Source organism: Nelumbo lutea, chromosome 1 (genome assembly GCF_056320005.1).
Source record: "Nelumbo lutea isolate HS-2025 chromosome 1, American lotus-T2T, whole genome shotgun sequence".
Taxonomy (NCBI): Eukaryota; Viridiplantae; Streptophyta; class Magnoliopsida; order Proteales; family Nelumbonaceae; genus Nelumbo; species Nelumbo lutea.
In genome coordinates, this window is record NC_142684.1 from 65,569,377 (window position 1) to 65,713,555 (window position 144,179).

General features: G+C 38.8%; 6 protein-coding genes across 10 annotated transcripts; 2 read left to right on the forward strand and 4 right to left on the reverse strand.

Annotated features, from left to right (window-relative positions):
- The first annotated feature begins 1,230 nt into the window (after window positions 1-1,230).
- LOC148874987 (uncharacterized) lies at window positions 1,231-3,097 on the forward strand. The gene has a single exon (XM_088964421.1). The coding sequence runs from the start codon at window positions 1,868-1,870 to the stop codon at window positions 2,846-2,848; it is 981 nt and encodes a 326-aa protein (XP_088820547.1). The 5' UTR covers window positions 1,231-1,867; the 3' UTR covers window positions 2,849-3,097.
- A 16,284-nt stretch (window positions 3,098-19,381) lies between these two features.
- LOC148874988 (uncharacterized) lies at window positions 19,382-23,376 on the reverse strand. Of its 2 annotated transcripts, XM_088942906.1 has the most exons (3): window positions 20,297-23,376; window positions 19,743-20,128; window positions 19,382-19,620 (listed from the first exon to the last, which is right to left on the reverse strand). In XM_088942906.1, exons 1-3 carry the CDS (start codon window positions 23,139-23,141, stop codon window positions 19,513-19,515), a joined length of 3,339 nt encoding a protein of 1,112 aa, XP_088799032.1. In that variant the 5' UTR covers window positions 23,142-23,376; the 3' UTR covers window positions 19,382-19,512. The 2 variants fall into 2 exon arrangements, with proteins under 2 accessions (XP_088799032.1, XP_088799023.1); XM_088942897.1 differs by having other exon boundaries at window positions 19,382-20,128.
- Window positions 23,377-37,873: 14,497 nt separating this feature from the next.
- Window positions 37,874-42,072, reverse strand: LOC148874989 (protein transport protein sft2-like). The gene is made up of 4 exons (XM_088964516.1): window positions 41,574-42,072; window positions 39,154-39,421; window positions 38,954-39,058; window positions 37,874-38,229 (listed from the first exon to the last, which is right to left on the reverse strand). The coding sequence occupies exons 1-4, from the start codon at window positions 41,768-41,770 to the stop codon at window positions 38,119-38,121; spliced, it is 681 nt and encodes a 226-aa protein (XP_088820642.1). The 5' UTR covers window positions 41,771-42,072; the 3' UTR covers window positions 37,874-38,118.
- Window positions 42,073-46,816: 4,744 nt separating this feature from the next.
- LOC148874990 (FKBP-like peptidyl-prolyl cis-trans isomerase family protein) lies at window positions 46,817-56,125 on the reverse strand. 4 transcript variants are annotated; one of them, XM_088963977.1, is made up of 8 exons: window positions 55,829-56,125; window positions 55,350-55,553; window positions 55,178-55,212; window positions 54,347-54,440; window positions 54,015-54,075; window positions 47,955-48,000; window positions 47,507-47,577; window positions 46,817-47,326 (listed from the first exon to the last, which is right to left on the reverse strand). In XM_088963977.1, the coding sequence occupies exons 1-8, from the start codon at window positions 55,885-55,887 to the stop codon at window positions 47,249-47,251; spliced, it is 648 nt and encodes a 215-aa protein (XP_088820103.1). In that variant the 5' UTR covers window positions 55,888-56,125; the 3' UTR covers window positions 46,817-47,248. The 4 variants fall into 4 exon arrangements, with proteins under 4 accessions (XP_088820103.1, XP_088820104.1, XP_088820105.1 ...); XM_088963978.1 differs by having other exon boundaries at window positions 55,350-55,538; window positions 55,829-56,017; XM_088963979.1 differs by lacking the exon at window positions 54,347-54,440 and having other exon boundaries at window positions 54,015-54,067.
- Window positions 56,126-56,216: 91 nt separating this feature from the next.
- On the forward strand, window positions 56,217-59,497 carry LOC148874991 (heat shock cognate protein 80). The gene is made up of 3 exons (XM_088963976.1): window positions 56,217-56,456; window positions 57,161-57,302; window positions 57,425-59,497. Exons 1-3 carry the CDS (start codon window positions 56,334-56,336, stop codon window positions 59,257-59,259), a joined length of 2,100 nt encoding a protein of 699 aa, XP_088820102.1. The 5' UTR covers window positions 56,217-56,333; the 3' UTR covers window positions 59,260-59,497.
- Window positions 59,498-62,253: 2,756 nt separating this feature from the next.
- On the reverse strand, window positions 62,254-101,768 carry LOC148874992 (calcineurin B-like protein 3). The gene is made up of 9 exons (XM_088963981.1): window positions 101,355-101,768; window positions 97,420-97,574; window positions 90,436-90,518; window positions 90,263-90,322; window positions 88,394-88,502; window positions 88,028-88,080; window positions 74,518-74,598; window positions 64,602-64,714; window positions 62,254-62,662 (listed from the first exon to the last, which is right to left on the reverse strand). The coding sequence occupies exons 2-9, from the start codon at window positions 97,541-97,543 to the stop codon at window positions 62,605-62,607; spliced, it is 681 nt and encodes a 226-aa protein (XP_088820107.1). The 5' UTR covers window positions 97,544-97,574; window positions 101,355-101,768; the 3' UTR covers window positions 62,254-62,604.
- Between the last annotated feature and the right edge of the window lie 42,411 nt (window positions 101,769-144,179).

The following is a 144,179-nucleotide window of genomic DNA, read 5'->3' on the forward strand; positions in this document are numbered from 1 at the left end:
TGGGTTAGTAAAATTGCCTCAATCTGCCTATATTCCTCCAATGGAGTTCAAGATTCGAATCATCTTCTAGGGCTATTCACAAATAAATCCAAACCGACCAACCCGGCCCAACCCAACCCGAGTTGGCCAGTTTTTCTTTACTACCGGTGGGTTTCGGGTTGCAAAATTGAACAAACCAATAATTTGGTTTGGTTTCGGTTTTCATAAACCGAACTGAACCGAGTTATGCAAAAAATATATATATTTTGAAAAAATATCTATTAAATATAGATATTTTAGTTTTAAATAATAAATATATATCTAAAAAATATTTATTCTGAAATATATCAGATATATATTTCTGAAATATGTATTTCCAGAAATTAGAAAATATATATTTTGATATATTTGTATATATGTTTTGGTTTTAAATATATATTTCCAGAAAATATATTTTAAAGTATTATATATAATATTAACTTCATTTGCATTATGCAAGCTTGGAGTTGATTGAAACCCAAACCGACCAGGTCGGTTTTACTTAATAAAGGGTCAATTAAAGTTTGATCAATAGGTAACTCGACCAGGTCGGATCAGTTGAAAAAACACTAGTAAACCGACACAACACGACCCATGAACAACCCTATCATCTTCTACTAAATTGAAGGTTTACATTGTCTCACCCTTACCACAAAAAAAGGAAGACTTTTCTATCAGTTTTGTTTTGTTTTGAATAAAAAAACAATAAGTTAAATGAATCGCGATGAGTCCTCACACAAGTGATGCTTTTATTGGATCTACCGCAATTTCCACAGCAAAGTGGCTACAACAGATCAGGTCTGTATTCTTATGTTTGGTTGTTGACATTCAACAGTGCCATGACCATCATATTCATAATATGGACAAGAGCTATAAGAATGGTTCATATATATAGAAAACACTTAACCTGATCCAAACATACAATCCATTAGTTTCAACGAATCCAAATATATAATCCATTGGTATCAATGAAATTCCATTTTTACCAAACAAATATCCTGGGTTCATCCCTTTAGGCCATTATATCTATGGCATATGCAAGAAATCAGGGGATTGTAGTTACCAAACTTGTTTTCTTCACGACAGTTTGGTGAATTGGCAAATTTTTAGCTAACTAATAACCAACAAACTGTGTTTGGTATGAAATGGAGGGACGAACAAACAGAAGAAAAACCGTTTTTTTTTTTTTCTTGTGTAAAAACACCTGGGGACGTTTTGTCACCTTATACAAAAACAGAGTACTCTGGGTTTGAGACAATGGAGGGGCTTTTCTCCGCAACCAATTCCCACACTCTATTCCTTGAATTCTTCCTATCACTACGCAAGTTGTAATGTACACTTTTCGGTGGATATGAGGATATCCCACCTGTGATTCATTTCTCCAACCGAAAGCCAAACCAGAATCTTCGAATACCACCTGCTGGTCTCGTTTCAGAATTCAAATTTTGTGATGCAGCTAAGTCAGACCTTCTAATCGTTGTCAAAACGTCCGGCTACCATTTATCAGTATACAAGAAATATAATTCTCCGGCCAGTTGGGCGACAAAAAGAAAAAAGAAAATGTATTACATACGTGGTAATGCAGAAGGGGGAGGAGAGTTTCTGATTGGCTTTGTCTTCCAGTTCATATGATATCGAGCTAGGGACGATACCGTATTCATTGATCAGGTGGATGATTGTTGTGCCCAACACGACCACATTCTCATAATAATAGGGCTGGAACGTTTAACCAATACTAAAACGTGCAGGCCCTGTTTGGCTCACTTGGCGGGTATTAATTCTTTCTTCCTAGAAGTTGAATTTGATAGCTAGAATTAAAATCAGAGAGAAAGAATATACCGATCGATCAATGTCTACTAATCACACTGCACGAGGTCAACCGCCCGGCAACAATGCTGCAAGTTCAGCAGAGAGGTCGTCGGAGGATAATGGTGCAACAACAAATAAGTCGTCGTCGGCACAGTGCACCGTGATGTGTGTATATCAAGCAAGCATTGCCGGAATGTGCTATAACGTGCACGTCATATGGAGCAAGAACCTAATGAACCATTGTCTAAACATCTCAGTTAATAACCCAAGCAGTGATAACCATCAAATCAGCAGCTGCAAAATTGATCTCAAGCCTTGGCACTTCTGGAGCAAGAAAGGGCTCAAGTCGTTTGAAGTCCAAGGGAAACGAGTGGATGTTTTCTGGGATCTTCGTGCAGCAAAATTCGAGTCAAGCCCTGAACCATGCTCGGATTACTACGTGGCCTTGGTGTTGGAGGAAGAGGTGGTGTTGTTGCTGGGAGATCACAAGAAGGAAGCCTACAAGAGGACCAAATCACGGCCGTCGTTGGCAGATGCTACGTTAATTTATAAGAAGGACAACGTGTTCGGTAAGAAATGTTTTGCCACGAGAGCCAAGTTTGACGAGAGGAGAAAAGAACATGACATTGTGGTTGAGATTTCAATAACGGGACCTAAGGATCCTGAAATGTGGATCAGCATCGACGGGATTGTGTTGATCCATGTCACTAACTTGCAATGGAAATTCAGGGGAAATGAGACGATCAGAGTGAATACGATTCCGGTGCAAGTCTTCTGGGATGTGCATGATTGGTTGTTTAGCGGCCAACCCACTGGTCACGGCTTGTTCATTTTCAAGCCCGCTCCTCATGATTACGATTCCGACCTCGACCATGACAAAGACGCCGGCAGCGACAGTGGCAGTCAGGGCGCCGGCGGCAGCGAGAGCGGCGACAGTGGATATTACTCTACTTACTCTCAGAGCCGTCCATCGTCCACCTCAGATTTCTGTCTTTTCCTATATGCCTGGAAATTGGAGTGAGACAGCACAGGAATGGCCAAATCTTCCCAACTAATTAATCGATGATCGATATCCATCAGCCACTTTCGCTGGCAAATTATAAGCTACGGGCTGATAATTAGGCGACCAACAAAAAAAAACACTCAATATAATTATTTTCTCCTCTTCATTTCTTGTATAGTGATCATGGTCGGTGTACCTTTCTTTTAATATTAATTTCTTTACTTAGGTTAATTAATCAATTTAAATCCAAATATCAAATTATGTGCGCATTTATAATTTCCTTTCATTTTTTTTTTTTGATAAATCAGAAGATGTTGCACAAGATGGGGGTAGCATGCCCCCCCAAGAGTCATAAATACTAATAATCAAAAGAGGGGAGGGAATGGACTGTTGAGGTCATGGTTTTCATGACCGGACGAGACCGGAAAAATCGGGAAACCGTTTTCCCCAAAAACCGTTAATTTTGGTCAGAGAATCGCTCAACTAGGCGGTTAATCGTTCGAACCGTTTGAACAGTTTTGACCATTTTTTATTTTTTTTTTTTATTTTTTTTGTTAGAATGGTCCGAGCACTCAGTTCAATTGGTTAGACCATTCGACCCGGTAACCGGACCCCTGACCGCTTCGGTCTCTAGGTCAGTTTCAAAAGCCATGGTTGAGGTATAAATCGTGTTGTGTTGGGCTGTGGGTTTCAAGTTAGTGGGCTGGTATGGGCCCATGGTCTGCATGTCGGCCAACCATGGCACAAATATATATTTATATAAATAATATATATAATATTATATATATATGTTATAATTATATAATAATATATTTTATACAATATATTAATAAAATAAACAATTGTTTTCAATTTTATTATACTTTTTTATTTAATTATTATATATAAACATTTGTTTATATCAAAAATTCATATAAAATAAAAATTTTAAGCTTTTTTTTCAATTTTTTTAAATAAACCTTTCATAGCTTTAGCCCGGCCTAACCCAAGACTCAGCCCACGGGCCCATGTGGCCTCGAGTCGACCCCCCAAAATATCCTCGGAAAGGAAGGCACAGCCCAGGACGACCCACACTTTGCACAACTCTAGAATGGAGGTTAGGTTAGGGAAAATATTCATAAATGCATCATGAGTCTGAAAGAATGGTAAGATCCATCGTATGGACGCCAAAAGGGTGCAAAATGGGTGGGCAAATTTCAAATATTTCTTACCTTTCTTCCAACTGGGAATCGTATTCCCTCCCTAAATTTAGAATACATTATTCAAGGATATGACTTGAACCAAAACCGAACCAAATCTGAACCAAAAGAGAAGGGAAGGGATATACTTGATCCGGAGAAATAGTATCACTCAACGTCGGTGTTCACACCCAAAGAAACTTCCAAGAATTGCTCCCACTGAAGATGACACTGTGATAATGAAGCAGAACCAACAATGTTCATCCCACGAACTAGGTCCTTTTGAAAAACTCGATGGAAGCAATGAGCACCACACACAATCAACCTTTTTGCAAAGATTGATATCAAGAACATTTCTTGATCTTTCCCTCACAGAGAAAAACGAACTAGTAGTAGATGGCGGATGAAATTGGAGGAGAGAACTAGAGCAGAAGGTGGCGAACAACTTTCTTCTCCCTAAGGTTTTCTCTGAGATCCTATCTAAAGACGCAGTGTGTTCTGCGAATACCCTTAAGGTTTGAATTCTTGTAATTCGAAATTAGGGTTTTCTTCTCTTTTCCTAGTGATTAAGAAACTTCCTAATCGCATTAGGAGTTATCATAATCCAAATCTGTATTTGGATAAGGAGTCTTCTTAATCCTATCTGCAGATTAGATCAGTCCACTTCTGATCTTATCAGGAGGTTACCAGATTCAAATCCTAATTTGAATTTGGTTAGTGGATAGGGTTAAGACCCAATCCTTTTGGCTTCACCTAACCTCAGATCCGCCCCTTTAAGTGACTGATCAAATCAGCCTAGTTCAAAATGGGCTTTAGGCCCAATATGCATCAAGTGCTCAATAGGCTTCCAAACTGCTGCCTAGTTGGGCTTCTTTGTATGGCGTGGGACCTAAGCATTGATCTACATATCAGCCACATGGGTTTGGCCTAGCCTCTGTTACAAGGCCTAGCCGAATTCACTAGAAATCCCAATGAACCCCTTGAGCCCATCACATGGACTCTATGGGCCCAACACTTACACTAAGTGGTCCCTGGGCCAAGCCATCTTATAAAAACCCAGGGACTGCGGGCAGATGCAAGAGTAGCCCTCAGGTATAACCCTAAATGGCCTTACACTTAACCTCTCAGCCCATAATGATCCAAAACACTGCCCGACAAGAGAGGACCTCTCCCTCGACTACAAGGCACAGTGTTGCACTCTCCACTAGGATGGACCCCGGGGATTAAAACCTTTTTGCAAACGAGTTGAAGCCGTACATATATATTATATCATTATAAATATATTTTGCAAAACAAAATTCCAATGGTTGAAATCGACTGCCGGAAGTTTTGGTTTCCATCAGAAAGAGTGCATCCCCGATCATTATCTTTGTCCGACTAAGGGGCTGATCCTGCCACTATGATCACCCACTCAGATGGGTTCATGAACCATCCCAACATACCCAGGTTTTGACCCCTTCTAAGGATCTCACTAATTGGCATATCAAAGACCGCCCAATCCGCCACTTAGTGTAGTATCATAATCGAGTCTAGGGGTCAGGTGTAACTTTCCAATTTTGCCCACTCATCACCCAAGGTCCATGGCAATACTGAAAATCTAGTCCGATTCAAGGTTTCAAGTTGAACCCTCACTGCATGTACCCCAGGTTTTACCCTGGCGGTTGAGACAAGCCTCCCCAACCATCTTGGCGGCACATCAATGATAGACTTATCTGGATAGGTCTCCCCAGACTGACCCACTGGTTGTGAACATTTTAAACTAACACAAGTCTCATTAAGTTTCCAGTTTGAAGGTCTTACACAGAAACATACCACACAACATGAATCAAACATGCATTTTATTCATTTACACTAAATGTCTAAAGTACATCAAAACTGATTGGAGGTAAGGGCATACAAACTGTCTAACAACTCCCACTTGCACTTAGGTCTAATCTGGTATAAGCCGGAGTATCATTTTTCCACGTGTTTCTCAAACACTTTCTGTGTGAGTGGCTTAGTCAATGGGTTTGCCACATTATCCGTTGATGCAACCCTCTGAATCAGGACGTCCCCTCTGCCAACAATATCGTACTTCCTCTCGATATGCTTTGACGTCGAGTGTGCTTGAGGCTCCTTAACCTGGGCGATCACTCCATTGTCGTCACACAATAACAAGATGGGTGATGTGCTGGATGCAACCACTCCTAATTCGTGAATGAACTTTTTCATCCACACGACTTCTTTGGCAGCTTCATTTGTGGCAATGTACTCGGCTTTGGTCGTGGAGTCTGCTGTGGACCCCTGTTTGCTGCTTTTTCAGCAAACAGCACACGATCCTATCGTGAAAACATACCCAGATGTAGACTTTCTATCATCTGGATCCGATTGGAAATCGGCATTAGTATACCCTTGGGCTTGTAGTGAACTACCATCGAATACCAGACAAAACTCTTTTGTCCTTCGAAGGTATTTGAGTATGTTTTTCCCAGTAGTCCAATGTTCTTGCCCCGGGTTGGGTTGGAACCTGCTTACCACACTCACCGCCTGAGCAATGTCAAGGCGAGTGCACAGCATGGAATACATGATGCTCCCTACGGTTGAGGCATAAGGAACGTCTTTCATGCCCTCAATCTCCTCAGAAGTCTTGGGAGACACCTTTTTGGAGAGAGTGACTCCGTGCCTGAAATGAACGTTTCCTTTCTTGGAGTTCTCCATGTTGTACATTTTGAAAATTTTGTCAATGTAAGCAACCTGGGATAATCCTATTATCCACTTTGATCTATCTCTATAGAGTCGACGACCCAGTATATATGAGGCTTCTCCAAGATCTTTCATGGAGAATTGCTGCGAAAGCCACACCTTGAACAAAAACATTCTACATCATATATATATATTATATCATTATGTACTCTCCTCTAGGATGGACCCTCCTCTAGGATGGAGAATTGCTTCTCCAAGATCCCTCAACTACAAGGCACAGTGTTGTACTCTCCTCTAGGATGGACCCCGGGGATTAAAACATTTTTGAAAAGTTGAAAACGTACATATATATTATATCATTATAAATATATTTTGCAAAACAAAATTCCAACGATTGAAATCGACTACCGGCAGCTTTGGTTTCCATCAGGGAGAGTGCATCCTCGATCATTACCTTTGTCCGACTAAGGGGCTGATCCTGTCACTATGATCACCCACTCAGATGGGTTCATGAACCATCCGAACACACCCAGGTTTTGACCCCCTCTAAGGATCTTACTGATTGGCATATCAAAGACAGCCCAATCCGCCACTTAGTGCAGTATCATAATCGAGTCTAGGGGTCAGGTGTAACTTTTCAATTTTGCCCACTCATCACAAAAGTCCAGGGCAATGCTGGAAATCTGGTATGGTTCAAGGTTTCAAGTTGAACCCTCACTGCATGTACCTCGGGTCTCACCCTAGCGGTTGAGACAAGCCTCCCCAACCATCTTGGCGGCACATCAATGACAGCCTTATCAGGATAGGTCTCCCCAGACCGACCCACTGGCTGTGAACATTTTCAACTAACACAAGTCTCATTAAGTGTCTAGTTTAATGGTCTTACACAAAAACATACCACACAACATGAATCAAACATGCACGTTATTCATTTAGACTAAATGTCTAAAGGACATTAAAACTGATTGGAGCTAAGGGCATACAAACTGTCTAACACAAGTCTCATTAAGTGTCTAGTTTAATGGTCTTACACAAAAACATACCACACAACATGAATCAAACATGCACGTTATTCATTTAGACTAAATGTCTAAAGGACATTAAAACTGATTGGAGCTAAGGGCATACAAACTGTCTAACAGAGTCGACCAATCAACAACCTTGTTTGCTTTTAGAAAAACATGATGATAGGAGATTCCACGATCCATCTTTTCTTTTAGATCCCAACATTCTTCATGTTAGACAGTGTATGCCCTAGCTCCAATCAGATTGATGTACTAGTGCATTTATTGTAAATGACTAATAGTACATAATTGATTCGTGTTGTTATGGTATGTTTCTACGTAATACCCTTAAACTTGACACTAATGAGACTCGTGTTAGTTTAGAATCTTCACAGCCATTGGATAGACATGGGGATGTTTAAAATGCCAAGGCTAACTCTGATGTGCTTCCAAGTGGGTTAGGGTGTCTTGTCTTAGTTGCCAGGGTGAGACCTGGGGCACATGCAGTGTGGGTTTTCTTGAAACCTTAAACCGGACCAAATTCCAGTATTGCCATGGACCTTGGAGACAGATAGGCAAAATTGGAATGTTACACCAGACCCCTAGACTCGATTATGGTACTGCACTAGGTGTTGGATTGGGTTGTCTTTGATATGCCAATCAGTGAGCTCTTTAGAGGGGGTCAAAACCTGGGTATGCTAGGGCAGTTCGAGAATTCACCTGAGTGGATAGAATCAACCTCTTTGTCAGACAAAGTGAATGATTGGGGAATGCACTCTCTCTGATGGAAACCTAAACTGCCAATAGTTGATTTCAATCTTGTTGAAATTTGTTTTGCAAAATATATTTATATAGAGTTATACATATATATTATGGTTTTACAAAATGTTTGCAAAAATATTTTAAGTCTCGGTATCCATGTGAGTAGAGAGTGCAACACTATACCTTGCAGCCGAGGGAAAGGTCATCTCTTGTCGGGTAGTGTTTGATCATTATGGGTTGAGAGGTTAAGTGTAAGACCATTTAGGGATAATAAACTTGATGGGCTAATCTCACATCTATCCACAGTCCTTGGGCCTTCATAAGATGGTTGGACACAATGACCATTTAATCTAAATGTTGGGCCCATTAAGAGCCCATACTGATGGACTCAGGGGTTCACTACATTTAGTAGTGAATTTGGCCAAGCCTTGTAACAGAAGCTAAGCTGAACCCATGTGGCTTATGTGGAGATCAATGATAGGGTCTCACGCCATACAAAGAGAGCCAAGCTATCCAACATTAAAGGAAGTGAGCTTGAAAGCTTAATGGGCCTAAAGCCCATTTCAAACTGGGTTAATTGGATTAATTAAATATGGGGTGAATCTGGGTATGGATCAACAAATAAGGATAAGAAGATAACTCTTATCCACTTAAAGAGTCCAGATCCAAATAAAGATTTGGATTAGGAAACTTCTAATTGGATTAAGAGAAGCTAATCCTGATCTACAAATATGATAAAGGATAAGCCTTATCACTTAAAAAGTCCAAATCCAAATAAAGATTTTGATCAAGAAACTCCTAATCAGATTAGAAGATTAACTCTTTAAGGTCTATATAAAGGAGGAAGGCGAACTGGAATAAGACACATAGTTTGACTGACTTTTCTGCATTTAGTTCTCTCTCTTTGTTCTTGCCGTCCTACCCTATTCAATCTCCACCTCTTGGAGTGATCAACATTGGATCTTGATATTGTTTCTTGGTGGAAGAAACAATCTTGAAGCTATTCTTACTTCCCTAAAAATTCTTGCTAAAGAATTGGGATTCTTGCTGAAGAATCCACTTACTGATCTTACCTCACCCTAAGTTGTGTCATCTTCAGTGGAGGAAAGATTTGGCAACCCTCTTTGGGCGTGAACACATACGTTGGGAGAAGCTTTTTGCATGGATTCCATATTAGGTATTCCTCTCCCTAATCTTGGTTTAAGATTTGGTCCGATTTGTTTCAAGAATGAACCTTGAAAAATGCAGTTTTTTTCTAAATCAGGGAATAGATTTCTCAAATGGGATAAATAAATTTTTGAAATTTCACCCAGCCACCCTGCATGGTTCAGCCATGCATATGATGGATCTCTCATCCCTTCACTTCAATGATTGTCAAAATGTTCCAAGGAGGGGTAGCACGCTTCTTTAGGCAATTGATAACCAATCCTGAATCTCCCTCGATGATCACTAAAAGATTCCTGAAATTTATGGCTTTGATTGTAATTTTGCCTATGCAGTAATTTTTAATATAAAAAATCCTACCACTTTGATCCCTAGCAATGCACCCAACCAAGCACATGCCATTCCTACTACAAGAGGCATCAAAATTAATTTTTACAGAACCCTCTTGCGGACTCTTCCAGAAAATGTTCTTCCACGCTTTTGATAGAGGTCTATCCTCCTCTTCATGAGAGGCTTTTACCCTAAGGGATAAATCCATAGCTTTCTTGATTAGAATAAATCTGTAGCATTTATAATACACCTATATTATAAGTAGTTAACTTCAAAAAAAAATCTAAAAAAAATACTCCAAAACCCCCATAATTGAGTTGGGTATTTAAATAACCATTTCCGTTGGTAAGATGGATGGAAAAATACTCTCACAGGCTTCATGTAATATATAGGGAAAAATCATGATCAGCACCCTAAACTTTAGGGGTTGTGCCAAGTCAGCCCCTGAACTTTAAAATGTGTCTATGCAGTACCCGAACTTTCAGGATGTGTCTAATCGGTCCATATTGTTAGCAATTCGTCAGTTAATTTTAGAAATGTTAAAACTACCCATCAAGTGTCATCTACTTTTCTTTATCTGCCACTTCTGCATAAACCAATTTAAACAAAACTCCTTCCATTTAAATCTTGATTCTAGTAAACTATGTTGTCATTCCACCTTAAGCAATCTTGTTTTCCAGCTTGTGGGGTGATAGATTACTGGTTATTGATGATGAATCTGTGGTTAATGAAGTCAAATCAAACACAAGTAAATTCTTAAATAAGAAAATAAGTAACTAAGTTATACCATTATAGTGCAACATTAACAATCAATAAAACTTTTCCCTTGTAAATGCTAAGTTGGGCATCATTGCCCCTTGCATCCTAGCTGAGATAGGAAGGTCGTAGCCACAACCCAAGATAGATTTTAGAATATACAGGAAATTTTCATCAGTTACATAAAATTTAAAAAAAAATTAAAAAATATACAAGAAACCGTAGCAAATGGTGGTTTTACCCATCGCTAGAAGTTGGTCAGTAGGGGTGCAAATGGATCGAATTCGAATCAGATCAAGCAATATTCGAATTTGAATCCGATTAGAAAATTTGATATCCGAATTCAATTCGATATCTGATGGATATTGAAAATCAATATCTGAATTCGAATCCAATTAAATATTCGAATGTTCGATTCGATTTGAATTCGAATAATTAATTATTTTAGATAATTAATAAATATTTTATTGATATAAAGTATATAAATATATAAATTATTTATATAATTTAATTATTATATATAAATTATATAAAATATTTTAATATTACATATAAGAATTAAATAATTGTTCGAATTTGGATATTTATCGAATCGAATCAGGTCATATTCGAATTCGAATCTGATTAGTTATTCGGTAAGAACAGGATATCCGAATTCGACCGATTAGATATTCGAATTATCCGAATTCAATTTGATTATGCCAAATATCGAATTCGAAATCGGATTTTCGAATACTGTTGACACCCCTATTGGTCAATTCTCGGCACTATCGTTAGTTCGTTCGAATCTATTCGGAGCACCATTGTTAGTTCTCGACATTGTTGTAGCAATGGCACAACTATTCAATCTCAAGGTAGAAGACAATGAACAATGCCTTCTTTCAAGGGTAGTTTCAATATATTAAAGTTTTAAGTGGCACATGTCATCACGTGATACAAAGAACTGACGGACTATTAACGGTAGGAACCTATTAGACACATTCTGAAAGTTCAGGGTATTGCATAGACACATTTTGAAGTTCAGAGACTGACTTGACATAACCCCTAAAGTTCAAGGTACTAATCAAGAATTTTCTTTTTAAATACCCAAATTTCCTTTCTTCTACCAGAATTTTTCATGATTCATGGATTTTGTTTTTCTCCTTCCAATTTTTTTAGTGCCCAAATAGTTCCAAGTTCACACCTCCTCCTCAAGAAAACTTAATATGGTATAAAAATTATACTATGTTATAAAGATGATGTACATAAATTATACATTGGATACGAATAAAGTCTTTAATGATTATTTGAAGTTTACTTGTGAAAAACTCGATACAACTTAGTCTTAATTGAAATTCAAACTGAATTTGAATTCATTGAAGCTTGACTCGTGAAGTTCGCAAGTCTAATTGAATTTATATTATATACAATATTTTTAATTGTTTATATGTATAATAGTAAACAATTTTTTTATAATTCTTAACTTTTATATATATAATAAGAAATAATGTTTTATATGTATATGTAATCTTATTTTTTTTAATTTTTTTATATGAAATTGGCTCATAATTGAACTCAATATATTAGCTTTTAAGTTAAGTTGAATTCAAGTTTAAGTTTGTACTCAAACCTCATGTGTTTTTGATAATCCAAGCTCGAATAGCCATATATTCAAGTTAGCTCCACTCAAATTCACCCCTAATGCATAGAAATGCAATGAAACGTGAATCCATTGCTCTTAAAACATTATTGTTTCATATACTTGAATTGAACAAATAAATTTTTATGGTATTATTATTACTTGTGCAAGGATATATACTATGCACATCTATATCTCTAATTGAAAGAGGAATGAGAGAAGGCAAGAGGACTTTCATGAGGTTATTCACACGACTACCTCTGATCTCTCCCTTCTCACATGTGTGACATTATTTTGTTTAAATTACAAAAATCCTTCATGTTGATATTGCCACATATAAAGCTATTAAATTCTTTTTCATTATTGCTATATATAAAAATTATAAGTTTAACACTATTTACAAAGAAATTTATTACTCACAAATGGAGACAATAATAGTCTTTTACCTCTATTTTCTTTCTCCTACCCTCATCCATTTCTCTAAACCTAATTGGTAAGCCCCCATATTTCACTTTTTATTTAAATCATTCCTTAATGGCTGCCTCCATACACCTTTGTAAATGAACAATTACAAGTTGATATGTTTAGATTTCTTAAATGTGTAAACTCTCTCAAATGAATACATTCTAGAGCTTTTGCCAAACCTAATCTAATTTTTATGAGCATTTAATTTTTTTATTTGTATATTATATATTGTTTTACCTCACAAACACTTCTCTCCAATTTCTCAATCATGTGCTCCATACAATTGGGGTTTAATTTTCAACTTTCCATGGTAGAATATTCTTAGATCTACATTTTACATATTCTTAGATCTTTCTTAACTTAATTTCTATACATTTTACATATTCTCAACATCTTAGACATGTTTAAATCTTAGTGATCCTTTTCCAGCCTTATGGGGAACGGTTGATACAAATATTTTAAAGTTTAAACCCTTTTTTAAATCTAGGTAATAGCTGCCTAGATCCTCCAATGCCAATTTAACAACCTCCTCACCCTCTAGATCCTCCAATACTGATTTAACAACTGGCACAAGAGACCTAACCTATCGCTTTGTTATGGTTGATATTCATATATTTTTTTTCACTTAGATTTTATCCCACATCCTCAAACCCTCTTACTTTATTGGGCTGAATAGTTTTTTTTCTTAATGCTTTAATTACTTATTCTCACTTTACCAAAAAATTATTTATTCTCATAAGTATTTTGATTTCATTCATCAACTATCATCAATTTTGCACAGGTTTCTCACTAGTGTACAAATAAAGAGTAAAGATATAAGTTATCATTATATAAACAAATTTAACTTTTATGACCTGTATTGAAACAAAGATAAATTTCCACTTTATAATAGTATGGATATAGATAGTATTTAGATTTTATGAATAAAAAACTAATAGTAGTATTCAAACCATGCCTAATATATCAAATAAGTATAAAATCTTAGTTATATATTTTTCATGTCTTTATCATTTAATCTTAAGGCCCTATTCACTTTTCGGTAAGTTACTTACTCGGGTAAATGCAATTACCTGGGTAAGTTTTTCTAAGTGTATTTACCCATGTTCTTTTATTTCCCAAGTAAAAAAAAGTAAATGACCATTTTAACTATAAAAATTCATTATTAAAAGGGGCACTTTTGTCCCATTCAAGTGTTGGAAACTTTCCCTCCAAGTGGGAAAGTTGTTTACCCACCTAGGAGATGGGTATCGGGTAAGTGATACCCAAGAAAATAAACATTCCCTGGTCCCCACATTAATTTGAAAAATGAATATGGGATCCTTGGTCAATGGGAACCAAAATCCCATTGACCAACTTCCCCCCTCTCAAAATCCATAAAAAGAGCGCCCCCTAAAGGACCTTTAAAATGCATCAAGGCCTTCACCTCACCCCTACGGAATCGGGATTTTCACCTTATAGAGTGCTCACATCGACCTCACAACCACATCTCACAATGTATTGGAAACATCTCCCATGAATAATAACATACAAGTATGAAAAATGTTCCTAAGGTGCGTCTGATACATGTTGTGAGGTCGGTGTGAGGAGTGCTCTATGAGGAGCAAATCTAGACTCACCCCTATGAGGTTATGACACCCAATCGCCTTACCTCCACTTTAGCCTTCTAAAATAAAAACATCCCTTGACTTTTCTAAGAATCATAAAAACCTCCCCCACATTTTCACTTTAATAAAAACCTCTGCTATAATTTAGAAAAAAATATATAGTTACATTTCTTCCATCACAATTCCGAATGAAATTGATATTTCCCTTATATCTATCAATTCAAATATAAAATTACCAAAATACCCAAATAGCCTAATAATTGAGAACCAGAGGTGGCAAAGAAAATCAAATGAGGATGGGAGTGTTTCAGCAATCTTCTTAGGCCCACTTGGTGAAGGTGACTCTCTCAGGGCTGAGACTTTTGTGGCTTTGGAAGGAATCCAAAGAGTTTGTAATTGAAGGTGATTTGGAGGTGCTAGTAGGTTGGTTAAAAGAATACAAGGATGGAATGTGGAGTTACAACAATGAAAGAAAAAAAAAATCAAGTGGTTGGCTGAGGACATTGAGATAAAGTACAGTTGGGTGAAGAGATCTACTAACTCAGTAGATGGGTTATCCAAGCAAGGGGTGCTTAGGGATTCTTTGTTCTGGGCTTATTTTTTTTAGTTCAATTTTTTTTTTCAAGTTACAGCAAAAGCTTTTCATTCCTATTTTAAAAGCCTTTACTCTAAGGAAAGACCTTGTTGGTATTTCTTGAGTAGATGGAAAGGCCTGACCCGACCATTAGATAAGAAATCTTGGTTGGAAAGAAGTTTCGAAGAAATAGAGATCAAAGAGATAGTTTTTAGTATGGATGGAGATAGGGCTCTTAGGCCAGATGAATTTCCCTTATTCTTCTGTCAAAAGTGTTGGGACATTGTTAAAGAAGATTTGTTAGAATTTTTAAGGGGCTTTCACTCCTCTACCATTGTAAAGAAAAAGGCATAATCTTAACTTTTCTTTGTCTCATTCCAAAGAAAGGGGGAATTTTGGAGGTCAAGGACTTTAGACTAATAAGCTTGGTAGGAAGCACTTACAAAATCTTGTCCAAAGTGCTAGCAAGAAGGCTTAAAGAAGTCTTAGGAGATCTGATTTCCCTAAATCAATTTTCTTTTATCAAAGGAAGACAAATTGTGGACAACGTTCTAATTGCAAATGAACGTGTGGAAGACAGAAAAGCTTCTCAAAAGTTGGGGTTCTAGTCAAATTAGACCTTGAAAAAGCATATGATAAAGTGGATTGGAACTGTATTTTAGATTACTTAAGGATGATAGGATTTGACAGTAGATGGATCCGGTGGATTAAAGGATGCATCGGATCTTCTTGGTTTTTAGTGCTACTAAATGGAGAACATAAGGGCTATTTCAAGGCTAGCCGAGGGCTCAAATAGGGTTGTCCACTCTCTCTTTTCCTATCTTTAATTATCTTTCTGACAAAGCCAATTAATCTCGTAAATCTGGTTAAAGGATTTGAAGTGGGGAGAGATTTGGTTTATATCTCACACTTACAATTTGCCGATGACATCATCTTGGTCTTGGATGCCTCCATAGAAAACATCTCAAATGCAAAAAGAGTAAGTAAATGCTTTGAACTAATCATTGGTTTGAAGGTTAACTTCTATAAAAGTAGCATTGTAGTCATAAATTCAGTATAAGAGGATTTACTAGAAAACTTCAAATCTGTGTTGGAATGTGAAGTGGAAAATCTCCCTATTTCCTATCTAGGGATGCCTCTTGTAGGAAACCCAAGAACCTTAAGTTTTTGGGGGCCGGTGGTGGAGAAGTGTGAAAAGAAACTAGCATCCTGGAAGAAATGCTACCTCTTAAAAGGGGGAAGATTTTCACTTTTAAAGACCTCCCTAGCAAATTTGCCAATCTACTACACCTTTCAGTCTTCTAAATTCCGACTAAAGTGAGAAACCCAATAAAGAAAATCCAAAGAAACTTTCTGTGGAATGGAGGAAGGGAGAAAAGAAACCATTTAGTAAGTTGGTATCAGGTTTGCAAGCCGAAGGAGGAAGGGGGATTGGGAATTGGGCATCTAAAAGAAAAAAATACCTCTCTTCTGGGTAAATGAATATGGAGATTCGTTGTTGAATGCAATGCTTTTTGGGTAGTTGCCATTACAAGCAAATATAGATCAAGTACAAATGGTTAGGATAGTAAACTCCATTTGAACTGAGTAAAGTCATCAAATCCTTGGAAAGGTATATTCTCCTCAAACTCTTTTTTCTTTCCTTTCATTAGATATAAAGTGGGGGAATTCCTCCCTAGCAGCCTCTTCCCCTAGACTCTTTAACCTCTCCCTAGACTTCCTATTGTTAATGACCTAAACCTACGCCTTAGAAGACCCTTAAGGAACCTAGAAATATCAGATCTTGTGGCTCTCCTCCAAACCATTAAAGAATTCTACATCTCCCCCCTTTCCCCTAACACTCGTGGAGGGTGTGGACCCTCCACCCAAATGGAAAATTTTCTTCCAAGTCTTTATTCAAGGCTCTAATTATAGGTAGACTTGTTCATGGGTCAGGCCGGGTTGGGTTTTGTCTTTGTATTAACAAATATACTTAGGCCCGAGCTCGAGCCCGGCCAGAAAATTGGAAAAAGATTTGTTTTTTTTTTTATTCAATAGAAATTGTTTTGTTTATATTAAAAGACCTCAAAACCTAAAAAATAATGAAAGATCTCACTATTACTTGAAAAAAGAGAAGAATAATAAAAAAAGCATTATATACTTTACTATATAAAATATATTTTTATTATATAATAAGTTAGGCTCGAGCTCGAGCTCAGGCCGGGCTTTTTTGAGAAATCCCAAGCCTAACCCAAAAAAAGGTTGGGCCTGATGTTTTAGGCTTGACCCTGAGCCTATGGGCCTGAAATCCTGTCCAAGCCCGACTTAGATCGAGCCGGGCCGTCGGGCTATCCGGCCCATGAACAGGTCTAACTGTAGGTGAGCAAAGCTCCTCTTTCCCATACAGAAAGATTTGGTGTAGTCACATTCCACCAAGAGTCTGTTTCTTTGTCTAGGAAGTGTGCCTATAGAGAATAAACACATTGGTCTCCTTGAGAAGAAGAGTTTGGGAATACTTTATATTTCTCCTCATGCTTTTTTGTTATGACTGAGAGAAGGGGAATCAGCCAATCACATACTTATCTACTGCAAACTCACTCAAAAGATATGGTTTCACTTCTTAAGCTTGTCTGGTTACAATTGGGTTAACCCAAATCACATTCTGGACTTCCTACATCAGTGGCAAGAAACAGGCGTAAGTAAAAGAGGCAAAGTCCACTGGCAAACAGTCAGTAATGTGGGGAGTCTGGGAGGAGAGAAACAAACACTTGTTTGACAACAAGATCAGATCCCTCGAATTGTTAATCTCAGGCAGTACCTATCTCTATAATCTATGTGCTACTAATTCGGAGCTGTTCCAAGGTCTCTCAATCAATGACCTTAACAGAAATATTCATACTATTCTGTTCATTCCACACTTCCCTCAAACTATCTTGAGACAGCCGGTACTTTTTAGTGAAGGAGGGATGACTTTAAACTTCGATGGAAGTGCTGTGGGCAAATTCCTGGTTTAGCTGGAATTGGGGGTATCTTGAGGGACGAAAGGAGTAGTATCTGATGGGTCTTCAGTGGTCCAATTGGCTTTACTGATTCAAACTAAGACTGAAGTGTTGGCTGCTCTCACTGGAATCGGAATAATAAAAAGCTTGGGTATTCAAAACTTATCTATTGTAGGAGATTCAGCAAAAGTCATTAAATGTCTAAGGAACAAGGAGGGGGGGTCCTTGGAGGTTGAATCATTATTTGGCAGAGGCAAGGGATTCCCTGGAATGTTTAAATGCAAACCTACTTTGGATCCCGAGGGAGTCTAAATTTGGTGCTCGCTTAATTAGAGAATCTGTATAGTAATAGGCTTCCTCCTTTGTAAGCCTTTTGGGGCATTTCCCTTGTTTTGTACATCTTTCTCATGTACTCCTTTTAATGGAATTTGGTTAAACTTTCCTCAAGTTAACATGAGCCTCAGAAGTCGTGTTCACAAATACCTCCATCTCCATAACAGTCTGGGCATATTGTGTTTCATATGGGTATTGGTGTCATGTGGCCATGGTTCCTTGATTGTTGTTGGAAATTTGGAATATCTCCCCGTGAATGACAGCAGACCAAATCCCCAGTGGTGATTGAAAGTTGATGTCCTGAAAGAAGTAGACTTCTCTGTTTGAAGTAACTAACCTAAGCCTAAGGGGACAAATACAATGTCAATGACAAATTGAACAAAGCGCTTCTTGCGGTTGTCATATGCATCCTCTGTTTGATGACTCCTAACGTTCTAATTTCTCTGTACATATAAATCAAAACATCTAGCCATATATTTTTGCTTTGTAAGCATCTTACTCATCTGTAGCTTTCCTCTCTCTCCAAAAAAAATAAAAAAGAAAAAGAAAAATCTGTAGCTTTCCATTCATTGATTAGCATTTCGGTTTATTTTAAAGCCAAGATGAAATTTGGTGGATTTCGTGGAAGCTGGAAGGTCACCCTCGTTACGTGGAAGCACATGGCGTATTTTGTCTCGTCTGTGATAGAGAGGGGCAAGAGGTTTCATTTCAACTTTCAAGCTTCTGCCACATCTCATTCCGCTGCAATGGAGCCCAATACAACAATAATGAAATAACCCAGACACCCATTTAGTTCACGAATTTCTGCGGAGCTTACAACAATAAGCAAAGGAACCATTCAGAAGGAATGGATTTTATGTCATTCTCTCCTATTATTTTCCTGCCCTCTTACTGGTAAAAGTAAAATCGAGGCGAGTGCCGCAATTATATGTAATCGATCCAATCCCACGGGAAAATGATGACAAGTTTAACCAATGTGTTTGCATTTTACTGGAGGTCAGGTCACTGAAGTAATCTGCGAGCTCCAAAGTACAAACAGTCTTCATTATCCGTGCAGGTGGGAGAAGGGAGAAGAAGCAGAGAAATAACAGTATGGCCAGATCTTTGTGAAAATACTCAGTAGACAGATATTAAGTTAATAATTCTTAACAATTAGTCAAATTAGACTCTACAGGACCATGATTTGGCAAAGGATATGTCCCTCGATTCAGTGGAATGGTGAAACAGGATTCCCCTATTCACCTCTGTTTCCATCACACTTTTCTGAGTCGAGTAAGAAACTTCTGCTGATTGGGTCCTCCTTGAAACAGTCGCTTGGACCTTGGAGACAGCAGAGCGCAATCTGCATAAACAAATATACATGAATATATACCCTTCCCTCAAGCCCATAATCGGCTTTCCTCAGATCGAATCATCAGAAAAAGCAAAGGAGCAGCTAGAAGATCCTTGGAAGACTCTACTGACTGCCGGCGATGAATGAGCTGCTGTTTCGCCCTTGGATATGTCAGCCTCTGAGTTTACATTCTCAACGTGCCGGATCTCCTTGAGCATGGCAACGACATCCTTCATCGTAGGGCGATCATCCGCTCGGGTGCTGAGACACAGAAATGAGACTGCTAGTGTTTGTAGCATCTCGTGTATCTCGGTGTCAGTCCGTCCTTGAAGCCTTGGGTCGAGTATGTCGACGGGGTCACGCTTATTGTGTAAATGGTCTCGGACCCATTGAACCAAATGTGCACCGCCGGGCAAGGTCGGATCTAGTGGGTGTCTCCCTGTCAGGACCTCGAGTAGTACCACACCAAAGCTGTAGACGTCACTCTTCTCCGTGATACGTTGCATGGATGCATGCTCTGGAGATGCGACCATAGTTGTGTGAGACTCAAAGCCAGAGAGATAAGACTGTGTGTGAGGAGAGGAATAATAAGGTCTTAAATGAACCTCTAAAGTCTAAACACAATTAATTAGAAGCAAAGGAGAAGAGAAGAGGACTAGTCGTCATAAAAATCATAATAATATACCTGGGGCCATGTACCCATAAGATCCAGCAAGCTGAGGTTTCACACTCAATTTATTGGAAAGTTGGTCATGACCAGAATCAGATGCATTCACAGGTCTGGCTAACCCGAAATCGGCCAAGTATGGCTGGAAGCTAGGACCCAATAACACGTTCATGGCCTTCACGTCCCCGTGCAAGATGGCAGGGACACAGTCATGGTGCAAGTAGGCAAGGGCATATGCCACTCCCAACACCACATCATACCTTGCCTCCCAGTCCGTTCCGCCCTTCCCCGCGCCGTGGAGGAGCGCGCTCAGGCTTCCATTTGGGAGGTAGTCGTAGAGCAACAATTTCATGCTTCCATTCGAACACCACCCCAACAGCCTCACAATGTTCCGGTGTCTGATCCAACCCAGCGTCTGAATCTCCGACTCGAATGCCCCCGACCCCGGTTGCTCCTGCTCCGACGACCACATTTTCTTTACTGCCAATGTCTCCCCATTTGACGTTTCCACCCTGTAGACTACTCCCGAACTCCCGGTACCAATTACGTTTGCCGACGTCAGATTCCGGAAGACATCATCAATGCGGAAGTCGAGCTTCTGATAGAGCGTAATCTCCCATGTGCCATCATTCTCTGGATTCCCAAAGTTACCCACACGAGCTCGTACCAAGACGTATACTGAAAGTAACAGTAGTACAGCACTAGCGCTGACTAGGACAGGCATCACTAGCTTCATTGCTGATTTGGCGTGCCTGTTGGGACCCATATGGCCGGCGGGAACCACCACCCCACCGGAGACGTAGAGTGCTCGATTCCCAGTTAGATCGCTCAGCGGGAGTTTCCGGAAGAATGGTGTGTTGGGCAATTCGCCAGAGAAACTGTTGAAGGAGATGTTGAGGGCAACGAGGTTTTGAAGGCTAGCAAGCATGTCTACGTTTCCTACCAGCTCGTTGTGGGAAAGGTCAAGGATTGCGAGCTTCTCAAGACCAGAGAATTGGGCTGGAATTTCACCTGAAAGGTGGTTGCAGCTGAGATTGAGAGAGATCTCGAGCGCAGGAATCTGGGCCAATTCCTTCGGTATCTCGCCCGAAAAGCCATTGTCACCGATATCTATTAACTGTAGCTTACTGCAAGATGCCAACTTCGCTGGAATTCTACCAGAAAAGCTGTTCTTGCCAAGAATTAGTTTGGTCAATTGAGTCAGGGACCCAATGCTTGGAGTTAACGGCCCTGTTAGCCTATTATCTGATATATCGAGAAACTGAAGGCTTTTTGGCAATTTTTCCGGCACAGAACCAGTAAGACCATTGGAATGGAGGTCCAGAAACTCGAGGTTTTCACATCCAGAGATTGACAGAGGAATTCCACCAGAAAACCTGTTATTGCTCATATCCAGGAAATTCAGCTTCTTCAACTTCTCAATCTCGGCTGGAATCGCACCAGCGAGCCTGTTGCCATTTATTCGGAAACGATACAAGTTCGTGCAGTTTCCAATATCCGGTGGTATAAAACCAGATAAATCATTAGATATGAGCAGAAGCTTCGTGAGATTTCTCAATCCAAATATGTGTTTCGCTATTGGTCCGTAGAGTTGGTTGTATGATAGATCAAGAGCCTGAAGATTCTGACAATCCGCAAGACTCTCTGGGATATTTCCCGTGAGCTTATTCTGCCATGCGAAGAACAGGGTCAAGCTCTTTAGTTTGCCTATAACTTCTGGAATCTCACCAGACATGTTGTTGTTGTCGACTTCAAGGTGTGTTAGAGCTGTGCAATTAGAGATTTCAATGGGTATCGTACCTGTCAACTGATTAATGCTCAATTGAAGCTCCTGAAGCTTCAGGAGTTTTCCAAAACTTCTCGGTATGCTTCCTGACAACAGATTCTCCGATAAATCCACGATCAACAGCTCTCTACATCTCTCGAGCTCATCAGGGATCCTACCCACCAGGCTGTTCTGCCACATCAGTAGGTTTTGAAGTTTGCTCAGCTCCCCAAGTCGTTTCGGCATTGACCCTGAAAGCGAATTCTGATACAAGTACAGGTTCTGCAATTTGCTGCAGTTTCCAATCTCTTCTGGGATAGGACCGGACAAAAGAGTTGTGTAAATTGCAATGGTTTGGATATTCTTCAGTGAGCCGATTGAAGGAGGAAGACTTCCTGAAATGCTGGTTTCTGCAAGACCCAACATGACCAAATTACTGCAGTTCCCAATCTCTGAAGGCAGCATCCCTTTGAGATTTTGATTCCCGCCTGCTCGAAAGACCTCTAGCTTGCTTAATTTTCCAGTACTCCTCGGAATTGCACCACTAAGTTGATTGTCATAGAGGGTGAGGTTCACAAGGCTCGATAGGTTTCCAATGTCAGAAGGAATGGCGCCTTCCAGCAAATTCGAACTGAGAGAGAGACTTCTGAGCTTGCTTAGCCTGCAAATTTCGACTGGAATTTCGCCAGAGATAGCATTGTTGCTGACATCGATGAGATCCAACTCTTGATACTCTCCAAACTGTTTTGGTATCGGGCCTGTAAGATTGGTTTCCGAGAGGATAAGAGTCTTCAAAGACTTGAGAGATTGGAAATTTGAAGGTAATGGGCCCTGCAAATCTACTGACTTCAAACTTATCTGGATGACTTCGCCATTTGCATTGCAAATGATCCCATACCAGCTGCAAGGGCTTGAGTCCGAAGGATTCCATGTTCTGAGTGCGTCCTGAGAGTTGTTTAGGCTGCTTTTCCATGTGAGAAGAGCTTGGCCCTGCTCATCAATGGAGAAACAAGTAAAGAAGAGGGAGTTGACTGAAAGAAGGAATGTGATAGAGAAGACATTGGGGAAAAGGAAGATGTTCTTTTGATTTGCAGGCATTGCTGATGGGAGAAAACAGGTGATCGGTTTTGGGATTGTAGAGGGGTGAACCCCATGTTTTGTTTATAGAAGAAAAGCAGAAGATCTAGATCCAAATGCAACTTTTTCATTCCAATATTATTTTATTTGTTAATCGAGAAACTGTGGTGCAGATGGGTTTTTGGTTAGTTTATGAAGATGTCTTTTCTGGTTTCTTTGTTTTCTCTTGTCTAATTCATGGGCTGGTGCAGATGGCTTGTGGTTTGCGTATAACTTAAAGGCTGTGGCGGAAGGATTGAATGGTCTTTAAACTTCAAGGCAGGTTCTTACTTTTTACTTTTTACTTTTTACTCTCTCTCTCCCCCAAGTTTGAAAGCTGAGGCCTTTGCTTTTTTTTCAGTTTCTACTTCTATTTTTACTAACTTTGTTATTGTTGGGTAGGCTTGGCAAAGCAAACCAGAGTTGTTTAAACTTGAAATTAGATTGCTATTTTGTTAGATTAAGTGATGGTATGGAGGGAGTATAATGCTTTGTTTAAGCAAAACAGAGTTGGAACCAAGAAAATGAATCGGAGTATAATGCTTCACCAACGCAAATTAAGACCCTTTTAACTCAATGGACAATCTCTATCTCTCATAAGTTTAAACGGGGGATTGCAGAATGATCCAGACTCTCTGAGATGACTACCATTTATCATATTTCATGTTGCAAGAATGAATTAAGGGGAGGCCCCATAACCATAATCAAACCACTGATGATGATTAATGATTCCATTATGTGTTTCCCATTTACCCTTTTTTAAGGAATTGGTTCTGGCTGTAAATTGCAAAGAAAATAGAAAGCAACATCTACTACTCTAATATGAATTAAGCTCAAAGTTAGGGATGTATAAAAGAAAAAGAAATGGACCTTGGTTCTTGCTTGTTGTTTTTACGGCACATATAGATGATGAAGATATATATTATGGTAAGTTTATAGCTGGTGAGTATATAAGTGAATAGGATTAATAATAGAGTGGTGCACATGGAAGTGAGGAAGAAGCAAAAAAGAGCTATTGTAAATTGCAAATCTGGTATCATGTTGTCGGGTGGCCTTGGATCGATGTAATTGTAAAGAAGAAAGGGACAACCACACCGCCATGAGGAATGAACTTAATTAATCTACATTATTATATCATTGCCAATTTTCATGTATTAATTATTTATGGATTCAATTATGATATGGGAAAGATACCATATCTGAAAAACTTCTCAACAATCAATTGGAATCATATATGTGATAGTCAATCAAGTGTTGTTTATCAAAATTCATGGATGGGTTTTGATTGATCAAAACTCTTGAGATACTATGTCTTTCCTGCATCATAGATTTTCCCATTATATATATATAGATAGATAGATAAGGCATTTACTTAAATATAATATAGTATTTAGCATATTGGAAGTTGGATTCGATAGATAGACAGGCCCAGCATGTTCCCTCATGTTTTGGGTCGTGATATCACGAGTCTAATCCGATCTCAACATTTTGAAGAAATTAAAAAAAAAAAAAAGAAAATAAAAGAAAAGCAAGGCATCCAAACTTAATTTAATTTGTTAAAGAAAAAGAAGAATTAAAACTTGGGGTTATTAAAAGAAGGGTCTACAAATTGGAGGGGACCAACATTTATTTATAATCTTGTTTTTATTAGGTAGACGATAATGGAGACACCATTTTCCTCCAGTCATATACCCTTCTGCCTAACGCTTACTGTTAATATTTATATTTTGGCCAATATATATGTTGATAGGTACTTAACAAGCAATTATAATTATAAGGGAAAAGAGGGGGAAAAAAAAGTTACAAAAGAACAGAAGGACCCAAGACAAAGATGATGAAGAAACGTGACAAGCATAACATTGCAAGGAAGAAACAAAAGCTATATCCAAATTACAAAGCAAAAACAATTAAAAAGATATTTATTAAATTTGTATACTGGAGGGACGAAAAATTGCTTTGTTTTAAAAAAAAAAAAAGAAAAAAGAAAATTTGGGTTGCAATTGGTTGTTAAGAAAATTATTGAAATTGAGGAAATGGAAAAGTCTAAAATGCTTTTCAAGGATTATTTTCTTATTTCTCCAAACGAAACCCTGACCTTAGTGTTGGAGCTTGACTTATTGAGAGGAGGAGGGGGGGCACATGGTGTCGCAGCTTATTTTATGAATAAGAGGGTATTAATATTATAGGATAAAAAAATAACATAAAATTAATATAGAGTCAAAGTAAGTAGCGAGTAGTGAGACAGACACCTCACGCTCACGCACATGAGAGGAAGTGGAGACGCTTATGCTTTAAGATTAGTTTAATGTGCTCTACTTTCACCAAAGTACCACGTTATACCATCCCATGTTGTCTTTCTTTTTTTAATGACTAATGTTTGTTCTCAATCGTCTACATGCACATGACGAGAGAGAGAGAGAGTGTTGAGGTCCGAGGGAAGAGAATGTCCAATAACATCATTTAGAAAAGGGTACGTGGTGGAGCGAGGGGAACTCTAATCCTCGATCAGATCAGATGACAATTCCATATATCGAAATTTTTACAAAAATGCATTATATGATTTTAATTTTGAGAAGCTAAGAGAGTATCTAATGTTTTTAGAATGTTATTTGTTCTAACTCAGTTTTATTAAGTTTATTATTGGGTTATAAGTAAATTCATTCCTAGGAACAATAGATCCTTAGGTGAGCAATTGTAATTAGCAAAATTGTAGATTCTCCAACAAAACCTTTTGTGAGACAATAGCTGATTGGGCTGAGAGAAACAAGAGTGTTTTTTTGTGAGAAAATTAAGTGAAAATTGTGTATTTAATTCAGTTTGGTTTACATCCTTTAGTTCAAAGAAACTCTTTATATAGTCACTTTGTGACTATTCACAATCAAATTAACAGTTAATGATTGTTAATGTTTGAATAACGTCCTTTGGTCACACCCAATCAAGTCATGATCATTGAATTAACTTAAAATGCCAATAGTCGTAATTCAGTCTCCACTCTTGCGTGTGGTTCAACTTGGATGTGGTTTTCCCAAGTCACTATTTTCAAATCACAAGTCGCAACTTGTATTTTATATGATTTCGCAAATGACATAAGTTGACTTGCGATTTTACAAAATTTGCAATCTACGAATTTTGCATAATCATCTAATTATGATTTGTGATTTTGTAAGGTCAGCTAATCGTGGTTTTTGAATTTGCAAAATCAACTAATTGCGATTTGTGATTTCACAAAATCAACTAATTGCAATTTGCAATTTCACAAAATAACAGTCTGCAATTTAGTGCGTTTCAAATCTTCTCATCGCATCAGGTGTCATCACACTAAAATTATAGCCACTTCATGTGACCACATTGGTACATGTGAAGTGTGAGTAAAATATGCGTGTAAAGCACCTCATTGTGCTGCTGCACACGCAATATATACTCTCCTCTATCTAATTCTAACGACTGCAAATAGACTCCTTCAAAGCATCAAAAAGTTTTATTGAAAATTTTAAAACTAATTTTCAAAGTGCAAGTGTAAATATTCTTTATTATATAATTAATCAATCAAACACTCCGTAGATTTAATCTCTATCACTATCGATATTGAAGTCCAACAGATGACAAACTCCACAGACCAAATAATTTTTACAAAATTGCATTGGTACTTAGAGGCTTAGTGGGACGGAATGAAATCTGCTTCCTCACACATGGGCACCTTACGGTCACATCCACTTTGCATTGAAAACATTTCCCATGAGTAATAACTTACAAGTACAGGAGATGTTCCCAATAGGATGTGCATGTAAGGTCGGTGTAAAGTGCCCTGTTTGAGGAGCATATCCGATCTCTAGTGGGACTATGGTTTTTAAAACTGAACCGGTCAGGGGTTTGATTATCGGTTCAAACGGTTGGACCATTCAACCCGAACAATCAGCCCATTTTAACAAAAATATTAAAAAAATTAAAAATTTAAAAAACGGTCAAAACCATTCGAACAATTAACCGGCTGGTTCAACTATTTGCTGACCAAAATCAGCGGTTTTGAAGGAAAAAGCGATTTTGAAAAAAAACGAAACCGATCAAATAGCCAATTCCCGATTTTTCTGATCCAACCGTCTGATCCGATCCGGTTTTGAAAACAGTTAGTGGGACACATAAGGGAGTTTTCCTCTGCTGAAAAGCTACCCTATCGGCTGTCATCACTTGCTTCATGGGCTTCTGCTATTTCCTTCCTGGTTGTTTGGCCATCCCAGATTCCCAATGGAATATTACAGATGAGATGGTTTAATTCCTTGAACTGGTTCGGATTTTAAAAGAGATTACTTAATGGAGAGGGACTGTCATCCGATGTGACACATCCCAATTGCACCTCCCTCACATAATCACATGGGTTTTGTTACTTTGTATGATAATAATTGATAAAGAGGGAAATTAATCCTTATGAAAATGATATATCATTTGGGTACCTTAGACTTATCCTCAATGGTTTGAGAATTATGATAACCTCTTCCGACCACAGATTTTAACCTTGAAAGAATGTTGTCTTTTGCTTTATCTGTAGCAGAGGGACTTTAATAACTTTATTGGAGCTAAACAACCCAGATTTATTTCGCTAAGTGGGAGGCTCTTTTTTCTATTTAACATTAATAAGTTCCATCTTTTAACCTAATCCATACAACTTGCCAAAGTCCATAATGACTTACTTAATCTATGTTTTCAAACTTCAAACTTTACTTAAAGCTCAACGGCTGGACCCACAACAACTACATAAGTGAGGCTATAGATGTCTCTCCGACTAAGTGGACCCTGGCCCTGGCTTCATCGTAGTTAGCGATTACATTTACATGATAAAAGATAATGTATAATTTGATTTCAGGAACAAAAGAAAAAAAAATGCAGAGAATATTTGGTTAAAACATTTGCTGCATGGTAGAAATTAAGATGACCATGTGTTTAACGTGTTTTCTTTTTAAATATGGAATGAAAGTTTTCACATGTTTTACAAGATATATATACCCTTCTTTTTGAAATTTGTATTGGATGTTTTCTATCTTTTTTGTCCAAGCATATAGCGTGTATAGAGAGGGCATATATGTCTTTTACTTTCACTTTAGAAATTGTCCACTTATAACCGTTCAGAAACTTGTCAAGGTGTTAGAACCAGATGTGATAAGTGGAATAGTGTTATCTTAGAAAATTTTACTCATGAATTCTCAAAATACTTTAATTAATTTTTTGGATAAATAAATTATAAAAGTGGTTATGAATTATAAATAGTTTTGTCTTAAAGATATTGTCACGTGCATATGCAAGTACATGTTTACTAGATACATATATTACAGGAAGTGAGAGTAATAATGAAAAATAAAGAGAGAGAACCTTCGTACAAGTGCTCTACTTTGTATAATGTCACCTTTAGTAAATATAGATATTACAGGAAGTTTCCAATGCTGCTGCTGCTACTAGTATTGAGATGCATTTGAATAAGGTTGTGTCTATGTGTAATTTGCTACTTAATCAATCATGAATCAACACACTCATATATATTCCATACAAGAGTTGCGAGTAGCAAGATTCGTTAACGCTGCTTGTTGCAAAATCGACCTCCATTAAAAACCACTTGTAATCTATACTACTCTAAAAAGTATGAATACCCTCAATAATATTTCTAGAATTTTTTGAGGACAAAACTTACCCCACTATATTTAAATTTATAAAAGAAATGAGAACAAATAGGGTAGTTGGTCATTGATATTAAATGAGTTGAAAAGAGATAATTTTAAGATATTCAATGCATTCAATTTTCTCTCAGTAAATCATATATTTAAGGCTTTTTTTTCTCATCATTAAATTCTATAATTAAATCCATACATAATAAATTAATAATTTTAATAACTTAAAAACTTATACTTTTAATATCTACTTGAAAAAAAATAGTGTTTTCATCTAGGTGGTGGTAATAAATTAAACCATTTGGGTCAAACGAGCCAATCCATGTTGCCACAATTAAGTAAAAAAATTCAAAAATATATAAAATGAAAAAATATAGAAATTAAAAAAATGTGAACATTTTTAACATCATATATTTGACATATTAAACAATAATTAATATGATAACAATGTTTTAAAAACTGACCAAGATGCCAACCTGCTTTTGCCTTTGTGTCACAAGTTACCAGTTTGACTATCAAGGGTTAAACGAGTCAAACCACTCTGCATCAACACTATATAGCAAGGCAAAGCACCTAAGGCCCTTGGGACATATAGATCTTGAAAAGTTACTCAAAATAAAAAAATAAATAATAATAATAATAATAATAATAAAAGAAAGATAGCCTCATTCAGACATCGAAATGCAAAATTATGGCTTCCAGCACATAATTAAGTGTGCAACCTGTAACCTGGTTATTGGGTCGAATGTGGCAATGGTTGAACCACCCGGGTTAGACAGTTTTTAATTAAAAGGGGGAGTTTCAACATAACCAAACCCAAGATCAAGGCTGATGGCAGTTCAAATGTTTCAATCAGTTAGGTCAACAATAGGTTGAAAACATTGATGATAAATAAGAAATGTTTTTTTACTAATGACGGAAATGGAATGTAAAATTTAAAACCAATTGGAAGTAAAACTTTTTTTCTATCATCTCTCATTAAATCTCATATCTAAGGTATATTCTTTTATTAAATCCTATATTTAAGATATATTTTTCTCATTATTAAATTCTACTAATTAAATCCACAACATTAATTTTAATAAAATAAAAATAAATATTTTGAAAAGTAATTTGAAAACAAAACCATTTTCTTCCCTCTCGGTGGTGGGTAAGCAATTCAACCATTTGGGGTCAAATGCGTTAATAAATAATACCATAATCAAATAATAAAAAATAATATATATAAAATATATAATACAAAAAATAAAAAGAATTTGGCATATCACTAATATTGTGTATTCATTATACTCAACAAAAATAAGTATGAAATGTAAAAAGTATTTTTATAAATGATGAAAATGGAATGTCAAAATTATAATCAACCTAGAAATGAAATGATGTCATAGTCAAATAATAATTTTTTTTAAATAGAAAATACAAAAAATCACAAAAGTAAATAGTATATATTTATGAAAAATAAAATATTGGGTACATATATAATATTATACATTCAATATATTGAACAAAAATAAATATTATACATACGATATAATTTTATCAATAAGGGAAACATAATACAAAACTTAATGTCAACCTAGAAATCAAATTTTTTTTGGGTCATGGGTTAGTGGTTTAGGTCAAATGGATTTACCAATGATACGATAGTTAAGTAATAAATATTTAAAAAGTAATAAAAAATTACAACTAATCAAAAGAATATATATAAAATATTATATATTAATTATGTCAAACAAAACTTAAGTGTGATAAGTAAAAATTATTTATATAATGTAGATGGAATACATAATTTAAAATTAATCCGAAAACAAAGCTGTTTTCTTATCTAAATAATGGGTCAATGATCCAACTTTTCAAAGAAATTCACGAAGTCATAATTGAATAATAAATATTAAAAAAAAAAAGATCAAACACAAAAAATAAAAAAGTATAGAGTTTTGTCAAAGACATTTCAAAGCATTTCTAATGTTATATAATCATCATATTAAATAAAAATTATTTTTATTTAAGATAGAAGTGGAACACAAAATTTAGTAGTGTAGTAGTAGTAGTAGTAGTAGTAGTAATAATGATAATAATGATAATAATAATAGTTATTATTATTATTATATTATTATTATTGTTATTATTTAAAATTTCTGCACATGCACATTTAGTACAAGTATTTAAGTTTATATTATTATTATATCTTAACTATGATATATCTAAAATTCAAGTGATTAATATGAAAAAAAAAATTCATACGTGCAACGCACGTGCTTAATTACTAGTCATCTAAAATACCAGAAACCTCTTAGATTCCTTCGTTAATGGGAGAGGATTGTATTAATGAATTAAAACTCTAGTTAGTTCTACCATTTAAGTGGACACTTTGGATTTTCTATCCACAAAGCATTATCCCACTGTGTATTCAGAACATCTCCTCCTCATAAATGTCAAGGGAGATATTTCCAATTTACAAATGTAATGTCTAATGGTCATGTGTAGAGAACTAGGAATGCCCGTGCGTAACAAATCTGAGCCTTCATATTTTGGATGAGACACCCACAAGAGTGATAGACTTAAGTTAGAGCAAGTTGATGAGTGATGAACAGGTTAATTTTAGGCTTGGTAATTGTAGTAAAAAATCGAACATAAAAAGGGAAAGGCAAACCAAACATTGTAGGCTTGGATAAATAGAAAGTAGATGCAGAAATGGAATTGAATACCTCAAACTTTGCAAAGATTTAGGGGATTAAATTTAGAAACATTAGAATTTTAAAACTGCAACAGTGCGATTAAATTCCTAAAAGGTTCAGTCTGATTTTATTTCAACTCCAATCCATTACAGAATATAGAATAAAAATAAAAGATCAAGAGGAGAAAGGTTTGGATTTGGAGACTGGCCCATTTTCTAGTAAATGAGATTGCTACAAATAAAAATTGGTGGTTCACTTTCCTTTACACTCCAAACAAAAACAAACAAATGAAAGGTTGGAACTGGGTAAAAGACATTGCTGTTAACATCAAGGATCCATAGTGTTTGATAGGTGATTTTAACAATCCACAACCAAGTCAAATTCAGTATTTAAAAAAATTTATAAATGATTGTAATTTGATAGAGTTGGAAATGAAGGAGAATCAATTTACTTGAAAAAATAAAAATATAATGAAAAGAATTGATCGGGTTTTTGTAAACGAAGCTTGGAGAGACTTCTTTCCAAATTTTGTTCTCCAACTTGCCTTTCTCGGCCTTTAATCATTCTCTCCTCCTACTTCACATGAATGTGGAAAACTTTAGGGGCCCAAAGCTTTTTATGTTTGAATTGATCGGCTTTAGATCCATCCAGTTTATTAAAAAAAAAAAAGAACAACCTTGTCAACGATTTAGAAGAATGGGGTAAAGTAAAGTTTGGAGATATTATTCAAAAGAAAAAAGAAAAAAAAACAAAAAAAAAAACTCTAATGGAAAAATTGGATCAAGTTCAAAAAAGTATGAGTGAAATAATAAATTTGGAGAGTGCTCTACGAAAACAACTTGATAAAATTTGAGAACGAGAAGAGGCTTATTGGGTCCAAAGAGCTAGAACAGATTGGATTAATTTAGGAGATAGAAATAATAAATTCTTTCGCATAATGACTACCATTACGAAGTATTGAAATAGAATTGTGAAAGTGAAAAATGAGGAGACAGCCTGGATAAATGATCACTCGAGCATTGCAAGATTTTTCGTAGAAAATTACGAACAGAGGTTCAAATATGAAGGTATCAATAAGGTTGATGAATTTACAAATGAAATTTGTGAGGAGAAAAATACCCAAATCTCTAGAAAAGTTACAAATGCTGAAATCTAGGAATCTCTAAAATCAATGAAGGATCTTAAGTTATTGGGACTTGATGGACTGAATGCTTCGGTTTTTAAAAAATTGTAGAACGCTATACGGGATTTTATTTGCAATGTGGTAAAAGCTTTCTGGGAAAATGTGTAGGATTTCGAATCAGACTTTTATTACCCCATCCCAAAGAAGGAGAATCTAGAATCAGTTAATGATTACCGACCAATTAGTCTTTGCAACGTCACTTAATGATCACCACCTCGGATTGAGCAGCACCAGATTGGTACTATAGAAAACACACAAAAATCTTTCCTAATTTTCTCTCGCCACACAATCAAAAACCAATCAAGAAATATGCCAAGAAGCGCTTTGGAATGCTCAACATGCTGATCCACATCTCGGGGATTGCGCTCTCACCACAACTCTTCAAGACCAGGTGCCACCGAGCTCCCCAGCAACGTTCAGAGTTTGGAAGCACCTCGGTCAGCATAAGATCGAGGCCACTAATGCAGAGACCTCGGCCAACAAGGAGAAAAGACATCGGTCAACATAAGATTGAGGCCACTAAGGTAGAGACCTCAGCCAACAAGGAGCAAAAACCTCGGTCAGTAGAAGATCGAGGCCACTAAGGAAGACACCTCGGCCAACAAGGAGCAAAGACCTTGTTCAGCACAAGATCGAGGCCACTAAGGCAGAGACCTTGGCCAACAAGGAGCAAAGACCTCAGTCAACACAAAATCGAGGCCACTAAGGGAGGGACCTCAGCCAACAAGGAACAAAGACCTCAGTCAACATAAGATCGAGGTCACAAAGGCAGAAACCTCGACCAACAAGGAGCAAAGACCTCGGCAACATGAAGTTGAGGCCACTAAGGCAGAGACCTCGACCAACAAGGAGCAAAGACCTCAATCAGCACAAGATCAAGGCAACTAAGGCAGAGACCTCGGCCAACAAGGAGCAAAGACTTCAATCGGCATAAGATCGAGGCCACTAAGGTAAAGACCTTGGCCAACCAGGAGAAAACACCTCGGTCGGTACAAGATCAAGGTCACTAGGGCAGATACCTTGGCCAACGAGGAGCAAAAACCTCAATCAGCACAAGATCGAGGCCACTAAGGAAGAGACCTCGGCCAACAAGGAGCAAACACCTCGGTCAGCACAAGATTGAGGCCACTAAGGCAAAGACCTCGGCCAACAAGGATTAAAGACCTCAGTCAGCATAAGATCAAGGCTACTAAGGAAGAGACCTCGACCAATAAGGAGCAAAGACCTTGGTCAGCACAAGATCGAGGCCACTAAGGTAGAGACCTCGACCAACAAGGAGTAAAGACCTCGATCAGCACAAGATCGAGGCCACTAAGGCAAAGACCTTGACCAACAAGGAGCAAAAACCTCGGTCAACATAAGATCGAGGCCACTAAGGCAGAGACCTTGGCCAACAAGGAGCAAAAACCTCGGTCAACATAAGATCGAGGCCACTAAGGCAGAGACCTTGGCCAACAAGGAGCAAAAACCTCGGTCAACATAAGATCGAGGCCACTAAGACAAAGACCTTGGCTAACTTCGAGCCACTCAGCCCAAACAATGCTCTCAACCAAACTTCAAGTTCAAGTTCCTCAGCTGAGAACAGAAGAACTCTTCCACACCACACTGCGGCCAAGCACTCATCTCTTCAACTTCGAAACTAGGGGAGTTGTGTTCAGATTCTGAAATTTTGAATCTAAGTTCCCTAGCCAAAGAATGAAGAGCCCTTCTGTAATGCAACACTACCAAGCATCAGAGAAGCTCAGATACCGAGGACCAACTGAAAGCTCATCGGCGCCTTACCGAAGTAAACGATCACACCATGCCTCGGTCGAGCACTCCTCTCCTCGACTACGAAACTGGGGGAGTGGTGTTCAAATTCCAAAATCATAATTCTCAGAGTTTTGTAGCCGATGACCGAATAACTCTTTAGCCACATCTCGCATTGCATGGACTCCAAACTCGGACAAGCATTAAGGAATACTAAGTGGACCAGATGTTCAACCAAGACTACAACTTGGAATTCCTCAACCAAGAATTAAAGCACCCTACCACACTAGGGGAGTGGTGTTTGGGTCATGGTCAAGCTGGTCTTAAATGCCACATGGCCGCCCAGTCACCTCGGCCACGTTGGCACCACCCGGCTAGCTCCGCAGCATACATCGACTCCATAGCCATGACCGCGCTACGCTATCTCCGTAGCCCCCACCTTATCCTCTCAACCACGTCAACCCCACATCAGGCAGATAAGCACGACCAAGAACAGGAAAAGGAATGAGGACAACTCCGCTGGGGATTACGACTCTATCCCAAAAACCTCAACAATTAACCTCATCCCGGCAACCCTGGAAGCCTAATCCGACCAGGATACGAACCTTCGGCTATAAAATGTTAAAAGAAGAATAAAATATATTAATTTAAATGAAGTAAAAACAAAAAATACAGGTATTTTTCTGATTATTTTCATCATATATATGCATGTTTTTTATAAAAAATTAAATAATATAACAATTTTATAAAAACATAATATAAAAAATATATTTATAAATAAATAAATAACATATATATATATATATCAGTTCAGATCTTCTCAGGTCAGATAGGGGGTGATGCGGATCTGATCTGATTTCTGATTGGAACCTATAATCCAATCTGAAGATCTAAACAGGTGTGACACGAATTCGACCATGATCCATCCTATTTGCACCTCTAGAGCTCTTATTTATTTATGGAAAACATGGAAAGTTGTAAAAATCCAGCTCTTGGTCCCAAGAAAATTTTTTGGAAACTTATCATTTGCTTGTGATCATTTTAAACGTGTATTGGATGTTAAAGCATATAAACTTGGAATTTGCAACTATAAACCAAGCAAAAGCTTGGGTTGTGTAGGAAGCCCATAATTTAATTTTGAATTTCAGGCAATCATCACCGAGGGCGATTCAAAACTGGTCATCTCTTGTCTCAATCAAGAGGTGGAGACACCATAGAAGCTGAGAAGCATGAAAACTGTACTCGGATGAGGAACATGTTCGATAGAAATCTGTCATACCAGCACGTTTTCTAGGAAGCTAAGCAAGCAGCGAATTGGCTAGTTCATGAGGTGCAAATTTCTTCGTCAAGCTCCTTGGTTTTTAACTTACGTTCCCTTCCTCTCTTATTTGTTGCAGAAGAGTATCATTAGTCAACATCCAAAGCACTTCGATATCTCCCGAGACAGACTAAGTGGGGGAGTTCAACTTAGATATATGCTGACCTTTATGTGTTTCTTTATATTGAATTTTATTATTTAGAAAAAAAAAAACAGAACACAATAATTATTTGAATAATTACTATTTAATAGTTGTATATGATTTCTGTCTTGCAAGAACTTGTGGATCTTCTACCATTACGATACGCATGAACAGATTAAGGGAAGTCAAATAAATCTCAAATAGCATATCAATAACATTAAACATAAGTTGTAAATGACAACAAATAAGCTATATACACATGAGAAACGCAAACCATGTGAAGTGTAGAAAATTCCACCCGTGCCCGATTTCAGTATGACTATAAAAACCTTGGCCAGTAATAGCACACTAAGATTAAGTTGGCTTAAAATTTTGGATTAAGATTAGATTTTTCTGAAGCTTTTCTTGTTAATTTATAGATCTATTGGTGAAGTTATCATGTGATACTAACTTCTTGCTACGGATTACCTCATAAAAACTACTAAGGTATGTCTTTCTCATGTTTCTACTGTTATACATTATGTTTATATGCATTTGAAACAGTGCTGTAAGATACCCCGACTGAATAGTCAAAGAGATGACCAGTGACCTCTTCCAGGCCGACTTAAATGACAGTTTTCACGGTTTGAATGGGCTAACTACCGATTATGTCCAATCTAGGTATTGCAATATTGATTTCAACTTTAAAATTAATATTGTTGATGCATTTTTGAGATTTATGTAAGGATTAAAGTATCGGTGTCGAGTATTGTATCGGATAACTTGGATCCGGATACGAATACGCTTTGGAAATGTATGGATACAAACGAAAATTTTGAATACATCAGGGAGATACATGCAAATTTCATAAATACATTAATAACACTAAATTTATGGTCAAATAACTATAAATAATGTATAAATATATAAAAATATATATATTTAATGGTGTACATAAAAATATGTTATAATTAATAGCAGAATGCACATATATCATACAATGCATTAATTAAGAGTCCAAGATGGACTTATTATATTTATCCTAATTATTATATCAATTATTTTCTATTTTATTATTTTTACATTTTAGCATTAACAAAAAAAGTTAACCAAATATTAATAATTTATAAAAATACATAATTTTAACTTAAAATATATAAAATTGATTGAAATTTCTAAGTTATATATCATATAAAAATTCATAATTTTTAATTATTAAAATAATTATTTCATTATTAAAATTTTTATTTGTATAATTTTTTAAATTAAAAATCAATTTTTCATATAAATGTAAATTAGTGGATTTGATAAATTCAAATTAATAGTATATTCTTGAATATTTTGCAAACAGATTTTTATTTTTTGTAAATAATAAATATGTTGTCATTTAATGCAAATTAAAATATTAATTAATAATTACAAAAATATATAAATTTTGTAAAATATACATCATGTGCATATTTATAAAATTTAAGTAGTAAGGTAATTATTCTACTATTAATATTTTATTTGTATAAATTTCTTGAGATTAAAATCTTTTGATGTAAATTTATTTTTTGGCACTCCTTTTGATGTAAATATAGAATTGGTAGATTATTTATTCCATTTGTTTATAAAATACAAATTTTAAACATTATTTATTTTAATTTTTAGTTGGGGTTGTTAAACATAAATATTGATTATTTATTTGGATAGATATTAATAAAAATTGTATTATTTCGTTAAATATCACAAAACATGGCATGGCCAAATGGTTTGATGGATAGTTTAAGGCTTTCGATGCCATGTGCACGGTGTTCTAGGTTCAAATCATGCTATTAGCAATGTTTGCATTTTTAATTGATGCTGTGTATCAATTTGTATCAATGCGTATTGGCCGATACAATGCAGTATGGGCCGATATACACTTATATCGGTCCAATACACACGACTTATAGGATACGTTTGGATTTATGTAAGTTTCTCTGATGTATCAATGTATATCTTAATTTTTCCAATTGCATGCATGCAATTCTAAAATGTATCCTGATGCCTCTAAAGACTGTGGTATTATCTCTGATACAAATATTTTGAACCTTGGGATGTGCATTCATGTAGATTCGGGAAACCAAATTGCAAACCATCATGTATTTGACCTTCAACTTTTCCATCCCCCACAGATTCAGAAACCGAATTTTTAAAATTATGTTCCTTTGCTTTTACAGGGTTAGTAGGAAGAAGGTAGCTGGTATTCAGCAAAGGCACCTCAGAATAACATCACCTGCCAAAACATTTCAATATTGAAGATGCAAGAGCCGAAGAAAGAAACTTCAATCCAGCAGATCCTCCAGGGAAGTAAGAAATAGCATAATAGGAAAGTGCAACGACCTAGCCAAAATTAGAAATGATCAAGTTCCACATTAGGTCAGAATACACTAAGCAAAAATTAGAGATGTCCTACACTAGGTCTCCAATAATAACAAATACCCACCTTCAGGTTTCTAAAACTACCATCTACCGAACTGTAATTTCAGTAACATGGGGTGATGTTCTGTTATTATTGGAAACCCTAGGAAGTGCATACGTAGTTTACCGTATTACTAAAATATAATCTTCTTTTCCCTTCAGAACAAGGGTACAGAATTCTTTTTTTTAGAATAGGTCATTGCTGAGGGGTAAAAATTAAACAATGCAAAGACAGTTATAAAACTGTAATGAGGGGCTCTAGACCCAATGTGTAGTTATAAGATTTTTTTAATTATTGCTATCTATTTGGTCAGCTAATTGCCATGTAGTCATCTCTCTCTGTCTACCCTTTGATTATGGGAGTTTTGTCTTTCACAAATCATGCACAAGTCCATCTTGGTATTAATGATCAAAAAAGGCAGTGAAATGTGGGGGAGATTGAGATAGCAAAGGAAAATAAAAGATACAAGTGACAGCAAAGTTGTAAAAATGGTACCATGGATAAAACACAAATTTTATACACAAACAAACTTCTCAAATTTTTCCTTTAAACTCACACTAGCATGAACATAATCATCAATTAATATTAAAGAAAAGAAATGCTAAAGATTTGAATGCATAAAATGGAAAGAGATGGATTTAATACCTGTAACACGGAAAAGAGGACGGATAGAATGTAACTGTGAAGCACCATAGAAACATAGATGGTACCAACCATACTGCCAATGAATACCAGTGTAAAGGGCAGCCTCTGGGGACATAATGTAAAATCAGATTAATATTATACTTGAATTAAACCAAATTACCCAAATATGTCTGGATAGAGAAGACACCAAGATAAGATACCTCTTTTGATGACATGTGTGAAAGCTGATTCCTTGGACCTTTCAGAGCAAAAAATGACCCAATGATGAGGGCACAACCAAGAGTAAAGCAGATGGCAAACTTCTGAGGCATCAGCACCATAACTGGGAGGAACATGGTGAAAGCAATGAAAATGAAAAATACTCCAGTTGCCAACAGTAAACCAAAATACATGAGAGATTTTCCAGAAGGGACATTGCTAGTAGCAGACTGAAAGCTCCCAGGCAAATCTCTCACTCCTTTTGAAACCCTGAAAGTATCAAACAAAGAAAATTCAGCCTGCATTCCCATGGCAACAATCAGATTAGCTAACAAACTAATGCACGAAACTCCAACTTATAGTATTCAAACTTCCAGGAGAAAGAAGATCTATTGAAATTCTGTTACTGTCTCAAAAAATGAAGATCAAAGCAGGCCTGAGAGGAAAAGCTTTTTAGTCATCCCAACAGTTTGGGTACATAAATCCTATTCCAAAATCTTAGTATTTTTTTTTCTATCATTACCTATTCTGTTACAGGGCTGCAAATATTGGGTAGGTAGATACAAATTTGATTTGTTTATTCAAATTTGCAATTGGATATTGAACAGTATACATAAATTAAACTAGAAATGATCAAAATATTTCAATTCATGAGTGAATTGAAAATTACTTGTATGAAACTTGAACCTATTACAGTTCAAATGGTGTTTAGTATCATGGTGGGTTGAAGTTTCAAATTTTGTACTTGATTTATGGCATTTGAGTTTGAAAAGTTAAGCTGTTCTGACCATAATTCAATGCACAATTGTTTATTACAGACTCAAACATGTAATTGCCACTAGGCACCACCATAAGACATCTGAAGTGAAGATGCTCCCTGTTGGAGGAAATGCCAAAAAGGTGTTTCCTCCAAAAACCCATGCACATAACCCAATGTACATGGTGATGCAAATGTTTGTACCTTAATCTACCCAACCAATCATGATTCTAGTATGGGAAAGTCAAAACACCTGAATGGTGCTTACATGGAAGGTTAAAGATGAACACAACACTACGGTACCAAACATTCCCTAATTGAAACACAACATCAAACCAACATTATTAATAGATACAATATAAACTTTAAGTATATTGTCATGAAATATTTTTTGATATTTTATATTGTCATGAAATATTTCAACCAATTCTAATTGCATTATGTTGGATTAGACAGGGGTTGATCCATATTTGATCCAATTATAAACATATCAAATTCGAGTTCAAATTCAGACAAATTGAATACTATTTGCAACTTTATTCCATTGTCTTATTCTATCTTTTTACACAGTTATCTTTTGAATAATAATAATAAAGAATAGCAAACATCTCATCTCTTCCCACACCTGCAGATGTTACAGCAATCTGTACAAACAAGTGGGCATAGACATTCTGTTATACCAAAGAATGATCCTTGTAACAAATGACGGAAATTCATAGAAAAGGAAGAATGAGGGAAACCAACACGTGCAGTCTTAAGTGGATGCTACATATAGCTAAGCCGAGACAGGCAACAAGCTTGGTTATTAATTTTTACGATCAATAGGCAGCTAAGCTAGTTAAACCAGATTATAATCTCAAAAGTATTTCAAGCAGAAGGTTTTGAATAATGCAAGGACATTATTCTGAAGCAAGAAATTATTCTTCTGAAGCAAGAAATTATTCATATACATTCTCAGGCTTGAGCTTTTAAAAAAATATTATAGTATGATTAGATGTTTACTCTTTGCTTGATGCTTAATCTTCCCTTTTTTAATAGGTGCGTAATCTTCCCTTCATTAACCGACCAAATGTCATTACCACTTTGATCTCTTAGAGAATGCTTGTACCACATTAAATCTAGAATACAGACATATAAAGATTTAACTTTCAAAAATATGATAACATTTACATAAGGAAGTATATTCAGGCATCATCATGTCCTTCTCCTAACCCGTATTCACTTCCAAACCTAACATACCGACAGTATGCACTGCTTTATGAAATGTGAGTTTCATGGAAAAACAAGACTAATCAATTCACCAGGACCAAATCTGCTATCTTCTACCAGTTCAACCCTCGTATCCGGCGGTTCAAATAAGTGAATAACAATTATGAATTATCTAGCAAGACAAAAATGGAGAGTGTACATCTTGATCTACCTTGAATTCTAAGACGAACAAGGTAAGCATCAGCCCAGATTAAAAGAAAACAAGAAAAGATGGAGATTGGGTACAAAAGGGGGGAAGAAGAAGAAGCAGAAGAGGTCGAAGTGTTAGTGGCCATGGAGACAAAAGGAGACCAGGATGAGGCCCCTCTGATACCATGTATCAGTATAAGACGGTGGGTAAGGGAATGATAAACTGAAAACCTAATATCTGAGCAGCAGTTTCAGAGTCGCGCTTACACGTTGAAAGTCCCAGTGACCTTATCATTGGCAGTCCTGACTGCGGCCTCGAGATCGAAACCTAGATTAGACGATCCGCTGTCTTCCGAAGATTTGGAGGCTGCATAAGAGTTCCAATCAGCGAGCAGAGACGAGGGTTTCTGCTGATCGGTGCCACTCGGCCCCCCCATGAACCAAGCTTGAGCGGTTTTCTGCATAACTTGATGACTAAACGATGACGGAAACGAATCCTCGATTTCGGACCGGAAAGCAGCAGCAATCGGAATTACTTTAACCCGTATAAGTTGGCTGATGCCTCTTCCTACTTTCTGCCATCTATGGCGTCCTGTTGAACTGTCGGTCGGAAGTTTAATTTTAATTTTGGGAATTTACAATTGAACGTGAAGGAATGTCTTTTTTCTACAACTAGCGGAGGGCCCTGACTTAACAAAATTGCAATTTCTATTTGCTACATTATAAAATACAATGGTTTCTTAACAAAAAAAAAAAAAAAAAAAAACTTGTAATTATAAGCATTTTTTAAATATTGTTGAACAAAGTATCTCATACGATCATACAGTGATAGCATCGAGAACTTCTAATTAATTCAGACAATAGCACCGTTGAGGCAATCGGTTACATTTACCCCAAATCCAATTCTTGACAAAAAAATCTTTGAATCAGTCAACAATTCATTGACTCAAGTGATCGAACCATTCATCCGTTTAACGTTTTTGGCCATTTTTTTTATGTTAGAACATGTCATCCGTTTGAACTGAATGGTCGAACTATCAATTTAGAAACTAGTGGCTAGAACGGTTCATTTCTGGGTCATTTTTTCTAGATGTCAATAATTAGATGAAATAACTTTGTAGTCATAGTCATGGAAAGGCTGGACATTGCAAGGGATTCCAAAACCTTGAAAGATAAATCCAAAGTGACATTAAACACAAAAAAAAAATGGTGGTAAATCTACTAAATTAGAAAAGCCAAGGAAAAAAATTAGAAAATTGAGTCCAAAGTTCCACTTTGAGATGGAGCTAAACATTTCAGCCTAGGCAACCAGTTCTGTTTTATCCCAATCCCAGTCCCTGGCCAAAAACTATTGAACCAATCAATGACCCATTGACTCAAGCGGTCAAACCATCAACCCGTTGACTCATTCAATGGCTTTTGGTTGTTTTTTTTTTTTTTTTTTTTTTTTGTTGTTAGAACGGGTCGTCCGTTCAAAATGGATGGCCAAACTGTCAACCCAAAAATCAGTGGCCAAAACGGTTCCATTTTCAGTTCATATGAGTCACATGATCAAATGACATAACACGTATGGTACTACTTAATGCACCTCACACACTCAAATTTTTTCCTGTAATTTTTGTTACCAGAACGGGCCGTCCGTTCGAATCGGATGATCGAACTGCCACTTTTTTTTTAAATTGGGAATCATCCAAGCAACCAGTTCTGTTTTACATTAATCCAAGTCTCTGGCCAAAAACCGTTGAATCGATCAACAACCCATTGACCTGAGCAGTCGAACCATCGACCCGTTCAATGGTTTTGGTCATTTTTTATTTTTTATTTTTAATTTGTGTTGATAGAATGGACCATCCATTTGACTCGAATGGTTGAACCGTCGACCCAAAAACCGGTGGCCAGAATGGTTCCATTTTTTGGTCGTATGAGTCACGCACTCGAATGACATAACACGTATGATATTGCTTAATGGACCTTACACTCTCAATTTTTTCCCTATAATTTTTGTTATTAAAACAGGCTGTCCATTCGAATCGTCAACCCAAAAATTGGTGGTCATAACGGTTTTATAATTTTTTGCTTGTAATTTTTATTGTCAGAATAAGCTATTTGTTCGAACCGTTGACCTGAAACCAGTGGCCAAAGGGGAGACCACCCCTATCACTTGAATATATATATATATATATATATATATATATATATATATATATATATAGATAGATAGATAGATAGATAGATAGATAGATAGATAAGATATAAGATGGAAATACATTTTAATGACAGGGGTATAAATGGAATAATAAAATCAGGGTCTTTTGACGATAACGATAACATTGAACCGTTCTTATTTTTATTAATGGGTAAGAAATGACGATTTCATGGTAAGATTTTTATAAGGGAAAATTACAAATTAGTACTCCTTACTTTGGCTTAATTTTATTTTGGTCCCCCAACTTCAAAACATGCCAACAAATACCTAAATTTCCAAAACTTGCCAACTAAATGCCTAGAGTGTCATCTAATTTTCTTTATCAATCGTCTAAATGCTTTTCTTGAGAAGTCTAAACCATTGCTATTCTTTCTCTCTTCTCTCTTTATCTAATGTGTTCCCACTCCCATGCCTTGGCTTAATGACTGCAAGCATTACCATTTTCTTGCAAAACTTATACCTTTGTTTCATCTTATTGAAGAAGAAAATAATGAACATTGTTTTATTTTGAAGGGTAATTTTGATATTTTCAAAAGTTTTTAGTTGCACATGATGTTATGTAATACACATTTTGAAGGGTAATTTTGTTTCATCATGTGTATCACATAACATCATGTGATGCACATAACTGACAGTTGTTAATGATAAGTACTAAGCTGACACATTTTGAAAGTTTAGATACTGAATTGACATATTTTAAAGTTTGGGGACTAAAGCGAAACTATACCCAAAGTATAAGGTACTAATCTACAATTTTCCTTTTTTATAAATACTAAAAAATCCTCCCCTATCATTTGTTGAAATACTTGAAACTCCCTTATCAGAATACATTATACAACATGTCATATTTGAGGGAATGAATAAATGATTCCTTTACCCTTAAGTATTCATTGAAATTTCAAAACATGTTGAAAGATTTGAGCTTAGGGCATGATGCATAATGTTTTGAAGTCTACAACCATCATTACAAATTTTCAAAACACCTCGTTATATCTGATAGAAGTAGAACAAAATAACATTTTTAGGTAATATAGAAGTAGCTTCGCTCCATTTCACACCAAGGTTCAAAACACCGATACGCCCCTCTAGGGTTGTTTGTTGGGAGTTTTGACTGGTTCAGGGGTAGATGGACATTAAACCAATCCCTCTGAAGCAGATTTGAAAAAAAAAAAAAAAAAAAAAAAAAAAAAAACTATCAATACTACCCGATATTCCTCTACCGATGTATTGGGCGTATCAATATTTTGAACCTTGCACCATGCTATAATATAGCTAGTACGTTTTTATCCATTAGAAAGTGGTGCATGAATATACCTAGACCTGATGGGCTAAATACTTTTTTTTTTAAATACAAGATAATAATTGAGGAATCGATTGAGGAAACTATCAAGGCCTTTTTCCACTCTAGGAAAATGACTAGGGTGGGATTAGCAGTGGCAATTGGGTGGGTTAGGTTGGGTTTGGTTTGGGTCGAGCTTCAACCCAACCCACTAACCCACCAATTCATTAATGACACAATTATATAAAATTAAATGGGTTAGGTTCAACCCTAACTCATTTTGACCCAATCCAATCCGCCCAAACCCATTAATCTTATATTTATGTACTTAAAAAAAAAACTAACTCTCTCTTGAAAAATAAGTTGGTCATTGCTTGATGGTAATAGTAGTTGCTATTTACACAAGAGGTGAAGGTTTAAATCACATTACATGCATGTTATTTTTACACAAGCAACGAAGCCATTTGACTATGTTTGGGTTTTGGGTTTGACCGAACTACTTATGTTCAAGCCGGATAGACCAACTTGAACTATCTAATTGGATTATCTTTGAGCTAATCACATCAAGAGTGGTTGGACCATTTGGATTCAGATCAATCCAGTCGGACCATACTGGACTAGTTCAATCAATGGTGAATTGACTTGGACCAGCCCATATCAGGTTTTGTGCATGGGTTTGGGACCAAACTGACTGGCCCGAAGTGGGTCAAGGGAAGTAAATTAGACTTGTCCAGATTCGGGTCAGGTTGTACAAATACAAGCCAGGTCGGACAATCCAAATCAAACCAAAGCAAGTGAGCGAATTTTAGGTCAGGTCAAACTGAACCATCATGTCTAGATTGTTTTGGATTCAGGTTGACTGTATTGGCCTACTTTGGGTCGTGTTGAAGTTCGGACTAGGCTGACCGATCCAAAGGAACCGAACCGAGGTGATTAGGTTGGTTCATATTTAGACCAAGTTGAGCTAGTCCGGATTTAGGTCTAGTTCATTTGGATTTGAAGTGTGCTGATTTGAGACAAAACTAATTTTAGTCAATAATTAATAATGGATGATCAACCCATTTCCAACCCACCAAGTAAATGGGTGGGTTCGACGGGTTGGGTGAAAAATTGCCACCCCTAAGTGGGATGCCTAGTGACCAATTCAAGTACAAACCATTTGCATACATGGAGAGAAGGAAATCAAATAGGAACTTGGATTCAATCCTCACAAGACCATGCTCACACCATATTCACAGCCAAGAATTTTTTATGAGTGGATTGGGGGGGGGGGGGGAGAATGAATATGGATGGCCATTGATGAAGCCAACCCTTGGGGTGGGGGGAGTGAGGGAGAGAGAGAATATACATGAAGAGTGGCGCAACAGCTTGTATATTATTCATTGAAAGATATTCCCAATACACAATTGCAAGTGGCTGTGAGTATAATATGAGCATTGTCTTGTGACGACTGAATCTGATGTCATCAAACAACTGATTAAGGCCAATTTAGGTCATGAGAGAGTTTCTTTTTTTTTTCTTTTTTCTTTTTGATGAACAGATTTATATTTTTAATGAACACATAAGACCAAATGCTAACCATTATTAACCAAGTCTAAATTAGTACAAAAGTACCCTTTCTTATGATAGAGATCAGAAATTTATAGGTGGTTGTATTACTAATCAAACACGTTGACTAAAGGTTTGTGTAAGGGCTCAAAATGCCTATCGACTTTTAATAAGCGATGCACTCACTCTAATCAATAAAAGGGATGAACCCTGATAAATATGTAGGTCGAATCCTCGAATCTCGGGTCAAGGTCTAGTTTTGTAAAACTTGGTTATCTTGGTTGGTGACATATTTGGCATGATCTGGTTTGATCACACAAGGAACATTCCATTTTTATTGAGTGCTGAATTTAGCAGGAAACAAAACAACTCTGATAATCAGAGTTAGGAAAAAGAGAAGAATAAATATGTTAGATAGTACTGAAATAAATGGCCAAACAGCTTTTATTAGCAGTGGAAGATTAATATAATCTTGTATGAGAATGAAGGAAACCATCGAGACATATTGAAGTTTTCCATATGGAGAGAAGAATAAATGTCCACACAGATCATATTATATGGTGGTTTCCTAAATGAATGGGAAAAACTCTGCAGAAAATCCTGAAGCATGGGGCAGTCTAAAAATGTTGACGGTACTGAAATGAATACCTTTTCAAGGTGGTTACAATTACAAAATTACAGGAAACAAAGCAACTCTGATAATAAAACATGACTGCGCAATGCTTTAGATGGGAAAAAGACAGAGATATACACTTCCGACTGAAACTTCAGGACCTCAAAGAAATGACATTAAGCTTCTTAAAGAACAATCTCAACATTTTTGGCTTCTTTCTAGGATCCGATAAATAACTCAGAACTATGTAGACATATCTTACAAAAGCCAACTCTGATTGTAATACTGGTATAAGCTCATAGCACCTTCAGAAGCTGTACCTCAAATACCAAAGGTTCATTTGCATGAGAAAGAAGGCTACGTCGAGGACCAAACTACAATCAACAACCATAATACAGAACAAATTAGTATTATTTATGGCAAATCAGTGCCTTTTCATTGTTATATACAGTGGCTTTTTGTTGATCTAATGAATGCAGATATTACTGGTAGCCATTAAGGGCTACCACTAGAAGACTACAGATTAATGACAAACAAGACAGAAAGGACAAAACCTCATCAGGGATTGGTTTCAAGTTTTCATTTATGTATCCAACAGTAGGAGGTATTAATGCTCTTCTCTTCCCTGCAAAGTAAACCATAAAAGATTAAGTCGTATAAGTAATTCCTAATGAAGAAAAGGTATATGTATATAAAAAATAATAGCTCTTAAGGTTTTTGAAATGAGCAGGTCTTCTGAAGAACAGTTATTTTAGTCCTTGACTCTTCGGTTTCATTTAATTGTAAAAAATTGTTTGTCTGGTAGGAAAGGAATATATGAAGTATATTCAGGGCACTCCTCTCTAACTGCAATTGGCAGATATGCCACTGACCCACACCAATAAGCACCCCTTGGTTGGAAGACAAGGTAGCAATATATAAGCAACCTCAGAGCTATGCACCACTAAGATGTTAGCTAGTATGATACTGAATGCTATGAGATATAATAGCTATAAATCTTACCTCCAACCCTCATGCCAATCAAGACCTCCTTCAGGCCCTCTATTATCTGTTAAAATAGGGCAATATAAATTATTAGAACTTTAAGTGTGATCTTAAACTAATGTAAAGTTGTAGAATTGATTTTCTAGATGAGAGGATTGTATATCATAATATAAAAGCTGGAGAGTAGATGAAAGGATGTATACTGATGTACAATATACAGAAAAGATTCCACCCACTATAAATCCTGGTAACCAGGGTGGCAAGTATGCCAGGTACTGGGTAATAAACCCATTGCTATCCTTACAACCATTCCCAACAAGTTTTTTTCCTTTCTTTATTGGAAGCTTGGTGCCAATCCCAACAAGTTTTGCTAATACATTACTGAGTAAGTCCGGGTGATTGCAACATTTCATGCAGCTAAACAGCCATGTGAGCACCTTGTGTCAGACCCAAAAATCAGGCATTCTGTTTTCAGAAGTTAGATTAGTTAAGGAGTGTCTTGTATTTAGTTTGGATTATAGTTCGATCCAAACCAACCTGGACTATATGCACTTAGTAATGACATTAAGTTGGCTGGGTTAGGGTGGAGAGTGGCAATTTGGCACTTCAGTTTGGGTTCTAGGTCGATCCAGTCCAACTTGGCATGCAGGTGTCCTAGGAGCGGTGCATGCTGGGATCAAATCTACCTCATTAACAGAGGATAGTGAAAGGAAACAGTGGGAGAATTTCAGGCCTTAAATCACTTTGCCACTTCAAAGATTAATAGATCCTTCAACATTCTTTGCTAAACAACCTGACTAACAGTCCTGCTCCCACAACACCCCCACCCACAAACATACACATACAAAAACATATAGTGAAAGGAAACAGTGGGAGAATTTCAGGCCTTAAATCACTTTGCCACTTCAAAGATTAATAGATCCTTCAACATTCTTTGCTAAACAACCTGACTAACAGTCCTGCTCCCACAACACCCCCACCCACAAACATACACATACAAAAACATATATACAAACTTAGCAAGACAGCCTAGACTAGATGAGCCTGCTAACATACTAACAATAATCATATCTGTAATATCTGTATATACCACCCGCTACCTTTTCTTTCCTCTTACCTGTGGACTGCTGGTTCCATGTTGTTCTTCTGCTATCACATAGGAAGGTAATGTCACCAATAACAATGACGTCCATGAAATTAAAAAAATGATCACCATCATTATTAGTTGGTTAATGGAGCTAGACAACCACTTCACAAAGACTCTAAAGTTAGCTGCTCTACTGCTTTACAAAAATTACAAAGTATTTTAAATTTACTTTAGACTTAACAGAAATAAGTAAAAATATTCTAATTTCTAAAATGCTTTCTGATATATAAAAAGTTAGAAATTCCATGTCCTGGATTCAAATTAAAAAAAAGGTAAAATACAAAAACCTCCCCTGAAGTTTCTGACAATCATAAAAACCTCCCCTGAAGTTTCTGACAATCATAAAACCTCCCCTATAGTTTCATTTTAACAAATACATCCCCTGAACTTTTGAGCAAGGTTTTTAAAACCGAACCGGACAACGAACTGGTCAGGGGTCCAGTTCCCAGGTAAGACGGTCCGACCGTTTGAATCGAACGGATGGTCAGTTGTGACAAAAAAATAAAATAAAAACGGCCAAAACCGTTGACGGTTCGAACGGTTCAACCGCCCGGGTCAGCAGTTTGCTGACCAAATCAATGGTTTTTGGCGAAATAACAATTCTGGGGTAAAACGGAACCAGTCACCTGATGAGATCCCAGTTTTTTCGGTCCAACCATCCGGTCTGGTCTGGTTTTGAAAACCATGCTTTTGAGAAACTTGACAAAAACCTCCCTTTTTTCCAAATACCCATTCTACCCTTTTATAAATTATTTTACATACAAAATTACTGAAATAACGCTATTTTAACTCGACAAAAACGTTAGAAGATGACCGTTAAAGGAGGCTTTTGTCAAATTAAAACATGGTCATTTCAGTAAAACTGGTACACAAGTCTAACATTTTCTGTCTGGGAAGGTGATGAAGGGAGGTTCTTGTCAAGTTTCTCAAAAGTTCAGGAGAGGTATTTGTTAAAATGAAACTATAAGGGAGGTTTCTGTATTTTACCCTAAAAATAGTACTCCTTTTTTTACCATAAATCTTAATACAGAGATAATAAGGGCACAAGTCATCAAACCTGATGAGGGCAGGTTTGGCCCTCCACTGACATCATGACACATGGCATATCAAAACAGCTGGACTACATCCTAGCATCACCTAGGCAACAACTTGCCTTAGCCAAAATAGGGTCCCAGTTGGTGACCTGCCTCTGCCGCCGACCTGGTGACCTACTTCTACTGCCGACCTGGAGACTTGCTTCTGCCGCCAACCTAGAGACCTGCCTCAGCCGCCGACCTAGCGATCTACTTTTATCGCCGACCTGGCGACCTACCTTTGCCGCCGACGTGGCGACCTAGCGACCTGCCTTTGCCGTTGACTTGGCGATCTACTTCTATCGCCGACCTGGCGACTTGGCGATCTGCCTTTATCGCCAACCTGGCGACCTACCTTTCTAGAAGCTTAATAGTTGTCTCCGAACCTTTCGGGATCATGCCGCATAACTGTAGGCCTTATCCTCATCCCACTCGAATCGGAGGGAAATAGTAAGCCTTATTAACTGGCACGTTATCCTCCTTCCAAAGCGGAACGGACCTCTACGTTGTGGGTCGAGGATTTCGGGAGCGCTTCGCAAAACCCACGGCAGCCCAACTATATAAGGGCATCAGCCCCTGAGACCTAGGTAGATGCACAATTTTTAGTTCTCGCAGCTCTCCAGCTCTCTCACATTTAGCTATCTTAAATCTTCGATTCACTAACTTAAGCATCGGAGTGCCCTGCCCGGGTAAAGCAACCCGGGCACTCTTTCACTGTTTCCTTGCAGGTCGCATTAGAGCCACCTCTCCAGCTTGTCACCATTTAGCTAGGCATCAGAGCCACCTCTCCAGCTCGTCACCACTCAATTAGGCATCAAAGCCACCTCTCCAGCTCGTCACCATTCAACTAGGCGTCCAAGCCACCTTCCAGGTAGGAACCATTCAGCTAGGCGTCCAAGCCACCTTCTAGGTAGGGATTATTCAGTCAGGCATCTGAGTTACTAGCCAACTGGGAGCTACCAAAATGCGCATTATCAATTGGCACCGTCGGTTGGAAACGCTACAAAAGGCTATGTTCTCACCCGATTCTCTGAGCCTCGAGTAATAACATCTTTAAGCAACAACAATAGCGCTTAATCGAAAGAACCCCCTAGGGGGGTAGAAGCAAAATGATTAACCCAAACAAGTTCTCGTAGTCTTGCCCGGATAGAATATCCCCAATTGTGAGGCCACTCCCATATGTCGAGCTCTATGTGCTCTCTACGAGAATTGACAACCAATAGAATGTGAGGCCACCCCACAGGTTGAGCCCTCCGTGGTTCTCGTGGGAGTTGATAGCCAACAAACTGTGAGGTCGCTTTGCAAATTGAGCCCTCCATGCTTTACGTGGGAGTTGATGACCAGCAGGTTGTGGAGCCGCCCTCGCAAGTCAATCTTGTCGAGGTGATGAGGTGTCTGTAGGCCGAGGTGCTGAGAGCAAAACTAGACTGTCAAAATTTCGACGACTTGGCGACTTGGAGACCTACCTCCGAACTGGCGACCTACTCCCACCGACCTAGCGATCTGCCTCTACCGCCGAGATGGCGACCTACTTCCACCGACCTAGCGGCACACATAATCAGCCCGAATGAGCCTTGTTAGCCTTGTTTGTGAGGTCGCCCCTACAGGTCGAGCCCTCCATGGCTCCCGCAGGAGTCAGCGGCCAACAGACTGTAGTCGCCCTTATGGGTTGAGCCTTTCAAGGTTCCCATGCGAACTGGAAAACTGCAGTTAGTAAAGCTGCCGCCGTAGGTTGAGATCCTTGTGGCTTATCGTAGAAGTGGACGACCAACACCTTAGAGGACTGACACAGTGCAGCCGTGATACTGACCCGCTATTTAAATTCCAACATCAACACACATATCGCAAGGGGAAGCCAAACCGCTTTCAGCATCAAGAAACCCTAAGCCGACCTTAAAATATGTTGGTAACAGGCCAAAGGACCTACAACAAAGCACAGATCTACTCCCTTCGTTGAGCTGATCTCAGCTTGGGAGTGGGGGGCAATTGATGAGGGCAGATTTGGCCCTCCACTGACATCATGACACATGGCATATCAGAACAGCTAGACTACATCCTAGCATCACCTAGGCGGCAACTTGCCTTAGCCAAAATGGGGTCCTAGCTGCCGACTGCCTCTGCCGCCGACTTGGTGACCTACTTCTACTGCCGACCTGGCGACCTACCTCTACTGCCGACCTGGCAACCTACTTCTGCCACCGACCTAGAGACCTGCCTCGGCCGTTGACTTGGTGATCTACTTCTATCGCTGACCTGGCGACCTACCTCTGTCGCCGACGTGGCGACCTAGCGACCTGCCTCTGCCGCCGACCTGGCAACCTAATTCTTCTACCAACCTAGAGACCTGCCTTTGCCGTTGATCTGGCGATCTACTTCTATCGCCAACTTGGTGACTTGGCGATGTGCCTCTATCACCAACCTAGCGACCTACCTTTCTAGAAGCTTGCTAGTTGTCTCCGAACCTTTCGGGATCACGCCGCGTAACTGTAGGCCTTATCCTCATCCTGCCCGAATCGGAGGGAAACGATAAGCCTTATTAACTGGCACGTTATCCTCCTTCCAAAGCGGAACGGACCTCTACGTCGTGGGCCGAGGATTCTGGGAGCGTTTTCGAGACACATGACAACCCAACTATGTAAGGGCATCAGCCGCTGAGATCTAGGTAGATGCGCAATTTTTAGTTCTCGCAGCTCTCCAGATCTCTCACATCTAGCTATCTTAAAATATCTAATTCACTAACTTAAGCATCGGAGTGCCCACCCCGAGTAAAGCAAGCCGGGCACTCTGACATTGTTTCCTTGCAAGTCGCACTAGAGCCACCTCTCCAGCTTGCCACCATTTAGCTAGGCATTAGAGCCACCTCTCCATCTCGTCACCACTCAATTAGGCATCAAAGCCACCTCTCTAGCTCATCACCACTTAGTTAGGCATCAAAGCCACCTCTCCAACTTGTCATCATTCAGCTAGGCATCAGAGCCACCTCTCCAGCTCGTCACCATTCAACTAGGTGTTCAAGCCACCTTCCAGGTGGGAACCATTCAGCTAGGTGTCCAAGCCACCTTCCAGGTAGGGATTATTCAGCTAGGCATCTGAGTCACTAGCCAGCCGGGAGATGCCAAAATGCGCATCATCAAAACCTACTCTCAATAAAGAGGTCAGATCCATACTTTGTTTTAGTACATAATGATCACAAGTACAGATAGATCATCTAATCTGTAAGAAAATTTCCAATACAACTAGGACATCCTAAAAATCTATTATTTATATGCTTAGATTCAAATTAGGACTAAAATCCAAGAGGAAATAATGTGAGTGAAACACTCTAGGACTCTATAAATGAAGTTAAAAAGAAACTCTAGCTTCTTGCAACCAAGCTAGTAGATTTTCTAGCATCCATTTTCCCACAAAAAATGTAAAGAAACACTCAAACAATGAAGCAAAATATAACTGCCACCTAAAACTTGATGAATAGTAAATGTAAATAATATAAACAATTTAGAACCCAAGGATAACTGAGGTAACTAAAAATTACATTTTTCTGTCAAAGACTAATATGCTATTTGAAATTTTGAATTTAAGTGATAGCTCAATTTTTTATTTAGTGGATGCTCCTGAAATTGTTAAAAAAGCAGTACAAATAACTTTTCTAACAGAATGAAAAATCAAGCTAGACATTTTGACATAGAAAACTGCAACAGGAAGTATAGTAGCTGAATTGAAGCTTAAATCAACTACATCAAATTGCACCAAGGTCATTACTCATGCTTGTTTTGGACTTTTGGGTCATTGACAATTGATAGTGGAAAACCAAAACTTTCAGGTTGCATTTCAGTATATGAGAACAGATCATCAACTAACCTGCTTATTGTCCAAAGGAAGTGTAACAGGATTGCTTTCTCCACTGAATTGATCTACAGTGCTACATTCAAATATGACAAACTGATGTGAAGAGAGCAGTCTCAGCCAGAAATTAGAAGTTCACGATCTTAGGAAGAAAAAAATGGAATCAGTAACTACGAGAAACAAAAGTCAAAATGGAATCAGCCACCATCCTCTGGTTGAATATTTTGAGATCATCAGCTCGTGTAACTAGAATTTTTTTTTGAGAAAAGTTAGCAATTTTAACTTTTAATAAGATCATACACATAATAGTTTGATATAAATATGTAAGCAGGAAAAGAAAACCCTACCTATGGACAAAATATCCATTTGAACGTCGACAGACATAATTAATTTCAACAAGATCTCCTTCATGAGCTTCTGGCCCATTCCCTTCAATAATATCTTGAAATGGAAGTTCAGAGAGTTAGTGTGGTAAAATGGTACCTAGACATATGATACCTTGGTACCTGTTACAAAGGTGCTCTATCGTGTTGGATACTTCAATTTTTTGTGTAAATTTCATATCCAGAATTATGTCCAGCCACATTTTTCTGGAGTCTCATCAGTGATCTATTTCAACCAATGAACTCAATGACAATTGATGTTGTAGACTAGAGATGTCATTTCCATTGAATATACATCTGTATTTCATGTTGAAGCAGTAGTGTTACTATGATTTCTTATCAGTCTCCACACGGTCATTTTTGTTTTTTCCTAGGTATAAATCATGCCATGTTTACTGATCCTGGTCCATATGACTGCATTTCAGGTCATTTTATTTTGCCTAAGCATAATAAAGGGAATAAACCTTCACCTGTGCACATGTCAACTAAAGGTTTTGATCCTTTTTTTTCCTTTGGGGGGGGGGGGGGGGGGGGGGAGGGGAGTACAAAACATGAATGTTTTCCTGCCTGGACTAACAGAAAAAAATTGCCATCCTAGTGTACGTACAAGCTTACTGACAAAACATAGCAGATAAAACCAATGACGAATAGCCACATGGAACAAGCAATACTTAGTTAATGGGCAACCCAGGGCCAAGGGGTTACCATATGGAAACTGGAAAAACAAAAATAATCAGTACCTTTCTTAAAATTGACATTGAGAAATAAAATGATGAAACGAAATGAAATCTTCACCTTGAACTCTCACCCCACTAGCCAGCTTCAGGGTCCTGGATGCTTCAAATTCCAAGTAGCCATTGATTATAAAGACTGGTCACAATTGTTAAAACAAGGAAATTAACGTATTCAACCAGTTCTTTGACTGTTGAGAATTACACCTAAAATACTACATATAAAATTTTCTCACCGAATTACTTCAACTTCCTTCATATCTAGCATTTCTGCTGCAGGAGCAGGACAGACAGGTAGAAAGGCAGAACTGAATCCCAAAAACTCCAAAAACAGTCTCCTTGATGATCTGGAGACTGCCAGAGAAGAAAATTTGCCTTGTAGCTCCTTAACCCGGGCTCTCTTGGGCTGACCAATGGCAATGGAACTGGGTATGTAATTTCTACAGGTCAAATTTAATGATTCAATTCAAATCTCTTAAGGGAAGAGATTTTGCCACATATTGATTCATGTAATAAGAAAATGCAACAAAAAAAATCATATCCTATAAAAAACTGGAATGAATTCCATGGTTTAATTAATGAAAAAAAAAGTAAAACTGAACTTCTCTGTATTCGATTAATCCGACTCAGCTCAAAAAAAAGTAAAAAATCATACCCTACATAACTGCATTTTTATGCAAAAACGAACATTAGGTATTGAAATTGAAGTACTCACTTTCGAGTTGTGGGAGCGCATCTGAACTGGGCAATGGTTTGTAGCGAACGAACTTCCATTTTCAGTCTGTCTCAGGGCCGAAGAGAGAAGAGAGAAAATGCCGAAGTCCAGAGACCCCCGGTCCAGTCGTAACTCGTAACTACTAACTAATGGATAAAGCAACAAAGGATGGACCACCGAAAGAACTGGAAATGCCATTCCGATTCCGATTTCAGACCGAACCAAACGGGGCCTTATACTCTTTCTATGCACTTCTACTTCTGCTGCTCTGCACGTATAAACTCACGTGCCATACTCGTAACGGTTCATTGTTGAGATTTAGATAATAGAAGAATCTAGAAACCCTAGTAGCTAGCTATATAGTAAAGGGTTCGGCCACTTCTTCGGCCTCTCTAACCCTACCACGCCTCTTCGAAGTTAAGGACTGCTTTTGCTACTCTCCTTCATTTTCATTTTTCTCTGCCCCTTTTGCTCGAGATCGAGAGACGATTTCCTCCAACACACCATGGCCGAGGCAGAGACATTCGCCTTTCAGGCCGAGATCAATCAGCTACTGAGTTTGATCATCAACACCTTCTATAGCAACAAGGAGATCTTTCTTCGAGAGCTCATCAGTAATGCTTCCGATGTAAGCGATTTTCTGTTACTGCTCTGGGTTTCCTGTATTATTTTCTGATGTTTTATACTTTATTATCATGAGCTTTTTTGATCCCGAGTTGCCAACTTCTATTTTCGTTTATGTTATCGTCGTTACCCTTATCGGCTGTTACAACGAAGCGGGATGCCCACGGAATCTGCGTTACCAATATCTAGGTTTAACATGGCTTTTCTTTTGTTAAATGTAAATGATGCCCTATTATTTTATCCTTCGTGTTTCTTCTTATCTGATTTAATTGTGTGCTGAGAATAGATCCTCTTTTGTGTTCATATTGCCCGAAGGAAATGTTATCTCTCTGGTTTAGTTTTCATTGTTGTTTCTTTTTTGGTTGTTTATATGCTATTTCGTTTTCCATAAATAAATCTTCTGTTTTTCTTTTGAATTGGATATTTTACCACAGTTCTGATATCACGATCCTCATTGTCATTGTTGTGGTTTGCTGAGCGCCCAATTTAATTTCTCCTGTTTGCATTTATGTACACCCCGTTTTCTTGATCTTAATATTGTTGCACACAACAAGGGGTTGGAGGATACTGAACACTTTTAGGAGTGTGATGCTAGTTTTTTATGCTCTATGATTAGCCTACTTGATTAGGTCTTTCCTTGTTTATAATTTGCTATGGAGGCTGTTATATTGACTTTATGACTTTGTTCTTTTGTTAAAATTAATTAAGGCTCTGGACAAAATTCGGTTTGAGAGCTTGACAGACAAGAGCAAGCTGGATGCACAGCCGGAGCTCTTCATCCATATCGTTCCTGATAAGACCAACAACACTATATCCATTATTGACAGTGGCATTGGCATGACGAAGTCTGGTGAGTGGTAGTGTATGGCGATCTATTTGAATCTAAGCATTGCGTATTCTTATTTGCTTCAACTCCCCCCTAGCTGCCACCCAAGGAAATAAGCTTACTTGGACCTTTTCATGTATGCTCAGATCTGGTGAACAATCTTGGTACCATTGCAAGGTCTGGAACCAAGGAGTTCATGGAAGCGTTAGCTGCTGGTGCTGATGTGAGCATGATTGGGCAGTTTGGTGTTGGATTTTACTCAGCTTACCTTGTTGCTGAGAAGGTTATTGTTACAACGAAGCACAATGATGATGAACAATACGTTTGGGAATCTCAGGCTGGTGGGTCCTTCACTGTCACCAGGGATGCCTCTGGCGAGAGCCTTGGTAGGGGTACAAAGATCACTCTCTTCCTTAAGGAAGACCAATTGGAGTACCTTGAGGAGCGTCGGCTCAAGGATTTGATCAAGAAACACTCAGAGTTTATTAGCTACCCCATCTCCCTCTGGATTGAGAAGACCACTGAGAAAGAGGTTTCAGATGATGAGGATGAAGAAGAGAAGAAAGATGAGGAAGGAAAAGTGGAGGATGTAGATGAAGAGAATGAAAAGGAAGAAAAGAAAAAGAAAAAGGTCAAAGAAGTTTCTTATGAATGGTCCTTAGTGAACAAACAAAAGCCTATCTGGATGAGGAAACCTGAAGAGATCACAAAGGAAGAGTATGCTGCATTCTACAAGAGCCTTACTAATGACTGGGAGGAGCACTTGGCTGTTAAGCACTTTTCAGTTGAGGGACAGCTTGAGTTTAAGGCCATCTTGTTTGTTCCAAAGAGGGCCCCCTTTGATCTCTTTGACACCAGGAAGAAGCCTAACAACATCAAGCTCTATGTTCGACGTGTCTTCATCATGGACAACTGTGAAGAGCTGATGCCAGAGTATCTGGGCTTTGTGAAAGGCATTGTTGACTCTGAGGATCTTCCCCTGAACATCTCCAGAGAAATGCTGCAGCAGAACAAAATCCTCAAGGTCATCCGCAAAAACCTGGTAAAGAAGTGCATTGAGCTTTTCTTTGAGATTGCTGAGAATAAGGAAGATTACAACAAGTTCTATGAGGCCTTCTCAAAGAACCTCAAGCTTGGGATACATGAGGACACACAGAACAAGGCAAAACTTGCTGAGTTACTGAGGTACCACTCTACCAAGAGTGGAGATGAGATGACTAGCCTGAAGGACTATGTGACAAGGATGAAGGAAGGCCAGAATGATATATACTACATTACTGGTGAGAGCAAGAAGGCTGTTGAGAACTCTCCATTCCTTGAAAAGTTGAAGAAGAAGGGGTATGAGGTCCTCTTCATGGTTGATGCCATTGATGAGTATGCTGTTGGTCAGCTGAAGGAGTTTGAAGGGAAGAAGCTTGTCTCTGCAACCAAGGAGGGTCTGAAGCTAGATGAAAGTGAGGATGAGAAAAAAAAGGCAGAGGCTTTGAAGGAGAAGTTTGAGGGTCTGTGCAAGGTAATCAAGGATGTCTTAGGTGACAGGGTTGAGAAGGTTGTGGTTTCAGATCGTGTGGTGGATTCTCCTTGTTGTTTGGTCACCGGGGAGTATGGATGGACGGCCAACATGGAAAGGATTATGAAGGCACAAGCACTAAGGGATTCGAGCATGGCAGGCTACATGTCTAGCAAAAAGACAATGGAAATTAACCCGGAAAACCCCATCATGGAAGAGCTCAGGAAGAGGGCTGATGCTGATAAGAATGACAAGTCTGTGAAAGACTTGGTTCTATTATTGTTTGAGACTGCTCTTCTTACTTCAGGTTTCAGTCTTGACGACCCAAATACATTTGGCAACAGAATCCACAGGATGTTGAAGCTGGGACTAAGCATTGACGAGGAAGGAGGTGAAGCTGATGCAGACACTGATATGCCCCCTCTTGAAGATGCGGATGCAGAGGGTAGCAAGATGGAGGAGGTCGACTGAAATCTGCAACCTTTCTAATTCAGTTTCAAATCTATTAGTATTTTTCATAATGTTTTTTTTTTATGTTTTTAATCTGCGACTTTTCTAATTGAGTTGGGAAGAGCTTCAGTCCAGTGGTTGTTTTTGCTTTGTTAATAGCTCTTCTAGTTTACGAGATGGGCAACAAATCTAGGCGCATAGGCCTTCACTTTTTAAGTTTAATGATGACATACATTTTGTTTTGTTTTGTCGTTGCAAACTTGAAATTGGCTCATTTCTACTTTTCTTCTACATATAATTGTGTAGTTAGATTATCTCTAATCATCAAGGCTTTTGGTTTTGGCCATTTTATTGTAACTTTTAAGATGCTTATATTATATACTTCCATGTGTGTCCCTCTCAAAATACCCACCACGTGCAGTAATGGGCCTCACGTGCACCTGTTGTTCATTTAATAGACTTGCAAATTGCAATTTTGGGATCAATTTTGATTTGATAGACCATCGGGTTTGGTCTGGGCTTTGCCTCTTTCTCAAATCTCAACAGAAAACGTTCAGGCCTGAACTGAAAATGTTCAGGTTTGGGCTGTCAAGGGCGCGAAAAGTTATCCAAGATTAAAAGAACGAACCGACCACTATTATATATAAGTTCTAGGTTCTGCCATATAACCGAACCGACCAATCCATACTCACCCCTAATGTGGATTATTTAACGAGATTATATATCAGTGGATGTGTACACTATTAGTCCAGATGCATCCTGTAAGAGGGTTGTGCTTCGGGTGCATAGCGAGAAATCATGAAGTTGAAATTATTAAGATAAGTGCAGGTCCAATAGCCATAACTTCGATTATGGTGGCAGTGATGTGGACATGCTTAAAAGCTCACTAAATGGCAAAAGATTTAGGTTATTCGTAGGTTATGCCTTTCAAATGAGACTCTAGGATCACAATAGAAGTGTTAGAACAGTTCGAGCAAGGTTGCATAGAGGGGACCGGCTAACAATTGAAGAGCATCATCATGCTATAAACACAAACAACTCTTGCTCGTGGGATTTGGACTATATTATTCTAAATTTCTAATTGATGTTCTAGGCGGTTTTCTCATCTTGAAATACACATGGCAAAGTTGGAGTCAGACTGACTACCTGGATTTTGCTTGGTGGTTTCCCACTTTCTTGCTTCCAGCGGCAAAACGTTCGAGCATTGGGGTGGGGGGTGTTTTGGGGTTATGGCAGCGGCAAACGGAAGTGGCTAGTGATGGCATTGATACGGTGATGTTGGGAGAAGGCTATTCCCAACATTAAGAAAGAGGGAGGCTATTCCCTCTCTTCTCAGAGTGAGCGTCCTATCTTCTGTATTATTAGAAAACCCTTTATCCCTTCTCCCTCTTCTCTCTCTGTTTTTCCATTGAGTCACTCTCTCATACCAAGAATATCCTCTCTCCCTCCTAAACATATTTGCATTTGTACTACTTCCAAACTGAGCCTGAGGGGCGTTCTTTTTTGAGTCTGGATCTCCTGTCCACGAGAACTCTGCCCATGTTCATCAGAGCCACACATGAAAAACATCTGATCCTCTATATAGTATTATGTAGGGGGAGATGTTCCCAATTCATAGGGGGTAGTGTATTGTGCGTAGGCATGAGCAGGTGATCCGGACTCTTCTTATTTTTTGATTTTGAAAAGGAGAAAGTTGGTCAATGGGATTTTGGTTCCCATTGTCTAAAATCCCATGTTCTTTTTTCAGATTAATGTGGGAATCAGGGAAAGTTTATTTTCCTGGATATCATTTACCCGGGTAAGTGACACCCATCTCCTAAATGGATAAATAATTTTTCCACTAGGGAAGAAAGTTTCCAACACTTGAATGGAACAAAAATACCCCTTTTAATAATGAATTTTTATGGTTAAAATGGTTGTTTCCTTTTTTTTACTTGGAAAATAAAAGAACATGGGTAAATACACTTACTTGGGTAAGTGTTTCCTAGGAAAAACTTACCCAAGTAAATGCATTTACCCGGGTAAGTAACTTACCGATAGGGGTGACAACAAGCCGAGCTCTCAGATATATAAATATATATATAATATTTTTCTTCAAATCGAGCTCGAGCTTATGAGTTTTTGACTCGAGCCAAGCTCAAGCCCCATACTATTCGGCTCAGCTCAGCTCCAATCCACCCTACTTACCGAAAAGCGAACAAGACCTAAGTTAAAATTAATTCCCTTCCCAATTATTCCGATATGGTTCATAACCAAAAGAACCAGCTAATTTTTCACAATTAGGAACAGTTCTACCCAAAGTTCTAAATATCGACATGGGGTGATAGCCACAATATGCCAATAGGGCATATCGGCCCATGTTGATACATTTTTTCAAGTTTCATTTGTTTTTTTCAAAACCAGTTCAGAGGGGTCAGTTTAAGGCCCGACTACCCTCTGAACCAGTGGCTGACCCGATATAACCCCTGGAGGGGCGTATCGATAAGCCATCAACACAATACATATCAACCAATACAAGCCAATATGTATCAATACTTTGAACCTTGGTTCTACCCTGCCTTTAATCAGACTCCACCCATTGACAGCCTTATAGCCAATATATCCGATCCCATCATCCCAAGGAAAGAGGGGAACCAAGGTAATATGAGCCCTTCTATGGGGAAGGCAGAATCTTTTTAACTAGTGCTCTAGTGCGTTGTCCATTGGACACCAGGTTTATGGCAAACACAAATACCGATTTGGTGACCGAATCCACCACTCGAGAATGTGTCGAAGCATCAAGAATTTAAGATTGTCCTGAAACGGAACCTCGCCTTGGCGTCTAGATTTTTGGTTACCCAGGGCACCATGTGAATGTGAATTCCGGATGGTTTGTTGTAAAATATCAAGAAACTGGGTAAGGGTTTCACAGGAGACCTTTTATTGTTTTTTCGGTATTTCTATGACATCACGAAGCTCCTGCTCCCCCACTTTTGACCATTAATATACCACGATTTTATTCAATAGTCAATACGATTGCTCACAACTAATCAACCATCCATCCCATATCACTTGATTCTTAGCATTCACTGGACAAGAAAGAAACACAAAGGTAGCTTTACTTCTACCTCGGGGATAATGCCCTATAAGAAAACTGATGCACTATGTTGTAACTCAGGCTAAAGATCTCATCAATTGAAATAAGAAATTGGGGGGAAAAGACGATATGTACCAGTAGAGAATATAAAACGTCAAACTCTTCATAACATTCATCAATTAGCTCCAAAAGCTTTTCTCTGCACCTCTTAAACTCCAAAGAAACATCATTGTCTAGAAATGGGCAAACCTTCATTGACAAAGAGACTCGAGCTCTTATAGATGAAAACCTCAGGTATCATCAACTTGCGAGTGAAACACAAAGCTTGGGAATGTAGTGGTGATGTCCCTGTTCAAGGGCATTGAAACAGTCAGTTCAGAATACCTTTAAGAGAGCGTGTGCTGCTAAATAAATAGTTCCATTTCTTTCTGGATACGCATTTAAGTTCTTCCATTCACAATTGCTTACAGACATTGGTAGCTAAAATCAGGTGAAACCATCAACTAATCATCTTAATCTTAGACCACTTCAAAAGATTAAAACCAAGTAAAAGATCTCAACCCTCTATGTTGTGTATGGTTTTGGTATAAAAATAAGAGAAATAGAAAGTTGACTAAAAAAAATAGATTAATAACATAAGAAATTAAATTAAAGTTGAGATAAGTATTTCTAATCAAGCACAGCAGCGATCCATTTTATAGGCCAATCTGCTGCATAACATGAAACCCAATAATTGAACCACGCTAGATGTTTGTCATGGATACAAAAAAGAAGATGAACTCCTTCAAGATGATGATGATGGCTAAGTGGCTTTCTCTGCTAATAACTAATATTACATCAATCTGTTAAGATTAAAAACAATTAGGAGAAGCACATTCCTCACCATATAGATGGGCTTTCAGTTTTGATCAGTGACACAAATTGGGGCATCAAAAAATAAATCCAGAACAGCAAAAGCCTTGCCAAGACACATCATTTGTATTTAGCCACAAAATCTGTAATAAACATACTCGAACAAGATTTTGTAATTGGCCTATAGATTTCAGAGCAACTTATGAGGTTCACTTTCGCATGCAAGGGCACAGGTTTATTTTTGTATCATACTGAATAACAATCCTAAAGGAGGTTTTTCCTTCCCTTTTTGAGGTGGCAGTGAACAAAAATTCTAGTGTGGCTGAGAATTCGCAAGTGCTAAATGGCAGTGTGGTGTGGGTTCCTCAGTCAGAAGGCTGTTGAACAATTGGGAAGTAGAAGATATGGTGGTTTTACTTCAAAGATTATATGACACTCAGGTGGACATCGGGCGTGCAGATAGAAGAGTGTGGAAATGGGATAAAAATGGAAACTTTTCAGTCAAATCTATCTTTAAGGCTTTTTCAAGGTCAGAAGAGCAGGACATTCCTGTCAAGATCGTTTTTCTGTGGCTGGCCTGCCTGAATAATCTCTCAACCAGAGGCAATCTGGCCAGAAAAGGAATGCAGCTGACGTCCACTACCTGTGTTTTTTGTGAAGCTGAAGAGGAATCTGTGAATCACCTCCTTTTACATTGCGGCTTTGCCCAAGGTGTGGTTTAAAAATTGGAACTTGTTTGATTTAAAGAGCTGTTGACCAAAGTCAATTATGGAGTTTGTAAGGATGGAGTTTAGGAGGTTTATCCCTGAAAGGTAAGGCGGCATGGAGTTTGATTTAAATGCAAGTTTTCAATAACAAGCACAGCTCTTAAGACACAGTTTTTCAGAGAATAGTGGGCAAAATGATTTCTTGGCTTTCTATAAACATGTTGTTCAAGAATATGAACTTCAACTCTTTTTTTGTACATGAAAATATATTTTTGTAACGCAGGGCTGAGGGGTACAGATCTGCTCTAGCAGTTTTTTGTAAATCCCCGTGTACAGCTTCTTGTTGCACATGGTTTTTCTTCCCTTGATGAAATCATACTTTACCTGTTTCAAAAAATAAAAAAATAAAACAATCCTAAAGGATCAAAAACTAGGCTCTAGAAATCTAGGATGGATTAGCCAACCAAATTTGTATATTTATTTTAATAAATTCTTTGATTTTAATCTTGCAATAATTACATAATTTGCAGGACTTGTGCCACTTTTCTAAGTTTGTATTATGGCCAGATAAGTATTTATTTGCTTCTTATCTATTTAAAGAAAAAAGCAGCATGCAAGAAAAGCAAAGGTAGTTTGCAATTCTTTTACAAAATATACAGCCCAGAAACTCTATCATCATTGACTGGCCATCAAATAAAAGAAGAAATAGGTTTAAAGCCAGAACATACTTAAGGTATTGAAGAGTCATATTCTTCAACAGAGATGGGTGCCGCAAAACAAGATTCCGCCACTCTTCCTTGTCTATCTTCCCATCATGTTTTGTATCAGCCTCCTCAAATGTCTGCCATAGGCAAAAGAAACATATGTGATTATAAGATGTTTACAGAAGATTCATATCCAGAACCCTCAAAATTATACATGTATTTACTGTATAGTCTAGTAATTCAAAAAATTCAGAACACTGGCAAGAAAAAGATAAACATGCTTAAAAACTAAAACAAAATACCACATTGAGAGTTGATACTTAAACAGAACTTCTAATATACACACTAGTTGAGTGGCATGTGCAAAAGGAGAGAGACAACTAAATGGACTAAGATTTTGAGATGGTTACCTGGACGTGAGGCCAAGACCATCAGCCAGGCTGCCAGGGATGCTTCTGAAACACATGGCTAGGTCTCCCACTATGAAAAGGGGGATCATCTCATATCCTTTAATAAAAAATTAAAACCCAGCAGAAAAACTTGATGCCAGTTCCATCTTCTAGATAAAGTAAATTTTACTAATTGAATAACCCCAATATTCATTACCAAGGTATACTTAGGTACATAACTTTTCCATACAGGTAGATAGAGCACCTACTCTAGTTGGTCACGCTGCTGAGTTGCCTAGATGGGCACCTTGTTGATATTAAGTCAAGGCATTATGGGAAATGTTCCCAGCCAAAGGTGCCTAGGTGATGCCTTGACAACTATGGGTGGCATAATAGATGAGAAACCAACTCCTTCCAATTGCCACATAGCTTGTAACAATTATCTAACGACCTTTGCCTTGCCACGAGATAATAATGATCCATTACTGGCATCTTATCTTAAGAGTTAAGACAACAGTCCAGAAAAACAATAACTCTGTATGGGACATTAATCACCCAAATCCGTTTCCAAGAGAAGTTAGCATCTGAGATTTCAATTAGAGAGTCATAAAGACTTGACCAAACAAAGGAGGTCAGGTTTCCAAATATTGGATCTTCAGCTCTTAACCACAGGGTGCTCCTAGCGATATGAGAAAGCAATTCAATTAAATGAACAGCCTTGAATCATCAAGATGCTGATGTAGATCTGGACCCTAATCTACCTGACCACTAACAACAGTCCGACTCATTGATGATTACGTCATGAGGATGGTGCTATATGGAGGTTAAGGGGGTCAGTACACAATGGCCTGTTCATGCACCATCAATTGGTCCAAAACTGATTGTTATTACCATCTCCTCAGTAATAAGGCAACAAATTTACTGTACATCTTTTCAAGGCACCAAGGCAAAGCTAGGCGATAGGAGAGTGCCTTGTTGCCTGGTCGCTTAAGTGGGCGCCTAGGCATCACCTAGGTGATGAGTTTTTTGAAATAAAAAATATATATAAATCCTAAGCTATTAGGTTTCATAGTAAAAAGTAGTAATCTTTAGCTAATAATCACCATAATTCTCATGAAATAAGTATAAACCCCATACCAATAGAAAGAAAGTAAACATATTTATGAGTAAAAAAATAAGAAAGGAAAATTTATCAAAAAAAAAAAACAGAAAGGAAATAAACATACAAAACATAAGGGTTGAGCCTTTGTTTTGGTCCTAGGAAGAAGAAGTCCTATTGATTGTTCTTGTGTGTCAATTGGATAAAATCTTCAAGTTATTTTTAACTTAACAATTCAGGTTTTAAACTCCTGAAGGGTTCAAGAATATGTCACTGCCTTGTGTCTCAATTTAACCCAAACAAATAAGAAAATAACAAAAAGAAACTAGTATAGGAATAACAATATTAATTCTGTAAACCCACAATATGAATAATTTAGTCTAATAATATCTATTGTACTACTATTAATAACACAATAAAAATATAAAATATTGTGAGTTGTCTTATATAAAAATATGTAGGCATTTGGGTGAGGCGACTCTCCAAGAACGCCTTATCACCTGGGTACTGCCTAGGTGCCCATCTAGGCGTTGCCTTGACAACTAATGGAGTGGTTAAATTTACTGAATACATTCCAAGTACTCATAGTTCCTTTCTGAACTCCAGAACCATAGATTTTTTTTTTTATCAACCTTAACCATAGATATTTGAATCAACTACTTTTGCTAATCTAATAAGAAGTTCCCATATTTGTTTAAAATGACTTGGATCCATGGTGTGTCATGTTCCTTGAACATAACATAGACACCTGCCAAGAAGCTATTAGTAAACGACATTTCATCACCAAGTCCATCCCAATAAGAAGTGCAACTCCAATTATCCTAAAACATCACCTGCCAATGCCAAAATAAAGAAAAAAAAAAAAGGACAAACAACAGACCAGTATATTGGAGAAAGAACTCCTAAGAGGTATTATCTTACCCACCAGGCCACCCTTTTGTGGTTAGTTTCAAATTTAACCTGCCAGCTTCTTTCCAAACTACTCAATGGAGAGTTCTAAAAGCTTTGGAGGCAGAGAGCCACATCTGCGAGACTGCAATAGAGGGAAGGCAGTGCAGCAGCCAAATCTCCTAAGTTGTGATTCAACTTGCACCACCACAGTTGTGATTGCCCCTTATGGGTCCCCACCCAAGGAGACTGTGACCAAACTCATTTTTTTATGGCTGTGGAAGAGAGGAGCTGAACAGTCCTCGATGAAACAAATCAAAGAAATATGACCACACAAAAACAGCTACACAGCAATGGATCAGAAGGTGACACAATGACTCCTGATGCAAACACAAGACCAACACTAGCCATTAAGAATGCTTGACTCTTAAAATTGTGTGTGTGTGTGTGTGGCGGGGGGGGGGGGATAGTAACAGAGTGCATCATAAAATGACTGATAAAATATCCATCCAAATACGAATTCCACCACTAAGCATCGTGATTGACCTGATTGGCCTGGTGTAAACTACTCAAACTCCCTACAGAGTAAGTATTACACTCCTCACTTGTTTCCCTCAAATATGCACCAACATATAACAAAAGGCATAACATCCCAAAAAATAGTCTCTTTTGTCAAGACAACTTGCAAGCCAAGCTTGAATCAGTGAAGAGATTGTGCTTCAGGATCACCATTCAAACAACCTAATGAATTACCACAAAATCTTGCAAGCAAAATAAACTGGAGAAGAAGATGAGCAACCGACTCTTCTTGGGTTGTAGAAGAATTATTTTAAGGTATGATTATGTTCTCAAATAAACAAATCAATGACTAAATGAGGATAAACAAATAAGCAATTGTATTAAAGAGTCAATGAAATATTGCTTTCAAACGATACAGCAATTACTAAACAAACAGCTGATGAGTAGTAAAATTAAGATATCTCATCAGTACACCATAAAGATGATTTTTTTTTGAAGATAAATAAAGAAAAAATTTTATTGCCAAAAGGAAAATAGTACAAGCATAACTAGGTGACAAGACGTCACCACCATCAGAAAACAAAAAGACTCATTACAACATCACTTCAAAACAAAACAATCCCTTGAAGACAACACAGAACATCAACACTCTTTTATGCATTCAAAGAAGCACCAAAATCTTCCTTCCTCAATCCCTGAAACTCAGGAAGCAACAGCAGTACAGCACCCAACCAATAACTGTCAAACTGATAATAGCCACTGTCTCTTCCATACTTCTCTTTTTCTCCTCAAATAGTCTTCGGTTTCTTTCCTTCCAGATCTCTGTTAGGAACCTGCCCCTGCGTAACACAGAGCTCTTTGAGGGAACCAACCTCCTGAATTAGAGAGAGAGAGAGAATGATGCTGAAAGGTCGATGGCTTTATTCCTTTATCTTTGATTATTACTGTTTTACAGAGCTCCCTTCACTAACATTCTTTAATTTCTTTTTCTGTTAAAACCGCTGCAAGTGGATGGTCAGTTAGTTGGGCTGTTGACGTGGCCTTCTCTTGTAAAACTGGCTAACCATTTTCTGTTGTTCTGTTTCAGCTGTCTTAACAATCCCTCCCTCCTTTAGAGAGACCTTGCCCTCAGGGTCTAAAGTGGGAAAGTTCGTTTGCAGATCCAAGTAAGGTTCCCAGGTGGCATCCTCCTCTGGAAGTTTAGACCATACAACTAGTGCTTACAGAATGACTCTACCACCACGGTGCACCCATCTGAAGTCAATGATGCGGGCTGGCTCAGTCTGCACTTGTCTGTGGGTAGGGTAGCACTAGTAATGGCTCCTGGCTTAGGCCCTTTCTTCAGTAAGGAGATATGAATGCAGGATGTAATCTTGATATTGCCGGTAGATCCAGTTTGTATGCCACAGACCCTATCCTCTCGATGATTGTAAATGGTCCAAAGTAGTGTGGACTGAGTTTATTCCACTTCCGGCTTGCTACTGAAATCTTTCTGAAAGGATGCAATTTAAGAAACACCCAATCACCCACTGCATAGTGGATATCTTTGTGGTCCTTATCATAACTGCTCTTCATCCATTGCTGTGCTCGTAGGAGATTATTTCAGTTCCTTTAATACCTCATCTCGTTGTATCAATTGTTCTTCCAGGGCTGCCACTGCCGTAGTCCCCCTTTCATAAGAAAGTAGAGGGGGAGGTCCCGACCATATAGAGCTCTGAAGGGGGTCATCCCTGCAGCACTATGGAAAGTGGTGTTGTACAACCACTCAGCCCAGTGAATCCACTTTACCCATTGCCTTGGTCGATCTCCAGCAAAACATCTGAGATATGTTTCAAGACTCCTATTAACCACCTTTGTCTGTCCATCAGATTGGTGGTGGTAACTAGTTGATTTGAAGAGCTTAACCCCATGTAGATTAAAAAGTTCAGCCCAGAAACGGCTCATGAAAACAGGGTCTCTGTCGGACACAATTGAGCTGGGAAGCCCATGAAGACGTACGGTTTCCTGAAGAAACACTACAGCAACTGTGACTGCTGTAAATGGATGTGATAGAGGTAGAAAGTGACTGTATTTAGTCAATCGATCATCCACCACAAGGATAACAGTTTCACCAGTGGAGACAGGCAACCCGGTGATGAAGTCCATTGATATATCATCCCAAACTTGAGTTGGAATTGGAAGTGGTTGCAAGAGCCCTGCTGCTGTTGTAGTAGGTGTCTATTCTGTTGACACTACGCATTCAGCTATGAAATTTTGGATTGAAGCACGCATTCCCTTCCAGTGGAATTGTGTGGCAATGCGTTTCTGAGTGCGCAGGACACCGGAATGTCCACCTATGGGCAAGCCATGAAATAGTTCAAGGAGCTTCTGAAGATGGGCTGAATCTGCTGGGATTTCCAGGCGACCCTTGAAGAAAAGTAGGCCATCTTTGACGGTATACTGGGTGCTATGATGGATTTTCCAATAGTTGGGGCTTTAATTGCTGTAATCCAGCATGGGAGTGAGCTTCACTTCGAAGCTGATCCATGAGTGGAGAGGCTGGGGATGACACGAGTAACTGAAATGACTAGGGGTGCCGTGAGAGGGCATCGACCACACGGTTAGTAGACCCTGCTTTATACTCGATTGTATAGTCATACCCCAGTAATTTGGACAGCCACTGTTGTTCAGGTGATAGGACAGTCTGTTCTAACAAGAACTTCAAAATTTGATGGTCGGTCCTGATGATGAATCGTCTACCAAGCAAGTAGGATCGCCAACGCTGCACTGCTAGGACCACTGCTATTAATTCCCATTCATAAACTGACTTGGCCCAATTCTGTGATGTTAAAGCCTTGCTGAAAAAGGCTACTGGTTGGCCTTCTTGCATGAGGACAGCCCCAACACCTCGACTGGATGCGTCACATTCCCCGATGAAATCTTTTGTGAAATCAGGTAATGCTAATTTGGGTGGTGTTGAAACTGCATGTTTCAATTGCTCAAAGGCTTGCTGGGCCTGGGCTCACCAGTGGAAGGCATCCCATTTTAACAATTGGGTCAAGGGGGCAGCTATTAGGCTGTAGCTTTTGATAAAGCGGCGATAATAACCTGTCAGGCCCAAGAATGCCCTAAATTCTTTCACATTTTTGGGTTGCGGCCAGCCAACTATACTAGAGATTTTATCTGGGTTCGCAACTACAGTTCCATTTTCCACAACATGTCCCAGGTAATATACTTGAGATTGTCCAAAGGAGCACTTGGACTTTTTAGCAAATAGCTGATGGGCCTTCAGTGTTGCAAGTGTAACCTGTAGGTGGTGCAGATGTTCCTCCCAATTGGGGCTGCATACCAATATGTTGTCAAAGAATAAAAGAATGAACTTACATAAATATGGTCAAAATATGTCATTCACCAAGGCTTGAAATGTTGCCGGAGTGATGGTCAGTCCAAATGGCATGACCAAGAATTCGTAGTGGCCATCATGTGTCCTAAAAGTCGTTTTGTGAATATCCTCCATATGTACCCTTATTTGGTGATACCCGGCCCATAAATCTAACTTTGAGAATATGGTGGCCTGACTGAGTTCATCAAGTAGCTCATCAACGACCAGTATTGGGAATTGGTCCTTAATGGTAATATTGTCAAGGGCCCTATAATCAATGCAAATTTGCCAAGTCCCATCCTTCTTTTTGACTAGTAATACCGGTGAGGAGAATGGGCTATGGTTGGTCTGTATTATTCTTTTCTCAAGCATATCTTGAACTTATCAATTTCAAATTTTTGGAAATAAGGGTATCGGTAGGGTCTTACATTGGTCGGAGTAGCTCCTGGCATGAGAGGAATGAGATGGTCATGCTCCCGGGGTGGAGGAAGCTCCTAGGGTTCTCCAAACGCGCTGTCGTATTGCTGGAGGAGTTGTTGTAGGCGGCTGTGGTAATCTCCCGACCCACTTGAGTTGCTATTAGCTAAGGATGGGCTGACCCAATTCGAATCCATGTGCATGAATATGGGTTGATCAGGGTCCCTCATTTGTTTTGTTAATGATGCAAGACTTCACCCAATGTGAAGTCCATGGTGAGGTGAGCCTAATCACATACAATGGGCCCTAATTGCCTTAACCACTAAATACCTAGAACCATGTCCTCTCTACTGAGATTAAGGGGATATATGTCCATTGAAAATTGATGCCCTTGAATCTTCAGTGGCAAACCCAAGCATATATTGTTGCAAGATAGACTATTACCATTGGCTACATGTACCGTAAAGGCCGTTGTTGGTTGAAACGGAAGCCCCAGTTTATCCACCAAAGTCTGAGTTATGAAATTAAGGGAACTGCCGTTGTCTATGAGGATCGACACGTGGTATCCCTGGATTAACCCGACTACTCTCATTGTCTATGGAGATGCAAGTCCCGTGAGGGCTTGTAGGGATATTTCAAGTGTCCCGGTCGGCTGTATTTCCCACCTGGATTCTCCGTCACTGATGAAGTCGCCTTCCTCCTCGGTCTCTGTCTAGAGGAGAAACACTTGTTGTGTCTTGCACCAATGGCCTGCTCTGAATTTTTCTTCGTAGTTGTAGCAGAGGCCTTTGTCTCTATGGGCTTGCATTTCGCCCCAAGTCAGTCATTTGAATGGGATGGTTGGGCCTGAGCCCAGTATCCTGTCTTCTTTGTTTGGTGATACTAGTCTGGTTGATGGCCCCCATGGCCGGTGAATCTTTCTTGCTCGTGCGAACTTGTATTCATACAATCTTGCCAGAGATGTGTTTATGACCGAAGTAGGTTGCCTCGCCTTTACTTCCAGTCAAAGTTCTTCCTTCGGGCCTCCAACAAAACTCCCCACCAGAGCTTTTTCTGTCCACCCTTGGACCTACACGGCAAGCTTCTCGAACTCCATCTGGTAATCTTTAACCGATCCCATCTGCCACAATTTTGCCAGATTTTCATTGTGATCCTCGAACCCAGATGATCCAAAGCGGATAGTCAAGCCATCAATGAAATCCGCCCAAGATTTGCGAGGGTGCCCACGTCGATACCACTGATACCACAAGATAGCTTCTCCTTCCAAATGCGCAAAAGCTAGAGACACCCTATCTTGCCCAAATGTCTCATGGTAATCAAAATAGCACTCTGCTCTGAGAATCCAAGGAGTCAAATTGCTGCCTGAAAAAACAGGGAAATGTATTCTTGTTGCTTGTGTTGCTCTAGGTCCTATTCTCCAGCTATTCTCATGGCTGCGCTCTTCTTGATTTTCCTTGCCGTTGTTTGTCAACATTTGATCCAATCGATTGAGGAGAGTGGTGAAGCCTTCCTTCATTTCTCCGAGGTCTAATGACATATGATGGATTTCTACCTCCATCTGATCCACCTGAGTGTCTACTTGAGTTGTTCTCGTGTTGGTCTTGTTGGCTCTAATACCAACTTGTTAGGAGCCTGCCTCACACAGAGCTCTTCGAGGGAGCCAACCTCCTGAATTAGAGAGAGAGAGAGAGAATGATGTTGAAAGGTCGATGGCTTTATTCCCTTATCTTTGATTATTTATACTGTTTTACAGAGCTCCCCTCACTTACATTCTTTAATTTCTTTTTCTGCTAAAACCACTGCAAGTGGATGGTCAGTTAGTTGGGTTGTTGACATGGCCTTCTCTTGTAAAACTGGCTAACCATTTTCTGTAGTTCTGTTTCAGCCGTCTTAACAATCTCCCAGAACAGAGCAACGGGAATACAGATCAATAAAATCATAGTTTTAATGCCACCACAGATTCTTGGCCAGCAACTAAAGATTTCAGCCAGATCTGCCATAGAACACCTATCCACCTTAAATAGCTTGAAGAAATAGGACCAAATTGGACATGTGAACTTGCAGTGCAGAAGTGAGAAACATCTTCCTCTTCAGAAAAACACAGCACACACCTACTTGGAAACTGAAAGCCTCTGAGCTTCAGGTTATCCTGGGTTAAAATGCATCTTCTCACAACCAACCAAGCAAAAGCTTCAGCCCTAGGAAGCACTGGTTTTCCCAAAACACCCCCTAACTGGATCACCCTCCACCTGATTTCTGATCAAAGCCGCGTACATTGATTTGACAGTAAACTTCCCATCCTTACGTTCTTTCCATAATCTGACAACTGCAACTGAGGGATTTATCTCCAAGGCCTGAAGTTTTGCCAACAACTCCACACACTCCTCCACCTCCCAATCGAACAAGGGTCTTCTGAGATATGGATTCCAGATCACAGCACCATTAACTACTTCATAACACTCTGAGATAGGCACTCCTTTCCTGCTCAAATTGTATAGCCTTGGGCATATTTCACAGAATTTCCCAACCCCAGATTAAATCATCTTCCCAAAACTGAATACTCGATCCACTCCCCACTTACAAAGAATAAAAGGAGATCATCAAAGACTTAAAGCTCATGATTCCTTTTCATACAGTAACACCATATGAGTGCCTCACCTCCTTTGAGTTCCACCCGGAATTCACCACCCCATACTTACAGGCCACCACTCTCCTCCAAAGGGCCTCTCTTTCTCTTCCAAACCTTCAAACCCACTTACCCAACAAAGCTTTGTTGAAACCTCCTATCCTTTTCACCCCTAACCCCCCCGTCTTTTTTGGGTCTGCAAACCACCTCCCACTTAACCAAGTGAATCTTCTTTATTTCAGCCCTAATATTCCACAGAAAATCTCTCTGTAATCTTTCAACCTCTCCCAGAAAGATGAATTATAAAAAGTAAAGATTATATCAGATTGCCATATAAATTACTAAACAAAATCAGGATTCTTTTTGATATGTGAGGATTTAGAGGCATCTTTTGTCATCCCAAAGTACATTTATGTACATGGTTTTACAGTTGCATTGTATTTGCTAATACATCTTTTTGTCATTAGGTAACAAAAGTCATTTTCCTTATTGTTTTTCAAAACAAAATACTTGTCAGAGAGAACATAGAAAGCTGAGAAGACCCAAAAAGCACACAAGATAAAAAGGCTGGAAGGTGGTCAAGAAAATTTATATGGAAGAAATAAGGAAAGAGAATAAACAGAACCAAACTAAGGAAGCACCTTGTCAATAATACTTTCTATAACATCATCTGAAAGATTCATTCCAGACTCAGCAAGCGTAGCTACTACCATTTGCTTCACCTGTACATATGAAAGAAGGTCAAAGTTCTGAAATGCCTGAGTAGAACAGAGATAAGAACCTATACCAGACTAGAGGTCTAAAACACCAGAAATGAAGTCAATATTTTTATATAGGCAAGTGAAAAAGGATTCTATTAAAAATGAAGGGCAAATCACCCTCAAACATGTATAAAAAGAGCTTTACAAGAGTAACATGATTCCCCCAACCTTGCTATACAAAAATGTTTAACTACATCAGAAAATAATAGACTTTCAATGATTAAAAAAGCTATCAGCGGGCACGTCCAGAAATGAAGTCAATATGCAGAGGGTAAACTTATGTTCACTGAATCAACAGTAAGGAGGGAGGGGGAACCAAAGTAAAGAACCAACTAGAAAACAGTCATATCAAGCATGAATCTCTATAATACAACCATTGCATCCCATTCAAGTATATGCCTTGCTTTAGTTTCCTTATTTCCAATACCCTTAATCTTGTTACATCACCCACTGCATATGAATCACATAAAACATGCTATTCCTGTTTACAAATCCTTAGTCTCAAGCCTACTTCATCATATTCTTACTATAGGTCATACTTAAAAAAAAAAAAAAAAAATCCAGTATAAGTTAAAAGGAGAGTTTCACATGACATATGGAAAAGAAAAAACACCGCATTAACATTTCCTATAAGAGATGGACAGGCTTGGATAGAAGATTTTTAATGGATGAGATTGTCATTTGGAAAGTCAATTATTTCTTTTCCCTTTTGACCAACAATAACAATAAAAGACACTTCATGGATGTAAAAAAAAAAGGAAATAAATTAACCCCTAAGCATATGGCCCACAGTGATTTGACAGTAGTGAACTAGTGCAGCTTACAGCCCAAAGCTTCCAGCACTTGATACTGATTCCATAAGTCTCTCATCTCCAACTCGCAAGTGATGAAACAATATTTTGTGAAGCACATTAAATCGTGCCAAGGAATATAAACTTTACATTGAACTGATTTAAAGACAATGAAAAGATAGTCGATGAACAAAGGTTGACCAAAAGGTATCCTGTGTTTCCTTCTTTTTATATAAGGTATAGATAAAGTAAACAAAATATCTAATAAAAAATAGGGAAAATTACAGATAGGTACCCTATACTTTCGGGGTACTAACACTTGAGGGCCTAAACTTTCAAGTGTGACACCTGAGTACCTTGAACTTTTGGAAATATACATCCAAGTCCAACTGTTAGTATTTCATCAGTTATCTTGACCACATAATGCCATGTGCACTTTTAAAACTTTTATAATCCCAAAAATATTCTTCTCTTAAAGCTCTCGCCCCGAACGAAGCTGAGACAAGAAAAGATCTGAACATTCCTGTGGATTCTCATTCACAACACAAGCCGTAGCAGCTTGAATTTCCGGCTGTGTGAGAGATCCACCATGAGGAATCTCTGGTGGGTTTTCCGGAAAATTGAACTTGTCATTCTGACCATGTAAGCAAAAGAGGGCAGCATCAAAGGCTCGAGCGATCTTTTGGGTGGTGCCATAGGATCCCAACAAAAATCATCTCACGGTTGTTGGGTGGCCGAATTTCTGAAACCCATTTGCCCCATTTTCACCATCAGCTGTTGACGAAATGCCTCTAAATTCACTGGTACAATTGTTTCCGCTGGAAAAAAGGGATTTTTCTCAGGTGTCAAGTCTCTGGTTGGTGAGGGTGAAGAAATGACAGCTATTCTATATATATACTGTAGGTGAGTCTTCAGTGTCTTTGTTTGTGGGTTGACCTGTGTCTTCATGGAAAATCTTTTCAGCTAGAGAAATTGGCTTGGAATTTGATTACTGTGTTTCTAGGAGAATAGAAATTAGAGCACCACCACCCATTTGCACCATTTGGGCTGTAAAGGGATTCTCAAGAAGTGGTGATTTAGGATTGCACCCTAAAAATTCAATTTAAACAGATATTTATATTGTTGTAATCAAACAATCTCTGTATGTTTTTCTGTGTTTCCTACAAAACCAGTTTGCAGCTGTCTCCCCCAAAAGAATTAAGGATGAATCACTCACTGAAATTTTGATCACCAAGCTCACAATTACTGTATTTAAGTTTCTTCATTTAACAACCCTTTCCAGATCCCATGGAAAAAAGTAGTCATCATCCCAGTTGTGAACATTATGTTTGAAAACTAACTCCTCTTCTTCTGCATTAATTTCAAGGCACTAAAAATACTTGAAAGAATGAAAGAGATCCTTCCTTTTCACCAAGGCTAAATCTAGACTTCAGAAATGTCTGATAAATAGTGACGATCCAAACTGTTTAGAAGTTGACACAGGCAGGAAGACTCAGGGCATTGAGTCCATGGTTTTCAAAACCGGACCGGACCGGACAGTTGGACCAGAAAAACTGGGAACCTGTCACCTGACTGGTTCCGTTTTACCCCAGAACCGTCATTTTGGCCAAAAACAGCAAATCACTGACCCGGGCAGTCGAACCATTCAAACCGTCCAGCGGTTTTTGGCCATTTTTTAAAAATTTTTTGTCAGAACAGGTCGTCTGTTCAGTTCGAACGGTCAGACCGTTTGATCCGGGAACTGGACCCCTAAACGGTTCGTTGTCCGGTCCAGTTTTAAAAACGTTGATCGAGTCAAGTAATAAAGGAGGATGAAAGAAGATATCATCTTATAAAATGGGAACAGGTATGCAAACCTAAAGAATTGGGAGGACCTGGAATTGGGAATTGAACAAAGAGAAATACAGGTCTACTAGGAAAATGGCTCCAGAGATTTCCTTTAGAAAGAGATAGATTGTGGCACAAGATCATTGGAAGCATTCACGGTATGGCAGAAAATGGTTGGGAGGCAACTTTGGCAACAGATACTTCTTCAGATGGAAGAATTTGGTTCCCTTCACCTAATGGCCTTTTCTCTTGAGCTTCCTTCTTTAACATTCTTGTCTTGCCAGAGCCTTTGGGGGAAATTTTCCCGGTTAAAGAAATCTGGTGCAAACCTATCCCCTCCTAAAGTACAAGCTTTGTGTTGGGAAGTGCTCCATGGGAAGATCAACACTTGTGATTCGCTACAGAAAAGAAGGCCAAACAAATGCCTTTCTCCTCATGTGTGTATCCTTTGCAAGGAAAGTGGTTAAACCCTTCCCCATTTAATTGTTACATGCCCTTTTGTTTCTTGTATATGGAAATATGTTTGTTCTCTCTTTGGTTGCAGATGGGATCCTCAATAGGATGCAGTAGACCTATTCAATTCTAGTTTCTTAAGGCAACGAAAGAAGAGAAGCAGAGTTATGTGGAGGACAGCAAGAGCAGTGCTGATCTGGACTGCATAGGAAGAAAGAAATCAGAGAATCTTTAATGAGAAGAGCAAATCAAAGGAGGAACTGTTTGAAAACGTAACAGTAAAAACAGCACATTAGGTAAAAACTTTGGATCTCTTTCAAGACTTCTCAACAAATGCCATAATAAGATCCCGGACTGAAGTGGAACGAACAGTTAAACCTGCAGAAAGTGTAAGAGTGGTTTGGAAACCTCCATCTTTTAACAAACTAAAGGTTAACTTTGATGGTAGCTCAGTGGGTAATCCAGGAAGGGCAGGAATAGGTGTTTTTAGAAACCACGAAGGAGTGGTGGTGGCATTATTTTCAAGACCAACTGGTTTTGGAGATTCAATATAAGTGATGGCTCTCTTACATGGATTAAGGCTTGTTGTACAATTTGGAGCAAGGGAATTGGAAGTGGAAGGAGATCCTCAGTTAGTCATATCTTGGTCCAAGAATATCATATCAGCTCCATAGAAATATAAACTTGCTTTTAGGGAGATCGACACCTTGGCAAAGAGATTCAATTCCACCTTTGGCTGGATAAGAAGGTCAACAAATGGAACGGCAGATGTATCGGCAAAGCAAGGAGCTCGTACAGATGGATTGTCTTGGACTAAATTGTAATCTAATGTATTTTGGGATGTTGGGACCTTATTAGCCTTTTTGGGATTTCATTGTAACTATAATTTGATTAGCTCTTGGGGATGACATCCCTGTCATAATATTATACTGCTACAGCTTTCTTTAAATCTAATAAAATAAATTCTTTTGTTAATCAAAAAAATGAAAACGAGGAAGCATTCACAGGGGAGAGAGAGGAAATGATAAGCATGAAGTCTTCTGAAAGAAACTTGGAGTTAGAAAGAGATGAAGGGATTGAGGTAATGAAGGAGAAAACTATTGACAGTGGGGGGAAGGATGAGAGAAAAGGAAGTGCTCACGAAGTGATTGGAGCAGAAAGCAGGGAAGGGGAGAGGGAGAAAGGAGGGAATAAAGTTGATCCCAAGGATATTATCTTTGAGAGGGAAGAGTTGATATGATAAACTAGTAGAGATAGACAGGTGGCAGTTGGAAAATCTCTTGGCATTTTCCTTTTGGGGGGAGAAGCAGTGGTGAAGAAGGCAATCAAACAATTTGAACAAAATAAAAGGCAGGAAAGTAACAAGAGAAGTGCAACTGGGGAAGGGTGACAAATGGGAGGAAGGTGAGGAAAGGAGTTAGATTTCGTTGATAAGAGTGAAGGGAGATGTGGGTATTCAATGCAGGTGAGAGGGTGAGGTATGGTCCATATGGATGTCTGTGGTTGCTCTATGTTGGTTTCCGGGCTCAGTTGATTTGTTCTAGAGGTTGCTTCTACTATTGGGTCACTAGTTTTTTCTTTTTTTTTGTTGTTGATCAGCAACACAAAAAAAATGATTTATTAATTTTAAAAAGGAGTACAACAAGGAGTTGTGGGCAAAGAAAAAGCCCAAAACTCAATTTCAATATTTACAAAACAGCCCAAAACATGGATTGTCTCTGAATTCCTTGTTTAGCTAATCCATCCGCCATGCTGTTTGCAGATCCCCTAATCCACTTTATTTGGATTATCATGTCCTTAGAAATCTGCTTGAAGCATCTGAATTCATTCTTTAGCTGCCATATTACTCCTTCCTCCTTTTTCAGCCAGCCCACAACAATTTTTTAATCACCTTCAACAATCAACTTGTCAATCCCCAATTCTTTAGCTTTCTCCACTAAAAACACTGCTTCCATCATTTCTGATCTCACCACATCTCCATGCTGAATAGGACCTCAAAACATGGCTAGAATATTTCTATTTTCTTCCATGATTAACCCACCAATACTCGAAGGTCCAAGATTGTCCATGCAGCTGCCATCAAAATTTAATTTCTTCCATCCAGCACATGGAGGAGACCAGGCCTCAATTATTTTTTGCCTTCTAGAGGATGAGTGAGCTATTGATCCCCATGAGCTGAAGAAATCTTCAACTTTAAAGTCTGCGAAGAGTTTTAAAGTTTTCACCCAATGTGTCACCCTTAAGGTTATAATCCTCTATCACAACTTCCTTACTCCTTTCTTTGTCTTCAAAGATTTTTAAGTTCCTTTAATCCCAGATTGTCTAGACCACTGCTGCTCTAGTGCATCTCCCCAAAATCTTGCCTCTTCTTTTAGAGCAACTAAAAAGATGAGAGTTGAATAATCCTTCCAAATTATCAAGAGGAAGCCATCTGCAACCAAAAAGAGATGGAAAAAACTCCCAAATAGAGATAGCAAAAAGGCAGGAAATTAGAAGATGAAAAGCAGTCTCACCATGAAACTTACATATGAAACACCAGCTTGGGGACAAGCACTAATTTGGTCTTTTTCTCTTGAGCAGATCACAGGTGTTAATGGAACCATGATACACTTTCCAACAGAAAGCATTGGCTTTTGGAGGAATAGGCCAAGACCAAATCTCCTTAGAAGGGAAAGAAGGAGAAGGGGAGGTGACTACAACAGATTTTTGTTTTTTATTTGATAAATGGTGGCTACAAGAGAATTCAAGAAGGATTTATAAGAATAAGCCCCTGAATGATTAAGTGCCCACACTCTGGAATTTGAACCACCATACCCCAATACCACTGAATTCAATAGGCTAAGCAAAGTGGAAACGCTAGGGATTTCCGACCCTCTAAGGATTCTAGTAAAGCCTAGATTCCAATTCAAGCCTGAATGGGAAGAGGATGAGCTGATAAAATGACACACCAGCTTTCCTTTAAAACTAGAAAGATCAAGAAGAGAGGGAAAGACCTCAGACAAGGGGGAGTACCCGACCCAGATATCCTCCCAAAACCTTATTCTCTGACCCAAAGCTAAGTCATACCTTATGGCTATGTTTGGTTTGAAGGAAAAGGTAGGGAAAGGAAGGGAAAGACAGGGAAACCTATACAAGGTTTGTAAAGGTTTCCCTTCATTTCCCTGCATTTTCCTTCAAACCAAACATAGCCTATATGGGTGAGGAACACAGGAAGAATGTCATTGATAGCCTTCCAGGGAGTAGCCAAAGTAGCTTTATGCAAGCCCGCATCCCACCCATTGTTTGATAGCCCATGGATACTTGAAATAACTCTATTCCACAACTTCTCATTTTCTTTAGAGAATCTCTAGAGCCATTTACTCAGCAAAGCCAAATTTTTCGACCTAACATTTCCAATGCCCAACCCCCCTTCCTCCTTCAACCGTACCACCTTATCCCAATTAATCAAGTGATCTTTCTTTCCCTCCCCCGGCTCCCAAAGGAAATCTCTCATAACCTCTCCTAAAAACTGACATAAAGTACACTAGGAGAGTTGCTAGAGTGGGTTTGATCAATGTTATTTGCCCTCCCATCGAAATATAATTCCTTTTCCATCTTGTTAGCCTTTTCTCAAACCTCTCCACTACTAGAGTCCAAAAACTACCTGATTTAGGTTGACGCCAAGGGGTAATCCTAAGTAACACAAAGGCCAATTCCCTTTCTCACAACCCAACGAATCTACCCTTGCTCTCAAATCATCATCCTCCAAGTTGATACCAGCCAATAAACTTTTAGACTAGTTGATTTTCAAATTGGAAATCCTCTCAAAGAGCTTCACTACCAACTTCAAATTTTCTACCCCTTCTCTGCCTTCCCCATCACAAAAAAATAAAAGAATATCATTTGCAAATTGCAAGTGGGAGACCAAAATTTTATTTCTTCCTATTACCCAACCCTTAAACAGCTCCATAGAGTTAGCCTTAAAGATTAGCTTACTTAAAACCTCAACTATTAGAGTGAATAGAAAAGGAGAGAGTGAATCACCTTGTCTAAGACCTCGAAGCCCCTCAATGAAATCAACTGCCGACCCATTAACTATAATAGAGAAGTGGCTTGTTTGCTAGCAACCTCTGATCCATTTACACCATAAAACCCCAAAGACACACCTCCTCATAATATTGATCAAGAAAACCCAGTCCACTAAATCATAAGCTTTCTCCAAATCCAACTTGATTGTTATTCCCTTTTCTTCTCCAACCTTTTATAAGCCTCCACACACTCATTTGCAATTAGAATCTAATCAACTATTAGTCTGTCTTGGATAAAAGCCCCTTGGAACTAGGATATGAGAGGAGGGAGGACCTTTTTAAGTCTCAGAGAAAGCACCTTGGCAATTATCTCATAGATACCAAACACTAGGCTTATAGGTCTGAACTCTGAAATCCCCTGGTTGGGTGGCACCTTTCTTCTTTGATGTCAAGGCTAAGAAGGTTGAATTCATTCCCAGGCTGACTACTCCCCTACTATGGAACTTCCCAAAAAAAAACCTTTAATTAGATCATCTTTAATTATCTCCCAACAATCTTGACAAAAAGCCATTGTGAATCCATTAGGCCTAGGAGCCTTAGATCTATCCATGGAGAAAACTGTTTCCTTAATTTCAACCTCAAAACTTTTCTCCAAAATGTCCACTTGATTTTCTTCCAAACAATCCCACTCAAGCCAATCCAATGACCACCTCTCATTAATTAGCCTACGATATATTGATCTGAAATGGTATGCAAAGGCCCTGGCAATTCACCTTGATCTATTATTTCAACTCCCCCCCCCCAACACACACACCCCAATAAAGATGAGATTGAACTCTTCCTTTTTCCACCATTTGCTATAGCATGGAAAAATGTTGTGTTCCCTTCCTTAATCCACCTCTCCCTTGACTTTTGCTTCCAGCTGATCTCCTCTCTCAATAATCTCTAGCTCCTTTTTTAGAGACCATCTCCTCTCCCTATCATGATCATCAAGTACACCTTGCATCTCCTTCCTGTCAATCTCCTCAATTTGCAAAATAATACTGGTTTTTTTTTTCTCTTCCAATCTCCCAAACTTAACTTTATTCCATTCTTTAATTTCTCCCTTCAATATCTACAGCTTCTTCAGAAATTTCTGACCTTCCCAAATAGGTTGTGGTATGTGGGTATCCCACCACTCCTTAACCTTTTCCTTGAATTCCGAATGGGTAAACTACATATTCTCAAATCTAAAGGGAAATGGACCTCCAGCATTGGATCTCTTAAACAAGCATATTGGCCAGTGATCAGTAACTCAAGGTAAGGTTTTTCCCATCAAATTCGTCCAATGTTCTTCCTAGTATAGTGACACCAAGAATCTGTCCAAACTAGAGCAGATAGGGTTAGCTTGAAGATTAGACCAGGTAAAACAAGGTTGACCAAAAGGGATGTCCCTTTACTCAAGATCCTCAATAAAGTTGTTAAGTTTCCTCATGCTTGAGGTAACCCTTTGTCTACCTCCATTTGATTCCTCCCCAAACCTGACTACATTAAAGTCTTCTCCTAGGCACCAAGGTCCATCCCACAAACCTCTAATGTCGGCTAACTCTTCCCACGTTACATTTCTTTTTCTGTAAGAGTTTGGACCATAAACATTGGTAAGGACACATTCAAACCCATCCTGAGTATTCAACTTAAGCAAAACTGAGAATCTTCCCACTAGTTCTTCACTGCAATTAAACATGTACTCCTTCCAAGCTGTTATTATTCCTCCTAAGGCACCCCATGCTGGAGCATAACTCCACTAAATCTCTCTCCCCCCAAATACCTGATCCATTTGCTATCTACCTCCTAAACCTTGGATTTGTGGATCAGCACTAAGTCCGGTTTCTCTTTCTTCAACAACTCCCTAATCAGTCTTCTCTTTCTTCAACAACAATGCCCTAAACCTCCTTTTCTTCCTCCTCCCCTGGCACTAAACTCTTTGTCCCCTTCAGCGTCATTAATAAGCTTCTCCACTTCATTCAGTTTTCTCCTTTTCCTCCCCTCACTTTTCCTTTTTTTTTTTTTGTTTAAGAACTCATCTCCTTAGATTTCTCTACATTAAGCCCCATTCTTCCAGCTAGGTCCACCACTGGGTCTTCTTCCTCATGTATCCTTTCCCCCAAGATGCCTACTTCAGCTCTGATCTCAATCCCTTTTTCTTTAATCACAACACTCATTTTTCTCCACTTTCGTGTTTTCATTGGATTTTTCTCCCTCCTTCCAACATTCTCCACTTCTCATGCTTTCCCCGGAATCCTCTATCTCCTTTCCACAATCTGTCTTTGATCCTCCCTTTGAGTCTTCCCCAATCTCACTCACAACAACATCAGATGAATCCATTGACCTTTGCACAACGGGAGCAAGATTTGGGCTGCCTACAATAGCATTTGAGGAAAGGTCAGTAGCAAAACAGAAACAGTAAAGTTACAGGGAATACCAGAGTTCAAAGGAGGATCTTGTTCTTTTTCAGATACCATGTTGCCCTGAATAGGATCCTGGATGCCAATCGGACCAAAGTCAGTTTTCTCTATTTGATTGTGTTCCCTAGTTGCATTAACCTGATCCAAGCTTGGTCTTGTGGCCCTTGCTGGAGTTTCCTTCGAAGTTTTAGAGTTCTCTTGCTCAATCACCACCTGACTTTCCAAAATTTTCTACTCGACTAAGAGAGATCTTCCAACTGTTGTTCGGTTACAGGAAGAGCCCTACTAATCCTGAACCAGTTACATCAAACTAGCATCATTTTGCAGTTGCCCTTATTGCTGAAAATCTATTGACAAGCTTTATCCTCCTGCCCAAGCTGCTTATATACTTTAATGTCAGAACACTCCTCAACCTGTGTTTCACTAAACTTCTCCGCCTCAAACAGGGCACCAATGTGCATATCCTCTTCGTCCTCCAAGCAAACTTGGATAGTTCCATCAACACTTCCAAAGCTAGAATCGTCGTCAGAAAGGCTCTCCTCAGAATTGCCGTAGCTAAGCCACTAGTAGTCATCGTTATTGTCCCCCTGAACTTCCTTCAAATGGGCATATCTAGTGTTGGGCTTGTCTTGTATCAACTGAGAGTGCTTGACCCACTGTAACTGGATCGAATTTCCCATGTTTTTACTGTTAGAGCTTGGCGGGGACGATGATACACCCACCTCAAAATCTCCCATTGTCCACCCTTCCACGACCCCACGCGTGAGATTTAAGTTATCATGTGAGGTCGGTTTAAAGCAAGACCTAGTCGCTCGGTCCGCCCCAATTGTCATCAGAAAAGCTCTCCTCAGAATCGCCGTAGCTAAGCCACTAGTAGTCGTCGTCATTGTCCCCCTGAACTTCCTTCAAATGGGCATATCTAGTGTTGGGCTTGTCTTGTATCAACTGAGAGTGCTTGACCCACAGTAACTGGATCGAATTTCCCATGTTTTTACTGTTAGAGCTTGGCGGGGACGATGATACACCCACCTCAGAATCTCCCATTTTCCACCCTTCCACGACCCCACGCGTGAGATTTAAGTTATCATGTGAGGTCGGTTAAAAGCAAGACTTAGTCGCTCGGTCCACCCCTGATTCAGAAATCTTTAAACCCACTTTCTCCCCTTTTAGAGCCTTCACGTAGGACAATGAACCATTTCTTCTAAATTCAAAAAAAATTGAAAACCCAGCTATCAATGGGCCTTTAGAGCCTAATGAAATCTTGTCCAACAATCTATTTCCCTTTGGGGAAAAAATGACATTAAAGCTCAAGCCTTCCTTAATTTTTTCTCCACGTGGCCTTCTACTTGCCATGTAGTCATCATCTTCAACCTTTCTCCCTTTCTTCCAGAGTGTCGATTCAACTTCCGATGCTATCCATACCTGCCTCCACCTCCCATTGCAGAAAACTTCAATCATTCTCAGAATCTTCTCCAGCTTGGACATACCTACCTGCAAGGTAGCCACATGAAGATCAGACAAATCCATTTCTTGAAGGGAACCTCCACACAACGCTGCAATCTGGATAAGAAACTCCTCTGTCCAAACATTGAACGGGAAGTCCCACTATTTTCAGGCTAATGGCATCGCACTCTACTTCCACCTTGTTGCAAGCGGACTTCCAGTTTTCTACAATTGCCACTCCCTCTCTAGTGGCAGCTCTGAGTAGATTATCAAATTGGCTGCCCAAATCTAATACTGCTGCATTTCCACCAAAAGGGCAAAGAGCTGCCCTTTCCATTGCTGGAACAGAGGCCATTATATCCTGTAAAACTCCTCCCCATTCAGCCACCTTTCTATCCAATCTAACCACCTTTCTTCTTCTCCACTCCTCCATACTCCCCTCAGCCATCAATTTCGAGCATATGGAACTTCCACAAATGCCTCCTGTCTGTTTCTTCACGTCATAGGTATTCTCAGACAAGTGTCTCGACTCTGGGGAAACCATAGGAGCCTTCATGCATTCTGCTCGGTTCTCCAGAAGCCACATCCTCTGTTCATAAATGCCCAGGGCCTCCACAAACATCAGCCACCCTTGTTTTTCTTTTCCAGCAGGAATACAAACTATCTGCTTCTTACCAAGTCCAAACATTTCTGTTATTGTTCTTCTTCTCCACAATGAACTTTTTCTTTTGCAGACATAGTTCCCCTTTCCATCCAGTCTCTGTGATGGCAAATAAAGTGCCATTGATGAACCCTTTCAACCAACTTAAAGCTTCCCTGCTAACACCACTACAGATCTTTTGTCTTCTCTGATTTTGATCACCGAGTTACCACCTGTCTCTTCTAACAAGAATATCTTTTCCACAACAAAAAAAAAAAGAACTTCTTCCACCTATTAGCCAGAACAAACCTCTCCTCCATCCTTCTTCGTGCACCCAGCTCCTGCAGTCTTATCATTTGGGGGCCTTTTGTTTGGGATTTGGATGCCTGTTGTTTCTTATGTCTTATGGAGGTTTTCCCTCAACACCATTCTAGGCTGTATTTGTTTTTTTCTTTTGATTTAATAAACTTTCTTTTTACTTATCGAAAAAAAGAGGATCCTTTTTCTATTTTTATCTAATTTAATTACCTTTTGGTGAACGTCTGCAACGTTATTTTCATTGTTAAAGTGATTTGAGTCAATTTTTAGTTCTAGTTTCTAACAGAGCAGGAAGGTTACCAAGGTTAAGGCCTCTAAGTTACAGAGGTGCTGAAATGTTTTTGTTGGCATTATCTCTTATTAGCAAGGCTATCTATGATATGTTTTTATATATTTTTCTTGTCTGATAAAACTGCTGTTGGCTGACCAACAGAATCTGACACATTCAACTATATAGTGGATCCCAGAGCTGAAACTCTATTCTCCTACAGTGCCACTTGTGCTGGTTGAGACCAAACTTGGTAATATCACTGAATTCAAAAAAGAAAACAAGCATTGTAATAGTGAAATGACATTTACATTTTGATCAACCTCATTTGAAGGCCCCATTGTTAAGCATGTTTCATGCAGAATATTGCCTAGGACCATAGAAGCCTTTAATCATTTCTCAATTCAGATTTGGAGTACACTAACTTCTAAGGATTCAATGGTGTCACCCGACTCATCTCAGATTCAGCAGCTCTTCCTTCATGGATGGACTTGCACGAAGGTTCTGTCATTTTCATCTGATAGGTACTTCCGTAACAAAAATCAGTTTTATTTTCTGAATAAGTTCATGTAGAGCAGTGTTTCCAGTCTAATACAACCATTACACCCTCTTAAATTGTCTATGTAATTTGTTTAATTTTCTCTGAAGTTGTGGTATTAATCTTAAATAAATCTGAAGATAATGGGCAGTTTGGTAATTTTACTAATATCTACTGTAATGTCAGATAACGGTGTTAGACTTGTGCGTATATTTCTGAAAGTTTAGGGTACTCAGGTGTTGCACTTGAAAGTTCAGGCCCCTAAGTGTCACTACCCACAGAGAAAAGTGATGCATTCAATCAGTTAAAATGCTATCCAGTACCACTTGAAAACCATGATGTTCCATCAAAAGACCAATTAAACATCACTTTAATGTTACAAATTTAAAAAAAAAAATCATGTCTATCTAATACTGCTCAATGAAACTACAAACAGAATGCTGATTCCTAGAGTCCAAGAAAGGACACAATTGTCAAAAAATCCATGCATTCATAATGTAAACAGGAAAGTTATAGTACCATTATAGTTTGTCACATTACATGTTTCATTTTACTTCAATCTTAATTCAGTATGAAGTAAAAATCTAGTGCCTCCAATTGGACCTCAGAAAGCTGTACTTTTACAACTATTGGTTAGTTTGATTAAGGCATCAGAATATACCTCCTGTCTCTCAATGAAGCCTTGCTGCTTGAGATCATATAGTTGAAAAGAAACTGCAAGATAACAAAACATAAATTAGAATTGCCAACATATTTCAGTATATGAAAAGATAGGATGCAGTCAAGGAACATAAAAACATGCATGAAATGAGAAATAAGAGACCATTAAGAAAATTAAATTGCCACCTAAATAATTCAGCAAGCACTTACAGATTCAATAACCTTTCATTTACTTTTCATTATTTGTCAATATGTCTCCATGTTTCAATGTTTTAAAAAAAGGAACATGAGCTATAACCAATGAAAATTAAAGGAGAAGGCTAAAGAAGATATAAACTTTGATGAATGTAAGTTTGATATAGCTTACAATCAATCTTATCATCAGTTGGTGCATTAGGATGAAAGACTGAGAGAGCACGTGCAAACTCCTCAAAACCTAATATTCCATTGTGCTTTGTGTCAAACAAGTCAAATACCTGCAAATTTTGAACCAAGGACATGCATCAAGAAGTTTTTATTTGAAAGTTTAAAGGAGAAGCGATAAAGTTTGAAAAAGAAAGAAAAAAATACACAGCAGCAGTAAAGTTTACCAGGCTACAGCATGAGACACAACATATCCCCCACAAAAGAAAACAGATCATGTGTTTGCACATGGATGTTGTCTAACTATAATTTGGTATTTTCCTGACCTGAATTCTTTCTGAACTAGTAAGTGAAGTAATGCAATACATGGGGTTGAGTAGAAATTTGGTTAGGTTTGGGTTGGAAAATTTGGGTTTTGACATTAGTTTAGGTCCAAGCCAAGATCCATGTAACCCAACCCAACCCATCTAATTTGAGAGAGAGAGAGAGAGAGATTTAATAATGATTTTATTGGAGAAAATAATGATAGATTTTATTAAAGAAAAGCTAAGGTGGCATTTGATAAAATTGAAATCTGAAATCTGAAAAGCGAAAATGTGCTTTTTTTTGTTTTTTAAAGCCTCTGTGATATTAAAAAGAAAGGAGGGCATTTTTAGTCATTATGAACCATCTAAAAGACATCTGAAAACATTCCGTGCATGGGCCACCTCTTACCAAATCAGACCATTTATCACTTTTAGAGATTTAGAGATATGGTTTAGGCATTAAAACAAATGAGACCCAACCTCTGAAAAACAAGATTTTCTTATTTCAGATGCCGATTTAGAGCAACCAAACACTGCCTAAGACTCAATAGGGTTTTATTATGGCCAGTGTTTTAAAAGGCATCAGAGGTGTATGCCTGGAGGCACACTCCAGGCAAGGCACCCCCAAAACGCCCTGAGGTGTATGCCAGAGGCGTCCATAAGTATTGCCTCATGCATGCCTCATACAAAAAGACAGAAAGAAAGAAAGAAAGGAAAAGAAAGGAAAGGGAAAGAAAGAGAAAGGAAGAAAAGAAGAATAAAGGAGGAAAGAAAGAGAAAGGAAGAAAAGAAGAATAAAGGAGGAAAGAAAGAAAAGGAAAGGAAAGGGAAGAGAACGGAAAAGAAATGTTGGGTGCTCGCCTCCACTTTGACAAGACCTCCCCTTTGAGCTAGTGTTATGCATCTTCATTCTTAATATAAGACATCTTTCAATTAAATAAAAATAGAAAGAAAAAAAAAAAAAGATGAGATCCTCCTTCCTCCGATTACGCCCCTTACGTTCTGAACTATGCCTCATGCCTATAGATATAAACCACATAGTTTAAATATACATTCTATGTGGATACCTTTGGTTTAGTAAATAAGTCTACAAGAATATAGCCATGAGGTCATGTGCCTTAACATAAAACATGAAAAGATATTAGTCGAGAATATCATAGATGAGAGAACTAGCGAATGAAGAAGAAAGGAGAATGATGGAGGAAAATTGAGAATAAGCTACTCAACAACATACTACCTCAACTTTTTTTAATCATCAAAACAATAAATAAGGGGGCATGTATGCCCTTTTTTTTTATCAGCAAGGGCATGTATGCCCTTGATACAGGATATGTCACCCATTTGGTTAACCATATATGTTAAAAACATAAAGGACTCTACAGCCAGGGTTCAAATCTTGGAAACAGCCTCTCTGTATGTGCAGGGATAAGGTCCATACATCTATCCTTCCCAAGACCCCACATTGGCAGGAGCCTCATGCACTGGGCTACCCTTTTCTTATGACACTGTTAAATGAAAACTAATCAACAAACTGACAAAATGATAAGGCTTGAAAAGCAAAAGAGTACCCGATCCGCAAATAAGCTTTCTTTTTTGTTTGTCTTGAACAATGCCAACTGAAATTCTTCCTGCAATAAAATAGTTGAATTTGTTAGCAATTAAAACTATATAATTGTTTAAATTAAGTAAACAAAATATAAAATCTCAAATTCTCCATATACTAGAAGGGCCTGAAGTATACCTTGTTGATCAATCCGTCATCAATTACAGCACTGCTGATCTTCTTAAACAGTTCATATAATGCTTCAATTTCACTTACACTAACTGCAATAAAAAAGCAGGAAACTTTTACAACTTTTTATTGACATTATTACATTAACTGGAAGTAATTTTCAACAACCCAAAAAAAACACAAAAAATAACAAAATTAAAACAAAGCAACACATCACCAAACAAAAGTTATGCAATGAATAAAATCCTCATATAATCACAAACATCAGAATTTCCGTAGCTGCTCAGCAATGAAAGTATGCAAACTGGTTCATACAATCTGATTCACCCAAGCGTAGAGCAGAAGTTGAATCAAATGCATAAGGAGCATGGGATCACAAGATTTATTAAAAAAAATCTAAATGCAGGTGTGCTTTTTGTGAGTTATATTAGACTTAAAATCTTATTGTGAGTGTTAATTTTTGTCTGACTGGTTTAGCCATTTGAATTGTTAAGGGACATTGCAAAACCAAAATAATAACAGACTTACCTGCAATTAGTTTATATTTTATCCATTAGAAAATAATCCTAAATTTCATATAATGGCATAAAAACAGGCTGAAAAAATGTGAAGTTGATGTGCCATGGATTGAGGTTTTCCTCCTGGTTTGACATGCATAAGCTCAGGGGAACCAGCCTGATTTGCTCTGTCATGTGGACTCCCAAATCAGCTAACAGATAGCCAGTTCCTAGCTAGGGACAGAATCTCTCAGTAAAACTTATGCTAGCGTGAGCCTGCACTGGGAGACCATTGTAAAGACTAAAGAAATGTGAAGGGAGGTGGGGGGAATGAGAATAGTCGGTTTTAAGCTGCTCCTGATTTTTGTATGACTACGTCCTATGAGTTTGGGGTTCACCCTCATTTGTACTAATATCTATAAACATTTTTGATAGGTAAAAGAAAAAAATTTTACACAACAACTGCAACAACAAAACAATGCAGATGCTAGGCACAGCTGCACAGGTCAATCTTCCACCTCACCAAACTCGTCTGGGCCTCCCTCCTCATCCCAAATTTCTCCCCCTAACGCTTCAAGGACCTTTCTGAAGCTGTCTTCTTTCCTCTCCTCTCATATGCTTCAAAGGATCTCTTGACAGTGTAGCCGGCCAGAGATAAGTGGAAGAGGAGAGAAGAGAAGAGAAGGGAAGAGAAGAGAGGAGAGAAAGAGAGAAGGTTTGCAATGTAACAGTACTGGCGGCGCTAGTGTTTATTTTACTATATATAGGGCGACAGAAATAACAAGGAAAAATACCCTTGTGCCCCTGAGTACAATAACAGACATAACAGAAATAAAAAACGAAATAAAAAAACACTTTAATTAGCCAAACAGGCCCTAACATCTGCAACTAAGTTATTTTAACATTATTCCAACACTCCCCCTCAAGTTGGAGCATAGATGTCAATCATGCCCAACTTGTCACACAAATCTTTGTGCCGCACATGATGAAGACCTTTGGTGAAGATATCTACCAGTTGCTCTTCCAAGCTGACATATGGTGTGCACACTTCTCCACTTTCAAGTTTCTCTCTGATAAAATGCTTGTCCACTTCAATGTGTTTCGTCCTATCATGCAGAACTGGATTAGCAGCAATATTGATGGCAGCTTTATTGTCACAGTAGAGTGACATAGGATTGCTTACTGCGAAACCCAGTTCACCTAACAGATTTCTTATCCCCATGATTTCCGCAACCCCATTAGCAGCAATACTCTGCTTCAGCACTGGATCTAGCCACCACACTTTGTTTTTTGCTTCTCCATGTGACAAGGTTTCCTCCTACAAAAGCACAATAACCACTGGTAGACTTTCGGTCATTGACTACTCCTGCCCAATCTGCATCAGTATATACTTCCACTTTTAAGTGACTGTGTTTCTGGAACAACAAACCAGCTCCAGGAAACTTCTTGAGATATCTCAAGATCCTCTCTGCAGCCTCAAAGTGAGTTGTCATCGGGCTGTGCATGAATTGACTAAGGAACATCTTTACATCCACTGCATAGGCAATATCAGGTCTGGTCATAGACAAATACAGAAGTCTCCCTACGAGTCTCTGGAACATCTTTACATCTTTCAAAAACTCTCCCTAACGGTCTCCCAGATGGTGATTAGGTTCAATAGGTGAATGAGATGGTTTTACCCCCAACTTGCCTGTATCTTCTAGTAGATCTAGTACATACTTCCGTTGGGAAATAAAGATGCCCTTGTGAGAACGGGCAACTTCAATTCCATGAAAGTATCGTAAGGGGCCTAGATCCTTCACCTCAAATTTAGTGGCTAAGATTTTTTTTAGTCTCTGGATTTCAACCTCCCAATCTCCTGTGATCACTATGTCATCCACATACACAATAAGAGCTGCAATTTTACCTTCACCTCTTTTTACAAACAGGATATGATCTGACTGGCATTGTTTGAATCCCATATGTTGGACTGCTAAATGGAACTTACTAAACCAAGCCCGAGGTGATTGTTTCAACCCATATAAGGACTTTTTCAACCTGCACACCTTTTGTTTACTGCCTTTGGCACAGAACCCTGGGGGTTGGGTCATGTACACCTCCTCCTCCAAGTCACCATTCAAGAAGGCATTCTTGATGTCCAATTGGTGAAGATCCCAGTCAAGATTTGCTACCAAGGAAAGGAGAATCTGGATGGAGTTCATCTTCGCTACTGGAGCAAAAGTCTCTGCATAGTCCACTCCATATACCTGTGTGAAGCCTCTTGCTACCTGTCTAGCCTTGTACCTTTCAACAGTTCCATCAGCTTTGTGTTTCACTGTGAACACCCACTTGCACCCCACTGGTTCCTTCCCCTCAGGAAGATCTACCAACTCCCACGTACCATTTTTGTGTAAGGCATCAATTTCTTCCTGCATTGCATCTGTCCATTCAGGTTTTGACAAAGCTTCTGCCACAGTCTTAGGGATGGGAACACTATCCACAGAGGAGAGAAAGGCACGGTACGAAGGTGAAACATGCTCATAGGACACAAAGTTAGAGATAGGATGATTAGTGGTACAAGATCTAACACTCTTTCTCTTAGCAATAGGAATATTAAGATCATTGGGGACAGGTGAATCAACATTTAAAGGAGCAATGGGAGCAAGTGTACCTGGCTGATGAGACGGATCTGCCTCAGGTGAATCCGATGATGTTGGTTGCATAGTGTTCGGCTCCACGGCTCTTGAACTCTGCTGGCCTGGTTTCTTGCCCTGATCTGGTGCTGACTTCTTACCCAAATCCTGTGCCCATTTAGGTTTTCCATGGAGATCCCAGCATGTCTCTTTAGTGTGTCGTGTCTTCTGGCAGTGAGTGCACCAAAGCTTGTTTTTATCTTCTGATTTTTTCTGAGTGTCACCCCTTTTAAAGCGACCTCCGACATTTGTGTCTGAATTTCCCCAGACCGTTAGGGCAACTGACTCCCCTTCTACACCATTCATCACACTTCTTCTGCTTTCTTCTGACTGCACCAAGGCATACACCTCCTGGACTGATGGCAAGTCTTTACTACCCAAGATCTGTACCCTAATGGACTCATATGACGGATTCAGCCCTAGGAGGAAGGCAAACACGCGTTGCTGTGATACAAGTGACTTATAGGCCTTTGCATCTTCATCACACTTCCAATTCACATTCTGATAGTGATCAAGTTCTTTCCATATTGATGTCAAATCAGAATAGTACATCGAGAGACTCCTCTCCCCCTGCTTGCAAGTAGAAGATTCAGCTTGTAGTTGATATATCTTGGCATAGTGTCTCTGTTCTGAATAAGTGGACTTCACTTGTTCCCATATCTCACAAGAAATTTCAGCCCACATAAAAGTCTTCCTTACTTGTGGCAGCATTGAAACCAAGAGCCAAGACATCACCATACTGTTCTCTTGGTTCCACCTATCATGCTCAGTACTTCCATACTTTGGTTCCTTTACTCTCCCACTGATGTATCCTATTCGCCCCCTAGCAGTGATGTAGAGTTTTATCCCCCTAGACCACTCAAGGTAATTCAGACCATCAAAGGGAATGACAGCCATGGGAAAGCTCATATCCATTCCCCCACTCACTCCATTGTGGCTCCCAGAGATCTCTGAAGTAGCAGAATTCTCAGTCGACATGGTCAAGCAGCTAATCAGTCCCACACACCGGACTTAGGACCCCTTCTTACTCCACAAAACAATGCTCTACTCAGTTCACACCCACACACTCGGGTTCACCAACCAGATTGAGCACAAACAGTACCAAATTCTGGACAAAATTGAGGTAATATTCGGCAATTTCAGACCTGTATAGTTTTATCAGCCCCCACCTACTAGAATTCCAGAATGTCTAACAGCCACTAATCAGCAGGAGAGATCCTTCTTACTTATAGTCAACTCAAACCATTGAGAAGACAGGTCAGCATTGACCTACAGTTGTCTTAACACATGAACAAGATCACACGATCCAAGAAAACTAGGGTTACACAGGTTCGACAGCATTCAACCGCCCTAGATTCATAGGGTTTTCACTCGGCACATGACCAAGGAGAGTAAAGAAGAGAAAAAATAGAGAGAATTGTACCAGTCGCAGCTATTCTGTAGTCCAGAATCAGATTTCCTTTCTGCTAGTCTGTTTGATCTGTTCTTTGGGTTGATCGATCTTCTCTTGACAGTAGGGTTGATCGATCTGCTCTCTTTTAATCAGCATTCCCGCTCTGATACCATCTTGACAGTGTAGCCGGCCAGAGATAAGTGGAAGAGGAGAGAAGAGAAGAGAAAGGAAGAGAAGAAAGGAGAAAAAGAGAGAAGGTTTGCAATGTAACAGTACTGGCGGTGCCAGTGTTTATTTTACTATATATAGGGCGACAGAAATAACAAGGGAAAAGACCCTTGTGCCCCTGAGTACAATGATAGACATAACAGAAATAAAAAACGATATAAAAAACACTTTAATTAGCCAAACAGGCCCTAACAACTGCAACTAAGTTATTTTAACATTATTCCAACAGGATCTTCTCACAATATTCTCTCCCCCTATGAAGAACAAGCCCAAGGATTTACCAATTTCCACTTCTCTGTCAACTAGCATCTTCAAATCCACGCTTCCTTTCTTTGTTCCCTTTTCCTTCAGCATCACCATAGCAGAGACCTCTTTCAAATCAAACTCATCCCTAAAAGCTTTTTCTGACAAGTCAGGCTTATTAAACTCCTGTTTAGAACCATCCTGAAAAGGCTTCTGGGCAAGGGTTCTCAACACTCGAAGATCTACATTTAACCCCTCTTCTTTTATAAATCCTTTTATACTTATTTTTTGGTCCAGCTCCCACCAAACCCTCCTTTAGCCTCGAAAAGACCTTCATGATGTGAACTACGTTTAACTTGCTTGAAGTTCCAGTCTTCTTTGGGGTCTCCGAAACATCGCCACTTTCAACTACACTCGTCTCATTTCCCCTACGACCCAAGTCAACTCCCAGCCTACCAACAAGTAACAACCACTTCAGAAACCAAATAACTGGCACCTATCCTATGGCACGTGTCTTGATTTACGTTATCTAAGTCAGAACCCTGCTCACCCTCAACTTCTAATAAGCCATCTCCTTCTTCCTTGTCTCCTCCCTCCTCCCACTCCTTGATTTTGTGCACCACCTCCTCTACCACTGCCTCTACCCTAGCTTTACTCACATCCCCTACTCCCAGTTCCTTCTCTAGGCTTCCTCTCTGTAAACGAGAAACAGGACCCCTACACTCCTGGCTTAACTCCAGGCACAACAAAATGGGGTTCGACTCTTTCTTCCCTTCCACTGGATGAAACGCCAAAACATTGGACGTGCTCTCACCACAACTACCTAGAGGAAGCTACTTAGAGTTTGAAAAGTCTTCGCAAGTGGTCGAGCAAGGCAACTCGTTCATTGCTCCAAGAAAGTCACTAACTTCTCCTTTTACCTTCCACCCAAGAAGTATGACATCACAAAAGAACACAAAAATTTTGCTTTTTGATGCTCTGGATATTAGTCAGGTAGTTTTACTGGTTAATGTAACAGAAGGGATGATGCTTATAGTGAAAACTATGCTTATGGTAGATGATATAAATGTCTTCTACACTCGACAGCCACAAGAGCTAGAAACATTCAATAAGGAAAACTAAGAGGTAATGAAATCTTGACACAACAGTTGGGTTGCTCCATTGCAACCTAGGTGACCAGGGTTCGAATCTTGGAAACAGATTCTCCATGTATCTGCAGAAGTAAGGCTTAGTACATCTGTCCCTCCCCAGACCCTGGATGGGAGCTCCATGCATTGGGCTGCCCCTTTAAGAGGTAATGAAAAAAAATACTGGTAGTAACAGTATACAACAACAAAGACATGAATACATCATCATTCATCATTATCTAAGCCTTGTCCCAACTATATGGGGCCGGCTACACAAATCCTATTTCACCATTTCATTCCATTCAGCACCACATCCATTGCAAGACATGAATACATGGCAAGCACAAAACCACAGACATGAATACATCATCATTCATCATTATCTAAGCCTTGTCCCAACTATATGGGGTTGGCTACACAAATCCTATTTCACCATTTCATTCTGTTCAGCACCATATCCATTGCAAGGCATGAATACAAGACAAACACAAAACCACAGACATGAATACATAGACAGGCATAATAAACACAAATGAATACACAAACAAGCATAACAACATCCATTAAAATTAAAACAAGCAGTCTGCATACAGACAATATTAAATAAATGGCATAAACTTGCTCATAACTAAATCAGAAACACAGCATTATACACATCTTCACAAAGTTTAACGGTTCCAAAAAATGCTTCTTGGCATCCAGAAAAGAAATTTTCTTTTTTTGTGTAGGTAATTGTTAACTTTATTAATTGATGATTAAAGAATGAAATATGTAAAATGGAAAATGTCCCAAGCATCCAGAAAAGAAAATTTGAGGAATGATACATGACTTACACACAGTTTCCCTTGCAAGAACTTCTGGATCTTCAAGGCCCTTTGGCTGCTTATACAAATCTAGATCACAACACCTCAGCAAGAAAGCCAATAGATGCTTAAATCCCTCTAGGCACTGCAACATGATATTTCCGGCTCATCAAAACAGTCCATACCTGTGCAACATGAAAAAAGAGAAAAGGAAAATCTTTCAGATTACTCTAATAAAAACAAAATCCATCATAGAGTTAGGCAATAACAAGGATCTTTTGTCTATTAAATGCTTCTGCTAATCCAAGCTCAAGTGCAAGGGGTAACAGAAACTGGAGGGTGCACTCAAAACTCAAAACTTTATATGTTATCTACAATGGAATGCGCATGCACGTTATTGCTGAACTTACAGGCAATACTATTTCAACTACTAGAAACCAGAAAGTAAACCAAGATGATGCACAAAATATTTACAGAGGAACATGAAGGCTAAACATCCATGTCATAAACTTTTAAAAAGAATCTTAGAGAAGTTAGAATAACTTAAAATCTTTTCTTTATGTTGCATGGATGCAGAAGTAGAGTCTCTTATAGCATTAATTGTCCATCAGTCTTTCCAAACAAATAAGGTACATAACCTTGCAGTGTACAAAATGTTGACAAAAAAGAAAGACAAAATAATGTATTTTTGCATGCGTTAACACAAAAAAGAGTGAAAAAGAAAAATGAATATGAGAGGGAGAGGGAGACATAGACAGATAGATAGAGAGAAAAAGAGGGAGAGAGAAGGAAAAAAGGAAATAAACTTTTGTGTCAATAAGACATAAAAGAATTCTTTTAGCTGTGAGTAAATATAAACTCATTTAGGACACTTAGAGGGGGAAGGCATCCCTGGTGGCTTTTAAGATCAATACAAAGCTTCAGGAATAAAAAAGATCAATACCACTAAACTGCTATCTGGTCCAAACAGAAATCCATGAAATTGGGAAAGTAGCAACAAGAAAAAAAAAAAACATATTTCAATCTTTCAAAACATAAACCTTTCAAACATGATGAAGGAATGAGACATAATTTCCAGGAAAAAAAGGTATTGCATGTACATGGATACATACTAGGTGACAAAATAACATAGCGGTAAGCATGAAAAGAAGATAAACAGGATAGCCATCTTTTTCTCATTGAGAAAATTCTTGAATACACAAGACAAATTGAGTAGACTCCAATAAAGAAGAACCAAAACTTCATCAGAAACTAAAAACTCCTTAAATGTTCACAAAGCTAACATTAAGAGCCAAGAGAAAACTGGACCAAAATAGAATTACTAAAAAATCCCACTGCAAACTGATATCCTGACACTTAAACTGTCACAACTCACTCAAATCACATCAGGTTCATGGATAGCAAACTGAAAAACCATTCTCATGAGGCTATGATACTAAAACCATGTCAAGGCTAGGTGATGCAGAGGAGAATGACTTCCATTTGTGTACTGAATGCCCCTAATCTAAGTTCATATGGGGATTATTCTTTGGCTTTTCAAGGCTAGATGGATGGTCCCTTGTTGGGCAGAGGAGTTATTCTCTAGGTGGCCAGGTGTTAGGGGAAATATCAAGGAGGAGATCGCTTGGAGCTGCATTCCTTTTGCTGCGTGTTGGGAAATTTCAAAAGAAAGAAATAGGAGAATATTTGATGATATTGCCTGATCAAGGGACTGTATCACTCTTCTGTGTGGTAAAAGGATCATGGATTGGGTTCTCATTCTTCCAGAATATGAGAGGGTCTCGAAAGAAAATTTTGGTGCTGATTTTTGGAGCATTCTTGAACCGGTTTAGAAGCTTTGTTCTTCTATTGGCTTTGTTTCTTCTTTTGTTTGTTTTACTTTCTGTACTGTCTTGTAATTTTGGTGATCTATCGTCACCCTCAGTTGTACCTCCTATTTTAATAAATTTTATTTTTTATTTACTACCAAAACCATGTCAAACAGATGGGTATTGACATCTGAAAATCAGGGCACAACATAAGTGACAAACCTAGACACCTAAAACCACTAAAAGTAATAACAATCTCTACTCTAAACCAAACATGAGGCTCTGACCACCATGTTTTCTATATCACGAAATTACCCCTAATAAACAATAATTAAACCTTATCAATTAGGAAATTGTTAATTGTGGTTTCTTAATCTCTCAACCAAGGGCCATGCCTCTTCAGACAATATGATGAAAAAATCAAGTAATAATAGCTTAATAGCCGATTAGGAGATCCCAAAGTCATCTTAGTCACTTGTGCAAATATCTAATAAAAGTGCATAACATCAATAATAATTTCAACAATCCAACAAATTTTATTCCAAAGATGTCACAAAACTGCAATTCCTTGGATGCATCAATTGTAGCCTGACTACATTCACTCCCTCCGGTAGCCATGAAACTTTAGACTTCCATAAAATGTTTAAGTGACATGTGCATATTTGCAGCATAAAACGATTGTTCAACACCAACCAAAAGAATAATAAAAAGGATTTGTGCAAAACAATTGTTCTGCTGTACACTTGGACCAAACATCCAACTGACAGAAATAAATATGGAAAGCTCATCTTAAAGATAAGGAAACAAATCCCACGAGGTTGACAATTCCTATTCATCTCATTCCCATAGGCTGCAAACGAAGAGGTTACAAATGATACACTCATAGAGGATAGGAAACTTTTAACTTTATGGTAGTTAGACAGACCAATGTCCTTCAGATTAGCAGATCAGATTTAGGGGAGAACTTTTGGAATGTTCTTGAAATTCAGAATTATATCAGTGTTTAATTTGTTTCTTTTGGTCCTTAGTTGTTCTGTCTTGGTAAGGTGCCATCTTGTCACCTCCTATCTTATAACCTTTTATTAATAAAATTTCTTCTCTTACTCTTCAAAAAAAAAGGCAGGCCAATGTCCTAAGGAAGAGATCCATAGATTTCCACATGGTCTAGGCATAATGCAAGCACTTTGCATCAAAGCCTGACAGACTGGTATGTAGGTGACAAATAATGCCAGCATAGCATCACTTAACTCTCTTTGGATCGCCTGGTACAATAAACAAGATATCCATAATGACACTAAGTCCTAAATAAATGCAAATATGACAGTCAATTTGGATCTCTTAGGAAATTCATTCGCCCATGTGCTTCTGAGATTGAAAAAGCCTTTGTCATTGTTCTACCGGATGCATCTGTTGTCTCAACATAGCTTTTTCATAATCCAAAGTTTGGATCATATCAACTTGTATTTTTCATTTAGATATATACTAGAATGTGGTAACAAAGTTTAACGTATTACAAGCATAAGCCAGAATCTCCACGCTATAAACAACAAAAAAGCTTGTAGCCTTGTAGTTGCTCGGGACTATGCAGAGTCCTTATAATCTATTTTTATCTAGTTCTGTAAGTATTACTCAAGAATAGAGGAAGGGTCATATCTCGAGTTCAATGAGCAAACCATTTGATATGTAACAGTTGGATAAACTCAATTAGCATCCATTTACAAGTTTGTACACTATATCAATTTGTAATTATTGTTAATTTTAATGTTAATATCAGTAGTAATTATGGAATTATATATGCACACAAAATTAAAAACCAAAGTAGGAAATAATAGATCTGAACTTGCAAAATTCGCATCCATGGCGAGTATCAAATATCTTATTAACCAACTTTTCAATCATAACAGGACTCGATCAGAATTTATATTTCAGAAAACAAATTAATCTAAAGAAGCGATGTATTAATCCCAAACTCATCCATTCCGAAAAAAGAATGAAAAAACACTTCAGAGCCAAAAAATTAGGGTTGCAGCGGAAAAATACTAACAAACGAGCAATTAATTAAAGGGAAAAAATGTAAATGAAGAATTCAGGAGGAAAAGAGAACCAAAAGTAAAATATGGATGGACAAAGGGGGAGGGGGGAGATGGAAGATCGTACTTTAAATCCATGGCAGAGATAACTGGGAGAAAGAAGAGATTTCCAGATTCCACAACATATCTTCGCTGTTATTCTGTTTTCTCCGGTTCTATTTTCCTTTGCGGGAAGACGATTGCGATTGAAAAGGTAATAGACCAGTGCATCGGTGTGTGTGGCTGCGCGCGTGTGAGAAGAAAATATTCGTTAATATGGCAATGGACGGAACAATCTCTGAGCCTCATTCAGGAGACATTATTTTAGAATCTTTTTTCCATAATCAACTCTAGCCGCGAGAATGGCACTTGAGTGCTAGAAATCGTTGGATTGGAATATTTATTCAGTCGAAGTTACTAACGTATGTACTCCGTCATAATGCTTCTGCAGGAGCCCATTTCTCACTGTTTTCACTACCTTTCTTTAAAATGATTTCCAAATACTTGTTTGGGCAGAGCCGCAGCGGTTCAGGGAAACAGTTTTTAGAGTTTACAGCCTTGCTGTGGGCCTCTCGCGTGTGACCATTTTCATGGAGGCTAACTTTTGGCCCCTTTGGCGTGTTTTTTCGCACAATCTTTTGGTTGTTTATAAGTTTGATGGGAATATTTAATTGTCAAAAGATACGAGAAGCCCATTTGGGATTAATTTTGGAAAACTCCAAATGATAGGGAAAGATGTATATCTCCCAAACTAATTTCAAACTACTCAAATCTTCATGCAAAAACTCAATTTATTTTTTAACTGTGAAAACTATTAGAAGATCTTCCCATAAAGACTTGCCAAGCGAGCCCTTTATATTTTAGATCGGCTTTTATTTTACCCTCCAAATAAAACCAGAAAAAACCTATGCATACGTAACCAACTACAAATAAACATTCAATCCTCACAAAATCATGCTCACGGTGTTTTGCAATTGTGTACAAGGACATTTCTATAATTGTATTTTATTGATAGGGAGATATTTTCAATACACAGTTACAAGTGGCTTTTGAACACCGTGAAAGTTAGATTTTGCGAGGACTGAATCCAATTTAGCACTGGTATACTCACTCTTAACACGTGAACAGAAGATTCCAAAGCACGTGATTGATAAGGTCTCTAATTATTGTAACATAGACTAGCCTTTACTCTTTGGTATTGGGGTATATCAGGAGTAATTTGGGTTAACTGAACACATGGGCTGTGCAACCAGACCAATGATACATCCCACACCAGTGAGACATGCCTGCTCAACAGCTACTGTGTTTAGTTAATCCTTCTCAACGGCTATTGTGTATAGTTAATCTACAATCTAGAAGTAGACCACGGGTCAACCAAAAAATTGACCCAAGGTTCCGGCCCAACCAAAAAAATTTTGACTACGTGACCCATGGTCCAGCTTGGACAAAGGGATACATATCACTGTAGCAGATCGTCCATAGCTCTGAAATACCAGATCCCGAAATATCCATTACCTCGCCCATCAAACAAATAAGAAAATATATTCCTTACGCCAACTAGCGAAGTGGATCTATTATTTGTTATCCATCCATCTGTTAACTAGCCACGTGTTATTTAATAAATTTTCATCCAAATTATTTAAATTTTGGACTTGGACGATACGCCAATATCCAATTGGGCCTAAAACATTGAAATGGTCTATCAATCTAGAGAATAAATTTCAATACAACCTAATCTACAATGCAGCCATATGATTCGATTCATTCGAGAAGCCATACTTATACAGTTGCTCTGTAAGATGCCAACGCATTTTCTCTCTTTCTATGAAGGACGCAAGGATCCTTCCGAGATTGTCCGGATGTTCTATCTACCTGACGCTACCAACAAAGTTTCAACTTGATCTAGAGATTGGAAGCTGCGTTGGTGATACATGGACGCAAAATTAGCATTTTTTTAACAAAAGCATTCGTATATTTTTAAGTTTTTTTTAACTTTATTACTGATGTAACCGTTTCTGGTCGTGTACCATTTTTTGTGATGTATAAATTTTTTTGGCTATGTACCTCGTTATTTGACCCGGTGGTGACGTGCCTTGGTGATGAGTTACTTGGTGGCGAACTCCCTGGTGGAGAACTGCCCGGTGGCGAGCTCCCTGGTGGAGAGCTACTTGGTGACGAACTGCTTGGTGGCGAACTCCCTAGTGGAGAACTACCCGATGGCAAACTCCCTGGTGGCAAATTGCTTGGTGGTGAGCTCCCTGGTGGCGAGCTGCCTGGTGGTGAGCTCCTTGGTGGATAACTACTTGGTGGCGAACTGCCTGGTGGCGAGCTGTCTGGTGGACTCATCATTTGACCTGCTCCTAGGCGGCCTGCAACTCAGAGGATGGTGGAGCTCCCTGGTGCAGCGCAACCCGACTACCCTCTGCATGAGGTGATTTCCTCTCCTTTGTAGGTGGCGGGAGTTGAGGGACCTGCGAGAACCGAATCAGAGGACCCGGGGGTATTTTCCCGACGGGGACTCTCCAATGGCTAAGTTAGCATTCTGATTACAGAGAGCTTGGAGAGAAATGAGAGAGCTAGAGAGCAAGGGTTACCATCCTTTTTTTCCTCTCCTTGGCTTTGGGGGTCGGAGTCCTTATATAGTGGTGTCCTCACGGGTTAGGTGGGTGAAAAGCCTTCAAACAGTAAGACTTGTCATATCCCGTCAGAACCGGGGTACGATGGTGAACTCCTCGAGGTTGTCAGACTGGCGCTTATGTCAAGCGGCCAGGTCGGTGCCTAGGCCAGGTTGTCAGGTCGGCGCCTACGTCAGTCGGCGGGTCGGTGTTTGGGCCAAGTTGTCAAGCAGGAGATCTTCCTGCGATACGCCAAACTACTCTTCTGTATCGAACTACACTACAAGTGGCGAGCTGCCCGAGGGAGCTATGCCGAGCTCCTTGGGTTATGCCGAGCTGCTTGTGGCAAGCTTTGCCGAGCTGCCTGACTCCTTGGTGGCGAGCTCCTTGGAGAGCTGCCTAGCTCCTTGGCGAGCTCTTTGGTGAGTTACTGAGCTCCTTGGCGAGCTCCTTGGTGAGCTACTGAGCTCGTAGGGTCTGCCGTTATGGTTCATTGGTAGGCGTCTTATGGGTTGCCAGGTCGGCCAGGTCGGATCATGTGCTAGGCTGATCCAGGTCGGCCAGGTCACGCAGGCCGCGCGCAAGCCGTGCCAGGCAGCGCGTAGGCCGCATGCCAGGCTGCGTGCAGGCCGCGCGCCAGGCTGTGCTAGGCCGGCCAAGTCGGCCAAGTCGGTGCCCCGACGGGACACCGACTTGGTAAGTTGTTGCCTGGGTGTTGCCTAGTTGTCATGAGGTGCCACGTGTTGCAATTTCACTGGAGGGCCAAATCTGCCCTCATCAATTACATTTTCTTTTTTCTGCATAAAATTATTTAGGCTCAGTTTCGAAGGAGTGAAAATGCAAATATGTAGAGTGCAAAATCTTATATTTTGTATATATTTGCAGTGTATATATTTGCATTTGTACTTTTTTCAAATTGAGCTTTAGGGCTTGTTCGTTTGTTCTAACGTCTACCTTTGGAAGTGCAATAATTACATTAAGAGGTGTATTAATATTGATGAATTTTCCCTCTAAATGTAGAGAATGTTGTTGTTAATTCTAGGGGTGTTTATGGGTTGATTTGGTTCGGTTGCAAGCATTTTGGCCAACCAAACTGACCACTTGGGTTGGTAAAAATGTAAACCAAAACCGACTGGTCATAAGGGAAAATTGGCCCAACCATGAAGGACCGGTTTCTCGGTTTGATTTAATTAGTTTGTTGGCTTAAGATATAAGGTTGATAAGCACCCCATTGGGGAGGTAGATTTCTACCATGGTTGCATCCTTCTAGGCGATAGATTTCGGTCACTCAACTAAGTAACCTTCTACCATGGTTGCACCATTGCACCATTAGATTGTATTGAAAAGAGAGGGGCATTTCTATAACTGAAATTCGAATTATAGTTGTGTCAGTGACACAAGTTCACTAGATAAATCCTAACAATGAGAAAGTTGGGCATGTTGTTTCTTAGCTTGGGAGGTTGAAAGTGAAGGGATGGGAGATCCATCATATGGATGGCCAAACCCTGTAGGAAGGTTGGGCGAAATTTTAAAAAATTTCTTTCCCTAATTTAGAAAACCGCATTTTCAAGGTTCGTTCTTGAATCAAAACCGAACTAGATCTAAAACCAAAAGTGAAGTGAGAGATATACTTGATACGAAGTAAAAGGGACTCCCAACGTAGGTGTTCACGCCCAAAGAGGATACCAAATCCACTTCCAGTAAAGATGACATAGTGTACGTTGAGGCAAGATCATCAAGAATGGTTCTTTAGCAAGAACCTAAGATTCTTCACCAAGAATCAAGTAGAGTGGTGTGAGCATGACTTCTGATTGTTTCTTCACTAAGAAACAATATCAAGAACACTTCACTCTAGTAGGTGGAGATCGAATTGGGATGGCGCTAAAAACTGAGGGAGCGAAAAAGACTATAGAGAGAATTATGTTCCTTTTTTGGAATTCGCCCCTATTTATAATCCCTTCAGGATCAGCTTCCTAATCTGATTAAGAATGAGATTTCCTAATCTAAATCTTGTATTTAGATCTGGACTCACAAGTTGATAATACTTATCTTATCCAACTGCTAATCCCAATCAAATTATAAACCCATAATGGCTCAATTTAATTAAACAATTTAAGCCCAATATGAAATGGGTTTGAGGCCCATTAAGTCATATTGCTTACTTAACCCATTAAGTGCTGGCTAGTTTGGTTCTCTTTGTATGGTGTGGGGCCCTAGCATTGATCTACACATCAGCCACATGGGTTCAGCCTACCCTTTGTTACAAGGCCTGGTTGAATTCACTGTGGGTCACAGTATACCCCTGAGTCCATCACCATGGGCTCTTAATGGGCCCAACATTTACACTAAATGGTCATTGCGTCGAGCCATCTTGTGAAAACCCAAGGACTGTGGACAGATGCAAGATTAGCCCATCAGGTATTACCCTCAATGGCCTTACACTTAACCTCTCAGCCCATAATGATCAAACACTGTCCGACAAGAGAGGACCTCTTCCTCGGCTTCAAGGTATAGTGTTGCACTCTCTACTCACATGGATCCCAAGAATTAAAACATTTTTTGCAAATAATTTGAAACCATAATATATCCTTATATAAATATATTTTGCAAAACCAAATTTCAAACACATTCGAAATCCACTGCCGGCAGTTTAGGTTTCCATCAGAAAGAATGCATTCCCCGATCATTTACTTTGTCCAACAAAGAGGTTGATCATGTCACTATGATCACCCACTCAGATGAATTTTCGAACTGCCCCAACATACCCAGGTTTTGACCTGGTAAAGGATCTCACTGATTGGCATATCAAAGACAACCCAATCCGATACCTAATGCAGAACCATAATCGAGTATAGGGGTCAAGTGTAACATTCCAGTTTTGCCCATATATCTCCAAGGTTCAGGGCAATATTGAAATTTGGTCTGGTTCAGGGTTTCAAGCAAACCCACACTGCATGTACCTCAGGTCTCACCCTGGCAGCTGAGACAAGCCACCCCATACTTTCCATTTATTTCTCAAACACTTTCTATGTCAATGGCTTAGTCAATGGGTCTGCTACATTTTCCGTTGATGCTACTTTCTGAATCAAGACGTCCCCTCTACCAATTATCTCCCATAGTACATGGTACTTCCTCTCGATGTGCTTCGACTTCGAGTAGACTTGTGGGTCCTTAGCCTGAGCAATGGCTCCAGTATTGTCACACAACTGTGGAATGGGTGATGTGCTGGATGGAACTACTCCTAATTCCTAAATGAACTTCTTCATCCAAATGGCTTTTTTAGTAGCTTCACTTGCAGCAATGTATTTGGCCTCGATTGTGGAATCTGCTATGGCCCATGTTTGCTACTTTTCCAGCTAATTGTACAAAACCCATCGTAAAGATGTAACTAGATGTAGATTTTCTACCATCTGGGTCTGACTGGAAATCAGCATCAATATACCCCTGGATCTGCAGTGAACTATCATCGAATACCAGACAAAACTCTTTTGTCATTCAAAGGTATTTTAGTATGTGTTCTACAGCTGTCCAGTGTTGTTGACCTAGGTTAGACTGAAACCTACTTACCACACTCACTGTTTGAGCAATGTCGGGCCAAGTGCATAGCATGACATACATGATGCTCCCTACGGCTGAAGCATAGGGAGTCTCTCTCATGCCTTCAATCTCCTCTAGAGTCTTGGGAGACATACCCTTGGAGAGAGTGACTTTGTGCTTGAAAGGAACATTTCCTTTATTAGAGTTCTCCATGATGTATCTTTTGACAATATTGTCAATGTAATTAGATTGGGATAATCTTATTATCCTTTTTTATTTATCTCTATAGAGTCAAAGACCCAAGATGTATGAGGCTTCTCCAAGATCTTTCATGGAGAATTACTGTGAAAGTCACACTTTCATCGTAATTAACATCCCTACATCATTCCCAATGAGTAGGATGCCATCTACATACAAAACCAAGAATGTAACCTTATCTCCCATTGTCTTCCTATAAAGACAGGGCTCATCCGGATTCTTCTCAAAGTCAAACTGTTTGACGGTAGAGTTAAATCGGATGTTCTAGCTCCTAGAAACTTGCTTAAGTCTATATATAGATCGATTAAGTTTACATACCATGTGTTCTTGACCTGCATCAATGAATCCTTGTGGTTATTGCATGTAGATATCTTCAGTAAGATCTCCATTCAGGAACGCGATTTTGACATTCGTTTGCCAAATCTCGTAGTTATGGTATGCTGCTACAACTAGCAGGATCCTAATGGATTTAAGTATGGCCATGGGCGAAAAGGTTTTCTCATAGTTGATTCTCTCTTTCTGAATGTACCTTTCACCACAAGACGAGCTTTGTAGGTATCAACCTTACCATCAGAGCCCTTCTTCCTCTTATAAATCCATTTGCAACCAATTACTTTTACCCCAAGGGGCGGATCTACTACAGTCCAAAGTCTATTGGCCTCCATCGAGTCCATATCATCTCTCATGGCATCTACCCACTTGAAGGAATCTATGTCTAATATAACTTCTGTATAAGTCACGAGATCTTCCTCACTAGTCATGGCTTCCACCAAGTAACTTTCTTAGTCATAGTCGTAACGAACTAGAGGCCTGGAAACTCGAGTAGATCTTCTAGGTTGGTTATTTTTTGGAGCTGATGGGACATCTCCCACTACCCCTGGGCTCTCCTCATCAAAAACAACTTCCTGATGAAGATTATCCAGGATGTAATCTTCCTCTAGGAAGTAGCATTTCAACTGCAAAACATCTTTTGCTCTTTTGGATCATAGAATAAGTAACATACCCCTGGGCTCTATGTGATCGGCCTTCTTCTTGATCTTAACCACAACCTCATCAACATAGCAATTGATTTCCTTATACATCATGACATGGAATACATATGTCATGGCTCTATAATAAGTGGCCTTGGAATGCTTTGTCCTAAAGGGCATCATTTGGTAATAGAAATTGCTTATGGGGGTGGGTTCTAAAGATAGTGTGAAGGGTGTCTATTGGGTCCATGTAGATTTGATTGTACCCAGTGTATTCATCAAGGAAAGAGAAGAATTTGTGGTTAGTCGTAGCATCTATTAAAGTTTCCATGTTTGGTAGTGGGAAATTGGTACTCAGTGTCCCATGTTTGTCTCAAAAATCAACACAACACCTAGGAAATTGGTAGGTTTAAGGGTTAGTTTTACTACATTTTGCGATTATAGAATGGGAATATATCTTGGTTAAGAACTAGCCTGAGCTAATTGTTCTTTCTTTTGACAGGGACAATGTTGGCTAACCATTTAGGATGTGATATAGGTTTGATGAAGCCTACTTTGAAGAGCATTTCCCGTTTCTCCTTGATTTTTGAGGCCGCCTCGACGCTGAGGCTACTTCACTAGTCTATGGTGGGGATAGATGTAGAGGGAGTGCTTGACTAGATTGTGATCTACATTGGGCATCTAGTCGTATGACCATGTGTAGACATCTTGGACTTTGCAATTTGATAGAAGTGCAAGTAGGGGAAGATAAATATCCTTAGGGGAGTCAAAGGTTATATACCTTTTAGTAGCGATAACAAGCTTGATCTATGGTCACCCTATAACCTAGCTGAGATGAACAAGGGGCACTTCTCTCCTTGTCCCTCTACGATGTTGATTTTCTCTAGTGGTTCTTCAACAACAATGTTGAAATCTTATAGGCGTTTGGGAGGAGATTGAGTCTCATTGCAATATTCTACTACGTCATTACTCTCAACCTATTTATGTATTGCATCAGTTGGTTAGGATCATGTGTTATATTTGGGTAGAATGTGTAGGAGTTGTAAAGTTACCTAATTGATGCTATGAAATGGGTGTTGTGATGTCTAAATCATAGAGTTGTTATTGTTAGTGTTCTAAAAAATATTTTTCATTATGAGATGTATCATAGCATATAATGGAACTTTATATAGGAATTATAAATCAATAGCACTGTGCTATGAAAAACAAATTTTACATCGCATTGTAGCAATATTATTGCTATTATAATGATGGAAGATGTGCTTCAATGTTAGGGCTGAAATATGATTCTTTTCTTTTATTCTTCACTTCACATAGTTGGTTGGGGAGCTTTCATCATTTTTCTTTTTGTCAGTGTTGGTTGAATGGTGGTGGTTCAGTTGGGGAAGAGGATTTCAGTTGGACTCTCTTGAGTTGTGAGAGTGGAGAATGGAGACCAGGGTTTGGCTAGGAGAAGGGAGAAGGTGATGAGGTTTGGTGGTGATAGTTTTTGGTCTATGAGAGAGACATTAGGGTTGAGAGTGAGAAAGGAAAAGGGAGAGTTTGGTTATGGCGGTTTTGGTGAGGGAGAGGCTAGGGATTTCAGTTCAGGTATGATGGGAGAGGGAACTAGAGAGATGAAGAGGTCAGGGTTTCTTTACCTGGCTGAAATGGTGGGAAACTCTTTTCCCTTTTTTCTTTCTTACGAGAACAACCTCCTTCCTCTTCTTTCTTCCTCTTGCTTCTTCTTCTTTCTTCTTCCTAACCAAAGGGGGGTTGTCTCCTTCCTAGCCGAGTGGAGGAGGAAGGGAGAAGATGATGGTGCTGGTTTGGTTGTTTTGGTTCCACATTTTTGGAGAAGGTGAGAGTAAGAGAGGGAAAAAAAGATGGATAGTGGGGGAGCTTCAAAGAGCTTTAGTCAATGTGGACGAGGAAGAAGATGGGTTAAGGTTCAGTGGTTGGTAGAGAGAAGGGAAGAAGATGGTGGTTCGATGGGGTGAGAGGTTTGGTGGTGTGGTTGGAGAGATTGAGGGAATGGGAGAGTTTGGTGGTGGAGGTTCAAAGAGGGAGAAAGGTTCAGTTCAAATCTCTTGGAAATGAGAATGAGAATGTTTTAGTGAGAATGGCTTGTTCTCTCTTGGGTTGGTTTGGTTGGGTTTGAACTGAATAGAGGGGGTTTAGTTTAGGGTTCGGTTAGGTTTGGACCAAATTGAAGAAGGTTAGGGCTTATTTTGGTTGAGAAAGAATGGAAAAGATTAGGGTTTCTAGGAATGTTGTTGTGTTCTCAAAAGGATGGAGGGCTAGGATCATTTGATCCTAATTTAGTGAATTCAATGCCCCTAGATAGCCCTCCCTAAATCTCTTTCTTTTGTCCCCACTCATTTAATGTCTAAAAAGAGGGAACTTTAAATTTAAATTTAAAAATTCGAAATTAGAGGAGGCAAAACTAAAGGGGGCGGCTTAGGTTTTGACATTTAGTGTTTTGAGGGGTGCTAATGTGAGAATGGGTCGATCCTAGGGTAGAGAATGTGTGTGGATTTAAAGATAGGGTTATGAATGCTTCTAGGGTTAATGGAGGTCTTTGGTGATTTCCAAAAAAATGTGCATGGACCTAATTGAAAAAGTGAAGGCAGGGGGATTGCAATGAAAGGGCAAGTCTAAGGGGTGTGATGTGCAGGATTCAATGGTTAGGATTAAACCTCAAGATGCTAGGGTTTGTCTTAACCAATGAGAACACACAAATTGGAATCTTCATAGATGGAGGATTAAAATGGGGAAGGGGTTCTAGGTGTCCAAAAAAAGGTAATGATGGGGGTTAATAGCCTCAAGAGGTGTGTTAGAGTGTGAAATCATGATTCAGAGTATATCGAGCAATGGGAGATAGATCAAATGTTTCTTGATATAGGGGTAAAATGGTCATTTTGGGTTTAAAAAAGGGGGATGGTTGATCGAGATGTCTAGGAAGGTGACAGTAGGTTCTAGGTGTATTAGAGGGCATACCATGATGTTGATCTTGAATTTGGATAATTATGGCCAATGAGAGCCCTTGACTTGAAATCTATATAAATACGGGATAAAATGGTTATTTTAGGGTTTAAAGTTTGTTGGGTTTTCGATCAGGAGGTTTTGATGGGGTTTGGAGGTGTTGGATGATGCATGACAACAAATATCTTGAATTTGGAGAGTATCGGGCAATGGGGGATGGTCTATTTGGAATCCTTTTAAGTGAAGAATAAAAAGGTCATTTTGGGGTCTAAGATTTGATGGATTATCGATCGAGAGGTTTTGATTAGGTTTAGAGGTATCGTAAGATGTGTGACAACAAATATCTCGAATTTGAAGAGTATCGAACGATGTGGGTAGTCCATTTAAAGTTAATTAAGAGAAGGGTAAAATGGTTGTTTTAGTGTCTAAAATTTGATGGATTTATGACAAGAAATTTTGATGGGGTTTGGAAGTGTCGAATGATGCATGATGGCAAAAATCTTCAATTTGGAGAGTAGCGGCCAACGAGAATGGTTGATTTGGAATCTTTTCAAATGAAGGGTAAAATGGGTATTTTGATGTTTAAAACTGGGTGGATGGTTGATCAGGAGGTTGATGGAGGTTTTGGTGAGATTTAGTGGTCTCAAATAGTGTGTCGCGATTAAGATTTGGAAATAGGACAATGACGGGCTAATAAGGATGGGTTCATAATATTCTTTGATGAAGGGTAAAATGGGTTTATTGAGGTCTAAAATTGGGTGGATGGTTGATTAAGAAGTTGATGAAGGTTATGGTAGGGTTTGGGGGTGTTAAGAAAAGTGTCAAGATAGTGACTTAAGGTTTTGAGAGTAGTGAACAATGAAAATGGTTACTTTGGAATCTTTGTGTACAAGGGGTAAAATGAATATTTTTAGATTTAAGGTTTAGTAAAGTTTGGGTGTCTTAGGAGTGGTGTTGTGATTAAGATCTAAGATTTTAAGAGTAGCGGGTGACGAAAGTTCGATTTAGAATATTTCTAGATAAGGGGAAAATGGGTATTTTTGGGTTTAAATTTTTCTAGGTAGTCAGTTAGGTGGTTAATGAAAGTTTTGGTGAGGTTTAGGTGTCTTAAGAGTGGTGTCATGATTGAGATCTAAGATTTTGAGGGTAGTGGGTGACAGAAGTGATCAATTTGGAATCTTTCTAGACTCGGGGTAAAATTAGTAATTTTGTGTCTAAAATTTTGGTGGGTAGTCAATCAGGTGTTTGATGAAGGTTTTGGGATAGTTTAAGTGTCTTAGGAGTGGTGATGTAATGGTGATCTATGATTTTGAGAGTAAGTAACGAGAATGGTCGATTTGGAATTTTGGCATACAAATAGAAAAAATGTGATTTTCACTTTGAAATTTGGGTAGTGAATATTTTGGGATATTTGGGGTCTAGTGGGAGTGTGTGATGGTTATAGAGGTGTTGGAATCAAGAGAATATGAATCATAGATGTTTCAACTAATGAGGGGGCTCAGAATGAAATTTTGGCTTGATGGATGGGTAAATGAGGGGATTTAAGGTTGAATCGTGGTAGAGTGGCATTGAATTGAATTATGAGGCTGTTAAGATGGTTTGATCTTCTTAGAGTCATGCGGATCATAGGTTTTAGGATCAAGAAGTGTCATAGTGTTAGGTGCGTTGAAATGGAATCTCTATTGGATGAACAATAAAATCAAGGAATTTAGCGCTGGAATTTATTGTAATTGGTTGTTCAAAGGTTTTATTTCATGTGATGGTGTTTGATCGTGTGGAAAGTGTGGTAAGTAAGAGGGACACTTTATATGGTGCGGTGGACCTTAACTCCAAGAAAGTAGGATAGGGAGCTTAAATCCTTCATTTTAAAGTAGTTGCCAAGGGTTGCTACTAATGAAGAGATGAAGGAAGAATTATTCCCTGTAATAATTATGGCATCGATGTGGACCACCAAATATTTGGTAATATGGACATGAATATAAATGAACAATGATGGATCCAAAGTAGAGATTAAAAAGCTAAAGTTTGTAAGTGTAAAGCTGAACTTCTCATACCATGCACATGGCACTCGACAAAATCCATAAATAGATTTGAGCATTTTGTACACATGGGATAATGGGAGGGACGGGTAGGATCAATGTAATCTAGTGGTTGTTCCATATAAACCTCTTTGTGAAGGTCACCATGTAGGAAGGCACATTTAGCATCTAATTGATGAAGTGGCCAATTGTTGGAGACAGTAGGAGATAAAACAACTCTAATGGTGGTGTACTTGACCACCGAGCTGAATGTTTCGATGAAATCCACACTAGGTTGTTGAAGAAAGCCATTAGCAATAAGGCAGGCCTTAAATTTGTTGATAGACTCATTGGAATTATGCTTCACACAATAAACCAAGAGTCCAATGTTCATGTATGGTTGGACTAAAACAAGAGTCCAAGTACCTTGTTCTTAGAGTGAGTGAAACTCGTGATCCATGGCCTCATGCCATTCATGGTGTTTGTGAGCTTGAGAAAAGCAAGTCGGCTCCACCACATGGGCAACGAGGAGGGCTGAGGGTAAAGGTGTTAAACAGTTATGCCCTTAGCTCCAATCAGATTGATGTACTTATTGACATTTATTGTAAATGAATAATATGCATAATTGATTCATGTTATTTTGGTGTATTTCTGTGTAATACCCTTAAACTGGACAATTATGAGACTCGTGTTAATTTAGAATGTTCACAACCGTTGGATAGATCTAGGGAGATTTATCCTGCCAAGGCTTACATTGATGTGTTGCCAAGAAGGTTGGGGTGGCTTGTCTCAGCTATCGGGGTAAGACCTAAAGCACATGCAATGTGAGTTTTATTGAAACCCTAAACCGGACCCAATTCCAATATTACCCTAGACCTTGGAGACAAATGGGAAAAACTGAAATGTTACACTTGACCCCTAGACTCGATTATGGTACTGCACTAGGTATTGGATTTGACTATCTTTGATATGCCAATTAGTGAGATCCTTAACCGGGTCAAAACCTGGGTATGTTGGGACATTCTGAGAATTCACCTGAGTGGGTGATCATAATGACAGGATCAGTCCATTTGTTGAACAAAGTGAATGATCAGGGAATGCACTCTCTCTAATGGAAACCTAAACTACCAGCAGTTGATTTCAAATTATTGAGATTTGTTTTGCAAAATAAATTTATATAGAGATATATGGTGTTCGAGTCATGGATGAGCTAGTCTTGAGAGACACGTAGCCACCCAGTCATTGCCCGGCCATGTCTGCTTAACTTGGTCACGTCGGCATAACTCGACCGAGTTACGCTACTATTGTGCGCCCCCATCTTATCCTTTTAGTCACGTCAACTATACGTCACATAGATGAACATAAATGCGAATAAAGAGGAGTAAGGAATACAATTCCGTTGGGGAATGGGCAACTAACCTCATCCCGACAACCCCGAAAGCCTATTTTGACCAGGACATAGATCTTCGGCTATAAAAATGTACTCCATGCTCAAGGTAAGAGATCCAACTTCTAACACCCGTATTGCTACTTAGCTCGGACTAGTATCCTTATAGCTCGGCTCGACCGTCCATCTCCTCTTACTGACTTGAGCGTCGAATTACTTACCGGGGATAACTCCTTGAGCCTCTGACTTCTCCTTTCTTTATCACAGGTCTTGAAGCGCAGCCTCGTCCTTGTAGCTTGGCCCCGCCCTGCCAGCAAGGGCTATCTGGTTGCTCTCCTTAGTTCATGCACCACCTCGGATTAAACAGCATAAGATTGACGCTGTTTGTGGGAAACATGCAAAAAGCCTTTCTCAAAAATCCTTCCTTTCTCACTACGCAATCAAGAAAGTGATCAAGATGCCCAAGAACCAGCCCGAATGATCAATAGGCCGATCCCCACCTCGAGCCTCTAATTTCTCCTTTCTTGATCACAGGTCATGAAGCGTAGCCTCATCCTTGTAGCTCGGCCCCACCTTGCTAGCAAGGACTATCTGGTTGCACTCCTCAGTTCGTGCACCACCTAGGATTGAACAACATCACATATATATTTGTTCATGCAAGCAGAGAGTGCAACAATGTATCTTGTAGCTGAAGGAGAGGCCTTCTCTTGTCAGACAATGTTTGATCATTATGGGCTGAGAAGTTAAGTGTAAGACCATTAATGGTTATACTTGATGGGATAATCTTGCATCTGCCCACATTCCTTGGACCTTAATAAGGTGGCTGGACCTAAGGACCATTTAGTGTAAATGTTGGGCCCATTAAGAGCCTATACTAATGGACTCAGGGGTTCACTGTGTTCTGTAGTGAATTCGGCCAAGCCTTGTAACACAGGCTGGGTTGAACCCATGTGGCTGATGTGTAGATCAATGCTAAGGTCCCACACCATACAAAGAGAGCCAAACTAGCCAGCACTTAAAAGGTAAAGTGAGCAATGTGGCTTAATAGGCCTAAGGTCCATTTGAACTAGGCTTAAGTGTTTTAATTAAATGGGCAAATTTGGGTTTATGATCTGATTAAGATTAACAGTTGGATAAGATAAATCTTATCCACTTGAGAGTGTAGATCCAATTATTAGATTTGGATCATGAAACTCATTCCTAATTGGATTAGGAAGCTAATCTAGATAAGTTTATAAATAAGGGGTGAATTCTATAGAATGAACTCATCTTTCTGCAATCCTGTTTTCCCTCTACTCTTGCCGCCCTTCTTAGATTGATCTCTACTTCTTGGAGTGATCAAGAACTATTCTTGATATTGTTTCTTGAAGAAACAATCTGAAGTCATGCTCACACAACCCTACACAATTCTTGCTGAAGAATCATAGGTTCTTGTTGAAGAACCCTTCTTGTTGATCCTACCTCAACATTCGCTGTGTCATCTTTAGTGGAGGTGGATTTGGTAACTTCTTTAGGCGTGAATACCTACGTTGGGAGGAGCTTTTGCGTGGATTCTATATCAGGTACTCCTCTCCCTAATCTTGGTTTCAGATTTGGTCCATTTTGTTTCAAGAATAAACATTGAAAATGCAATTTTTCTAAATTAGGGAATAGGATTCCCAGATGGGAGAAAGAAAATTTTCAAATTTCACCCAACCACCTTGCATCGTTCGGCCATCCATATGATGGATCTCCCATCCCTTCAGTGGTATAAGAGCCTGGTTCAAGTCTTGAACCAAATTTAGACAAGATCTAGATTTGTGCAAATGGGCAGGTGTTTTACCCGATTTGTGCAATTTGCAGTTTTTTATTAGGAATTGGTTCCTAGTTTTGGGTGTATGATTTGAAAGATAAATTCTTTATTATTTTGTTATATCTGTGGAATTGTTCTGTGGTTGTTTCTTGAATTTTGGGCTGCATGTGTGGTGGAGATCAAAAATCTTCTTGGCACCAAGTGTTGCGCACTATTTATTTTATTATATTCGATTTGGTCTATAAATAATTCTTTTTATTTTTAGACAAAAATATATGATCTGATCTAATGTAATAATAGAAAAAATTAGGTTTTTCTATTTTTTTACATTTGAAGAATTGCTGAAGCGCGTGGAGGAGAAGAGGACTTTTTGTGGATACAAGATATACTTTCTGCGATTTGCAGAAATCAATTCTGTTTTCTACAATTAATTTGTTTCTTGTAGGTTTGTAGATCATATTCTTGAATTGGATTTTGCAATAAACACCAAACCCTAGGCCAGTTTGACCCAGATTGGACCAAACTGGTTGGACTGAATCTGTGGTTTAATAGGGACTGTTCTCATGGGCCAGGGGTTTGATGGCCCAATGCAAGATGTAATTCGGCCCACCTTGTAAAACCCAATTTTATTAAGTTAAAACTACATTAGCCCTAATTTAGCATAAATTCTATATGGGTTGAACTGATTTTTGCAGTTTAACCCATATACCTAGATAATGTTATAGGCTTTAATGGGCTTATACTGATTTAACCTAATTAATTTAAGGTTTTATAGATGATTTAATTGATTGGATCAATTATGTGATTGTTTCATGCATGTGATGTATGATGTGAGATGTGCTACGTACATGGGCCATAAGCACTTGGCCCATGTTCATTCAATAGTGGCGCTTTCTCACACCATGGATGAATGACATCATTGCCATGGTGTCCTTAAGTTCATTGGATGATCTCCCTTCTTGATGGGCCCCACTTTAGTTTCCTCCCTAAGAGGAACCATGTGGAACCTTAGCCCATTTAGGGCCCATCTAAATTTGACTTTGAGAAAATCAGTGAGAGCCACTTTGGTTTGACCTAAATAAGAACTAGAGTGTAATTACTTGTTCCCTCCCGCCAAATATAAGTACATGTGATCGGGAGAATCATATGATGAACTCTCTAAAGGCCTTCTATTATTAGCATGAAGATGGACTTACCAGTAATGAGGAGATGCACCACAAAATTAGGCTATCCATTTGCTGGTGAGTCTGTTGGATTGTTTCATAAGATGATAGGGGTGTCATAGACCGATGTGGGAGGGGCCTATCCTAAAATGAAAGACTCTCTCATGGTACCTTGGCGTTCATGAATATGATGGGTAAGCACTTACTGAACAAAAATGTTTAACCTAAAATGACAATGAACCTTGTCTGACTAAGCCAAAGGGAAAGCTCATAGATGAGTGGATATGATTCTTCACAGAAGGTGTTGGGTTATGTAGCTGAAACAATTGACTCCATGCATTCTATGTGATTTTTCACATTTCCAAAGACATACTCTGCAATCTCTGTCACTGAGATGGGAGGGAAATATCATAGATGAATAAATGGAAATGGAACATAGATTAAAAGCCATTTCTGTGAACTTAACATGAATCAATTTAGGTTGTGGACTAATAATCTGCTTTGCCTTTATCAAAAATGGCAAATGGGCAGTTCGCGAAATTGTTGGATGACAATAAGCTTAAGGGCCCAAACTATGCTTACTGGTTCCGTAACCTTATGCTTGTATTAACATTTGAGAAATTTGACAAGGTTGCTAAAAACCCTGCTCCAGATCGTCCAGGTGAAAGGGCTTTTGAGGCCCGTAGGAAGAAAAATCAAGAATGGGAAGAGAAGAACTCTTAGTGCTTCATCATAGCCTCCCTTGACAATCCGATACAGAAACAATTCAACCAGATTGAAGTGTCCAAGGATATCTTGGATAGTCTGAGGGTGATATATGAAGAGCATAATTGTTATACTCAATAGAAAGTCTTAAAGCTGTTTATGACCACTAAAATGACTGAGAGCGAAATGGTTCATGACCATTGTCTAAAGATGATGGGCTACATCAATGAACTAAAGTCTCTCGGGTCAGGGCTTGATCATGTCACCAAAGTTTATGACATCCTAAACTCCTTGCCTCCCTCCTTCAATCAGTTTATCATGAACTATAACATGAATAAACTAAATGTTAGCCTTTAAGAACTCAACAATATGTTACAGAGGGCTGAAGAATTGATTAAGAAGGACAAATCGATAGCGATGCTTGTTGAAGGTGGCAACTCGGGTAAGAAAAAGAAGAGGGCAAAGAAAAAGTCTCAGAAAAAAGTAGCAAGCCTAAAAGGCAAAAGAAAGACAGGACATCGGATGCCTATCACTTTTGCAAGTTGACCGACCACTAGAAGAGGAATTGTCCTTAGTATCTGGAGACTAAGAAGCAAAATAATTTTGAATCTTTTGTCATAGAGACCAATTTGTTGGTCACTTCTGCTTCCTGGTGTATTGATTTTGGGGCTTCTACTCATACATGTAATACATTGCAGGGGTTCAAGACAAGCGGAAGACTGAGTGACGGAGAAGTTATGCTCTACTTGGGGACTTCTGCAACAGTTGCACCTACAACCATAGGAAATGCAGAATTAGTTTTTAGAGAATGAATTATTGTACTTAAAGATTGTCTTTATGTACCTGCACTTAGAAGAAATTTGATTTCAGTTTCAAAACTGTGCATGGATGAATATTCTATTTTGTTCGGTAATGTGATTATTATTAAATGGAATAACAAATACCTCGCATACGGAGAACTTGAGAATGGTCTCTATGTTGTCCATCCTTCTCTGGAACAAACTTAACTGAAACTACGCCAGAACAAACCCCCAAGAAGAGAACTCATGATACAATTAATCCCGCGTGCCTGTGGCATTACCAATTTGGCCACATTAATATAGATTGTATCACAAGGTTGGTAAATGATGGTCCTTTAGATTTTCTAACTATAGAAGATCTCCCAATTTGTAAGTCTTGCCTTCAGGGGAAGATGACGAAACGACCATTTACAAGTAAGCCTAAAAGATATACAGGCACGCTTAACCTTATACATACTGATGTACGTGGTCACGTGAATGTTAGGATACACAACCAAAACATTTATTTTATAACATTTACCAATGAATTTTCTCAGTATGGTTGTGTGTACCTAATGAGACACAAATCTGAATTCTTTGAAAAGTTAAAGGAGCTCAGACAAAAGGTCGTGAAATAGTTGGGGAGACAAATTAAGGCCCTTTGATCAGATCGATGAGGTGAATATCTCTCTAACGAATTCAATGACTACTTGAAGGATAATGGGATTGTATCACAACTACTTCCTCCTGCAACACCACAATTAAACAGTGTATCAGAGAGGAGAAATTGAACTCTATTGGATATGGTCCATTCACTTCTGGTCCACTTAGAGTTACCTATATCTTTTTGGGGTTTTGCATTAGAGACTATGATTTACATGCTGAATCGGGTTCTAATCAAATTCGTTCCTAAGACTCTATATGAGCTATGGACCGATAAGATACCAAGTATAAGATAGTTGAAGATTTGGGGGTGTCTAGTACATGTTAAAAGAATAAGTGTTGACAAATTAGAACCCAAAATCAGTCGTTGCCTATTTGTAGGTTATCCCAAAAGCTATATAAGTTACTTACTGTATGATCCAAAAGAGCAAAATGTGTTTTGCAATCGAAGTGCCTGCTTCTTAGAGGAAGATTACATCTTGGACAATTTTCATCAAGAAGTTGTTCTTGATGAGGAGAGCCCAGGGGTAGTAGGAGATGTCCCACAAACTCTAGATAATAACCAACTTAGAAGGTCTACCCGGGTATCCAGGCCTCTAATTTGTTACGGCTATAAACAAAAAGTTGCTTGGTGGAAGCCACGACCAGTGAGGAAAATCCCGTGACTTATATGGAAGCTATGTTGGATATAGATTCCTTGAAATGGGTAGACGCCATGAAAGTCGATATTTACAAGAGTGAAAGCAATTGGTTGCAAGTGGATTTACAAGAGGAAGAAGGGCCCAAATCGTAACGTTGAGACCTATAAATCTCGTCTTATGGCGAAAATGTACACAGAATGAAAGAATCAATTATGAGGAAACCCTTTCGCTAGGGCCATGCTTAAGTCTATTAGGATCCTGCTATCTGTAGCAACATACCATGATTACGAGATTTGACAAATGGATGTCAAAACCGTGTTCATGAATGGAGATCTTATTAAAGATATCTATTTGCAACAACTGCAAGGTTTCATAGCTGCAGGTCAGGAATACATGGTGTGTAAACTCAATTGATCCATATATATACTTAACAAACTTCTAGGAACTAGAACATCCTGTTTGACTCTACTGTTAGACAAATTAACTTTAAACATAATTCGGATGAGCCTTGTGTTTATAGGAATACAGTGGGAGATAAGGTTGCGTTCCTAGTCTTGTGTGTAGATAACATTCTATTTACTGGGAATGATGTAGGAATGTTAACTACGGTGAAAGTATGGCTTTCACAACAATTCTCCATGAAAGATTTTGGAGAAGCCTCCTACATCTTGAGACTTTGACTTTATAGAGATTAATCGAAGAGGATAATAGGATTATCCCAGTCTATTTACATTGACAAGATTGTCAAAATATATAGTATGGAGAACTCAAAGAAAGGGAATTCTCCTTTCAAGTACGGAGTCATTCTCTCCAAGGGCATGTCTCCTAAGACTCCCGAGGAGATTGAAAGCATGAGAGAGACTCTTTATGCTTCAACCGTAGGGAGCATCATGTATGCTATGCTGTGCACTTGACCTAACATTGCTTAGGTAGTGAGTGTGGTAAGTAGGTTTCAATCTAACCCAAGTTAGGAGCATTGGACAACTGTAAAAGACATAATAAAATACTTTCGAAGGTTAAAAGAGTTTTATCTGATATTTGATGGGAGTTCATTATTGATCCAGGGGTATACTGATGCCGATTTCCAGTCAGACCCAGATGATAGAAAGTCTACATATGGTTACATTTTCACGATGAGGTCCTGTGTGGTTAGTTGGAAGAGCAACAAACAGGGGTCCACCGCAGATTCCACAACTGAGGCTGAATACATTGTCGCAAGTGAAGCTACTAAGGAAGCCATTTGAATGAAGAAGTTCATTCAAGAATTAGGAGTAGTTTCATCTAGTACATCACCCATTCCACAGTTGTGTGACAACACTAGAGCCATTGCTCAGGATAAGGTGCCACGAGCCAATCAAAGTCAAAGCACATTGAGAGAAAGTACCATGTACTACGGGAGATTGCTAGTAGAGGGGACGTCTAGATTCAGAAGATTGTCAGTAGAGAATGTAGCAGACCAATTAACTAAGCCATTGACATAGAAAGTGTTTGAGAAGCACGTGGAAAGTATGGGACTCTGGCTTGTACTCGATTGGAGCTAAGTGCAAGTAGGAGCTGTTAGACAGTTTTGCTTTAACTCTAATCAGAGTGATGTACTTATTGGAATTTATTGTAGATGAATAAAGTGCACAATTGATTCATGTTATCTTGGTGTTTTTCTGTGTAATACCCTCAAACTGGACACTTATGAGACTCGTGTTAGTTTAGAATCTTTGCAGTCGTTGGATAGATGTAGGGAGATTTATCCTGCCAAAGTTTACACTGATGTACTGCCAAGAAGGTTTGGGGTGTCTTGTCTCAGCTGCCACGGTAAGACCCAAAGCACATGTAGTGTGGGTTTTCTTGAAACCCTGAAGCAGACCAAATTTCAGATGGAGCCCTCCTTAGTTTTCCTATAAAGATCATTCTTCGACAACTCCCTTTACATCTCATGAAGGAAGGATGCCTGTGAGGTGCAAGGCATTGCAATTTAGGAAATGGTGCATCTCTCTCAAATCAAAGTTGATGTGATTTGGTTCTTTGTCTTTGGTAGCCACGAGATGGCCATATGTCCTCTTCTTTGGCTCCGATTCTGCCAATGATTTTTGAGACTCCAATACCTCTTTTTCTTCTTTGATTGGGATCAAAAACCTCGGAGGTTCATATAGTACTCCATGCCATTTCAACAGGTCAACAGGTACCAACACTCCATCCTACAAAGGGTCAAGAAGTTGGACTACAATGTGCTACTCCTTGGAAAAGTTGGTAAAAGGATCCCTATTAATCCAGTGGAGTTCTATTTTCGGAATCTTCTAAAGGACATAGAAGAGTTGGACTATTAGAGTAACGAAGGTGACGATGAATATCATGGTGAGTTCGATTCCAAGGTTATTTAGGCCATGTTTGGGAGTGCTTAAAAATAAGTGCTTATTTGGGTAGAACCACACCATTAAGCATTTATTAGTGTTTGGAAAATAAGCCTGAAATAAGTGCTTATTTTAAAAATAATGGCTTATTTTTTAAGCCCAAAATTTCAACTTTTATTTTTTAAGTGCTCATACAATAAACACTTGTTCAATTTTTTTCTCCAACAATTGTCCCTAACGAATTTTTAGAATACCGATTATAACCCTTTTACAAAGACTTTTATAAAAGTAATTTTATGAAAATTATTTTTACAAAAGTAATATATTTTATGAAAGTACTTTTTTGAAAGCACTTTTATAAAAGTGCTTTTACATGAAGGCATTTTTATAAAAGTACTTTTATGAAAGCGCTTCTCAAAATACTTTTTCGAAAGCACTTATATGAAAATACTTTTACGGAAGCACTTTTATAAAAGTATTTTTATGAAAATACTTTTACGAAAGCACTTTTTGAAAGCACTTTTATAAAAGTACTTTTACGAAAGCACTTTTACAAAATGACTTTTATGAAAGTACTTTTTAAATGCATTTTTATGAAAACACTTTTATAAAAGCACTTTTATAAAAATACTTCTATTAAAGCACTTTTATAAAAGTACTTTTATGAAAACACTTTTACAAAAGTACTTTTATGAAAACACTTTTACAAAAGTACTTTTATGAAAATACTTTTATAAAATCACTTGTATGAAAGCACTTTTATAAATACACTTTTATGGAAGTACTTTTATAAATACACTTTTATGAAAACACTTATAAAAGAATTTTTACGGAACTAATTTTTTAAAATCACTTATAAAAGTATTTTACAGAAGTGCTTTTATCAAAGTACTTTTATGAAAGCACTTTTGTAAAAGTACTTTTATAAAAGTATTTCAATCAAAGTACTTTTATTCATTCACCTTGGATTGGATATTTTGAAAATTTGAAAGAAAATGAAGGACAAAAGAGTCACAAGTGCTTATTTAAATGCTTATTGCCAAAAAAGACCACCAAACACCCAATATAAATTAAGTGCTTATTTTTTAAAATAAGTATTTGAAAAAGTTGGGTGCCAAATGCAAATAAGTGCTTATTCGAATAAGCATGTGTTTTTAAGCACTTATTTTTAACATAAGCACTCCCAAACATGGCCTTAGACTGCTCACCTACAGTAGCAGTCGCTAGTCGTTTAGTCTTAGGCATTAGGTGATTTGCCTATAATTTGTTTGCCCTCATGTTTCTATAAATTAAAACAAATGCTAGCAATCAGTAATTATTGATAATTACTGTAATTTAATGTTGTTTTCTCATTTACAATCAGTATTTATTGATAATTATCATAAAGTATCAGCAATTATTTTTATTTCATTTTTTAAATTATAAAATAATTAAAATTAATTTAATAAAAGTATTGGTAGTTTAGTATAATTATTAAAAGTAATTTAATTTTGGAAAATTATTTATTTAATAAAAATGAATAAATGATTGAAAATTAATTTACCAATAATGAATTCAAGTAAACTTAGGGGTGCAAGTTGGGCAGGCCCAACTTGAGCCTGAACTGACCCAACCTACGATTTTACATGACTAGGCTTGGATTTTTTTTTTAGGTTGAGCTCAAGCTTAGCCCTTAGGTAGCCCAAACCTAGCTTGACCTTATCCTAACCCATGCCAGCAAGCCCAACCCAATTATATACATGTTTATATACATATATAGACACATATTTGCATGCGTATAGGTATAAGTGTATATCAACTTTTAGCATGGGTTGGATTGTCATTGAATAACTCGAGCCCAACCCAAGTGAATCAAATATTAGTGCGGGCTGGGCTCAGGTTGGATAATTTGGGCTTGACCTCAGGCTCGGGCTTTAAGCCCAAATTTTAGGGTTGGGCTTAGGTTGAGCTAAAACCCAACCCATCCAACCTGACTTATTCCCCTAATTAAACTTGGTAATTAATTGTGTTAAATTTCATAAATAATTTTTATAAGCGATTTTTTGTAAATTGGATAATTAATTTTGATAATTTTTGTAAATTAATTTACAAAAATAGTAGTAGTATTGCTTTACAATGCTTGTGCATCACATGGGGCCCGCTAATATTGAATATGCCATTAGATCATCACCAATCACCACCTACAAAGCTTGGGCTTGAGCCCGGCCCTCATAAAAAGTCCAAAGCCTAGGCCCGGGCCCAGAGCCCGACCTAACAAAATGATTGTTTTTTTCCTTTTATTAAAGATTTCATTGTGATTTCTTTTATGTTTTAGAGCACACGTTCACCAATCACCACCTACAAAGCAATTGTTTCACATTCTTAAATCATAAAATATGCTCAAATGAATATAATCCATTTTAATTCCTACAAAGAAATTGTGTCATATTCCACTTTAATTCCATTTTTTCTTACAATCAGCAACCTTTAAAGTTGTTTAATATGTTTCCTGTTGTTTGGTTGTTTCTATACAACCAAGGCAAACCTGAAAATAAAACACATGAGACAAGGAAAACAAGGCAAACCATATTCTCTATCCTACAAATAGCATAACACACTAAATTTAAATCCATATTACTTCACGTTCTTCCAAAAAAATTAAAAAAAAACTGAATAAGACAAACAAATTCGACAAAACATATTCTCCATCCATTTTTGAATTCACCAACAAGATGAAATATTCCAACTCTCAAGTTCCATGCCATCCTAAAAAAGAAAATAAAAGACCAATTCATTGCCCATATCATACAAAGCATGATTTAGCCATCTCCGTCCATTCTTGAATTCACCAACAAGATTGAATACTCCAACTTCCAAGTTCCAAACCATCCTAAAAAAGAAAATAAGAGATAATTCATTTCCCATATCACATATGTAATTTGTTATCATGTCAAATGACAAACAAATAACCCAAAGATATGTTATTATAATACCTAAAATATATCATCAAGTTCAACATCTTCATTATCATCATCATTATTATTTAATCCTTCATCATCTTCTAACAAATTTGAAGATCCTGAAGGAGATCTAGCAAGCTTGATCCCCCTACATATAATTGGAAAATTTATTAGAATAAATTCAATGAAGTGTGGAATCATATATTTTAATAAACAATAGATAAAAAAATTACCTAATACAAAACCTTGAGCACGGAGCCAATCTTCAAGAAAACCAAAAGCTTTAACTGTCTTAGATTTAAGTGAACTTCTCCAAGGATTGATCACATTCTTTTCAATGCTAAATGTAAATTCAGATGCAACTATGGTAATAGGAATAACCAAAATATCTTGAGCTGTTGATGCCAACTCAAGATACCTAAATGAACTCTTACTCTAATACTCCAAAACATCAACATCTGCCTTGATATCAAGGTTTTGTTCCTTTAAGTAAAGGTCCAACTGAGTTTTTTCATTTTGAAACTTTATTTTTGAACTAAAAAGTTGCTCATAATCCTTAAATCTATCACCATCATCATTTCTCTCGCTCATGTCAATTTGACTAGAAGATCTAATAAAGGAGGTTGAGGAAAAATTTTTTTTATATTCACCAAACAAATCATGAAGAGTTATAATTATAGCATTAACATGCTTCTTGGCATCATCACCATAAAGTTTATTAAAACAATACTCCACTAACCTAATCTTGCAACGATAATCCAACATAGCAATACAAGACAAAATCATACTATATTCAGCCCAATATTAATCAAATTTCTCCTTCATATTTCTAATTATGTTAGTCATTAAAATTATGAGATTCCTTACTCATTGCCATTAAATTCCTATGAATCATCCAAATTCCCTTAAAATAAATGTTTGAAATAGGGTACTTAGTGGCAGAAAACATGCAAGTAACATCATAAAAACCTTTAAGAATTTTTGAAGCTTATTCACTTTTCCCCATTCTTCTTTTGAATGCGTAAACATTTTGAAAGTATTATCCTTTAGCCCCCAATGTTGTAAGACTTTCTTATAATAGATGGAATGTTCAAGCATCAAATAAGTTGAATTCCATCTTATAATCATGTCTAACCTCAATCTTTTAATTGTGTTTAAGTGAAAACTTTTTTCAACAAGTTCATAAAATTTATGCTTTTAAGCAGCTGATTTCTTAATATTTTTTACACCATCACAAATCTTAGTAACAACATCATCAACAATGTTCATTCCAGCTTTCACAATAAGATTCAAAGTATGGCTACAATAACGACATTTGAAAAAAAAAATCACCACTACACACCAAAGATTTATGTATTGAAGATCTCAATTTCAAAAAATTAGCCATCACATCAATATAACTAGCATTATCTAATGTGATGCTAAAAATTTTCTAATTAATACTCCATTAACTTAAGCACATGGCTACCTCATCTACTAAAGATAATCCATCAAAAAGAGGTGCCAAAGCTTTAAAGCAAATAATTCTTTTTTGTAACTTCCAATTGTTGTCAATCCAATGAGCAGTTAAACAAATTCAACCAAGTGTATTAGACAAATCAATTTTCACACCACTCTCTCTTCCACATAGTTAGACATGATATCTCTTTTAGTAGTATGCCTACTCACACTTTTAAATTCAGGATTTATAATTTGAAAAAAGAATTTAAAAGCAAGTTCTTCAATAGTAGTAAAATGTTGTTTTCCATATACAAGAAAAACTGATAATGCCCTATGAGACTTGTTTTTAAAAGAAGTACTCCCATTAGTGTTTGATTGAGTAGTTACTTTGTATTATCTAAAATCCTGAATTGTACATGTAGGGCACGCTGTAAAAGATGTTTTAAGTGAGTAGTTTCCTGGATTTACCTTGTAAGATCTTTTTGCTATATTTACATTGTGCCTTCTCCAAATTAATCTTTTCCATTTCTTTCCACACCTTAGATGTCAAATCTTTTCTTACTAGAAGTCTGATCATACTCTTGATAGTCATCATCTATTATATCTACTCCTGCAACCACACTTTCACTTGCCATTGATATGCCAATTATTAAATATGAAATAACTTGCATAATACATTCCAATTTTATTAATAAGACAAGTATATATTAAATAAAAAACTAAAAGAAAAAAAGAGTCAAATAACCCTTATTATTCATTTTTCTTTGTTCTTACATCATAACATCTATACATAAAAATATACCTCAATCAAGACCATCCCAAATTTGTCATCCTTAATCCAACCAAAATTTTCTATGTATTCAACCCTAGCCATGCATCGTATGCATTTCCTTGGTACTAAGAAATAAATGGGGGGCAACATATCTATGAGAATTTCTAATATTATGCAAACAAAGGAACTAGACATGCCAAGCGTAAGAAAAGAAAAGAAATTTAATGCATGCCAAGCAAAAAATAATTAAACTATAAATTAAGTTAGTGCAATAACAAAACTAAAAATTGACCTAGGAAGAAGATGCAAGATAGACTACAAAATGATATGTAAATCAAACAGAAAATTAAAGAAATGTGCAAGAGATTAAACACAAAAATTAAGCAAGAAATGCGGGAGAACTCAACATACCTATGAATGTAACAAGGATTCTCAAGCCCAATGAATGGATTCAAAAATGAAAATAAAACTAAAAAGAAATATTAACTAAAAAAAGTAATGAAGTAATGAATCTTTATTACTGATAACTAATAGAACTAAAACTTGATTTAAATCTGTTTGAACAAACTAATGAATCTCTATTACAAACTAAGAGAAAGAGAGAGAGAGAGAGAAAGAGAGAGAAGGAGAGAGAGAGAGAAAGAGAGAGAAAGAGAGAGAAAGGAAGACTTCCTTATATCAGAACAGAGAGAGAGGAAGAGAGGACATGGTCACCTCTAGAGAGAAAGAGGACCTAGTTCGTTGGTGGTGCTGGTACCTGTGTTCACCTCTGAGAGTGAGAATTGAGAAGCTAGATCGATGAAAAGAGGGAAACTGGGAAAGGGTTAGTCAGGTTAGGGATGTAGGGTTTAGAAATTATAAGATGTCAGGCTGGGCTTTTTTGACAAATCCCAAGCCTGGCCCAAAAAATAATCGACCTGGGCTTTTAGGCCCAAGGTCAAGCCAACAAGCTAAAAATCATGTTCAAGCTCGTCTTGGGGCCAGGCCGTTGGGCTACCGGGCCCATGAATAGGTCTAATCATATGTGTGTATGTGCACCTTGCACGCTAGAGGTTTGTTACATAAACAAGGCAGAGGACATAACACATTATTCAATAACAGGAAATGTCCAAACTCAAATTATATGGAGCCATTGAGGATTAATGTTGTCGAAAGCATAAACTTGATTGAGGGATAAATTGGGATTAAATTCTGAAGACTGTCTTCAGAGTTCAGACCATTGTTATGTTATGGATTATTGGATCCATTCCATTCCTACCGCTATAAGGTCATATGATAAGGTTCAAGTATTGATACACGCCAATAGGTCGAAGGCAGTATTTGTTTTTATTTGAAAGGTTAACCCATCCCCCAACCTAGGTACAGGTGGGATTTGATCCTGTTGGGTTTAGGGGGTTTCATTAAGGATATTTTTGAAAAATCTTATAAATGTAACTTTGTGTTATGTATTGAAATCCCAGCCATTGGAGATAACTAAGATCCAAGGGCTGGTATCTATTAGGTTTTCCCTTTTTGTTGTTTTCTTTTTTTACTTTTGAGAAAAAAAGGTATGAAGAAGACTAAAGGGAAGCAAACAAGAATGTAAGAAAAAAGAAAGGCTATAGAAGGAGAGCCATTATTAGAAGCTCTTATAGTGGAACTTTTGTGTTCAGGTGATGGTTGAGATGGCCAAGGATGCCACATGGCAACATCCATGGCCGCCCCCTTCTCAGGCCATGTCGGTGCCATGTTTAAGGGAAGAGCACGACTAAGGAGTGTCTTGCACGGACAAGGAAGCGAATTCCACCGAGGAAGAGGAAACCTTTTGAAGACCTCAGTAGGCACACTCATCTTGACAACCTTGGAAGCCCTATCCACCCAGGACACGGATGCTCAACTATAAATAGGTATTCCCCGCTTGAGGTAAGGGACTTTTGGGAACTACTATTTGGATACCTCTTTGCATTATCTTTTTTGCTCGGACCAATGCTATTTCAACTTGCTCATCCTGGCCACATCCTTTTCTATCTTATTGACTTTAGAGTAGATCTCGGTGCACGACTTCATCCTTCCACCTCGGCCTCATCCAGTTGGTAGGACTATCTAATTTTGTCCTAGGTTTGGGACACCTTAGATGAAACAGCATCAAAATAGCACCATCTATGGGAAATGAACAAAAAGTCATTTCCCAAACCCCTCTCCGTGTACTAAAAGTAACCATGCTTAAGAACACATCCAACCTCTCTGGAGCCCGTTTCTTATCTCGAGGATCCCGCTCACTTCGCAGCAACCCGCCTCGTGAGCCCTAACATTAGATAGCCATCGACCCCACGCAGTTCCAAGCCATGCAACAGAAGGTCAATCATATCCTAACCATGATGGAGATGCTAGGGTAATCGGCACATGCCCCCCAAGTTACTCGCCCTACCGCGCAGGCACGTACTATAGCTGATCCTCACATTAAGGACCCCAAAATGTGCCATGCAAATAGGCACAAAGCCCAATCCGACCACGAATGACCACAACCATCTAGAAGGTCTGACTCTGTAGCCCGGCCTCACGTGCACAACGCTTGCAATAGATCCCATCACTCTATCGCTCGAGTACTAGCGAAAGAATGACTCGGCCGACATCTTCAGTAGTTGTTGATCTCGATAGTCGAATCTAGATCGGTCCACGACTGGCCCACGATCCCAAAGGGGGAAAAGTGCACAAACATGGTTCAAGCCATAGAGATGCCGAAATCATAGAGCTAAGTGAGCTGTTGGCTGAACTAGAACATAGCCAAGCAGATGGAAGTATCGCTCCTCCGATGGCCCAACACTCAAAGCAGTACCACAATCAATCCGTAAAAGAACCCATCTTTGTCCAGGAGATCGTTGATGAGCTTCCCTTAGTCGGTTGCCTACCCCTTCAATTTGAGAAGTACGATAGAGCCTCGGACCCGAACGATTACATTGAGGGGGTTCAAGGCGATATCAATGCTGCACAGCTCCTCTGAGGATCTCATGTGCAAAGCCTTCATGGCAACCATCCACAAAGTCGCCAGGACCTGATATGCCTCCCTTCCACCATGATCCATTTCCTCTTGGGAGTAGTCGGAGACATAGTTCTTGGCATAGTTCACCTCCATCCAAGGGCACTAGAAGACTTCGACCAGCCTTATGCAAGTGCGTCAGAGCAAAGGAGAGACCCTGAGGGAATACATGGCAAGGTTCAACACCGAGGCCCTTCAAGTCTAAGCTCTAAACTAGTCATTGGTCGTAACCGCCATCATGAGTAGGCTGTGTTACTCAATGTTCAACTTGTATTTGCAAAAGAATCCTACGCTCAACCTGACCACGTTCATGAAACATTATAAAAGTATATGAAGGCCAAGGAAGCCCAGGCACTACGAAGGAGTGAAGAGGACCAACATGATCGGAAGTGTAAAGACCATGATGAGCATAGATCGGATAGAGACAGTAAGAGATAGGATCGTTGACCTAGTTGCAGATCGAGGACCTCGCCACCGACGTATAGGAACTTTACTCCCTTCAATGTGCCATGGGCCAATATATTGATGTAGATCTACGACCGCAACTTCATCAAGTGGCCTGAAAAGATGAAAACCTAGGGAAAAAAGAGATATCAAGACATGTATTACAATTTCCACCAAGACCACAACCACAACACTGAAAGCTGCTATGACCTTCGCCACCACCTAGAAGACCTCGTCTGATGTGGATACCTCTGTGGATTCATCGATATCAAAGAGCATAAACCTAGAGAAGAGCTACACCACACCGACAAGCCCCCATCTTGAGCTCCCCCGCTCGGGGTCATTGTTGTCATCTCGAGCGGGATGACCCTTAAAGTGGGAAACTTGGCGCAAAAGACCTACTCCAAGGAGCTAGAGTGCTAGGACTAATATGCATTGACGATTATCGACATTGAGCACTAACGGCGACTGGGCTATACAAACTCAATAAATAAAGAATTTTATTCAAGCACAAATAACCAAACACCCGCACACAATCCGACCGAACTCTACGCTAACCAATGGTGGCAACACGGTCAACGACTCAACTAAGGCCCGACAACCATTACACAAAAGACTCAACCGACCATAGATGATTGAGGCTAGTACAAGCCCCTAACAGGCACCATGGGAATAACATCCCCACCACATAATGGAAAGAGGATGACCATTGAACTCTGTGCACCTTCCCGATTCGCAATCAGAGCAGAGCTAATCGAGGACCATGACTAGCCCAATCAAAGAGTGAAAATCTTTTAAAGTCCAGGTGCCACCGAGCTCCCCAACAATGTTGAGAGCTTGGAAACACCTCGACCAGCATAGGATCGAGGCCGCTAAGCCAAATACATTGACCGGCAAGAATTAGAGCCAAAGACCTAGGCCGATGTAAGATTGAGGCCACAAAGCTAACAACCTCGACCAATGAGAATCAAGTCGAAGACCTCGGCCAGTATAAGACTGAGGCAACGAAGCTGAAGACCTCGGTAAGCCCAAGACCTCGACCAATATGAGACCAAGGCCACAAAGTTGAAGACCCCGACCATCTAGTGCCAACCCCAAGACCTTGGCCACAAAGTCGAAGACTCTGACCATCTAGCATCAAGCCCAATACCTCGGCCAACATGAGACCAAGGCCACAAAGTCGAAGACCCCGACCATCTACCGTCAAGCCCAAGACCTCGGCCAACATGATATCGAGGCCATGGAGCCAAAGACCCCAACCACAGTGTCAAGTCTGAAACCTTGACTAGCACAAGAGAAAATATAGAAGCACAACCTATGGACCCCACCAACCAACCTAATTCCAAAGCAAAGCAACTTAGAAGAAGAAATAACACAAAATGTGATTGACAAAAAGACTAAAGTTTCATTACTCAAGAAGCTAATACAATGATTATAAGCTTGACATACTGAGATGTGTACAAAAAAAAAGAAGGAAAGAGCATTAATGCAAGCCAATTGCTATCTCTAGCGTTCACCTCCTCGGGGGTGGCAGCAGCGCTTCATTGAGGCAGACTACTCTGGTGCGGGTGCCTTGGCATCAAAGGGACCATATTGCTCCATGGTTGTGGTGATTTCAGGGTGCTCATGCATGACCCTCCTCCGGTAGCGAGCAAAGTCGGTCTTCTAGGAGTCTGTAGCAAAATTGTTGAGGGCAATCTAGAACTCCTTGGACTCATTATACATGGCAGCCGCCTCCTCCTCGATTCATAGCAGTTTCGCCTCTATCTCTTCGATTGCCTTTTGTGCCTTGTCATGGTCCCCGTTGATCTCACAGCTCTTCAGGCGTTGCAGCTCTTCGTCCTTGGCCGATGTCGCTTGCTTCAGATGAGCCATCTCTATCTATAGACGGGAGAACTTGCCCTCTCGAGTCTTGACCATCTAACGGAGGGTACGCATCCAGTCAACCAATGTCATCACCCCACAGACAACCTATAAAAGTAAAACACAAGTCAATGAGCACAGAAAATCACATTGAAGAGCAGAAAAGGCAATGCAAAGAGCCTTATCATGACAAACTCCCTAATGGCTATGCTCTCCAGTACCCTACTCGTGCAATCGCTGGTCTCCCTATGGATGTCGGGTAGTAGAATGCCCCTAGCCATATACTCGAGCATGCCCTCAGTTTTTAGAGTGTCCTCTTCCCGAATACTTCAGCTCGGCCTATACACCTCAGGCATCGGCTCCGCTAGACCTTGAGATGGGACCTTAAGACTTCTCCACGGTGCGGACCACGGTGGAGACCCATTAGATCTAATGTCCACCACATCTCCTTCAACCACTATCGGTCTCTTGTGTGGCTGAGGGTTTGCGACCTTAGGGCAGTGTTGCTGCTGAGATGTCGCCCTCCTCTGTGTGGTAGCCTACATGCACCTTGTTCTCTCCTCCTCGTCCATAACCACCATATCTACCAGAGAAAACCAAGTCAATCAAATCCAAAGAAATGAAACAAGATGATATACACTTACAAAAGCAAGGACAGATCAGTTGGTGGCTCCATCAGCCCAACACGGATCAACATGGAGAACGATGTGTACCCCTGCATGTCTACCCTCTCTATCCACCTGATGGCCACTAACTCGCCCCTAGACAGCTCAGCGTCAGTTGGTGCCTTTACCTTGACCCTTACGAGTGATAACTCAATGGAGAACGACCAACCCCCCAAGTAGTGCACAAAGAATAACCCCTCCTTCCAGTGTTTCATCGAGGATGGGGCTTCGACGAGCACCTTATTGTGTTGCTGAGATGAGAAGTAATAATAGCCTTGCTGGGGCTTCTTCAAGTGTAGTGAGTATGGGAACATCAGTAAAATGATGCTCACGTTGTGAACCGAGAAATGGCGAAGGAGGCTAGCCATTAGTTATCAGCTAGACTAGTTGGATGTGATACCACCTTAGCAATGTTTCTATACCCTCGCTCAGAGGAAACCTCATCCTGACTATCAAGAAGTGCTCTTAGATGCAAAGCTCCCCCAGCCAAGCTGAGGTAGCCTTCTCACTGATGTCGGGGCACCTCAGCTCATACTCCTCAAGAATGCAGTAAAGGGTCCTAATTCAAGCCAGGTCTCTGGGTGTCGAGTGCGGTGTCTTCAGGGTGAAACCTTGGACCGGACTCACTATCAAACACACTACTAGTTGAAGAGGAAGAACAAGAAGACAAAGATGAAGATGGAGACATCTTATTGAAGAACTACACTACAGAACACCTGAAACACCATTTGAGGACTCACTATCGAGCTCCAATGATCCCTCACTCAAAATGGCAAAGTAAAATGGCTCACTGCCTCCCCTTTTATAGGAGGACTAACGGTCCTGATCAGCTCAAATCAATGGTACTGATTTGATGCCTCACTTCGCACGCACGTGTCCTTGGGAAGGCGAAATGATGCATCTACCGACCCGCAATGGAAACAACACAAGCATTGAACCAACCGGTTCACCTAGAAAACCAATCTTACACTGAGCCAGTTAACTCAAAGAAAATAAAGTTCCTTAGCTGAGGACCATAGAGCTCTTCCATAGCTAGCCGTAGCTGAGCATTACACTCCTTGACTTCAGAACTTGGGGAGTGGTGTTCGAGTGATGGTTGAGTTAGCCAAGGATGCCACGTGGCAACCTCCACGGCCTCCCCCTCTCATGCCATGTCGATGCCACACATAATGGAAGAGCATGGCTAAGGAGTGTCTTGCATGGACAAGGAAGCGAACTCTGCTGGGGAAGAGGAAACCTCCCAAAGACCTTGACGAACACCCTCATCTCTACAATCTCAGAAGCCCTATCCGCTTAGGACACGGACGCTCAACTATATACAGGTATTCCCTGCTCGAGGTAAGGGACTTTTGGGGAACTACTCTTTGAATACCTCTTTGCATTATCTTTTTGGCTTGGACCAGTGCTATTTTGAACTTCTCATCTTGGCCACATCCTTCTCTATCTTATTGACTTGAGTGTCGAAGCACCTACCTAGGAAAGAACTCCTTAGGCCTCTGACCTTTCTTCTGGTTGCAGATCTTGGTGCACATCCTTCCACCTTGGCCTCGTCCACTTGGCAAGACTATCTGATTGTATCCTCGGTTCGGGACACCTCAGTTCAAATAGAATCATCTTGCTCTTTAACGTTCGTGGATGTAAGTCGAAGTGCTGAACCACATAAACCTTGTGTGCTCTCTCCATCCCTCTTCCATTTTTCTTTATGAGTTTTGTGTGTTAAATTTCAGCTCTTGTGTGCTTGTTATGCTTGAATGCATTGTTCCATTAGCATTGTTTTATACATTCAGAATTGGTATCAGAGCTATAGGTTCCCTTTATTGCTTTCTATTGCTATGGAATGTCTTGGTGTATGTATTGTTGAATCACGAAGGGGAGTTGGTGGCTCTACGAATTGGTGAGTTATGTAGTTGGTGGTTTGGGGTTCATTGTTGAGAAGGTGGAGCAGTTTTTCTATAGGTTTCAAGCACTTTTAGTAACTCTAAATCCATAAAATCTACTTCCCATATATTACGTTACTATTTTAACACTCCAGTTGTTTGTTAAATTTCTTGGTTGTTTTAAAAGGATGTGTTTAGGGCTGTTTTACTATATCTGAGCATACACATTAAGAGTACATACTATGAGCTCGAAGGGAATCTCTTCTTCTATTTGGTATGAAGTAGAAAGATTTGATGGAAAGGGAAATTTCAGCTTGTGGCAAACAAGAGTGGAGGATTTCCTTGTAGGACAAGATATTCTAGTAGCTTTGGGTGGAAACGAGAATAAGCCAGAAGACATGATAGATGCAACTTGGAAAATAATTTACAGGAAAGCAGCTGGAGCAATTCAAAACCATTTGGCAGATGAAGTTATCTATCATGTATCGGGCTTGAAGATAGCAGCAAAAATTTGGAAAAAGTTGGAATCCTTATACATGTCGAAGTCGATGACAAACATGTTATTTTTAAAGAAACAATTTTGTGGACTTCTCATGGAGGAGGAAGCAAACTTACTTGACCATATAAATGAGTTTAATAAAATTCTTTCCTAGCTCTTGAGTGTAAAAGTTAAGGTTGACGATACCGACAAAACCATTATACTTTTGGCTTCACTTCCAAAGTCCTATGATAACCTTATCACCACTTTGATATATGGGAAAGACAAGCTCAAGTATGATGATATTACAACAACACTATTAAAAAATGAGTTGAGAAAAAAACATATTGAGGATTCTTATGGGTAAGGACTAGTGATTAGAGAAAAGGAGAAAGGATGGGGAAGGTCTAAATAAAGAGCAAAAGGGAAGGAAGGAAGGGAAAGAGCAAAATCCAAGGCTAAAGAATTCAAGTGTTTTTATTGTCATAAGGAGGGGCATATGAAGAAGAACTATAAACAAAGAAAGAGAGACAATGAAGAAAAAGGAAGCAAACATAAAATAGAGTGAGCAAGTGTTGCAACAAAACAAGACGAAGAGGTACTTGTGGTTTTTGATAAGGAAAGAGAATTTGCATAAAGTTGGTTACTTGACTCTGGATGCTCCTATCACATGTGTCCACATAAGGACTGGTTTGACAATTATGAACCACGTGTTGGTGGTGTTGCTCTCATGGGAAATTATGCATCTTGCAAAACTGTGGAGGTTGGTACCGTTAAAATAAAAATATTTGATGAACATGTAAGGACAATTAATGGTGTTAGACATGTCCTGACATTGAAGAAAAATCTCATCTCCTTAGGTACACTTGAAGCAAATGGTTGTTCATTTATGGGGACAGATGGTGCTTTTATAGGTAAGAGAGGATCCATGACTATAATGAAAGGAAGAAGAGAAGGAAATTTCTACATTTTGGAAGGGAGTATAATGACAAGTGGAGTTGCAATTATTACTCCAGTTGATGCAAATGCAGATGATATAGATTTGTGGCATATGAGAGTAGGCCATATGAGTGAGAAAGGCTTGTTAGAACTCCATAAGATGAAGGTAGTAAGTGGAGTAAAGACTTGTAAATTAAAATTCTACAAGTATTGTGTGTGTGGAAAGCAACATAGAGTGTCTTTTAAAACAAAACAACGTACATGCAAAGAAGTCAGAGGTATTTGCTAAATTTAAAGAATGAAAGGATGAGGTAGAATTATAAATAGGAAAAAGGGTGAAATGCTTAAGAACTGATAATGGGATGGAATATAAGGATGTGGAGTTCCTAAAATTCTGTAAAAGCCATGGAATTAGAAGGCGTTTTTTAACTCCAAAAATACCCCAACAAAATGGAGTGGCAGAGAGAATGAATAGAACATTGACAAAGAGAGCTAGGTGCATGAGGTTGCATGTTGGATTACCTAAAGCATTTTGAGCAGAAGCTATAAATACAACTTGCTACCTACTGAACAAATCACCAAATTTAGCATTTGAATGCAAAATTCCTAAAGAGGTATGGACTAGAAGGCTAGTTGATTATACCATGTTGAGAGTTTTTGGATGTCCTACATATGTTCATGTACATGAAGGGGAAAGATCCAAGTTGGATGCTAAATCTAAACCTTGTATATTAATTAAGTATGATAAGGGAATTAAGGGGTACAAGTTATGGGATACAACAATCCAACATGTGATATATAGTAGAGATGTGGTCTTTGATGAGTGGTCCATAGTAAAAATAATAAGCAAGGAAGTTGAAAAGCTACTTGTAGAACAGGTACATAAGCCTACCTCTAATGATGAAATCAATAATTCACCATATTCATCACTAGCGGGATCATTGGGCATAGAGGAAAGTCAAGATGAGCAGGTGGAGCAAGAAAATATTAACTGCCAATTGGTCAGGGATATAGAAAGAAGGTCTACCAAACAACCTGTGAGATATGGATTTGAAGACATGGTGGCGTTTGCTCTAGTATGTCCTAATAGTGACCCTTATGATTATAAGGATGCACTCAGCCAAGATGACATAGATAAGTGGCTAACTGCAATGCAAGAAGAAATGGAGTCACTTAATAGAAATTATGCTTGGGACTTGGTTGAACCACCTAAGAATAAAAAGGTGATAGGATGCAAGTAGGTATTCCACAAGAAGGAAGGAACAACAAATAATGAAGAGGTGAACTACGAAGCTAGATTAATAGAAAAGGGGTGCAGTTAGAAGGAGGGTGTGGATTATAATGATATTTTCTCTCCATTACTGAAATACTCATCCGTTCACATTGTGTTATCCATGGTAACTAAACTTGACTTAGAGTTTGAACAACTTAATGTTAAGACAACCTTCCTTCATGGTGAGTTGGAGAAAGACATCTATATGGAGCAATTAGAAGGCTTTGAAGTGATTGGAAAGGAGGGTCTTGCGTGTGAATTAAAAAGATCGCTATGTGGTTTAAAGCAATCACCTGGACGGTGGTACAAGCGCTTTAATGCTTTTATGGTTAATTCAGGTTACAAGCAAAGCTCTTCTAACTATTATGTTTACTACAAAATTCTAGAAGATGGTTCACATACTATTTTATTGTTGTATGTTGATGATAATCACCTATATATGTTGATGATATGGTAAAAACCTGGAGAATATCTTGGAATTGAAGACCAAGCTTGGTGTTAAATTTGATTTAAAGGATCTTTGAAGGGCTAAGAAGATCCTTGGGATGGAAATTATCAAAGTCAGAAATAAAGGCAAGCTATGGGCTTCTCAAAGGAAGTATATTATAAAGATTTTGGAAAGGTTTGAGATGTCAAATGCTAAATTAGTTCAAACACTGCTTGCACAACATTTCAAAATTTTAGTTGATTTGACACTAAGAATTGATGAAGATAGAGAGCATATGTCACACATGCCATATGGTAGTGTTGTTGGGAGCTTTATGTATGCAATGGTATGCACTAGGCCTTATATTGCTTACGCAATTAGTGTTGTGAGTAGGTATATGGAAAATCTAGGGAAACAACTCTAGCATGTAGTAAAATGGATTTTTCGATATCTAAGAGGTACTATTGATGTGGGTTTATTGTTTGATAGAGGGTCTTATAGAAATCATTTGGTTGGTTTTGTTGATGTTGATTATGTTGGGGACTTAGATAGTCGTCATTCAATGATAGGGTACATATTTCTTCTAATAGGAGGTCCCATCGGTTAGAAGGCAATGCTACAGCCTGTTGTTGTCTTGTCCACTATTGAAGCTGAATATATTGCAGCAGTGGAGGGTGCTAAAGAGGCTATTTGGTTAACAAGTTTTGTTAACGAATTGTGTTTGCAACAAGACAAATCAACCTTATTGTGTGATAGTCAAAGTGCAATTCACCTAACAAAGAATCAAGTGCACCATGGAAGAACAAAGCATATATATGTGAAATTTCATTGGATTCGAGAGATAGTTTCCAATGACAAAGTACACTTGGATAATGTGAACACACATGAAAATGTAAATGATATTTTTACCAAGCCTGTTACTACAAACAAGTTTAGGCATTGGGTGGTTTGTCTTGGATATGAGATAAGAGGAGATGCTCCTATGGAGCAAGAGTGACACCTCATGGATTATGAGGTGTGAGTTCATAGGTGATCTGTGTGAGTGGGTTACTTGACATGAAGGACTCTTTATTTCAATTACAAGCCAAGGTGGAGAGTGTTGGGTTTATGGGGTTTCATCAAGGATATTTTAGAGAAATCTTATAAATGTAACTTGTGTTATGTCTTGTAATCTCAGCCTTTGGAGATAACTAAGATCCAAGGGCTAGTATCTATTAGGTTTTCCATTTTTGTTGTTTCTTTTTACTTTTGAGAAAAAAAAGGTACGAAGAAGACTAGAGGGAAGCAGACAAGAACGTAAGAGAAAAAGAAGGGTGTAGGAGAGCCATTGTAACTCTATTAGAAGCTTCTATAGTAGATTTCTTACTCTTTAAAGTCCATGGACATAGACTAAAGTGCTAAACCACGTAAGCCTAGTGTTCTCTCTCCATTTCTCTTCCATTTTTCTTTATGAGTTCAGCGTGTTAAACTTCAACTCTTGTGTGTTTGTTATGCTTGAATGCACTATTCCTTTAGCATTGTTTGAAACATTCACAGATCCCAAGTCTTTGTTATGACCAGCATGACACCTTAGCAATCAGCTGGTTGGCACCTTGCACCCAAGGGAATATCAACACTTTGAACTTTGTGCACATATATATTTTTTTCTCTTTCTAGAATGTGCGAAAGGGGTCGGTTTAACAGCCATTTTGTTTAACGTTAAAAGAATAACTTGTGGAGAAAGCTTGAAAAAGGCATATTGGCCACCCAAGGATTTGCCCAATACGGAGGAAATTTCTTAAACTACCCCTAAGGTTTAGGAAATTGACTAACTCTACCCCTACTATTTTAGTATTGTCTTAAAGTACCCCTACTATTTCTGACAATTGTCTAAAACTTCCCTTACTGCTAACTTTCCGTCACACTTAATCACATATGACATCACGTGACCGATTTTTTCAAAAATTCAAAAAATACCATTTGAAATCTTTCTCTCCTTCTCACTCTCCCTCACTTTCTTCACACATGGTGGACTATCAACGAAGTCATTGACGTCATTGCAACCTTAGGCGGTGGTTCTTATCTCTCATCTCTAGTTCTGGTTCTCACCCGGTCTCTCTCACACACACACACTCTCTCTCTCTCACCGGGTAAGGAAGTCCATGACTAGCCCACCCAAACATATCTCACACTTGATAGATTAGGTTTTCAACTTTCTCTAGTTTCCTTGATCATTGATACAATTCTTAGCAGCGGTGATCTAACCAACATCCCCTTATTGGCCACTCTTTCTCATTTCCTTCTCTCCCTTTCAATTTCTCTCAATCGATCCCTCCAGTTCTATCCATCTCTTTAATTTCCCTCTCATCTTAAACTCTGAAGCACCCACAAAGCCTTGTTCTTTGTCGTCCCTAATGTGTGGTCTTCATTTAACCTATGAAGATAACTAGGAACCATAATCATTCATTGATTTCAGGTAGACTGCCTGAAATCGTCGTCCTTGTTCATTGATTTCAGTATCGGTCTCTCAAATCACCTATCATTCTTCAACCCAATATCTTAATATGAACAACTTCGAACCATATAAACATTAAACCAAATCAAAAAATGACCTGGAAAGCCCAACACTAATGATAGAGCAAGATATTGAAGAAATTGGAGTAGAAAGATTTCATACTCTTTTAGGTGAACCAAGGGGACGCCAGAAAATATAATGGGAATCTGATGAAGTTGATTTCATAGAAAATATAGTTGTGCCTTGCCTGAATAATCTTTCAGTTCCAGTTTTACATTAGGTCCCTCCATTGTATCTTCCCCATTACACAAAATCTGAAACAGAGTAGCGAAAAAATCCGATTTTGCAAAGCTCCAAAACCCTTTAGCACCTTAAACTTTCTTAGTTTAGATTCAAATCTCAAAATCCCTTCCTCAGAACTACTTAAGAGTGCTAGATCTGCTACCAGAAATTTCAGCAAATTTTTCCTGAAACTCGTCCTCTAAAACATCAATCAAAAACCTTAAAAGCCAAACTTTTGTATAGTACATGAAATCCAAGCCCATCAATCATGTAAGTTGTTTTCTTTCATTCCTTTAGATGAGTTTCAAAGGAAGCATCACCGGTAGTCTTTAATCAACCAGTTCTTTTATTTTTTTTTTCAGTCATGATTTTGTGTTTTCATCAGTTGGTTTTTGATCCATCACGATCTCTCAAGCTCAGCATCGGAGTCGCAGCAGAGCTGGTGACAGTAGCTCAACTCCAACACCGGAATCCTATCCAGCTCAGGGGGTCAACTTTGATGGTAGAGTGGCCATAGGCCCTCGTTTAATCATCAACATGTTGGAATATCCAATGGCCACGTGACAAGCCACATGTTGATGGTTGATGGTTGTCTCCATGCAACACTCTCACACACAACCATTCATTTTAAATAATTACCTATTTATTTATTTTCTATAAAAACAAATTTATTTGATTGTTTATTTGAAAACATTTTCATGCATGGAGATACCAATGTTGTTGGATTATTTGGATCCATATTCCAACTCTTATTGTGTCATTGAATATCCATTTGACCCAGTGTAGACTGGGTGACCAAGTGGTTAGATCCTTGGCCAACTTGAGACACTTGTCTCAAATCTGATGGAGCATAAATTCTAATGCTTATCTCAATTGGTTATTCTGATAACTATTGTTCCTAATGTCAAGGAACTTAACGTTGGAGGAGCAACTATTTAAGGGATCTCTCCCAAGTGCTTCAACACAATGAGAAAAGCCCTTTACTGAGAAAGGAAAATTATCCTCTTAGTTTTAGCTCTAATTAGATTAAGCTACTCTCTCTTATATATTGTTTGAGAGGTTGGTGTCTTGGGTCCAATACTGTGAAGCTACTCTCATTCTATTTGCATGCGGGTAAAACCGCTAGAGACTTCAGCCATTTGATTCTACATGCACTTGGATCAACACTGGTATTAGAGCGCAACAACGACTGGCATAGTTTTCAAAGCATAGTCGTGCTTCCCCAAATCATGTCTCGTCTTTTAAGATCTGAAGGAGAGGAGAGAGAAAATGAACCCACTTCGAGGGTTTCCTCTCTACATTTCTACCTCTCTACTCAGCTCTCCCATCTGCTTGTTTCTCTCGTCTGTGCACTCTTCACGTCAAGGACAGAACGGTAATGAAGGTTTTCGTCTGATCTTCAAAAACCCTGTTCGATTGCCCATCTCCAGCGGCTCCAGCAACTCTGAGACACCAGAACCTTCGGCTTCACTTCTATGTTATTGCAACCTGGAAAGCATCACTGGGTGACTGTGAATCCCCTATTAAACTGAGTTTGAAGCTCCTTCTCCGGCCGGTTCGAGCGTTATAAGCATCTTTGACCGCTTGAGAAAATCACTACTAATAGATCGACACCAAAGAAACCAAGTTGCAGATTCTATTTTTTGCGCATCAGCAGTAGAGAGATTGACTCTTCGATGCCATTAGAGATTCAACAAAGAAAACACATTTTTTTTCCTTCTTCATCGACTGAAGCTGTTCATTCAAAGGCTACATATCACATCTGATATCTGAGCCGAATGAATCCTAAATAAATTCAGAGCTTTTGTTGTTTGCTATCTCTACAGGATTCATTTAGTCGGGTAAGGTCGATTCGAGTAGTAAATCATACCCAAGCAGTACAAGGCTCAAACCGGGATATTCCCAATTATATTGAAGCATCATTGCCGAATACCAATGTTGTTGCTGAATTAAAAAGGGGACAATATGAACTGGAGAAATTAAGTCTGCTGAATAACTCAGTTGTCGATTACTATACTTTGCTTAAATAGCTAAGTACTCCATTTACGCTTGTTTTATTTATTTATTTTTGGCCTCTGAAATTGAATGACAATCTCATAAAATACAACCAACTGATATTGCACTTGCTGTGTTTATATCTGGAATATTGTTGCTATTTTTTTTTTT

Bases quoted from the DNA above. Each gene is read 5' to 3' on its own strand.
- LOC148874987 (XM_088964421.1), top strand. From the start codon at position 1,868: ATGTCTACTAATCACACTGCACGAGGTCAACCGCCCGGCAACAATGCT.
- LOC148874988 (XM_088942906.1), bottom strand. From the start codon at position 23,141: ATGCCTGCAAATCAAAAGAACATCTTCCTTTTCCCCAATGTCTTCTCT. The intron at 20,129-20,296 runs GTATATTATTAT...TCGCATCTCCAG, and splicing joins TTATGGGTACATGGCCCCAG to AGCATGCATCCATGCAACGT. The intron at 19,621-19,742 runs GTCAGTAGAGTC...TTGTTTATGCAG, and splicing joins CAGCTCATTCATCGCCGGCA to ATTGCGCTCTGCTGTCTCCA.
- LOC148874989 (XM_088964516.1), bottom strand. From the start codon at position 41,770: ATGCAGAAAACCGCTCAAGCTTGGTTCATGGGGGGGCCGAGTGGCACC. The intron at 39,422-41,573 runs GTAAGCGCGACT...TGATACTTTCAG, and splicing joins GTCACTGGGACTTTCAACGT to GGTTTCAAAAGGAGTGAGAG. The intron at 38,230-38,953 runs GTATTAAATCCA...AATTTTGGCTAG, and splicing joins TCCTCTTTTCCGTGTTACAG to GTCGTTGCACTTTCCTATTA.
- LOC148874990 (XM_088963977.1), bottom strand. From the start codon at position 55,887: ATGGAAGTTCGTTCGCTACAAACCATTGCCCAGTTCAGATGCGCTCCC. The intron at 47,578-47,954 runs GTAAGATTTATA...TTTACTTTGCAG, and splicing joins GATTGGCATGAGGGTTGGAG to GGAAGAGAAGAGCATTAATA. The intron at 47,327-47,506 runs GTTTTGTCCTTT...TGTTGATTGTAG, and splicing joins TGAAACCAATCCCTGATGAG to TTTGGTCCTCGACGTAGCCT.
- LOC148874991 (XM_088963976.1), top strand. From the start codon at position 56,334: ATGGCCGAGGCAGAGACATTCGCCTTTCAGGCCGAGATCAATCAGCTA. The intron at 56,457-57,160 runs GTAAGCGATTTT...AAATTAATTAAG, and splicing joins TCATCAGTAATGCTTCCGAT to GCTCTGGACAAAATTCGGTT. The intron at 57,303-57,424 runs GTGAGTGGTAGT...ATGTATGCTCAG, and splicing joins CATTGGCATGACGAAGTCTG to ATCTGGTGAACAATCTTGGT.
- LOC148874992 (XM_088963981.1), bottom strand. From the start codon at position 97,543: ATGTTGCAGTGCCTAGAGGGATTTAAGCATCTATTGGCTTTCTTGCTG. The intron at 88,081-88,393 runs GTAAGCTATATC...GTTATCTTGCAG, and splicing joins AACTGATGATAAGATTGATT to TTTCTTTTCAACTATATGAT. The intron at 74,599-88,027 runs GTATATTCTGAT...TCATATGTACAG, and splicing joins GCTTCATTGAGAGACAGGAG to GTGAAGCAAATGGTAGTAGC.